At 46.7% G+C, this 104,229-nt stretch overlaps 10 protein-coding genes, 1 long non-coding RNA gene and 1 other non-coding gene across 22 annotated transcripts; 8 read left to right on the top strand and 4 right to left on the bottom strand.

The window, feature by feature from the left end:
* Positions 1-21,969: 21,969 nt before the first annotated feature.
* LOC100830196 lies at positions 21,970-26,515 on the top strand. Of its 11 annotated transcripts, none has more exons than XR_002963623.1 (5): positions 21,970-22,177; positions 22,858-22,893; positions 23,002-24,678; positions 25,333-25,503; positions 25,806-25,947. XR_002963623.1 is itself a non-coding variant. In XM_010232337.3 (5 exons), coding segments are annotated over exons 2-5 (1,998 nt in total). In that variant the 5' UTR covers positions 21,973-22,177; positions 22,858-22,892; the 3' UTR covers positions 26,222-26,515. The 11 variants fall into 11 exon arrangements, 10 of the variants coding, with proteins under 10 accessions (XP_010230639.1, XP_010230638.1, XP_010230636.1 ...); XM_010232337.3 differs by lacking the exon at positions 25,333-25,503 and having other exon boundaries at positions 21,973-22,177; positions 23,002-23,059; positions 23,156-24,678; positions 25,806-26,515; XM_010232336.3 differs by lacking the exon at positions 25,333-25,503 and having other exon boundaries at positions 21,973-22,177; positions 23,002-23,059; positions 23,137-24,678; positions 25,806-26,515.
* Positions 26,516-26,848: 333 nt separating this feature from the next.
* On the top strand, positions 26,849-27,461 carry LOC100838077. The gene has a single exon (XM_003565677.4). The coding sequence runs from the start codon at positions 26,973-26,975 to the stop codon at positions 27,219-27,221; it is 249 nt and encodes an 82-aa protein (XP_003565725.1). The 5' UTR covers positions 26,849-26,972; the 3' UTR covers positions 27,222-27,461.
* Positions 27,462-28,079: 618 nt separating this feature from the next.
* Positions 28,080-32,835, top strand: LOC100834093 (V-type proton ATPase subunit E). The gene is made up of 6 exons (XM_003565670.4): positions 28,080-28,298; positions 29,047-29,147; positions 29,350-29,506; positions 30,379-30,575; positions 31,592-31,691; positions 32,543-32,835. The coding sequence occupies exons 1-6, from the start codon at positions 28,197-28,199 to the stop codon at positions 32,576-32,578; spliced, it is 693 nt and encodes a 230-aa protein (XP_003565718.1). The 5' UTR covers positions 28,080-28,196; the 3' UTR covers positions 32,579-32,835.
* A 1,288-nt stretch (positions 32,836-34,123) lies between these two features.
* LOC100832538 lies at positions 34,124-39,804 on the top strand. Its single transcript, XM_003565667.4, has 3 exons — positions 34,124-36,243; positions 36,375-36,566; positions 39,154-39,804. The coding sequence occupies exons 1-3, from the start codon at positions 34,205-34,207 to the stop codon at positions 39,719-39,721; spliced, it is 2,799 nt and encodes a 932-aa protein (XP_003565715.1). The 5' UTR covers positions 34,124-34,204; the 3' UTR covers positions 39,722-39,804.
* A 5,258-nt stretch (positions 39,805-45,062) lies between these two features.
* Positions 45,063-45,296, bottom strand: MIR159A (microRNA MIR159a). The gene has a single exon (NR_126892.1). It is a non-coding gene; the product is annotated as a microRNA MIR159a (primary transcript).
* Positions 45,297-60,513: 15,217 nt separating this feature from the next.
* On the top strand, positions 60,514-62,681 carry LOC100830403. Its single transcript, XM_003565661.4, has 6 exons — positions 60,514-60,831; positions 60,935-61,110; positions 61,212-61,317; positions 61,433-61,720; positions 61,840-61,963; positions 62,226-62,681. The coding sequence occupies exons 1-6, from the start codon at positions 60,559-60,561 to the stop codon at positions 62,351-62,353; spliced, it is 1,095 nt and encodes a 364-aa protein (XP_003565709.1). The 5' UTR covers positions 60,514-60,558; the 3' UTR covers positions 62,354-62,681.
* A 1,221-nt stretch (positions 62,682-63,902) lies between these two features.
* LOC100846494 (GDT1-like protein 1, chloroplastic) lies at positions 63,903-68,535 on the bottom strand. Its single transcript, XM_003565637.3, has 12 exons — positions 68,331-68,535; positions 67,958-68,236; positions 67,757-67,810; positions 67,311-67,372; positions 67,015-67,083; positions 66,844-66,895; positions 66,597-66,671; positions 65,590-65,719; positions 65,438-65,508; positions 64,972-65,019; positions 64,394-64,542; positions 63,903-64,268 (listed from the first exon to the last, which is right to left on the bottom strand). Exons 1-11 carry the CDS (start codon positions 68,454-68,456, stop codon positions 64,468-64,470), a joined length of 1,041 nt encoding a protein of 346 aa, XP_003565685.1. The 5' UTR covers positions 68,457-68,535; the 3' UTR covers positions 63,903-64,268; positions 64,394-64,467.
* Positions 68,536-68,743: 208 nt separating this feature from the next.
* LOC112270940 lies at positions 68,744-71,514 on the top strand. Its single transcript, XR_002963622.1, has 2 exons — positions 68,744-69,019; positions 70,823-71,514. It is a non-coding gene; the product is annotated as an uncharacterized LOC112270940 (long non-coding RNA).
* A 2,139-nt stretch (positions 71,515-73,653) lies between these two features.
* Positions 73,654-76,672, bottom strand: LOC100824673. The gene is made up of 2 exons (XM_003565647.4): positions 76,142-76,672; positions 73,654-74,296 (listed from the first exon to the last, which is right to left on the bottom strand). Exons 1-2 carry the CDS (start codon positions 76,528-76,530, stop codon positions 73,810-73,812), a joined length of 876 nt encoding a protein of 291 aa, XP_003565695.1. The 5' UTR covers positions 76,531-76,672; the 3' UTR covers positions 73,654-73,809.
* A 2,213-nt stretch (positions 76,673-78,885) lies between these two features.
* LOC100829892 lies at positions 78,886-79,680 on the bottom strand. Its single transcript, XM_010232333.3, has one exon. It carries the CDS (start codon positions 79,501-79,503, stop codon positions 79,246-79,248), a length of 258 nt encoding a protein of 85 aa, XP_010230635.1. The 5' UTR covers positions 79,504-79,680; the 3' UTR covers positions 78,886-79,245.
* A 3,969-nt stretch (positions 79,681-83,649) lies between these two features.
* On the top strand, positions 83,650-86,448 carry LOC100829582. Its single transcript, XM_003565456.4, has 2 exons — positions 83,650-84,944; positions 85,779-86,448. Exons 1-2 carry the CDS (start codon positions 83,791-83,793, stop codon positions 85,957-85,959), a joined length of 1,335 nt encoding a protein of 444 aa, XP_003565504.1. The 5' UTR covers positions 83,650-83,790; the 3' UTR covers positions 85,960-86,448.
* A 4,032-nt stretch (positions 86,449-90,480) lies between these two features.
* LOC100844662 (jasmonic acid-amido synthetase JAR2) lies at positions 90,481-96,193 on the top strand. Its single transcript, XM_003565633.4, has 5 exons — positions 90,481-90,799; positions 91,348-91,739; positions 91,831-91,932; positions 92,224-93,047; positions 95,296-96,193. Exons 2-5 carry the CDS (start codon positions 91,441-91,443, stop codon positions 95,844-95,846), a joined length of 1,776 nt encoding a protein of 591 aa, XP_003565681.1. The 5' UTR covers positions 90,481-90,799; positions 91,348-91,440; the 3' UTR covers positions 95,847-96,193.
* The last annotated feature ends 8,036 nt before the right edge of the window (positions 96,194-104,229 follow it).

Here is a 104,229-nt window from a genome sequence, read left to right as displayed (position 1 = left end):
AGAGGATTTCTGAAGCGAACCGATGAAATCTGTCGGAGAGTGTAGCGAGAAAGAAATTTTGCCAATCATGAATATGAAATAGGAGATGCAGTATAATGTCATGAAAGATCTGAATGCTTGATCATCCAGGGCTTTACACTGCTCTCCTATCATGCTTCCATCGATCAATCTTTTGTTTTCAGGCCTATGGTTTGAATTTTTATGCGACGTTTAATACCGGACGGAGGGAGTATTAGATTGTATTTTAATTGTTTGCGTCTTATTTTCATGCGCAATATGTATTTCCTTTTTTATCTTATAGGATTCTCCACGTTGTGCAAGGAGTACGTCCCAGTCCGCATCATATTCCGCAACCGACAAAAGAAAAGGTACCTCATCTCCTGCCTTATAGATAGAACTAGGTGCTCTTCTTTACATTACATCCATGCACCGGCCGGCCTTTGTTGTGCACAAACTTGCATTACCATCTATTCGCCCTCGAAGTTCCATTTGAGTTTTTCAAAAGCTATTTCCGTGTAGATAGGTTCAGATCCAAACCCATTCCACAGCATTCGGGAAGAGAGATCAAGAGTGAGCTAGAGATGGCTGACCAGACCCAAGGCGCGGTGGACTCGCTGGTGGGCCTCCTGTCGACGGCGATCAAGGACGAGGCTCGGCTGCTGGGCGGCGTGCAGGGCGACATGCAGTTCATCAAGGACGAGATGGAGAGCATGAACGGTTTCCTCCTCCACCTGACCAAGACCGACGGCGACCACGACGACCAGCTCCGCGCCTGGATGAAGCAGGTCCGCGACATCGCCTACATCGCCCACGACTGCATCGAGCGCTACAAGCTCGACTGCCCCGGCCCTCCGGGCAAGGGTCTCCTGGCCTTCCTCCTCTACCTCCCGACGCTCCTCAGGAGCGTCCCTGCACGCCACCGCCTCGCCAACAGGATCCGCGAGCTCAAGGTCCGCGTCCATGACGTCGGGGAGAGGCGGCAGCGCTACGATGTCAAGGTCCCTGACGCGAAGAAGGCTCAGCAGCGGCCGGGAGAGGGACAAGCTAAACAGGACGACGTCGACAACAGAGAATACTTTCTGCGTGCGTTGGCGCATGACAGGCAGCAGGAAGCTCCGTCTTTTGACAAGGCCATCGGTCTCCTTCCTAATGAGGATCTTCGATCGGCGGCGAGGACAGTGCGTGATGGACTCCAAAAGTACTGCTCGCGGATGGACCATCGCGCCATGTGCATGGAGATGCTCCTCCGTGCCCTTCGGTCACATAATAGTCTGGGCGGCCGGACGGCCCGGACCATGAAAGAGGTGAAAGAATTAGTCAAGGAGGAGGAGGAAGAGAACGCAGATCTGCCCGGTGAAGTGATGGTCTTCTGCTACAGCAAGTTGTCCAGGAGCTACAAGAGCTGCTTGCAGTATCTTTCCACTTTCCGCGACGAGGCCGTCATCAGCAGGACCAGCTTGGTCCGGCGATGGGTCGCGGAGGGCATAGTTGAGAAGCAAGGTGAAGGCTCCATCGACGAAGCAGCGGAGCACTGCTTCAGAGAGCTCCTCTTCCGAGGCTTCCTTGTTGTTGTCGACCGAGGCATTGCCGGCAGCAAGGTGAAGAGCTGCAAAGTTGACGACACAGTCTGGGGCTTCGTCGACCTTATGTCCAAAAATGAGAACTTCGTGAGCACCCTGCCGGCTCACCTTGAGAACCAGCTTTGCATCCGACGCTTTGCACAAGAACAACAGCAGCAACCGGAGGAGGACGGCCAGCGGACCATCTGTGGGTTCTCAAGGCGGCGGGATGGCACCAGGCCCATGGATAAGCTGGTACGCTTTCTCAAATGCCTGCCCCAGAACTACCGTCTGAACGTGCTGGACCTTGGAGGTTGCAGGGGTCTAAGGAAGAGCCACCTGAAGAGCATCTGCACCGTGCTCACGCTCAAGTACTTGAGCCTCCGGAAGACAGGCGTTCCCCATCTGCCCAAGCAGATCAGCAAGCTCATATTTCTGGAGACGCTCGACATCCGGGGAACCCTGGTGCGGCAGGACACCAAGCACATCTTCCTCCCCAGGCTGAAGCACCTGCTCGCCAGCCCGACCATGACTGAGGAGAAGGAGCCACCCGGCGCATGCGTGCCATGCAAGATAGGGAGGATGAGAGAGGTGGAAATTCTGTCCCGGTTCGATGCCGCCGCCCAGCAGGAGCTGGAAGACATTGGCGCCCTTCCGCAGCTTAGGAAGCTAGGCGTGGTTCTCAATGCCACTGCCATCAAGGAAGCTCAAGAGAACATGATCAGGCATCTGCTAATGGCAATAAGCAAGCTGAGCCCCAGCCTACGCTCTCTGTCTGTATGGATCATTCCACCCAACGATTCCGACACTGTGGACATGGAGATGAATAAAGGCCACTACAACAAACCCACACTGCTTGAGAGCATCAGTATCAGCGGCTTAGGGTGCGCCGAGATGCCTCAATGGATCTTGGAGCTCCAACATCTCTCCAAGATTACACTGTGTGACACCTCGTTGTCACCGCAATCACTGCAGAACCTTGGCAAGAAGCTTCTTAATCTGCGCTGCCTCCGGCTCCGTCGCAACTCATACAAGGAGTGCAAGCTTGTCTTCACCAAGGAAGGGTTCCGAGTCCTCAGGTTTCTCATGGTCGAGGGCGAAGACGTCACCAACATTGACTTTGAAGAAGAAGGCGCAGCCCCTATGCTCGAGAGGATCGTTTGGCGGAACAGCTCCATGGACATGACTAAGAAGGGCAGCCTCTCTGGAATCGACCGCCTTCACAGGATAGAAAAGGTGGAGCTCAATGGCCACTTCAGCGACTTAAGCTCCATTGAAGCAAGTATTGGAAGCAAACTGAGCCGTGGGTGATTCTCTCTATTTTTGTGCCTGGATATACCACGTATGAATATGTATGTATGAATGCCTGAGCGTGTGTGTGTGCAACAGTGAAACCTTGTCTGTCATTGGTTGTGAGTTTAGATCTGCGTCGACACCTTGTTGGTATAATTGTGCGTGCTTGTATTTTATATTTGTGTTTTTTTTCTTTTCAATCGTGAACAGTTTGATGTACTACTATCTTCCTCCAGTTGGTTTGTATATGCAGTTCTCAAATGTTCCGTCAGCTCAGAAATATATTATTAACAAGACAAATTAACGTACAAAATAATTCCAAAAGAGTCTGTATAAAGTTTTAAAATTGTTTAAGGAAAAGAGAAAAGTATTTTTAGTCCCTTATTTTGTTGGGAAGTTCATTTTTCGTCCCTAAACAGTCATACTTTTTTCGCCCTACAACTTTCAAAACCGGAAAAAAAAAGTGATAATAACTGAAATCAAATATTGAAGCAGCTCCCGCTACAGGTTTTTTAGTGGCACACTGAGGATGTCGATTTTTCTTGCAACCAATTGAGTATCTGCTCCATATCGATCTGGAGCAGCTAGTAAGAAATACTCCATCCATCCGGGTTTGTAAGCCCTGCTGAAATCTCGACCAAGAGCTGGGAACTGCGGTACCATATAGCACTTGGAACGGCAAGAGGCTTGGCCTATTTGCATGAGCAATGCAAGGATTGCATTATACACTGCGACATGAAGCCGGACAATGTACTTCTTGATGCAGATTCCTGTCCTAAGATTGCAGACTTCGGTATGGCAAAGCTTCTTGCTCGAGATTTCAGCAGGGCTCCGACAACAATGTGAGGGACCATCGGATATCTTGCACCAGAGTGGATCTCAGGTATGCCGATCACACATAAGGCTGATGTCTACAGCTATGGAATGACGCTTCTTGAAATCATATCAGGGCGGAGGAATGCGGAGAAAATAAAGGAAGGGAAGTTTACTTACTTTCCCATCTTTGCTGCAGTCAAGGTGCATGAAGAAGATGTTATGTGTCTGTTGGACAGTAGGTTGGAGAATGATGTAGATGTGGAGCAGCTGAGCAGAGCTTGCAGAATTGCATGCTGGTGCATTCAAGATGCTGAGGATCACAGGCCAATGATGGGGCAAGTTGTTCGCATGCTAGAGGGTGTCATGGATGTCGAAGTACCTCCTATTCCGGGGTCACTGCTGAGGTTTGTGGGCATGGAGGATCACAGAAAGTATTTGCATCCTGACGGGTTCGTCCCGGGAACCAGGAAACTTCTTGCCCCATGCTTGATCAGCCTCTGTTACGTGTCATTTCGACAGGTAGATAAATATCACGTATAAGCTTTGCGTCTGTTTTTAAGGCTGCATTATTTGAGAGTAGGGTCTGGCTAGCATTTAGAGATTGTCCTGGAAGGAGTGTCTCTTGCATATGCAACTGTGCAGCTGGAATATACAAGGCTGATCAGGAACGGGAGTACCAAAACAACAGAAGACGGGACCAAAGACCTCCACTTGCTTGCTCTCTCCATTTGATGAGATATTTGTTGCGAAGTAATGGATGTGCATGTACTCCTTCCGTAATAACCTAATCGAACTTATATGTGAACCAAGGAAAAGCTTTGCTTGCAAGTCAATAGTGCTAGTGCAAGTCAGAGTACTTTTCCAGGTCAAATATGGTGTGTTCTGGCGTTGGATAGACAATAGGCAGGTCTATTCACTGTGGAAACTTTTGAGCCCCTACATTCAGTACTCTCACATACTAGAAGGAGACTGTAAAAAAATAAAAATAAAAAATAAACATGGTTCACAGTCAACAATAGATAGGACTCTTTGGCTATCTGCCAACTAGAGTTCTCAGTTGTCTCTATTGGGCCTACTCACACTTGACGGGTCAGCAGGACTAGGGACCGGTGGTAGGATTGGACGATTGATGGAGAAACAAAAATACTTTTTTTTTTAAATATCATGGATGCCGTGGCAGTTCCATCCAGGAGACCATTTGTTCCCACTTGAATCATCATCCATTCCATTTCAAATACAAAAATGTGTATGATCTCCATTCCTCTCCGGCCGTGCATAAGGTTCAACACTGGCCTAAAACATATATCTCGAGGGCCATGCCCATTCAACTAAGGCAAAAAGCGCAAGGTTGCTTTGCTTACTTGTAACATAAGCATGGTACCAGATAACCAGAATTAACCACAAGGATAGCAGGTCGATACTTTTGATGTGTCCATATTCCAACAAAAAAATTGCAAGCGGAGTTGGTGGCTGTATATTTACTATTGTGTGATATATACCAGCACAATCAGCGTACAGTTAAATATCTGATGCTGTTTTGGGGAATGGTCCTTATATTTCATTTCATGTTTAGACAAAATTTATACCCAACTTTTATTGAAACTTTGAATGTTCTCCCATGCCCAGAACGGCAGAACTAAAAAAAAAATCAAATGAACTACGTATGTTTCAAGCTTTCAATGCGAAAATAAAGCAAAAGTACCAGCGTTACCTGTTGCTTCCTTGACGCCGGCTGAGGCCTGAGGCAGCGCCATGTACTCAAGTTAGGCTCAAGCCCAGAACATGCTCTCCCGCTGCGGTATTTCGTCGAACACCTTCTGCGCGTCCGCCCAGGCAGCGTCAATAGCACACGAGGACGCAGGATGGGCTCCCCGTCCCGGGGTTGGTGCTATGCCACCAGCTGCATTGCCCCTCTTCCGGAACATCTCTGAGCGCCGACCCACGGGAGGTTCAGAATTGTAATCTGTAGACGAAGCCACGAAGCAGAGGAACGTCAAGTGGAAAAACGTGAAGGCAGCGCCTCACGCTAATTTTTTTAAAATAATACGATTTTTTTAATCATTTTTAAAAATAATAAGTGTTTTTCAAAAATTTCAAAAATAATACGGCCTCGGCCTCTCCCAGCCCGAATGGGCCCAATCGGCCTGGTCGAAGCAGATTGGATCCAGTCGGCCTGGCCTAGGCCGACTGCAGGCCGGCTGCTCAGCGCATGGGGCCCCCACGAGACAGTCGGCTTGGCCCAGACCGACTGAAGCCCAGTCGGCCTAACCGTGGCCAAAAGGGGCCTGGTGGGTCGCGGGCCCGGAATCTTTCCTTTTTCCCTTTCCCTTCCATCCTTCCCATCCCTCCCGTGCCCAACCGAGCCCAGCCAGACGAGCGCCCGTGCCCCCTGCTTCTTCCTCCTCTCCTCGTTCTTCTGTTCTTCCTTTTCTCCTCAAATGCCCTAATTTTCTAGCCTAAATTAGTGCATTTTGATCCCATTTAACCCACAAAATCGCACCCCCTACCTAGTTGGCACCCAAAGACACCTCGATCTACTGTTTTCATAGGCCATGTAGAGCTAATTTTGTGGTGCAAAGTTGGAGCAATGGTGGTGGTTTGGAGGAGTTTGGAGGTGGTGGTGGTGCTCATCCGGTGACTGTGAGGCTGCTCGAGGTTGGGGTTCGCACGCTTCAAGGGTAAATCCTAATCTCTCACGTATTTATCCTATAATGTATATGTTTATGAGGATACGTGTGTATGTATATATAGAAGTATGTTTTAGCGTTTGGTAGTGCTCATTATTTTGGACAACGGTTAATGTCGTACTGCTTAGTATTTGATGCGTCTAAATATTATGGCCGGTAGTAATATGTTTTGATAGACTAGATTTTTTTTGATGCCGTACTGTTTAGTATTCGACACGTATTAATATTTTAAATCTGCCGTACTGCTTAGTATTTGACACGTCTAAATAGTATGGCCGGTAGTAATATGTTTTGATAGGCTAGATTTTATTTATACCGTACTGTTTAGTATTTGACGCTAATATGCCGTACCGTTTAGTATTTGACGCGTATTAATATTTTTAATATGATGTACTGCTTAGTATTTGACGCGTCCTAATATTTTTTATATGCCGTACTGCTTAGTATTTGACGCGTCTAAACATTTCTTTAGGCATCAGAGATATCCGGTGTAGTGAAGTTTGTTTTTTAGTACGGTTCCGGTACTGTCTTAACAACCGAGCACGGAGCTGATCTGAGTCAGTTTAAATATGTGGAGTTGGATCTAACGGCCCCTCAAACATGGATGTTTAGTCGGTTGCAGGAATGGTTGGTAGGATGTTTAGCGCTCAATCCTGAAACATATCCCGTCCGTGTGCAAGCATTGTGGACCAAGTCAAGTTCAAATATTTTCTGGGTTTTGAGGCCGATAGACCGGACATCAAAGTGGGTGCGCTGGTTAGAAAGTTGCGAGAAAAGGGGAACTACACCTGTCGCCTTAATCCAGGTTGTCGCTCATGAGACCAATCCAGCTGAAGGCGAGGGTGAATCAAGTTATGACTTGTCCAATGCAAACTCTGTGTCGAATGCTGGAGGTGGTGGTTATGAATCAGGCCAGAGCTCCGGGACAGTAGGAGAGGATGAGTACACTGGCGAGGCAGATGCGGACGACGAAAATGGTCACTTGCAGAACCAGATGGAGGATGAAGATACAGATGGTCGTAGTTCTTATGACGATGAGTCTCATGAGTCGGACGAAGAGGAGGTGTCGATTCCTGCATCATGGAATCAGGACTTCTCTTTAGTTATGACCGTGAACGATGGGCACGACTCTGCATGGCAATATCATCAGAACAACATTGCGAAGGGTGCCAGATTTCCTGACAAGAAACATCTGCAGGATGCGATAATTGCTTGGGCAATGTCCACGCAAAAAGTTTTCAAAACAACAGTCTCTTCACAAAAATATTTGACAATGGAGTGCGAACAAATAGATTGTCTCGGGAGGGTGCATGGCTATGTTCCTAAGTATGACACAGATTGGGTTGTGAGTGACTTGGTGTTGCACACATGTGTCATTCCCAGTATCCCTCAAGACCATCGTAACCTCTCGTCGATGCTTCTTGCTCGGTTGCTTTACACGGAGATAGTGGAGAGCAAAGCAATGGAAGTGAAGGCCATCATGCATAAGGTCAGGGTAAGGTTTAAGTACAACATTTCTTATGGCAAGGCTTGGAGGGCTAAGCAGAGGGCTCTTGAGGAAAGATTTGGTTCGTTTTTCGACTCGTACGACTCTGTTGTCCGCCTCCTCCATACACTGCAAGCCCGTAATCCAGGCACCTATGTCGACATCCAACACTTCCTGCACCCAGAGTATCCAACTGTGAGGGTGCTGCAATGACTGTTCTTCACTTTCGGTGTATGCGTCCAAGCTTTCACTCATTGTCGACCGGTGATATGCGTAGATGGCACTTTTCTCACTCGCAAATACGGGGGCGGATCTTGACCGCCATTGGTCAAGACGGCAACAATCAAATTGTTCCGCTCGCATTTGCTTTCGTGGAGGGTGAGAACACTGAAAGTTGGTTATGGTTTTTCAGGTAGCTCAAGAGAGCAGTTGTGCATGATAAGCCGAATGTGTGCATCCTTCATGACAGACATGCAGGCATACTCAGTGCGATAAGGACACTGACAAACCTTGGGCCTGATGAACAAACTCCATGGCAGGACATGCAGAGTCGTTGGTGCATGTGGCATTTGGGGGCCAACTTCTTCTCACAGTTTAGGAACAAGTCACTTATGAATCTATTCAAGAAACTCTGCAAACAGAACCAACAATGGAAGTACACTAGGATACGTGGTTATCTTGATGAGTTCACGAAGAAACATGTTAGGGAGAGGACAGCGGCACGAAACGCAGCGGTAGCAGCACATGTAGCAGCAGTGGCTGCACAGACAGCAGTTGGAACAGGACCATCTGAGAAAGAACTTGTTGGGCTTTGTGACTTGCCAGGGTTTGACCCACTCGGAACTAGGAGAAGGGTTGGGAGGCAGATTAAAAACTTTCAGCAGTGGATAGAGCACGAGCCTCTGGAGCGGTGGTCTTTGCTGCACGACACACATGGCGCTAGGTACGGCGTCATGACTACTAACCTGACAGAAACATACAACTTTGTCCTAAGGGGAAATAGGGCTTTACCACTTACAGCCATCGTCGAGGGTATTTTCCATGGCACGGCGAAGTATTTCAGAGATAGACGCCAGAGAGCTGAAATGCATATCATGAACAACCCAAATACACCGTACTGTGAAAAGATAATGAAGTACATGGATGAAAAGATGGAAAAGGCTAGGTCTCATACTGTCGTCGCCATAGGTAATCAAGAACACAGATTTGAGGTGCGCTTGCCAACTGACAAGTTCGGCGTTGGAAATGAATTGAGGACACACGAGGTGAAGATTGGAAATAAAGCGTGGCCAACGTGTGAGTGCACCTGCAACAAACCAAAGTTGCTTCACCTTCCTTGCTCACATGTACTTGCTGCTTGCGGGCAGCTAGGGATGGACGGATTCTCATTTGTGTCTCCCTATTACCTGAAAGAGTTTGTGCTTAGCACATGGACGGATGAGATGCTAGGGTTTCGTGCAATGGGCAATTTCAACAACGTAACCCCTGGTGAAAGGCGGTGCATCCCTGACCTCGGGCTACTGCGGACAGGCACAGGCAGACGCCCGTCCAGGCGCATCCGAAATGATATGGATGAATCTGAAGCCGGAGGACCGTCACGGCAATGTTTTCTATGCAACCATTTTGGCCATAGGGACACTTATTGTCCAACTTTCGGTACTGGCGGAGCTACTGCCCGTGGAAGAGGGAGACATGGATGACGAGGGAGAGGAAGAAACTAGACTATGGCCTTAATATGTACTCTGTGTGAAACTATGTGTTAATTTGTACTCTGTGTGGAACTATGCTATAATTTGTACTCTATGTGGAACTATGTTTTAATTTGTACTATATGTGAAACTATGTGTTAATTTGTACTCTATGTTTTAATCTGTACTCTATGTGAAACTAAGTTTTATTTTGTACTCTGTGAAACTATGTGTTAATTTGTGCCCTATGTTTTAATTTGTACTCTGTGTGAAACTATGTATTAATTTGTACGCTTTGTTCAACTATGTTTTAATATGTACTCTCAGTTTAACTATGCTTAACTTTGTATTGTATGTCTAACTATGTTTATAAATGTTGAAGGTACAAAATGGAGAGAGTATCATTGCTATCTCCGGAGATTGAGAGTAAGCATCGGGCTGCTCGATTGGTGGCGCATTCTGGGAGTGTCGAGCTCCTTGTCACGCGCACTCCTAAGGAAAATTGGATGATACATCCTGCCTGGATTCAGCGGTATTTATTCATTCATCCCTTGCATGTATATTTTACTTATTCATCCCTTAAATGTTCATTTTATTTATTCATCCCTTGCATGTCCATTTTATTTATGTGTTAATTTGTGCCCTACGTTTTCAAGGTATTCTTGCCGGAGCTGGGCCACTCACCTCGGAGGCTCACGGACCTAAGCTAGATTGGTTGCTCAATTAACAGGTTAGATCGATGTGTTTTAAGTTAATATATCTAAGAGCATACCTCATATACTTGCATGGGTTTACTAACACTTGTTTTTGTTGCATGCAGATTCAGAAGTTTGGGTATCCAGAGACCCAAATGACTGAGCCTCAGATCACTCGGAGCCTTGAGGCATATATAATGTGGCTTCTCGGGAAGGTGATGTTCACCGAGAACCACGTCACCACCATTAGCGCACGCTACATCCCTATTGCAGTGGAGATCGCGGATGCAACTTGTGGTGACGATATCACACAGAGAAGTTAGGGTTCGGCTATCTTAGCGGCTACGTACCGAGGTATGTGCAACGCTTGCTAGCTTGCGTCGCCCAAGTCAGCCCTGCTTGGATGTCCTTTATTGTTGCAGCTTTGGTCGTGGAGGAGGTTTTCTATCGGCCGACCAGACGTTATGGGTGATCACGCTAACCCTGAGCAGGAGTTGTTTGACTTAGAACACATCGACTTGCCTACTTTCGCGACAATTTGGACACGTAATAAGGTATGTTGAATGTAAAATTTATACATTAGTTTACATAAACCATGAATGAAGCTAACTTCTTTTTTTTACAGAGACGCTTTGCACACGATCAGGTCAGGAATTGATATAGTCAACGAGCAGTTCGACGTGTTGCACTCTGAGGCGGTTGTCTAGGAGCCGTACACACAGGACGCCATCGATGTTAGATACCCTGGCGGGATGTCCACGGTCTGCACGAGAGATTACGCTTACTGGATGACAAAATCAAAGATCATCTTCGACGTCTGTGTGGAGGGGATGACCCAGCAGAGGGTCATGAGGCAGTTTGGGGCACGCCAGTTGGTCGTTCCTCCACCGACGGAGGATCCACTTCCACCGATCGTCCACGGGTATGTGCAGTTCTACAATTTATGATTGTCATCCATTACAAGAGCAGGAGCGAGCGGGAGCAACAGCGACACCACGTGGAGCGCGCAGGATTCGTCAGGACGAGGAATGAAGCACACGCCAGCATTAAATGCTCCGACCAAAAGGGGATTCCCCGTCCTTTCAGCCTACAGTGACCCGCTTGGACTAAATTTCAGGCGCCTAGACCCCTAATTGTCTGCAGGGCTACCTAATCTGCATGCAAGCCAGCGCACCGAGGAGGAGCTGCCCTAGCTCTCTGCTCGCCATTTGTCACCCATGCACCGTGGCACCTGTGGCATCCCCTTCGGCATAAAAGGAGGACCCCGACAACGGTCAAAGGGTTGGATGAATCCTCAGTTCACCACTGGTAGTAGCCAAAAGTAGCAAAAGGCACTTAGCCGAAAAGGGAGAGCACCCGGGGACTCCCCTCGGCAACCTATAAATCCTAACTCATTGGCTAACAGCGAACTCAGAAGCAGGACGTAGGGTTTTACACCTCATGGTGGCCCGAACCTGGGTAAACGATCTCGTGTTCATTGTACTCTTACGCTTTGCATTGGCCTCGCCGGCGACCACCGGGGCGATCCCCGTCACCCACTGCCGAACCTCAAAGGCGGTGCCCACGCATCCCTGGTGTCTGAGCCCCGTGCTACGACATCTGGCGCGCCAGGTAGGGGGCGCGCGAGGAGAGCTCTGTGGTGGCCGCCGGTGCCATCGTCTACGGCAGCATCGGTCTCGTCTACTCCAACAGCGGAGCCAGTCGCCATGCCTCCTAAGCGTGCTGGTGACTCCCGGATCGACCCGCGTGAAGCCCCAGCGGCACACACACGATCGCATGACGTGCAGCCCGCGTCACGGGCTCAGTAGAACCCTAAGCCCTCTCGGGCGCAGCAGTCGCAGCTGCCGCCCCCGCCTCCTCGGCCGTCGGCGGACAACCGGCCGAGGGGGCCAGTGGCTCCCAGCGTCGGAGCCAGTCGCGCGAGCGGCCACGGTGCCGCCCGCTCCAACCAGCGAGTTGAATCGCGGGCTGAAGATGCGCAACGGCAACTGCGCCATGAGCACACCGCGTCACGAGCGACACCGACGGGGTAGCACCCCACTCGCCGGGTTGCGCCGGGGGATATAGGGCGGAGGGCAGCCGGTCGGAGAATCGACTGCCCCCATCCCAAACCCCGGTAGAAGCCATCATTGCCGCGCGAGTCATGGTGCGGTACGAGCCGCAGCAGGGCACGCCGGCACACGAAGCATGGAGCGCGGAGCTGTATGAGCTCCTCGCACTCGCCGCCCAGCAACCGCAAGGCGAGGGCGCCCCGGCAGGCTCAGACCGCGGGCAGAACCCGGGACGCGGAGACGCGCCCCGCGCCTCGGGGCAGGGAGTAAACCCTCCCCCGCAGGGAGGGCAAGGAGGCTGGGATCCCGAGGGATCCTCGGATTTGTCACCAACCGTCACCCGGGGTGACGCGCGCGGCGTCCTGAACGCCCGCCAACAGGAGGATCTCCGCTAGCGCCTGGAGCGCCGACACCGGTGCGACGTAGAGCGCCCGCGCCTGGAGGAGCAGGAGGATGCTCCCATGGGTGCCAAGGATGGCTGCACCGCGTTCACCCGCGAGCTGCGACGGGTGACATGGCCCCGCAAGTTCTGAGTGCCGGCGCTTGGGACGTACGACGGGACCATGAAGCCGAAGGATTTCCTCCTGACCTACACGTTGAGATGCACGCCATCGGCGCCGATGACAAGGTCAGGACCAACTGGTTCCCGATGGTCCTCAAGGGATCGGCGAGAACTTGGCTGCTCAACCTGCCTGCCGGGTCCATAGCCACTTGGGCGGACCTGCGCCAGCAGTTCGTGAGTGCGTTCCAGGACGGTTACAAGCGCCCGGGAACCATGGCGGAGCTGCACACTGTGGTGTAGAAGCCGGGAGAGACGCTGCGGACCTTTGTCAACCGTTTCTCCAGCCTCTCCTACTCCATCCCGGAGGCGGAGGCTGCCGCCATCGTCAACACCTTCGCCATCAACGTCCGTGGCCCCAAGATGCGGGACAAGCTGAGCACGCATCGGATCCGGATGACGCAGGATCTCTACGCCCTGGCGCACAAGTGTGCCATGGCCGAGGAAGGGCGCTTGGCGCCCGAGCTTGCAGCTAAGGCTGCCGCGAGCCTAGCCGAGGGCTGCGTGTCATGTGACCGCGTGTGTGCTGCTGGGGCTTCACGCAGGTCAATCTGAGGGTCACCAGCTCGCTTGGGAGGCATGGTGGTTGGCTCTTTCGTCGAGGAGGACGAGGCCGATGTTGGTGTAGACGTCGCCACCGGTGGTCACCGACGAGCTCTCCTCACGCGCCCCCTACCTGGCGCGCCAGATGTCATCGCATGGGGCTCCGACATCGGGGATGCGCGGGCACCCCCTTTTTAGGTTCGGCAGCGGGCTACGAGAATTGCTCCAGCGATCGCCGGCGGGACCAATGCAAAGCGTAAGAACGCACCAAGAACACATGCACACGCTTTTTACCCAGGTTCGGGCCACCTTGCGGTGTAAAACCCTACGTCCAGCTTGTCTGAGCTTGTATTACTATGAAATCTTCTGTTTACAGGTTGCCGGGGGAAGCCCCCAGATGGCCTCTTTTGGCTAAGTGTTCTTTCCTACTTCGGGCTACTACCAGTGTTGTACTATGAGTTGGCTCAGCAAACGAACCAACGAGCGAAGCGAACCAAAAAACCAACGACCCGAACCCTTTGACCGTTGGCGGGGGTCCTCCTTTTATAGCCAAGGGGATACCACAGGTGCCACGGTGCATGGTTTACAAGTGATGAGCAAGGAGCTTGGGCAGCTCCTCCTCGGTGCGCCGGCATGCATGCACGAGCGCCAACCCCGCGGCTAGGGCCACCGAACTTGCGGGAAGAGCTTCCTCCCCTCCCATTCCGGCCCCTGTCGCCGGGCCGCCTGCCGCGGGCTGGATTTCGCCTGCGAGTTTAGAAGGCGGCGCAGTTGTAGGTAAGCGGACGGGATTAACGCATGCCATGGGATCAAGGAGGGGATCGGTACCTGTTGCCGGCTCCTCCTCTACCAGAATTAGGTCGGCGGTGGGTGCAATGGCGGCACCGCCGGCCCTCGTGCCGGGCGGGTCAGTGCTGGTGCCGGCCCGGATGCGCGTCCTCTTGCTCGGCGCGGCGGGTGGCGAGTCGGCTCTCCCCCTCTTGCCGGCTCCCGACGGGGAGCCGTCTTTCAGAGGGTTGAGCTTGAACTCTCCCCCTCTTGCCGGCGCCCAAGGAGTTGCTGCGCTCTCGGTCGCCGTGGAAGTTGACGCGGCTCCGGCGGCCTCCGCGGCGGCCTTGACCTTCGTAAGATCAGGGGCGCATCATCATCTTCCTCCTCCTCCTCATCCGCCACGGGGATGACCACCTGGGTCCCGGCAACCTGGCCCGCCTTTTCGTCGGAGGATGGGACGTTGGGCCAGTTGACCTCCGACTCTCCCCCGCTCTCCTCGAGCACCCGCTTCCCACGGGGTGCAGGCGGAGGGGGACGTGGGGTCCGAGCAGGGGAGTCGACCATTAGCCCCCACTTGTTGCAGGGCGGGTAGGCGGCGATGATATCGTGCGGCCTCGGAACCCCGGCGTGGAGGGAGAAAACCCCTGGCGGCAGCTCCGTGACGGGGACGTCCTCGCCGGTGATCCCCTTCACCCACGCCTGGATGGCCTCCGGGTCTACGCCCCCGTGCTGGAGGCGTGTCTTGTCCCCGGACCCCGTGTACATCCACGCGGGGCGGGAGCGAAGCTGTAGCGGCGCAATGCACCGGCTGATGTAGGCACGCGCCACGTCGAGATCGGTGAGCCCTGCTAGCCGTAGAGCCTTGATCTTCGCGACGATGGGGAGGAGCTCTGCGTCGCGGTGGTAGCGGTTCCGCCAGGTGTCGTTGGGCACCGGCAGCTCGATGGGCGTGAAGATGAACTCTTCGGGTTCCTCCACATGGACCCAGCACCAGTCCGCCCGCCACTCCTTCTCTATCTTCTTCTCCGACCGGACGATGAATTCTGATTTCATCCGGTCGCGGGCGTGGAACACCACTCCGATGACATCGCCCCCGCTTGCCCGATGCGGGGGTAGAAGTATGTTAGGTTCGTTGCATAGGAAACAAAAATTTTCCTAGGAGAAGTGCGGAAGAAAACCCAAGAATATATATACTAGATGTATGTAACGAGAGGGATCATGAACACCATACCCTCGTAGACCGCTAAGCGTTACGATCATGAGATCGTTGTTGGTGTAGTGGAACTTTCAATGAGATCAATCTCAGTGCCGAACGGACAGCACCTCCTTGGTATCCACACGTTCAGCTTCACGTTGTCTCCTCCTTCCTCGATCCAGCAAGCGAGAGGGAGAGGTAGACGAGATCCCGGCAGCACGACGGCGTGGTGACTATGGTGAATATTCTCACGGGCAGGGCTACGCCGTGCGCGTGAAAAGAGGAGGAGAGGAGGGCTCAGGGGAGAGAGATCCAACTGAAAGCTTGGGGTGTCTCTCTCCCTTGCCCCCCCTTCTATTTATATAGGGGTAGAGGAGGCGTGGCCGGCCAGGACTATCCCGTGGCCAGGACTCTCCGGTAGCCAGGACTCTCATGCGGCCAGGACTCTCCCGCGGCCAGGACTCTCCTCCTGGCCGCATGGGCCCTGTGGGCTAGCCCCTCGGCCCATTAAGGCCAGGGTGCTCCCTCACAGGCCCATTTAGCCCAGGGATAGGTGGGCCTCAAGGTGGAACCCTCCGGATCCCTCCGGAACCTTCTAGAAGCTTCCCGGTCAAAACCGGGAAATATTCCAAACTTTCCAGAACCCTGAAAACAACTTTCCATATATAAATCTTTATCTCCGGAACATTCCGGAGCTCCTCGTTGCGTCTAGGATCCCATCCAAGACTCCGAATCATAATTCGATATCATCATCATTTATCTCATCTAACCCAAGCAACATGAAACGTTAAGTGTGTGACCCTACGGGTTCGAGAACATGTGGACATGATCAAATATCAATAACCAATAGCGGGACCTGGATGTCCATAATAGTTCCCACATATTCCACGAAGATCTCATCGGTTGAACCACTATGTCGAGGATTCAATTAATCCAGTATCCAATTCTCTTTGTCTCGCGATATATTACTTGCCCGAGATTTGATCGTCGGTATCGCCATACCTAGTTTAATCTCGTTACCGGCAAGTTCTCTTTACTCGTTCCGTAATATAATACCCCCGCAACTAAACACATTAGTCGCATGCTTGCAAGCTCATTAGGATGTTATGTTACCGAGAGGGCCCAGAGATATCTCTCCGTCACAAGGAGTGACAAATCCCAGTCATGATCCATACAACCCAACAAGCACCTTCTGGGATACCTGAAAAACACCTTTATGATCACCCAGTTACGAGATGACGGTTGATGCCCACAAAGTATTCTTCCGGTACTAGGGAGTGGCATGATCTCATGGTCTAAAGAAATAATACTTGACATAATAAAACATAAGCAACTTAAACTTAAGTGACACGATCAAAAGCTATGTTTAGGTTTGGGTCTGTCCATCACATCATTCTCCTAATGATATGATCTCGTTATTAAATGACAACACATGTCTATGGTTAGGAAACCTTAACCATCTTTAATCAACGAGCTAATCTAGTAGAGGCGTATTAGGGACACGGTATTTGTTTATTTATCCACACATGTATTTGAGTTTCCAATCAATACAATTATAGCATGGGCAATAAACATTTATCAAGAACAATGAAATATGATAATAACAAATTTATTATTGCCTCTAGGGCATATTTCCAACAAAGTAGTGCCGGAATAACACCACTGACGGCATTAATCTGACGAACACCTCGCAAAGGAATTGGAAGACGGCAAGCAGAAAGAGGGAGGTGGGGGGGAGCTGCGCCACCCGGAGCTGGTACGCCTCCATGAGCGCATGGAGGAACAGGGAGTACGGAGGCACCAACCCGGCAAGGATGAAGCGCGCGAACACCCGGAAGTCGTTTTCTTGGTGGTCGGCGCCGGCGGGGAAAATGAGGGTCTCCCCGTACTCGTTGAAGTGCGAGGCACCGGCGTGCCGGACCTTGTCCAGCGCCTCGCTGTTGTAGCCGGGCCGGAAGAAGGCGCACGAGGCCCTCAGCTCCCTCCTCTTTTGGTCCTTATTCGAGACGGGCTTCTGGGAAGCCTCCTCGCTCCTGCCGGTTGCAGGCCTCTTGGAGCCTTTCCCTTTCTTGGGAGCGGGGGGCGCCATGAGAGGTGTGGGCGAAAGCTGGCCGGAGGCAGGGGCGCGAGGAAGATTGGAGACGAAGGGGAAAAGCTGGGGGGCTAAGTGTTTGCTCCCTAGCGCAGCGGCGGGGTCTTATAGCGCCTCGGCGCCGAGCAACGGTCGCATCCGCACCCTTCGGATGCGCTGGGATAATTACCCCCTAAGAGGGGATAACGCAGGGCGTGGCCTTAACCACCCGTGTTTAATGGGGAGGTTAAGGCGGAAATCTCGCGCCCACTACTCTGCACGTAATGGCAGAACCCTTCAAGCGGCGCATAAGCAGGGCCCCGAAGCGGCTCGGGACCCAGGCGTCGGTTAAGGGCGTAGCCCGGCAACCGAGCAGGGAAGGTTCTATCCGGGAACAGGCGTTGCCGGCCCACGCCCGGGAGCTACTGTCGCACCAGTGGCACCCAGGGCACCACCGCTGCATGACGCGTGGGCCACCTCGCTTGCCCCCTCGGAGGGACCGCACCCCAGGCAGCTCCGCATGAGCTGCCCGGCAAGTCACCAACCCGGCAGGGCTTGACGGGCGGCGAGGGTTGCCTGGCGGGGCAGCAGGAGAAATCCCGCCGGGGCGCTTCCTGGGAAGTTTACTTGCCGGGGAGGGTGTTCCCGGGCGCAAGTGTCCGTTACAAGAGCAGGAGCGAGCGGGAGCAACAGCGACACCACGTGGCCGCTCGGCGGGCGCGCTGCGTGCAGGATTCGTCAAGACGAGGAGTGAAGCACACGCCAGCATTAAATGCTCCGACCAAAAGGGGATTCCCCGTCCTTTCAGCCTACAGTGACCCGCCTGGGCTAAATTTCAGGCGCCTAGACCCCTAGCTGCAGGGCTACCTAATCTGCATGCAAGCCAGCGCACCGAGGAGGAGCTGCCCTAGCTCTCTGCTCGCCATTTGTCACCCATGCACCATGGCACCTCTGGCATCCCATCGGTATAAAAGGAGGACCCCCGTCAACGGTCAAAGGGTTGGATGAATCCTCAGTTCACCACTGGTAGTAGCCAGAAGTAGCAAAAGGCACTTAGCCGAAAAGGGAGAGCACCCGGGGACTCCCCCGGCAACCTGTAAATCCTAACTCATTGGCTAATAGCGAACTCAGAAGCAGGACGTAGGGTTTTACACCTCAGGGTGGCCCGAACCTGGATAAACGATCTCGTGTTCATTGTGCTCTTACGCTTTGCATTGGCCTCGCCGGCGACCGCCGGGGCGATCCCCGTCGCCCACTGCCGAACCTCAAAGGGGGTGCCCACGCATCCCTGGTGTCTGAGCCCCGTGCTACGACACCTAGCCAGTCTACTTCAGGCTCTAGACAGCACGCGGTAAATATTTTCTATTAACATAATGCATGTGTTTGTTACGTACTTTGCCATATATATGTAATACTCTTCGTGCCAATTGCAGGCACAGTTGACACAGGATTTACAGGCCGAGTTCGCTGCGTATGGACGTTCGCTTTCGACCGGTCCACTTCTACTACCACGGGAGCCACACCAGTCCTGGCTTAGACGAATGGAGGAGAAGCTACGCTCTGTTTACGCGGCTATCACGTGCACCCGCACTTCGGACGTCATTCACCACCAGGCATCCGTACGGCCCCCGCGTCCCTCCACGCACCAGCAGCGGCCACGTCAGCAGGAAGCACCGCACCCCCGACACCACCCGCGTCCACGTCTACCAGAGCAGTCGACGCCCAGGCCACCACCTCCTGAGCAGGCCGGAGGTTCGTCGTGGCACCAGCTGCAGTCTTCTTTCGACTACTGGCACCAGCAGTAGCCCTTTTTTCAGGCTGGAGGTTTGGCGTGGGAGCAGCAGCCCCCTTCTTTTCAAGCTGGAGGTTCGGCGTGGCAGCACTAGCAGAGTCCCACGATGAACTTTGAGTTTCGTCCAAAGACCCAGCCACAAGGTATGTATATTTCTATCTATGGTGTTCATTACCATGACTGCTACACAATTTTAATGCTAAGTACTTTCCCACATGCAGGAGCCTACGGGCATTAGTCATCGTTGTCCGAACCCTCATGGGGTAGTGAGCAGGATCACGCTCAAGGAGAGGACTATTCTGTCCAACACAGTTGGATGTTCAATACTCCGCCACCAGACCCCACAGAGGAGGATACACAGTATCGCGAGGATGGGTCCGTGATTCCTCCGTGCAACGTTGTGCCACCTCATAGGTATGGTTGGACCACGCCACAGGCACCCCCGGAACGCCGTCCCAGACGCCGTGCCTGATATTTGCTTGTAGGACCTATGTATGAGACTTATTTCTACCTATGTATGAGACATATTTATACCTATGTATGAGAGATATTTATACCTATGTATGAGACATATTTCTACCTATGTATGAGAGAGACATGTTACTGTTTCTCGCATTCTTATTCAAGTTACATTTGCAAATTAAAAACGGTAGGACTGAAATACATATGCAATAGAAAGACTGAAATTAAAACCGAAAACTTAAAATAAGATAACCTAACTCTAGCCCTACGAAGATGAAATACTCTTGCCCATGGACGATGATGTACTCTTTCCCTTCGACGGTGCAGTACTCTTCCCCTTGGACGATGAAGAACTCTTACCCGTTTTGCTTGGCATGAAGATATCTTCATCGGATTCCTCTTCTTCAACCCATAACAATGGATGTTTTCTAGCCCATTGTAGGTATGACTCACTCTTACCTTGACTGTGCTTCTTCCACCTTTCGTGCAAACTTAGCAGTTCCTGCCGTATCTCTGCAGAAGTCCTCAATGGGAAATTGCACCTTCTTAATTGGTGGCCCAGCTCAGTTAGTAGGGTGTCACTACTAATGAGTTCGTCCCATGGAACTATCCTATTGTCTACCTTGAAATCACCGGCTAACCACAATAGCCTCTGGGACCAGATGAAATGGTGAGACTACACTTCAATACCATGGCCGATCTTTTATAGTTATAGAAGATACAAATAGGCGGGAAACGGTGGCGGGAAAACAAAGCGGGAAACGGTGGCAGGAAAACCAGGCAAGAAACGGTGGCGGGAAAACCAGGCAAGAAACGGTGGCGGGAGAATGAGTTTGAGAGCCTATAAATACCTCATCTTTGGTAGTCATCCAAGCATCCTTCCCACTACTGTTTTTTCCAATATTCCAGTGTCTCCCAATGAGTTTGTCTTGCTCTGACCAGGGCGAGAGGCCGAGGAAGATGAAAGAAGCGATGTTGCCTCCGGGGGTGGAACATCTCAGGTGTTTGTGCGGCAATCTATGCAAGGTGAAGGAGGTGAAAGATTTTTCGGATAAGCTGGGCATGAAGTTTTTCATGTGTGCGAACTATGAGCATGATCCACCTGTCCCGGTTTCGCCGTACGACAAGCCTCCGGTAAGCACATATAGGCGTGCTTAAACATGTTGTGCGTGTCATATTCGATTTATTTGTAACATTAGGCTATTTTGTAGTCTCCTCCGCCCCTATGCATGTGGTATCGTTGGATTGACACGGAGATGCCGGATTGGGCGGTGGAAGAGATTAAAACAAGGTCCCGAAGTGCATGGCAGCGTTTTCACGCGGAGGAGCGTGCGGAAAAAGCTGCAGCCCAGGAGAAAGAGGAGCAAGAGAGAGAGCTGAAAGAGCATAGGGCGAAACAACGTCGTTACTTTGATGAAGCACTAAGGAAAAACAGGGAGAAAACGCTTGAGATGCAAGAGGAGGAACGAAGGCGCAAGGATGCTCGTGAGGCAGAAAGGGAGAGGCAAAGAAAAAGGGCCGCCGTGGCAAAGGCTGCAGAAGAACGTGGCGACACGAGCGGAAAATGGCCTAAGTGGACTCAGTAGTGCTTGTACTGTGTTTCAATTGTATTTGCTATCTTTAATTCTGTCCAATTACGATATTATCGATGTATGTTAATTTAGTCGTGCCTTGGTTCCGTAACCAGCACATTATCGATGCATGTTAATTTATCCAAATTGTCAAGTCTTTCAGTTCAAAAAACCCGCAAGGAATCGACACAAAAATTGTCCAACACATTATCTATGTATGTTACTTTATCAAGTTATCAAGAAAACCGCAAGGATTCGAGACAAAAAATTGGACCTCGACCGTGTATGTATTGATCATGCAACCAACTAGTTTTGGTGAAACTGATTAGCCTCAATCGGTTTCGGTGAAACCAACTGCATCCAGTCGACCTGGGCGAAGCCAACTGGGTTTCAGTCGACCTGGACGAAGCCAATTGCCTCTTGCGGGACCCCCACTCTGCGCAGCCTGCCTCCAGTTGGCCTGGATCGTATTATTTATAAAAAATTAGCGCGCCTCACAACGAGAAGAAGTGCGTTCGACGTCCGCCGAGATGGCGTCGACGATGCCCTCAGCCGGCTTGGGGTTGCCCGCCGGCCGCCGGGCGCTCTGCCGTGCGACGGTTGGTCGGACTTGCCATTCGCTGTTTTCCGCTGGGTCGCGCCCACTTTCCCTGTCTCTTCCTTGCAGACCGGGACGAGACGGTCGTCCATCTCGTGGTTATCTATCTTTTTTTTCCGACCCATATCGTGGTATCTCGCGTCGCGGTACTCCCCCGCAGTCCATCCATTCCCTTCTCCCTTTCCCCAAGCTTTATACATCTCGCACGCTCTTCTCCTCCACGGCAAAGGCACAGCTCCGCTCGCCACGCAGCGGCGGCCACCTACCGACCAGGAGACGATAAATCGGGGAGACACGAGAAGAGAAAACACCCTACCAAAATCGCTGCTCCGAAGCTCAGGTCAGCACAGCTCCCCCCGTCTCCTTCCGCCCGCCCGCGATCTACACAAGCTAGACGAACTCGGATCCTTCTCGGATCTCGATTTACTCCGCACGCGATTATTCCTCGCGAATCGGGGCGATTATTTCGCCGATCTGGCCTAAATTTTTGGTATCCATCTATGAAATTCCTCGTTGAAGCTATTGTGCTTGGCGGGCTCGAACAGTTGCGGGAGTTGGGTTGATACGAGCAAACAAAAGGGGAAACATCGAAAAATAAATCAATTTTGTTTCCTTTTCTGCTGCTGATACTCTGGCTGTTGAATTCCCCGATCAGGGCTGCAGACAGCATAAAAGACCGTTTGACTGCATTTAAGCAGTAGTGGTAGATTGTAGGTTGCGAAATGCTCCACTGTTGTAAACACTAGTAAATTCCCTGTTGTTACACGAAAGTTTTCAGAGCATTCTCGCGGAACGAGATTAATAATTTGAAGATGTAATATCTGAAAACAGTTGTGTTGTATTGTATACACAGCTACACACACTACGATATGCTGCTTCCCCACAGTTGAACTGACTTGTTTCAAACTGATTTAGGTTTTGAGCTTCTACTTGCGATACATTCAGTTCCTAGTTACCCAAATTTTTTCATAACATCATAAGAAGGAGGTCTTTGTGTTCATGCCTTTAATTCTTTTGCAGATATCGACTTGAAGTCGGCTCCAGCTTCACCATAAAGTATTGTTCCTCTCTCAATTGTATCATCTGTAAATCCGAATCATTCATATAACAAACAACGGTATGCTGCATTTATCTTTTGTGATCATTTGCTATCTACTGCTTCAGTGCGGGAGAAGGATGCCTGCTGGGAGTACGGCGACAAGCTGGACGGGAACAGGGTCAGGTGCAAATTCTGCCTCAAGATTATAAATGGTGGTATAAGCAGGTTCAAGTTTCATCTGTCTCAAATTCCAAGCAAAGGTGTCAACCCTTGTGTCAGGGTGAAGGATGATGTCAGGGAAAAGGTGATTGCTCTCATAGAAGCCAAGGAATCGCATAGGGAGCTTGAGCTTCTCAAGAGGAAACGTGTAGCTGAATTGTCGGTACTTCCGAAAAGAACGCGGGAACTTCCATCTCAGCCTTCATCTCCAGGGCTGCCTACTTCACCTCCTATTATTCCTGCCGTCGAGACGACTCAGCTGCTTGGCCTGGAAGTGTCTCCTCCAGTACTGAGAACATCTGGTGTTGTAAACAAACCGCGTCCAGCTTCAGGTTTGGAAGCAGAACGGTGCATAGCTGAGTTCTTTTTCGAGAATAAGTTGGACTATAGTATCGCAGACTCCGTTTCGTACAGGCATATGATGGACACACTTGTTGGACAGGGGTTCCGAGGGCCATCAGCCGATGTTTTGAGAACAAAGTGGCTGCAGAAGCTCAAATCAGAGGTTCTGCAGCGAACTCAGGAGATAAAAAAGGATTGGGTGACTACAGGTTGTACTATATTAGCCGATTCGTGGACTGATAACAAATTAAAAGCTCTAATCAACTTTTCTGTGTCGTCTCCACTTGGGACATTCTTCCTCAAAACAGTAGATGCTTCTCCACACATGAAAAGCCACAGAGGGCTGTACGACCTTTTTGATGAAGTGATTCAGGAAGTTGGTCCAGACAATGTGGTTCAAATAATCAGTGATAAGAATATAAACTATGGCAATATAGATAAGCTGATCGTGCAGAACTACAACACCATTTTTTGGTCGCCCTGTGCTTCTTTTTGTGTGAACTCAATGTTGGATGAGTTTTCCAAGATTGATTGGGTGAACCAGTGCATCTGTCAAGCGCAATCCATCACACGATTTATCTACAATAACAATTGGGTTCTTGATCTTATGAGAAAGTGTATGGTAGGGCAGGAGCTTGTTTGCTCAGGGATTACAAAGTCTGTATCAGATTTTCTCACTCTGCAGTCATTGTTGAGGCACAGGTCAAAGCTGAAGCAAATGTTTCACAGCTCTGACTATGTATCTTCACCATATGCAAATAGATCTCTTAGTATATCCTGCGTTGAGGTCCTCAATGACGAGGAGTTTTGGCGAGCAGTCGAAGAGATAGCGGCTGTTTCTGAACCACTATTGAGGGTCATGAGGGATGTCTCAGGAGGCAAGGCTGCCATTGGTTATATATATGAGTCTATGACAAAGGTGATGGACTCTATTAGAACATACTACATAATGGATGAGAGCAAATGCAAGTCATTTCTGGACATTGTGGAGCAAAAATGGCAGGTAGAGTTGCACTCGCCTCTTCATTCAGCAGCTGCTTTTCTGAACCCAAGCATCCAGTATAGTCCAGAAGTCAAATTTTTCTCTAGTATCAAGGAGGAGTTCTACCATGTTCTGGATAAAGTGCTTACAGCCCCAGACCAAAGGCAAGGTATCACTTCTGAACTGCATGCTTTCCGCAAGGCACAAGGGATGTTTGCCTCCAACATTGCTAAAGAGGCCCGCAACAACACCTCCCCAGGTAGTACTTACCTGAACTGCACCATTCTAATATTCTTGAATGCATGAACAGGTTACTTTGCTTACTTGCAACATAAGCATGGTACCAGAATTAACCACAAGGATAGCAGGTTGATACTTTTGATGTGTCCATATTCCAACAAAAAATTGCAAGCGGAGTTGGTGGCTGTATATTTACTATTGTGTGGTATATATATACAAGCACATTAAGCGTACAGTTAAATATCTGATGCTGTTTTTGGGAATGATCCTTATTTTTATTTCATGTTTAGACAAAATTTGTACCCAACTTTTATTGAAACTTTTAATGTTCTTACAATCGTTACATAAACGAGGGGTTGTCGGCTGCATCCAGCAAGATCCACATGGTACACATCAATTTTGAGTGCATCGCACTACCATCCTTTGACCTATGAGCACACCTCACACCCAAAACACAAACTCTTCAAAAACCACATCTTCAGCATATTCATTCTTGAACTGAACCATGAAACCAGCAAAACCTACATGATCTATATATTATGATCCATCTTGATTTGCTCTCCCTATTATAACAGAAGATTACATTTCTGCATGTAAGATAGGATTTTGAATAAGTATAAATAGGTTGACGGGACAATGATTTCCAGTATCCATTTCTTCTCTAATTTGCCAGATCGCACAAGCTGTAGTAGTCACAAAAGGGAAAACCAAGCAAAACATTAGCATTTCAGTAAATCTACAATTACACCACCCTTTGAGAAATCTCTTCAAAAAACAGGACAATATCTTCAACACCAATTATCTCAGTGGCAACACCAGATAAACTGGGCGTTTTCTCGAGTAGGTAAGCCAACTGTATTTTATCCTGGAGCACTTGTCATAAAAAGTTTATTTTCCAGGGTTTCTCCCTTATGCTAAATATCACACTTCAAAATGGCTGAGTGGCTCTCCATTTTTAGTCTCCTAAGTAGTAGCTGCATCGATATTAGGGCATTGGCACCTATTTCCTGCAGCCGATAATGATAGTTCCAATTTACTGGTCTTAGGTGAACATGTTGCAATGCAGCTTATTGTCTTCTATGCTTGATGGCTCTCGTGTATTTCTCTTTGTCTGGATGTATTTCTAACGAAATTTGTGCTCTTCAGGGATGTGGTGGGAACAGTACGGCGATTCAGCGCCAGCATTGCAACATGCTGCTGTAAGAATAGTGAGTCAGGTCTGCAGCACCCTGACCTTCCAAAGGGACTGGAGTATCATCCTCCAGAGCTACTCTGAAAAGCGCAACAAGTTGGACAAAGAGGCATTGGCCGACCAAGCCTACGTGCACTACAATCGCATGCTCCACTCTGACCCCAAAATGACAACAAAGAAGAAAGGTGACGGGGATCCGATTGCGCTTGATGAGATCGACATGACCTCGCCGTGGGTGGAGGATTCATCAGACAGCCCAAACCTTACCCAGTGGCTCGACAGGTTCCCATCGGCCCTTGATGGCGGAGACTTGAACACCAGGCAGTTTGGTGGATCCATCTTTGGCACCAATGATCTTTTCGGCTTATGATTGTTTTCAGTCCCAAGTCTGGCAGTTCACTCGTTCTGTTGTACAAGTGCTCGATGTATGTAACCTGATCTTTATTTAGTTTGATGTTTGGTAGATTAGATTATAGATATATTTCTATCCAGGTGAACCAGTACATGTTAGTCTGCTAGTCGCATTTAGGTTCAAACACAAGGACCTGGAGTGACCATGAAAATTGATATTTTGCTGGCCATTTCTTTTACTGACGGGTCCTAGGAAAAGTGCTCTTGATCTTGATCTTAATATAAGAATCTAGAGTATGGACCATGGAATTGATATTTTGGTGGCCATTTATTTTTCCGATTGATCACATGAAAGATGTTTATGTCCACAGTTGTCCACTTGGTAACCATCATTTTGAATGATTCAAAGCCAAATTTTACAAAATTACCCCGGAAAGAGGATAAGGTAAAACTAACCACGAAAGAAAAGCGATCGGTCTCTGTCAAGGTCCACCAGCTCGTCAATATCTTGAGCAATAATTCAAGGATAATTCAGTGCTGAGTTGTTCAAAAATAAAACCCATGATGACGATCTTGATCTTATCCTCTCCCACCAATAAAGAAGAGAACCAAACCCATCGCCGTCGCTCTTATCTTTGTCTCCTCGCCGTGTAAAGCCGGATACAAATTGCATAAAGGCAAAGCAGATTGCACTGCACTGCACAACAGAACACTGGTTCTAACACTGAAAAAAGGTCTCTCTACAGCATACACTAGGAAGAAGCAAGGAGATGGAAGGGAGCAGCAGTCGGACGCCGGAGATAACCATCGTCCCGGCGCCTAGGCCGGCGGCGGGGGGCGGCGCCGTGGACGCGGTGAAGGCGGCGACCAAGGAGCCCGTCAGCCCGGGCTCGCCTTCCCCGGCGAGCAGAAAGGAGAGTCAGTCCGTGTCCGTGTCTGTGCCCGGGTGGAAGCTCGACTCCCTCTGCAGGGAGTCCGGCTCGCCGCCGGCCATGATGGGGCGCTTCCCCTACTTCTGAAAGCCAGGGGCCCCGGACCTCTTGCTGCTTTTTCTGGCGATGAGTAGAAATTCATGTGTGTACCCTGTAATCCTTTATCGTTCGTTCTCGTAGATGCGCATCTCACCCGGCGTCTGCTTTGGGCTTCTCTTGTGCGTGGTATGCTGGTTCAGAGTTCCCGTGTGCCCTACCTGTGTGTATATACGGAGTACAAGTTTAAAGAGCATACTCCTAGTTTGTGCCAGCTCAAATTGCGTACTCTATCTTCTTCGTTCTTGTGCCACTCGAGCTTTTTCTCAGCGTTTATGCTTTACGCGAGTGTGGACCGAACATGAACTGTCCCAGTTTGTAATACCAGCAAAGACGAACAGACAACAGAGCTCTCTCACGAAAAGACAAGTGTTAATTTCACTAGTACGAATTTTTTTCGTGTTTGTATTCAGTTTTTGCATACTCCTACATCTGGTGTAATAAATAACTCCATGTCAAATACTCGCGAAAACAAAGGTAATTGTAGAAACTAAAGTACTGCAAAAAATATTGTACTCACTCCGTTTCATAATTCTTGTCTCAAATTTGCTCAAAAATGAATGTATTTATTCTTAAAAAACGTCTAGATACATGTAATTTTTCGACAAGAATCATGTAATGGATGGAGTACTGTAGAAACTAATTTTTAGATAAAAATTATCAAAACTTGTAAGTTACTCAACACTGCCCAGGGTTTGAACTTTGAAGAACGAAGAATAAATCGTGTTTGGAGCAGATTGCAAATCCAAACTCGGATCTGACTCAAACACTGGTAATGCCCAAGGGGGCGCGTGCAAAACTGGCCCCGTCGACCACGTGACCCTCGTAGAAACGAATCGCCACGACGCCGCCCGCGACACCCTCCACGAGAAATCAAAACCCATCCCCGCACGCCGTCACCGCCCCGCCGATCACCGGAGAAGAAGGGCTGACTAGTCACTGCTATCTTTCTAACCGACCGCGAAGATGGACCAAGGGGATGTGGCGCGGCAGCTCAAGCAGATGACGGACTTCATCCGCCTGGAGGCCGTCGAGAAGGCCTCCGAGATCGAGGTCGCCTCCGCCGAGGTAACACTGGGTTCCGCTTCCGCTGTGCGTTCCACTTCTAGGGGACTTGTCAGCTTTGGATCCCGGCTGCGATCGGCGAGATCGGGGTCGCGGAGGGTCGGATCTGTTGCGTTAAGGCTCCAGGGTAGCGTATGGTGCTAGCGAACTGGGGGCATGGATCGGACAACGACGTCGCCCTGAGAGGTCTTCTTTGGGGCCTGGGTTAATGGGGGGCTGCCTTTTGGATTAGCCTTGTCTTGAGATTCCTACATCGCGTGCTGCTGGAATGTTCGAATTTTATGCTAGCAATGTTTGTGATCTGTTTTTTTTTTATGGAACCTCGTCAAATGTTTGTGATCTGTGGCATATATTGCAATTTTTGCAGATTCTCTAGCATGACTAGAGTATCTCTGTACGAGTGCTGCTACTAATTAGGACATCCATTTGTCCTTCCTTCAATAGCACAGTAACAAATTATGTGCTACAATGTAATGCAACTCTAGAAAAGTTATATACTTAACTGGGTAACTACTCTTCTACGGTGAATTGCAGGAACTCCCTACCCCTTTGAGGTTTGTCGGAAAAAAAAACTTTATAATGTTCCCCTGAAGTACTCTGTTAGTCTATTATTTCCATTGTTTTTTTTGTGTGCATTGGATTGTTGGGATATTTGATAATGGGTGAGCATGGCTTGAGTAAATCCTAATAATTTGGGTGATGCCTTCTTCAAATTTTATATACTAATTTTCTGATGAGAATGATAACTCAGGAATTTGAAATTGAGAAATTGCAACTGGTGGAAGCTGAAAAGAAGAAGATCAGGCAGGAGTATGAACGGAAAGAGAAGCAAGTTGCTATCAAAAAGAAAATGTAAAAGTTCTTAGTCCGGGTTGTACTATTTATTTTTCTTCTACAAATTGCACACTGGAGAGTAACCAGTTCATCAGATACTAATTGTAACTTTTCTCCTTTTGGCATAATGGCCTCCTCATCTGGATAAATCTAGGATGTCGCAAACAAGATAAAACAGATGGATTGCTCTCTAAATTTGATTGTGTGTTACTTTATGCAGTGAATACTCAATGCAGCTCAATGCTTCCCGAATCGAAGTTCTTCAAGCTCAAGATGATTTGGTAAAGTCTATGATGGAGTCAGCTGGGAAACAGCTATTGTTCCAAAGCCGAGATCATCAAACCTACAAGAAACTTATCAGGATACTTATTGTTCAGGTCAGCAGAGTACAATGTGCATGGTTTTTTTTATCTTAACTTGAATACGAAGTGTGATCTTTTTTGCTGCTACTGCAAGTAATAGCTCATTTGCAACATAATGCATGAAAACATGGGTTGTGAATTCATCCACCGGTAGGCACATAAGAACATCTGCACTGCCAAGAGGAGACACATAGAATACACGACTCTCGAGCTAGTAACCGACTAACCGGTCTCCCTTAGGCTACCATTTTCAGGCCATTTCCTGGTTACTCTGTGGTGGTAGGACTCTTACTTTTAACGATAACACTAACACAATCCAATACCGATGTTAAATTTGGTCATAAACTCTCTGATTTTGGGCAGAAGCTGTCTGTAATACCATCATGTTCCCAAATATGTAACAGAGTGAATTATTTTCTTGAAAAACAGCAGATATCCATGGAAATTGACTAAAAAATTAAAATTGGTTATTTTGGATTTAGTTTGCCAAATTCCAGCAGTAGCTGTGAAAGTTTAGGAACTGGTTATTTTCTTCTCCTTGAAGAGTAACATTTCTACTTCTTGGAGTAGATTTTAAACTGTGATAATTTTCTACTATATTCTTAACTTTTGCAAGGGTTATTGTTCCACATATATGTATTTTGTTTTTGTAAGACTTTATTACATGAGTAGACAATAGTTGAATGTAAATAGTTGCTGTTGTTGAGGAATCATTAGATTTATGGTATATCTAACCATCTGTATATAGCGAGTAGAGCCAACCATCTGTATATCGTAAGTAGAGACACTTGGATCTTTTATTTTTAATAAATAGGCACTATTTCGGTGTTTCCATGACTTTTTAAATAGCCAGTAGTATTATCTAATGCGACATGTTACCTCACCAGGGTTTGTTGCGTCTGAAAGAACCAGCGGTGATTCTCCGCTGCAGGAAGGAGGACCGTGATCTCGTTGAATCAGTTTTGGAGTTGGCGAGGAATGAATATGCGGAAAAAGCAAATGTATATCCGCCTGAAATCGTGGTAGACCGTCAAGTCTATCTGCCTTCTGCTCCTAGTCATTATGAGGCACATGGCCAATCCTGGTAATACTTGCAGTCTTTTTGTGTACATAAGCCACAAGTATCCATCATACTACACCTCTTTACTCAAGATCATCATTTTTGTTTGTTTGAGGAATATGATCATCATTTAAATTTTATGGAAGGTTAATTGCATTTTTGTGTGGAATAGTAAGCCATAAGTATCCATCATAGTTCACGTCTTTTACTCATAATCATGATTTCAATAATCAGCGCTTCCTTCCTGAATGTGCACTAGCATTTGAAGGACTTTGGTATGATTAGATTGCATTTTATTTTACTCGAGTATTTGAGTTGTGTTATGATAGAACCTGTTGTAAGGCGGCTTAAATGCAACATTCTTAGATGCAAATGGGCAAATGGTACATGCCATATGGTAGAAGCATATGTAACTGGAAGAAGGGATTTTCTTTTCTCAATATTCTTGGCATGTTTGTGTTTATTCTTGAAACAGTGCCCTGTTGCTCCCATTGTGTGGATTGGAATGGGGCATTAGGAAGGAATATCTCCATCCAGCTGTTATGTGCAGCAGTGGCAAAGACACACACCTTTATTTTGTTTACAGCAGTACCTTTATCTTGCATTTTTTAGTGACTTGATACCCAAGCTGTCTATTAGAATATTTATCTATCTCTTCACTTCTAGAGCTATTTGTTTGGACCTGTCTGTTTAAAGAGGAGGCAGAGGCAGATTGACTTATTCCTTAAGCAAGAAAGAAAGAACAAGTCATTCTCATTTCGACCCTGAAGAAGCTGCTGCCAGTGCCACCATTGCCAGCATTCTTCTTTGTGGTTTCTCTTTTCTTTTGTTCAATTGTTTATGCATTGCTATCCTACGTGTTCACATGTTTTTCGAAGTGCTATTCCTATTTTCATACTATAGTCCATTTGAGTGGTCCTTTCTCTTGAGTAAATTTCCTAGACCTGTTGTTTCCAGAAGAAACTAACTAAATCATGCTCGTTGACTAATAAATCCGTGGATGTCATGTCTAAAGCTTACTCTTGTACCTTTTAATCTAGCTCTGGTGGAGTTGTACTAGCTTCCCAAGATGGAAAGATCGTCTTCGAAAACACATTGGATGCTAGACTAGAAGTTGTTTTCAGAAAGAAGCTACCTGAGGTATGTACTGTGTTGTTCTTTTGTCCTTTGCCTTTTTCATTCGTAAGTGATCCTGTTAAATTTCCCCTGGATTAATTACATCCTAATCGGCGCCGGGGGAAACTGTGCATTTTATATGCTAACTGGTTACGGTAAAATTTGTCATTTAATATTTGAGAGCAATCTTGTTGATTATATGGAGTATCTTTTTAACCTAGTATATTTAATTAGAAAATGAACATGATCTGCAGATGGTAACTTACCATTTACATGTTGAAGTGCCTTTGGTGTCCTTGAGGACGCCTCTGATTTAAAAAGAGTTTTTTGGGAGTTGCTGTTTGATCTGTAGGATTATAATCCATAGAGTTTCCTAAGGATTCATTTGCACTAGCTTCATAGAAACATTCCCATTGACCGTTCTTAGAAAGATCCATACGTTTTTCCTGTGGTGCAATCAAACATTAATCTTGTAGGATTCCACACGGCAGCAATACTGTAATCCTACGTTTTCCACATTCCGGCATCCTCTTTTTTTACCGAAAACTGTAGTAGAGGCTCTGTCAGTATATATATTTATAAAGGTATATAAACAAGAGTATAACAGAGTTGGGGTTACAGGGGGGGAAACAGGAGGCTCCGACATTCCTGTATCCTTGGAATCTTTTTTTCTTTTCGAGGAGGAATATCCTTGGAATCTGAGAATCCTAGATGCTAGTTTCTGAGAAGTTAAAAAAGAGTTCTTGTGGTCTAATATGTCCTGTATTCAGTTGAGCATATTATGAATACGTGATCACGGATATATGAATATATCCTGCCTCCAGTTACCACGAGGTACTGACGTTTCTGTGGTACCTGTGCTTTTTTTTTTTCAGATCCGTCAAAGCCTTATGGGGCAGGTAGCTGCGTGAACAATTCCTGTAAACAGAATTATGCACAGTTGCTGCTCGGTGCTCCTTCATGATCAATGTCCATGAAATCATTTGGGTAGCTCTTCCGTAATTTACATGTGTCATTCTTTTGGTTAGGAGGAGAGCTTCTTTTCACTGCAGACTTTCCCTTACCAAACAAGCGAAATAAACTGAATATCCAGGCTTGGATGATCATATGTGTAGTGATGCCATTTCTGTGGACGCGTGATTTGTTTTCTCACTGGGACTTTTCTCTGTGGTTGCCCTTTATCAGCTTTAGAATGGGTGAAGCAGTATCGACTATAACATCGTCATCCGAAATAACCAATTAGCTAAAACGGTCTGGCTTCAGCACTCAGGGTAGAACGCAGTAGAACGAAAATTAAATTGGGAATGTCTATTTAACAACTGCTGTTGAATTCGTTTTTTCATCCCTGCCAGTGTTTTGTGCATGAACATCCAACGACCCATATGCCCGTATTACCACTTCCTCGGTTTCTCCTGACGCCCACGGCCCACATTAAGACCCCTATGCATTGATCCCTCCTCTTTCTTGTATAATATCGGACGCCAGATTCGGTCATGGCTTGGGCAGAGAGCCAAGGGGAAAATACTCATTGATGCAAGTGGTATTGGAGGAAAAGAGTGAGCTAGCTGAGGAAAGAGAGGATGACAAGACGAAGAAAGAAGTTACAGCAGGAAGAAAGAAGTTACAGTGGGTCGAGGAAGACGACATGGCTTGGGCAGATGGAAAGAGGATAACAAGACTCGTGGAGTATAATTTTTTTTTTAAATATTTACATGAATTTTGATTAAACGGTGTTTTTGTTGTGTCTCGTACAACCATTTGTTAGAGGGGTAAGCCTGATAAACGATGGAGTGGTATCGACCGGTTATCAAAAGCCTGCCACCAATATATGTCGCTCCTACACTAACCGCCGCCCACCGTGGCACAGCTGGCCACCTTCTTCCTCATGTGAAAAATGTCAAAGTTGACCTATTTTAAAAAGTTCAACAGAAAGATCCGAGCTAAAAACTTTAATAAAATCTGACCTCTTTTCCTCAATGCTAATCATTGTGGGACCGAACTTGTCCAGTTTAGCACTGTACACTTCGGCATTGTGAATTTGTTTATGAAATCGCTAACAGATCGAAGTTCCTGAAGTTGGCGCATGAGTCCTTGGTGTGGAACTTATAGAGCTCGACACTAAAGTAACTTTCATTACCCTCAATTTTGCTAAGTTCCTTCAATGCTCACTTGGCCAAATTCAATGCTAAAGCGATTCACACTGAGGAAACAAAATTCAAATTTGCTTAAAGTTTTCAACCGGAGTGATATTTGTTGAACTATTTGAAAGAGTCGATTTCGTCAAGGAAAAGAAACGCTCCCCGACCCCGTTCATTCTGCCTAGATCTGTAGCTGCCGACTGGACCCCACCAGCGGGCGGCCAGCCAGCCGCGTCCTGCTTTGGCTCGTCCAACCTTCCCGCCAAAATTTTGGAAACCCCTGCCCCACAAGCCACACTAGAAAAAAGAAAAAAAATCCAAAGCCAAAACCCGCACACAGATCTACTGCCCCAACCAAATTCCCTTCCTCCCGCTCCCCGCCGCCGCCGCCGCCCACCCATGACGGCCGGCACCGGCGAGCCCCACCGCGTAGTCCTCCTCGTCGACCTCGACCCCCTCCTACCCTCCGCAAACCCTAGTACTCCTACCGCCCAGGCCGCCTCCTCCTACCTCGCCGTCGTCCTCCCAGCCGTCACCTCCCTTCTCGCCGCCTCCCTCTCCCCCACCTCCCTCTCCGCCGCGCGCCTCTTCTTCTCCTCCCTCTCCCCGATCCTCTCATCCTCCCTCCTCCCCAAACACCTCCCCGCCGCCCCCAGCCCGCTCTCCTTCGACCTCCACCCGGCCACCCTCGCCTCACTCACCCCGCTCCGCCGCCTCGCTGTCCCTGGATGCCCAAACCCCCGGGTTCCCGCCTCCTCTTACTCCATCGCCAAATCACTCCTCCAGCTCGAACACGACTACCCGTGGGACGCCGAGCCCCAGCACGGCCGCCGCCGTGTCTTCGACCGACCGCCCAATTTGGTGGTCCTCTTCACGCCCGCTGCCGATTTCAAGGAATTCGGTGAGAACACGACCTTTGGGAAGAGGTTTAGGGAGGTTTTCGGGCCGGTGAAGGACCGGCTTTCGGCCAGGGGGGTACAGGTGTGTTGGGTCGCCGTCGGTTCCACCAGCGAAGGGATCCGAGGGGCGGTGACGGAGCTAGGGTGGCGGTTCACGACCACCGATGCCGTTGCTTTAGGGTCAGTTGTTGCACCGCCCAGGCTCGTGTGGGGAGGCGTTGGCTTTGGGTGTGAGGGGGGCGGAGGGCGAGGTGAGGTGGTGTTGGAGATCGAAGATGTGAAGGGGAAGCCGCTGGTCTGCAAGGGATGTGAGGTCGAGGTGGTTGGCTCCACACCGTGGCGGGTGGGTGTTGATGGTGTCTCCAGGATACATGTGAAGACAGTGTGTGACGTGGGGAATTGGGAGCAGTTGATGCGCAGAGATGACGAGGTTGTTCTGGTCCGTGGGTCGCCAAGGGATAGGAGCAAGGGTGACAGCGAAGAAGCTATGGACAATGAGTTCTTCCCACATCGGCTTCTTGAATTGGTGCTCGCCGGTGAGAAGAAAGGGTTTGGTGCTGGCATGCCTATGTGGCAGCTCATTCTGATTTTCCTTCATAGGAGGAACTATTGTGCAATGGTGTCAGTGTCTGGTGAAGATGGGAACTCTGTAGATGGTGTTCTTGTGCCTTTCTCGATGAACTATGCATTACTGCATGTTGATAGGAATGGCGCTGGTTTAGGACAGCTGGTTGCGAAAAGTCCTGGGATGCCAGATAGTTGTGTGCCTGATCCATCAAAGGACCAGAGCGTGAGGAAGAAGAGAACCAAGCTGGCCCGTAAGCTACTTGAGACTACCAGCTGGAGCACATTCTGCGATGCGCTCCTCAAACATGCTGATGGCAGCATGCCGGTGGTGGACTTGGAAGACCTGTATTTCACCAGATATGCCACTAAATCAAAGAAGTTGCGGTTTTTGAAGTGTTGGCTTAAACAAGTGAAATTGTCATGTCTTAGTACTTCATCAAGAGCTCATACAGAAGGAGAGAAGTGTCCTTCCTCAAAGGATGAAGGAGAAGCAAAAAATCAAGTTTCAGAGGAGGAAGCTTCAGCTTCTCATGTCAATTTTTCATTGGATGGAGCAGATGATAACAAAATGGACAAACCGGTGGATGAAGTGGATTGCAACAAAGTGGAGCAACCAGTGAATAAAGAGAGTCCAGCATTCTCCTCTATGGAAGATTTAGAAGCATTTCTTGGGAGTATCCCTCAGAAGATTGAGCAAGGTCTTTGTTCTGAAGATGCTGATTTGGGGAATTTAGCTGAGCGCTTGGTTGGCTTGTCCATCCATGCGCTCTTGATTAAGCATGGCAAAATTTCAGTTAGGTATTTTGAACACAGGGAAGTAGATGATGCTTCTGATGCAAAAATTGCCTGTGAAGCTTCCAGTATTCTGCTGAGGAAACCCAAAGAGCTTGTGTTGAAGTACAAAGACAACAATGCAGCACCTGCCACATCAGAGCAGACCTCAAAGTACAGAACAAATTACAAAATTAGAGAGTATCCTTTTTAATGCGCAGTTATTTTACTTCCAGCCTTGCAATTATTTTCTATGATACGCCTCTACAATAGTAAAATCCATAGACGTATGAAATTGTGTGGTCTTGTACACCTTAACAAGCATGTTTCAGGCATGAACTGCAGATATTGCTTCGGATGGAAATAATCAAGTCTGAAGTTGGGCCTTACTTCGAGGAAGGTTTGAAACAGAAGATGGTAAAAGAAATCTGCTCTCTGTTGCAGTTTATTGATATCAACCTCCAAGGAGATACATTTCAGTCTGACAGCATCGTTAAGTTTGCTGAGAAGACTATTAAGTCCAGGTTTGTCTTGTGTTCCGTGTGCATTGAATTTATTTTGATAGTGTGTTTGTTGGGATATTGGATCTGGAGTCTGGAGGCTTGGGAGTCTCAGTGTTGAAGTGTGGGTAGAGGTTGTACTTCGTGCTACCTAAACTAATAGAGGCAATGCTTTGTTACTTCCAGGAATTATATGCTAAGCACACTAGCACAGTACCTGGAATCAAGCATTTGTGTGAAAAAACTAGTCTTCTATCAATGAAAACAACTAACCATATTATATACCTTTGGTGAAAGACATGCATACTCAGTGGTACTTTACCAGATAAAATATGCATGCTTAAATGCAAATTGTAGTTTTAATCCCTGGTATTGTTAACAAACTGATGAAAGTCCTAATTTGGCATACTTTTCTCAGTATTGCTCATTTTTGTACTATTGTATATCCCTATTACTATTACTACCAGTAATTACAGGTTATATAACTTATCCTATTGTTCAAATGCTCAGGATTTGCTTTGATTTATAATTACCTTTCTCGTCCTTCTGTAAACATAATTCGTAAGCTCCAATGACGTGAAAATAAATACGAGATACTCCCTCACAAAGACTTTGACCATTGATAACTCTATTAATATGTAATTTATATGACACGAAACCATAATTACTAGCAAGAACTTTTTAAGATGAATCTATTGATATAAATTTCATGTATGAAAATGAAAAAACACATATTATTTAGTACTTCTTGGTCAAAGTTTTGTCTTGACGAAACCAAATACGCCAACCTTTGTGAAAATGAGGTAGTAGGGTTTTTCGATAATAAATATGAGATAGGTACATCACAAGAAGGTGGTGCTCATGTTCCTTGAGCCTGTCTTGAGGATGAAAGCATTGTATATTAGTATATTTATTTCGATAATAAATATGAGATAGGTACATCAGGTTCTAACTTCGAAGGACAGTTGAAGTGCAATGATATTATATTGGCCTGCATGTTTGTGAATATATTGCGCACTTACCTTTTACCGTATGATCAAAGTGAAACTCGCAAGGGTATACTGTAGCTTGTTTCTCAAAAAGAAGATATTGTATGATCAAAATGACTAACATGTACACCTTTTTGTACTGTAGCTATGACTTACAAGTACCACTTCAGAAATATGTTGCAATATGTTACTTTCTCTTTTGAAAGAAAAATTTACCTTCTCTTTTGAAACAAAAATATTGCAATTCAAAATAACCTTGGACTCCAAATTTTGGAGTACTAGTATCTCTTAGACCCTTTTTTTAGATGAACAGAGACTATCTCTTAGACCTTCTCAGCGCCATTTTCATTTCTTACAAAATAGACTTTGGATTGTTGTGTTGTCCAAATTTTGCTTCCTGTTTATGGTAATATGGGCTAGGAACTACGTAGTTTGCACTTGAAACTTAAAAGTTAAAAGTATTTAGTGTATTACGGATCTTACTGTGATAATAGTGCTGCACAATAACTTTCGTAGGGTTCAACGGAAAGTACTGCTTGCCTACCTTCATTGCTGCATTTCCGATAGCGCCACACCAGGTTGCCTTGCGCTGGTCGAAGCCATCCTGTGTGAAGCCAACCTCTGGATGCTAGCCAATGGTGGTGAGGCTGTGAGGTGGCTGCCACTGGCCCACTGCAAGTCAGGCCTTCTAACTAGACCCCTTGTCTGCGGCCGCAGGAGGGCTCTACATTTTCTTCGGTTATGATTTATATCACCGAAACGGACTGGGATCCGGTGCCCTGCCAGAGGCAAGTCACGGTGTGGTCTGCGCCCCTATATCCACCATCCATTTAAAATCGGACGGCTGGCAACAATTTTCTTCAGACTTTGCAGGCTTAGCAGTAGCTATTCCAATTTCTTCACACTAGGGACATTCAGTTAGATGGAAAGGGTAGACAGAGTCACAAAGGACGGGGAATAGGACCGCGCAGCCGCGCAGGGCTGTGCTGGGAATGGATATGCATCTCCTTCGTCGGCAGCAGCCGCATATGGACCATGGCGACCGATTTCAGCACCTGGAGAACCTGGCTTCCATCCCCACCAGCCCGTGCAGACGATGGCACAGACGAAGTGGACGGACGGATCATGAGCGGGGCAGGGCGTAGGAGCCCGTCGGAGCGGGGCGAGGCAGGGGTTGTAATGGGGGCGGAGATGCCAGTGGCGGCTGCCGGAGCTTGCTCAGAGCGGGCTGTCCGGGGCATAGGAGCCCGTTGTAGCAGGGGCGGAGGAACCAGTGGCGGCCGCCGGAGCTTGCTCCCTTTCCTTGCCCTCGGCGGAGGCGCAGGCGGGAGATCGGCAGACCTTCGCTCGAGAGCCCGCGCAGTTGCAGTTTTGCTTTTTTTTCCCTTATCTGCACTCTTCATAGCGATTTGAATGGATGGTGGATATAGGGGCGCAGGGCACACCGTGACTTGTCTAATACAGCATGGCACACAGATTTGTGCATGTTCGAGAGAGAGAAAAAACTTGTGACACTGACGCCCGTAATTTTCAAAGTGTTCAAATGAAAGTTACTGTATGACAACGAGGCCCAATAATTTTCAGGTTTCAGGTGTATAATATGACTTCCCCAATGTTTTCAGGTACATGAACTCCATGGAGGATGTGATCAAGAAGATATACACCGAGATGGAGTTCGATCTATTCGACGACGATGAGATGCCATGTTCAGATTCTTTACCCAGCAGCAGCAACCACCAGGACGACACCAAGGCTGACAGGAGCCGGAGTAGCGCGCGCAGGAACTGCATCGGCAGCGCAAGCGCCTCCGCGCCCCCCACAAGGAGCCGCCACCACGACAGGCACGAAGAGAAGCTGGAGCGAGCGCGCGAGCGACGGAACAGGGAGCGGAGGCTCTCCTCCTTCACCAGCTGGGTGCCCGACCTGCACCGCGTGTGGGCGCTCAAGCACCCGGGGAAAGAGCCTCCCCCGGCGGCGGTGCCACGGTCCAGGCAGCACTCGAAGCGGAGGAAGCGGCGGGTGTCATGCACCGACATGGTGTTTGAAACGCCCATGACGGCTGCGAAGAAGCAGCAGCAGACGTCGTCGGGGTCTGACGAGGGAGACGAGATGAGGTCGTTCGACTCCGTGTCCAAGGCCTTGTTTGACGACGTCGACGATACGGAGATACTAAGCTCAAGCAGCGTGTAAACGAAACAGAATAATTCGAAAAATTGACCACACCATTCTTTGTACCTCGCCAAAAATACACGTCTTTCCTTGCCTTCTTGGTCGCTTCGCTGCATCCTGCGTTTGCGATTTTCTCGTTAGCTTAGCGATCTTAAAGGCTGTTTGTTACAGCTCCACTTTACAGTTTCACCAGTGAAGGAGATGAAGTTGTCTCAAACGTTTTAAACTCCACGTATTAGGTGAAGTGGAGTCAAGAAAGAGATGCTTCACCTGCTCCACTTCATCTAAAGTTGAGATAATTTACCCACCAATGCCATTATGAGCTCGAACCGTTATCCTCAAGCCTCAGCCTTGTGACTGCTCCTATTCCCTGACCCCCAAAGTCCCCATGGGCCATGGCGGCACATCTTTGCCCCTAGACGAGCCCGCGCGCGCCATCTCTGGCGAGTCCGCCGTCCCCCCACGATCCGCCGGCTCACCCGCCGGGATTCTCTCGATCTCCCGCGATCCGCCGACTCGCCCGCTGCGCTTCCCTCGATCTCCCGCGATCCGCCGCGGCTGCTAACAGGATTCTCCGCTGCCACGGGGGTTCGCCGCTGCTCCTCCGGACTGCACCGTCGCCAAGCCGTCGCCACCTCCTCCAACGGATCGCGGGTTGTGTGTTAATTTTCTAAAGCAAGCAAGTTGTGTGTTTGATGTATGTATACGACACGCGAAACACAAAAGAAATACATGCATCAATCTATCAGCAGCTGTGAGTTAATCGGTAGGTTCATCAGTTTGTATCAATCGATTAGCAGATGTGTTAATCGGCCACGTTCATCAATTTGTAAATACTTGTGATGATCGTATACCAACAGGTGAAGTAATCTCGTGTGGTATTGATCCATAATGGAAAGAAACAAAAAAAAATACCAGCAAACAAGGGAAATGGTAGCTGGAACTGGTTTGTGTGCCAAACACATTTATCAGGTGAAGTGAATCTGAGGTGGAGTGAAGTTTAGAGGTGAAGTGAAGTTTAGGTGGAGTGGAGCCCTCCCAAACAGGCTCTTAGTATTTTGTGGTGATGGGCTGGGTCGCTTCTACCTTGGGTGAACTTTTACAACTTTTTTTTTCTCAGTTTTGCTAATGCTCAATCGCGTGAGAAATCCTGTTTAACAGTCGATTCTGTTTTTCCAGATTTTTCTACGTAGCTCATTTAGTTCGCGATATATACAGCTTCCGTTGGTTTGCTTTTTTTTTAGGGGAAACTTCCGTTGGTTGCTATGGCTGCTGATTTGTTTCCCCGAGCAGGCCAGGAGAGGTGGATGGGCCTGGGTTTGGCTTGTGAGTCTTGTGACAGTTTTTGTGGGCTGGTTTGGGCCTGTTTTCTACTGTGTGTTTATTGATTTTTTCTGAGAAAATATCACAAAATCCCAACTTTTGAGTATTTTATCTGAAAACCACGACCGCCTGGCCTAATTACCGCCGTCCTCCCAAATCTGATCGTTTGCTCCACTTAACAGCCAAACTGACAAGCCCGGCCCACATGTAAGGGCTGACGGGGCTGCTGATCTGGCAAAGGGTGGATTTTCTTTTTCCCCACCGAAGCTCCTCGCCCCCACGCGCTCTGCCCGCGCCGCTCGCCCCCGCGTGCCTCCGCGCCGCTCTCACCCGCGCGCTCCGCCCGCTGCCCCGCGTGTCGCCGGCAGGTCGAGCTGCTGAGCCATTGTCGTCCCTGGATTCGTGCCCGTTAACCGCGGTCCCCTTGGGCGCGGGATCCTCGGCGGAGTCCGTCTCGAGGAAGGCTTGGACAAGGCCGGAGAGGCACACGGAGGCGCCGTGCTTGCTGCCGCTGCTCGTGCTTGTCGACCCCGCCGCACCCCATCGAAGGCGCGCGCGGACACCGAGCGACTCTCTCATTTCTTCCCTGAGGGGGTGTTGTGGATCTGTAGGCGGGGTCTAGATGTTGATTTGCAGCGTGATGGCCCTCCTCGGTTCGCCATGGATAGGGGCGGCGTGCAGGCGTGCGGGAGCGCCATGGTGTGGAGGCGGAAGGGCTCGAGGTCATCGTCGATCTGCCTCACTACCGCTGTAGCCCCTACGCGTGGTGCCACGCGACCACATCGAATGCGTGCGCCGATGGCTGCCGGTCGGGGGAAGCACGGGCGGGCGGAGCACATCGACGATGTCGAGTACTTTGGTGTGGAGGTGGAGCCCTGTCAGCCCTTACATGTGGCTCGGGCTTGTCAGTTTGCCTGTTAAGAGGGGACGGAGGTAATTAGGGCAGGCGTTTGTGGTTTTCGGATAAGATACTCAGAAATTGTGGTTATGTGATAAGAATGACGCAACAGTTGGGGTTTTGTGATATTTCCTCATTTTTTCTATTTGTTTGGAGTGTGGAATCCAATGAGCTGTATCCTTTTTTTTTTGCTTGGTTATATTTGTGTCTCTTTTTATTTTCTACCTACAAGTGGGCTTTAGAATCGCGCATAACTTTTACCTACAATTGTTAGAATCCCGTATAATATTTCATCTGCAATTTTTAGAATCGCGCATAATATTTCACCCGCAATGTTTACAATTGAGCATAAAGTTTCACCCGCAATTTTTAGAATCGCGCATAAAGTTTCACCCGCAATTTTTAGAATGGTTCATAAGGTTTCACTCCAATCTTTAGAATGGCTCGTAAAGTTTCACCTGAATTTTTTCTAAATTTAATTGTTATTATTTTTTTGCCTTTTTCTTTTCTCCGTGGCGTTGGCTGTGTTGTGCAAGTGTGCTTTTGTTGGGATCGGTATTTTCCAAATTTGAAATTTTTAGCACCGTTTTAAAATTTGTAACAATATACATGAAAATCATATAAGTGTGTATTGAATTTATGTTGCTACAAGCACGAATGTTTTTTACATACGCATGGGTGGCTGGCCTGCAAGCTGAGGGGTCAAAAGTTTGCTAATCACACATGCGGCTGGCTAAGAAACATTGTTTCTCAGTCGACCGAGAGGTATTCATCTCTTTTTGTTTGGCTATCGTTATTTTCAGTCGGTTGGTTTTTAAGAAAAATGTTTTAATTCTCAGTCGACCCATTAGAGCCGTTGGATTAAGATTCGGACATCATCCTCATTTTCTCACCTCCCACGCACTGCCTTTTGATTAAGATCTGACCGTCAACGGGTCGACAAATAAGAATCAATCGACTTTTCTCTTAGCAAAACCGGTTTTCCTTTTACTATCCAGCTGTCGTCTTGCTCGCGTCACGAGTTCAGGAGACCCTATTTGCCACAGGGCTTGCCGCCGCCCGAAGGGATTGCACCGGCCATTGACGTTTTTTTAATCAATGGTAAAAGTAATTTTGATGATTATGCATTCTAAAGAATAAAAGAAATGTTCATGTTCATTTGTCTTAAAGAAATTATTTTACATGATTCGGAAGTTTTTGCTGGGATTTCAGAAATGTTCATGCATTGCAGGTTCTTTATTTTTATATTGAACAAGTTGGCTTCGATTTACGTAGTAGTATACCGTAGTCAGCCTTTGTCCTGTGATCCGAACGGCAGGGCATCAACACGCCGTCGCAACTCGCAACCAGGCGCGGGGAAGTCCGTTCCCAAACGGAGCCTCACATAGCGTTCCCTGCTGGGCTTGGGACGACGATAGCGACACCCGGCCTTTCTTGGTTCGGGTCATCAACTCCAAAAAGACGTCTCTGCGGTGTCATTTTGGGCAAATCCATACATTGAGGTGAACCACCGGAATGCCGAGGGGCGGAGTAGAAAGAACCAGGAAAAATGGGGCGATCCAGATGAATTCGTGCGGCCGTGTTCTCGTATCGTGTTTTGTCTGTCTCAGAGTAGTCCCGCGTCCGTGCACGACGGAGAGGCTCCGAGGGAACGGTGCATGCACGGGTTGACGCCAACTTTAAAATGGACGGAAACGATGCATGCATGCTGCCCAGAAAGCAGGCCAAGCCGACGGGACGTGACGGGAGCCTGCATCTTGCGATAAGTACGTCACCTCGACGTTGATGCGTGTGAGCAGGGAAGCTGTGCGTAGGCGTGTGCGGTACACTTGTCCACCTCGACGTAACGTGTCGTCGTCCTGTCCTCGGCGTAAGATCAGCAGGTGGTCGCGTGGCTGGTTACATTCTCGTTCTCAGTGTTCAATTATGTGTGCAAAAACTGGATCTTACCAACTTTTAAGGTTTTTGGTCTCTTAAGGCAGGGCAGTGTCTATTTTTTAGCCGCCCAAGAAATAGCTATTTCTCATCCAACAATCGTAGTCATCCAATCAAGATTTTCTTATCCATTAGAACTACATAATTTTATACGAATCTGATTGAATCAAGAGATTGTTATCATCGATTAAGAAATACTTATTTCTCATTCGCCTAAAAAATAACAAAACAGTTTCTTTAAATAACTAAATATCAGACGATTTAGGTATAGCAAAACTAAAAGGAATTACGTAGCTCCAATTTGTAATTACCGCTGGTCATGCTGTATAGTTCAGATAGAAAATTGTACTATTCACCTATACATTTTTTCTTTCTGTTCTTGCATCTTCAAATATAGCAGCCCGCGAGCAAGTCGACCCAAAATCAGGTGCTAGCCAATAAAACAGTACTACCACGAGTTTCTCTTCGTGGATTCTTCCATTTTCTGCCTACTGATTTATGAGAAACCATTTAATGTTGCGCCTGCCCTCCAAATAAACCAAAAATAATTTCCTTAATAAACCATAAATGAGCACCATCCTTGAAGAGATACAACGAAGACATATGGTTCGACATTTTTCATGGACATTTATTATTTACGAATTAATTCACATTCTCTAAATTAAATTGAAAAGATACGACAGAAACATATGGTGTGATCTTTTTCATGGACATATATTATTTAGGAATTAATTCGCATTCTTTAAATTTTAAACAAACAACCCATGCATCCTTCTCCCAAACATAGGATGCTTAGATGGTGATGTACGACACATCTGGCCATAAAAAAAAAATTCTACCAATGAATTGAGACTAAACAGTCCTAACAATTCGGGCAAACAAAGAACTCTACACTACACTACAGAATACAATTACATGCATGGTTCGTCCAGGTTTGAGAAAATTTAGGTGGGAAGAGAAACGCATATATATATATCATGCAAGCATACAACCACATGCTGGTTACATATATAATGCATGGAGCCCTCGGTTTTGTCCTTGATGATATTTTTTTACTGTTTAATTTATTTGCTAGCTTCCTGGATGCATGCGCTTGCAACATCCGTCTTTCCCTATTTTCTTCGCGGCTTGCAACCTGCTAAGAATAAGAGAAAGCATGAACAAGTTAGCTTCAGCAAACAAAAACAAACATGACAGGTCCAAATGAGAGAGAGGGAGAGAGAGAGAGGGGGGAGAGAGAGCTCCCTTCAATCCAAGCACGAGGGAAAGACGCTGGCAGGTTCATCTCCCGGGTCATGCAAACCGATGCAGGTGCGCAGGCTATTACCACACTGCATGCACCAGACAGGTATCCATGAACCGGCAGCTGCATCCGACCACTTCCCCTCCTGGATTGGATCGAAGGGAGCTCTTCTTCTTGTCTATATCTTTCGCTTGCCCTTCATCTCTACCACCCAAAGATCACGGTGTTTTCGATCAAATCGAACTACACGAAGTACAGAGAAAACAACAATTATCAAGGAAAAACTAGTATGCGTCCTTGGTTGCTATGGGGTTTTCTAGCTAGGATCAGGACGAGTTGGGATGCAAGGCTTGGTTGGGGCTGGTGGGCATTATATAGAGCTCAGCGTCAGATCAGAGCCGTCTGATCAGGCCTGGGGCCCTAGCATGTATGGACAGAAAACAATTGCCTTTTTCTTGCCGTTGTGAGGCTCATGCATGCAGCATGCATGGCAAATGAGGATGCAATATTTTTTAGTTTGGCATCTCTTCATGAACCGCCTTGCGCTTAAAATATTTTTTGGCATCTTTTAGTGCTGGCAATGGCAGCAATTTAACGGCCGGATTCGACCTTTAGAAAGGCATCGATCTCTCTCGTTCTGGAATCCTCCTGCCCATGCAAGTGCAGTAAAATGGAAGTTCTGGATGCTGGAAATCAATCAGATCTGGGCAATAATGGTGAAAAATATTATTACTATATAGACATTTCGTGTGCTATGCATCTACTAGTAAAAATAGTGGAAATTAATTCTGGTAAATGATTCGGCAACATTTATTCTCTTTGAAATCCTGCCGGGAGCAAACTTATTCGTTCCTTGTATAGAGATGTGGTATTCCAAACACTATCTATTAACAATCCGTTTGCTAGCAGGTATAGTAAATTAGAAGTTCTTGATGATGGAAAACTAGATCAGATCTACGCAATAATGGTGAAATATTATGGATCTAAAACGGGATCAGATCATTTACTCATTTTAATTCAAAGGTCACATTTGAAAGGTTTTTCAGAATCCCAATAAAATGAAAAGTGGCCAAAAGAGCCGCCCGGAAGCGCAAAGAGAGGAACTGATGATGAAAAAACCATTCCTTGGGTTAGTGGCATATAGATCGGAAGAATTCTATATTTTAAAGCTGCACAATTTAGGCTTCATTCAGCATTTTAGTGGGTTGTTGATAATCTTGGGTGCCTGGCCAGAGTTTTTGCCTTCGCAAGCGCAATGACTTGTATAACAAGTTCAGCATGCACAACAATAAACCACAATGAGGAAGCGAGAAGCATGCCAAGGAAAAGTGGTGCTTGTCTAAGTGGCATCTAAATTAGGCTAGGGTTGTTGCCAACTATGCCAAGCTTTATAAAAGAAGAATATAAAAGTTAAAAACTACAAGTATATATGATTTCAGGCGACAAGTGTCACATGATGTTTGGTTAGTATGCATGCATGTCTGAGACTGCACTCCCAATGGTGACTTGACCATTTCCGAATCCATCTTTCCGTTTATAGGTTTCATACCATGTTCCATGCAATTTGTTAAATGGCTTTCCTTCGCAAGCTATTTACGTAACCATCGGTTCAATTGATGTACGTAAAACAAAGGTAAGGTTAGGTGCATGCACGTTTATTTAGGTGTGTCGTTTACACTTGGCACAAGTGCAAAGTAACTTTAATTGGACCCAAGTTCTTTTGAAAGCATCTGGATTCTATTGGAACAAAACTTTGGCAAAATTGTTTAGTTGCTACCCAACAGGAAATTCAAAGGTGCAGCCAGTAGTACCGGCCGGTGCCAATGGAAAAAAACAATTCTTTATTCCCAAAACATTTCACAAAAAACACACATGTGTCAATTATCAAGCCCTGCATGTGCATGTAAATTTTCATGCGGAAACGGTAAATTTGAATCATGTGTAAACAAAAAAAAAATTGAATCATGTGCAAACAAATAATTCCGGCCGGAAGGAGCACCTTTTTGTTTTTGCCTATTAGAGCACTGAATTTGTTGTTTTTGTCTAGGACAAAAGGTTTCCTCTTTTGACATGAAAATTTATAAACATATATCGATACATATTTTCAGTTTTTATGTTTTAAATTATTTTTCTATTTTATTGTTCATATGAATGAACCAAAACACCCCTTTATGTTCACACATAATTATATCGTATATGTCTGCATAATGCTGAAATGGTTCAAATTTCAGTACATTGTTTTTTCATAAAAGCATCACATACATGTTTCTAAGCATTTTGAGTATACATAGGGTCACGGTTTGTATTTTTACAAAATATGTAAAGAACATACTTGATCATTTTGTGAAGTACGAAAAAGAAAAATATTCTAGAAATGTATGATTTATAACATGCATGCTGGACTATTGTTACATAGATGATCTATCCGTTTCATATCTTGAAAAAAGGATATTCTTTGCCCTTGTTTGTAAAAGTTTTGCAGTGTGCAGCCTTTTAAAAAAGGATTTAATCCATTTTCTAATGAGAATTTTTGAGAAACCATATGCGTGTTTCCTTACGATTTGATGATATCATATAAAAATGTATGTTATTTAACTGCTCCTAATAATGTTAATTAAGAAACATTCCCTCCGTTTCATAGTTCTTGTCGAAATGTTACATGTATCTAGACACTTTTTAGGAATAGATACATCCATTTTTGGGCAAATTTAAGACAAGAATTATGGAACAGAGGTAGTAACATGCATGCTGCACAATTGTTACTCATGGATAAAAGGACATGAACCTAATAGGACCTCCTTCTCTACCACAAAGGAAAGAATCCAACATTTTTACCTTTCTCTCTCTAAAAAGGTAAAATATCTGGTGAAAACCACCTCTACGGTGCAAACTGTGAAAACTCCATCGAAAAAAGTTCAAAAAATTCTCAAAAAAATTACATATGTTAGAAAAGTGATGTTTTATATATATGTAAAATTTCAAGTCCAAACTCAATGGCGTTTGGTAGCAGCGAAAAAACAAATTCTGCACGAATAGCGATCTTTCAATGTTTGATACTATTCATTGCAAATTTCTCTTTTTAATTCCTTTCAAATGATTTTGTCTTTGAACTTGAAATTATGCAGGTGTGTAGAACATCGCACTCCCAACATATGATATTTTTGTAGAATTTTTTTAAAATTTTTAAACATGGTTTTTATGAAGTTTCCACGGTTTGCATTGAACGAGGGTTTTCACCGGATACGCCTCCCTCTAAAAAACCCTTTTATGTGACCATTTGAAAAGAAAATCCTGAGATAAAAAAAATACAACCATACCTGTTTCGGACTAAAATCATATACCCTTTATTTTAATTCTGTAAAATGTTTTATTTGGAGTTTGAACATCCCCTGGGTATCAAGCGTATTGCGATCATGTAGTCATGTACCCACTTCGTACTCCCTTATGCTTTATTCCAACGGTTTTAAATGTGCTTTAACAACTTTGTTCCAACCCAGAGGAAGGATTCCTCCTGTCCCCTGTTGTGAACATAAATATTTAATCTGCAGTTGCTCTGATGCTTGGCTTAGTGATGCATTTCTTCATCAGCTGAGCATATTAACTTTTGGCAGTTAACAAAGCTTATCTTATTTTAACTTTAGACGGTGTGTGCTCCTCGTGACATCACCAGGAACCAGCCCAAGCATCTTGTTTTATGTCGTTTTACCTGCTATAAAATGGCTTGCTTCTTCACTTAAAAATGCAGAGGAAATACAATGATTAATACTCCCTCCGTTTCATAATTCTTGTCTCAAATTTGTCCCAAAATGGATGTATCTATTTCTAAAAAATGTCTACATACATGTAAGATTTTGATAAAAATTATGAAACGGAGGAAGTACTGAGCTAAGTTTTTAGACTCTCTCGAGGACAACATGGCGTCATTGACACAAGACGTTGGCTACTGTCTGTGAGAGCTCTCAAACTGTTGTCATTACCAACTCAGAGGAGATAATATATATTGTCTGGAATGTTGGACAGTTTGCCAAGGACGATGATGCGGTTAATCTGGTTAAGTAGATCTAAGTCCAACCTTGTTGATTTCCGTGGCCCTTTGGCACGCAGCGTGCGCACGTGATTTTTTGCTCTTTTGGTATGCAATTTGTCTCTCAACTGTTGCGATAATGTAGATTTTGTATCTCAATTTTGACACCTCAACTATGAAAATGCATGCAGATTTAGAGCATGTTCAGCAGAGCTTCTAAACATGGCACTACTCGCTTTTTAGAGTTGAAAGTTAAAATAGTTTTTTAGCAGGCCTCCTATTTTGGTCCCTAGAGTACAAAGGCCCCTATAAACACCCTTTCGGCCCTCATTCCTGGGGCTCCCTGCGATGTCACTATACCGGTTTTTTTTCCTTTCCTCACGCACGCACGAGCTTCTTCCTCTCGATCCCATCGGCCTCGCTCGCCTCTGCTCCGTCCCCTCGCCTCCGCCGGCCGGCGTTCCATCTCGTCGCAACCTCCCGCTGCTCCCCACGCATCCTCCCGCCGCTCCCACGCATCTCGTGTTGTAACGCCTGGAAGCTACGGGATCCAGAGGTGGCCGACGCCGCTGCCCCCTGCCTCCTCCCGTCGGCGCTTGGCTGGCACCTTTCGCCACTCCCTTCACAGCCTCACCCTCGCCCGCCGTTCCCCTAGCCCCGATGCCCCTTGCCTCACGCCAGCGGCCACTAGAGCGCCGCCTCCTCCCGCTACCCCCCTCGCCTCCTCTTGTCGACATTGACCAAAACATAGGTAACCAAAAATATTATCCTAAATTAGCTAAATGCATGTGCTTTGCAACGGAATTAAAAAATATATATTATAGTTGTTCAAATGATTCCCAAATTTGTGCTAAATGAGAACTCTCTCTAAATATTTCTTCATAAAAGAAATTACCTCAAAATATATGTTGAAACCAATCAAACATAATCTTTTTTCTTTTTGCGAAAAGTCCACCGATCCATTAATAATTGCCAATAGTAGTACAAAGAGTTCTAAAAGTAATATGGAGTAGAAATTACAAACATGCTTTTGGACCACCAAACGACAGCAAGATGCACTAGCACGAGCCGACGGTAGGGCACCGTCCTTGCCCCTCCATTACGCCGATCGAAGCTTGCCAAAGGAGAACTTGTTGCAGTGGACGGTGCTAAGTCCTGAAAGGACCAGCGCATCAGAGCAACGTCGTCAAAGATGAGAAACATAGATCGGAAAAGTCAGACCTAAACCACACCAACAAACACGAAAGCTGACCAGATCACAAAGGATTCGCCTGAAACCCCAAAAACCAACCGGATCCCAAAGAATTCGTCGAATACATAATTTCATGTGCCCTCAGCAGACGCAAGACACACCGCCGGAGCGAGGACGGGGTGGGAAAGACCAGCATTACTCCCGGGCGACAGGAAGCGCGGAATCCCATTCGCCCCATGCACCTGCCATGGGCTAGCTCGCGGAATTTAAGCTGTGGAGCCTTTTTCGTAAATGGATCAATACACCGTGATTTGTCAGAGGTGCGGTTTCAACTTGACGTGATGACTGAGATTTCGTAGCCAAATGGTGTTGCGACTTGGAGGATCCGAGCTGATGATTGTAGACAGAGCAATTCCGTCGAATTAATAAAAACCATCCTTGGTCCAAGAAAAGAAAGCACATGACACTACTGAAAACCGTTCGGCCGAGTTCATTTGGCGGCCAAGGACGATGGAACAGGTCCAGAACCTACAAGATACTAGCGGCATAGGAGTATAGGACGGGTAGGAGTAGACTTTACCTTTTCTTTTTATCCTTTTGAACTGCGGCAGGAGCAGACTTCGCTCCGAGCGTTGGAGCGGACATGACGCGAGCGGCGAGACGCCGAGACGAGAATCTGGTCACCAGATGAGACGACTCTATCGGGTAGACTAATCTGTTTTTTACATCATCACGTCATGTGCGTGTGTGTGCCTCCTTTCCTGGGTTCGCGTTTCCCGTTCGCTAAAAGGAAAACTACGGAAAGGAAAGTTTTAGGTCGCCATTTTCCATTTTGCCGGCCGGCCCAAAGCTACACAATTGGCGCGAAGCAGCTTCTGGGCTCCCGGCCCAGTCTGATCTCGTTCGATCGATTATAATTTCTTTTTCTCCCCGCGGCCGCAGTCCGTGTGAACTGCTGGATGGACCGTGGAAAGGAAGAGACGACGAAAAGGCTTCAATTAGTTCGATTGGACGTGGAGTGGGCTAGCCGCTAGCTGAGCGTGACGGGGCCTCCAGTCCAGACCAGCCGTACTCGGGAATCTCTGGAATCTCTCTGCCTCTGCCTCCGTATGGCGTGGAAGCCCCAGCGCCTGAGCTAGTAGCAAATTCTGTGGCGTGATGATGCCCCCTTGGAAATTACTAAAACTTTATTACCTGCGGCGACGGTTGTGGCGAACTTGTGGTGCTTGATTCGAGCGGTCTTGCAGGCCTGCTTTCTGGGGCAGGCAGGCGCGCCAGGCGCCGTATATTCGCTCACTGTTGCCTGGCCCCCGCCGGCACGGCACCCACGTACGGCGCCACCCCCGCCCTGCCTACAGCTACTAGCTCCTCCGAGCACTCACATCGCCTGTCATTCCAACCGTCGTCTCCACCGAACCAAAGCCACAGGCGAGGAAATTGCATGCTTCCACTCGTCTTTGGGAGGATTGGTGCGAAAAACACCTCTGGTCGATGACTTTTTTGTGGGAAACACCTACTCAGCCTCTAATACGTTAACAATCCTTCCAAAGACAAGTGGAACGTGCAATTTTCTCGCCACCAGCCACCAGCAGCATATGCAGCCCCAGCTACGATCGGTGGCCGGCCGGCCGGTTGCCCTCGTAGCTGTTTTGCTCGTCCACGTGACGCCCATGTACCCTCGCCCCTTGCGGGTTTTGGCTGTGTGTTTGGTGAATTCGGTTGGTGCATGTCCATGCGACAAGGGTGCAAGGGGGAGTACGAGTTGATCGATGGCTTTATTAACTCGGCCACTGTTGGATTGGACTTGGCCTGAAAGCGTGGGTTTGGTACTTGGGGTACCCTTCTTCTGTCCTCTGATCTACGCTCTTTTGACCAGGTCGCCCCGGCCGGCGTCTCCCCGGTGTTTACAGCTGCATGCTCTTGATGCGATCGTTAATAACAGTTCGGTGCTGTACAGTGGCGGAGGACGGACTGAGAATTTGGTGTACGTGGCGACGTAGTATATTTTGCGTGGTTCGGAAGATTTGTAGGAGTACAAGAAAAAGAAAATAATTCACAATTATAAGATCTTACATCATGCTAAATGGAAATCGCAAGCATAATCAACATGCGAATATGTTTAACTGGAAGTAGAGTTACGAAGGTAATCGGTAATATTTGTAACTTTTGCTCCTACTACGAATGAGAACAGCAGTCCCGCCTGCTGGTATCTTCAAAATGTTTTTTTCAGTAAATTTCAGAAAATCACATAATCATAGATACTGCTAACAGCTCGTTTGATACCCATCATGAGCTTAGAATTTAAGAATTCATTTTGAATTTCAGAAACGAACTTGTTTGGTTGGCACGGAATTGACCACGGGAATTCAATCTCAAATTCCATGAAATTGTACTATAACTAATCCCAATTCCTCTCCAAAAGCCATCATTTTTCTGGAATTGTCTCTCACTCTACAAATCCATGTGGTAGACAAACATGATTCTTGAACAATGAATTCAAATTCAACCAAATAAAATCCTATCAAAAATTGGATTTCATTTCATTTCTACCAAATGAAATGAAAGGATGGTTACCAAACGGGCTGTAATTGTTTCCGAAAACCACAACTCTTCGAGCGGATGTTCTCACGTGACACGTGACTCGGCCGGTCCGTTTCCTCTGACATGTCAGATCTGGACCCAACCCATGGCCCTTTTCCTGACACGTCAGATCTGGACCCGACCTGTCTCGTTAGAAGTCTTACTTGTGCACCGAACATGCGGGCCACAACTGTCAGAACTTTCGTATCAGAGAAACTTCCCATCAATTGAAATTCTATAAATTGTACTTGTAGTAAATTAATTGAGGTCAACAGTAGCGTAGTCCGGATTTTGATCCCCCACGGTCACTTTACAAAAAAAAAGAGAGGGGATGATTCAATTGACAAAAAAAAAAGCCGCATAACGCCGGGCGTCATCACTTGCCTTTTCCTAGCAGAGCACGTCGTTGGTCTCTCGTGTGTCGCTTCGGTGAGCTCTCCGCTCGCTAAGGTCCAGAAATTGAGCACGCAAAAACGCACGCGTTTGTGTAATCAAGTCGGAACAGGTGTGATTAGGATAAAAAATCATACGGCTTGTACAAGAAAACAAATCGTCAGTATGAAGATAGAAGACCGATGACACAGGTAGATACCAATATGGACACGAGACATCTAGGCTTGGGTTGTACTGTTTATTTAGTTTTTGTTTTGCTGAATTATACGAGGATACATGCATGGGTAATGGAAAAACCACAAGGTGTTCCGCGGACCACCCTAGCCACCCCGCCATTGGGGCCAAATTAGGCTAATATTAATTTCATTATTTGCACGGTTCAAAACATTCCAATTTGATACACATGTTTTTGATAATTTTGCAAAAACTATGTGGTGCGTTACAAAAAATGTTTGTTTTTTCCGTATATATTAGGAACATATAAATATGAGATGGTTATTTTCGTGGTTCAACTGATTACTGGTATCTAGCTTGGTCAAAATCCAAATGGATCATTTGTTTGGCAAGAATATATCATATAAGTCCTCTTTGATTATTTTATTAGTTTTTCTAAGGATTTTGAAAGATGGGAACTCTTAGAAATGTTTACTACACGCGGTTGTTTGTATGACTATTCCGTAGGATCTTACCTAAGTATGATCTGCATCATATTTTGTCTATGCTTGGATCAAACGACTTTAGGTGAAAATTAAATTACATAAAGTTCTAGTTAGAAGTGATAATGCAACTGTATGATTTTCCATTCTTAGGAATTTTTTTAATCCGGCTATGCTGAAAAACTTGTGAACAAAAAGATATTACTCCAAAATGGAGCGAGGACGTATATGGACCTTCGGTTCACATCAGTACTTGTAGTCGCAGCTAGGTAGTCCAAGATCCTATTTGTATTATTTGTATTATTATTATTATTATTATTATTATTTTTATGGCTGTTTGTAGTGGTTGATGTTCATTAGTAAATCATATCGGTGGGCCTAGATAAAATAAAGTTCTCGCTTCGTGTAATATCAACGTGTTAGCTTGAAAGAGCCACCATTAGCTAGATAATCGCCGATTAGGTAACCACCGGAAGCAAATGAACCGTCCACTTAACTGACCACCAAAAAGATAAAAAGCTTTTTTAAGCGTAAAAGGAGAGAATGCTACTCGGCAGCAGTACAATGTTCCGAGTTGGTATCCTGTTTAGGGTTTGGCCATTGGACCCTTTTGGTCGGCCGGCCCTCGTGATTTTTGCTTATGAGCAAAGGCAAAAGAAAACCACGGAAATGACACACGGCCCGGCCTGTTCAGCCACCACTCACTGCTTTATTTACATCTCATCGTGCCAGCAGCTGGCTCTATACCTAGCTAGTCTATTTAGTGGCCATCTCCGTCGTCTTCCCTAAGCCTCGCCGTCCTCCTCTCCCTCAACCCACTTGCCTAACCTCATCAAAACAAAAACGAAAACCGCTCTGCACAAGATCCACATGAAACTCTCCTCCCATGGCTTCATCACGAGAAGGTCTCAAGTTTTTTCTTTTGGCGTTTCCATGTCTGTTCTGGAGTTCTTGTTCTTTGCCACTCTTTTTTGTTTTTGGTTTTGATGGGAGTGATGGACGGAAGAGAGCGTCCTTCAGTCCACTCACGGGCGGTGCCAGGATCGAATTAGCTGCCGACTCATTCATCCACATGCCGAGCAAAAGTTTAGCCCTTTGAGAAAGAGCTTTGCAGATGAGTGAATGAAGCGGGAGGTAAAGCTTTGATCTCGCGCCGCCGTTGCTTGGACTGAAGGGTGCTCCCTCCTCCTCCCTTAGCCACCTGCAGACCTGCTTGATCTGCTCGATCGTTCATTTAATCGTCCAGCAGTATGTCATGTTTCTCGATCTGTTTGTTCATGAGATGCTGATCGATCTCCTCGGGCATGAAATGACGGAATCTGGGCCTTTCTTGCCTCTTCTTTCTGCATCGTGTTCTCCAGCGAGTTCAGTTCGCCAGTGACGGATGCCCAAGATTTTCTGTTGGTACTAACCAGGCCTTTTTTTTTTTACTAAATCCTTGATCTGCTAACTGAAACCTTGTTGTTTTTTCTTTCTTTTGTGAAAGCAAAGCTGCTTTAGTACTTGCGTGATCTTGTTCTTGTGCAGGTTAAGAACTCCAACGTACTTCATCGTCTTTTGTTTTCCTTCCTTTTCGGTTTTTGGCCTGTGCATGGGTGATGTGTGATCTGTCGATCCAAGGTGTGGCGTGGCGTGCAGCACTGTTGCGGACTAGGACAAAATACGGTGCTTGCTTTTCTTTGCTTCCGGTGTGGGGGAACCCGGGATCGATCACATCATGCATCATCTTTCGGAGGGGTTCGTGCAAGGCAACAACAGCGATACGTCTTTCGGTCTCGCTGTTTGCTTTGGAACTCGGCACGCAACCGGCCGGCCCGTGTGATTGGACATGTCCCTCGGGCTATAGCTTCAATCTGGAGCTTTCGTTGACAGGGAGATTAATTTCCCCGAGGGGTATTACGGGGCTAATTACCAAGTACTCTAGCTTGTTAATCTCAGATTTGTCATAATGCTGTACATGTGTTTATGATCTACTGATGGTCTGGATCACGATATATACGATATTGGTTCTCTCATCTCACATGTTCTCCACAAGTTCTGGTCCCATGGAGACATGTGAGCATGCATGTCGGCTGATGTGTTTTTTGTCAACAAGTTGGATGGTGATTTCTGCACAGCAGTAATTAAGCTCGTTATTATTTTGTACACCTTCTATTTGTGAAAAATTGGTCGTTTGAGTATTGATTAGTATTTTTGGGTAGAATTTCCTTCACAAATATTAATCCCCTCGTTTGACACCGGCCACTGGATCTCGTATGCCAATTTACTTGCATTTCGGAAATAAACATTAACCATACATATGTTGGTCTGAGTATTTGATTTGACAAGTGATTTCATTTGGTTCACTAGGGACAAGATCTATAGATCCTAAAGCAATGCTCTTCAATTATTATTAATTCGCACTTGCTGATTCTGTTTGCGAGAGTACTACTCCATAAGACTCTGTTTATGATGTAAATATATCAATTTATGTATTGCTGTATACATTCTATGTAAACTAGTCCGTCAATGTTGTTTTGTGGAGTACATATTGATTTGACAGAAAAATCCAAGATGGAATTATCAGTGCAATAACTATCAAGCGGTCATCAACTTTGAAACAATTTGTTTATCTTTAAGTTTTTTTCTAGCTTTGTTCATCTTCAGTTTTTGCTACAGATGTTACCTTACACTAGCTATTATTTACAGTTTTAGTTCCATTTTCTCTCTCCCTCAACCCCTTGCCATGCATTTGCAGCTGGTGATGGCTATTTGAGTTATATATATAGGCTTACAGTACATTGTGCATTCGGTCTATGTTAATTTTGATGCATCAGTTGTTGTGGTACAAAAGTAGGTTTCGATACCAAGCTTGAGCTCACGGATGCTTTTGAGCAGGAGTAGTTGTCAACGATATCCAGTAGTCTCGTTTTCATTGGTCTGCCTTTTCTTCAAATGTTCTCGTTTTCATCGCCAATTTTCATTGCGAGAGCAGACGAAAGTGATGATTTTGTGATGGGTGCACAGACATGCATGCTGCTTGGAAAATAGGGAGGAAATAATGCTAGCTGCAGCCTGCAGGATAGGTACAGTTTGTACTCCGACGATTTGTACTGCAGTAGCACTACAGTGTTGCTAAAGAGTTTTGTGGTGGTCGAATTGAAGCCAATGTACGGAGTATGAGAGTTTCTTTTGGAGAGATGTAATTAGTGGTGAATTGGTAGTCATACTGTTTGCCAAATTGTCACTCCTAATTAAGTGCCGTAGTCATATATATTGTTGAATGCAGCACTAAATTTTTTTATTTTCAGTTCAACGTGATTTCAGATCGATTAGTTGCATGGGTACCACTAATCCTGGTCAAATAATGCTGTTTGCACATCAATGTTCAAACAAATTCATTGATATCCTGGTCAAATAATTTTGGAGCATGTCTGCAGGTGTCCAGTTTTCTACTGTAACAGTTTCAGAGTGTTAGTGCTATAGTAGCATGCTAGCTATAGATATGGAATGTCCATAAATTGGCTAAAATGAGAACCAGATGTAAATTTTCCCATGGCTATGAATTGGTCAACCACTGGCTATGAATTGACTACTTCAAGAAAAACTAACGAACTGGCCGGTATGAAATGGTGAACCCCTTTATCTCTTACATTTAAGGAAAGCAACTGCACAACACTGCAAGTGCAAAATGGTCAGTCAGACTGTTCCATGGATGACGCCATTTCCAGACCCTGGAACCTGAAAACCCCTGCGATTAACCCTTTCTCCCCCCCTCGTGCGCCATGCTTCAGCACGCAGAGAGCGCTTCACGGCAAGGCAATTGACTGGGGCCACTGTCGCTGCTGTTCATCTCTGAATGCCCTCGGTGGCAGATCTGCGAGACCGCGACCTGTCAAGCGGAGGATCGATGAGATTAGATTCCAGCGCGAGTGAGAAGGAGAGGGGCATTTTGTCATGGTGTGAAACCCTAACCCTAAAGCAAGGGCAGGGGGGTAGGTTGGAACTCACAGAGAGGTGTTGCATGTGGGAGGTCTGCCCCCATCACTCTCCTCCCCACCTCGTGTCTACAACCTCGAAACCCCGCTTTAAACCCCCTCATCGTCTCATTGGATGCACTTAAAAATTGCCTTCAGATGTGGGCGCCTCCAAATTCCGAGGGAGAGGGCTCCCTTTCCCGATGCCTGGCTGCTAGCTCACAAACCCATTTTTAACTAGAGAACTATGTACTTTGGTCATGCAAAGCTGCAAGTGCAAGCCTTTCCGTTTCACTAGGAGAGAGGCGGTTATTTTATTGGCTCAGGAAGAGTTTCTCGAACCACACATTTCCTGGTACAGGTTTCATGCAACCGGCTGTAATTTTCTGGCAAAACCATTATTTGACGACATATTTTCCGAAAGAATCACATTTATCAGTTTAGAACACTTGTCGGTAAATCTAACACCTACTCCCCAAACGTCAGATGTCACGTGGCAAAATACGCGACCATCGGGTTGGACCCGACCCGTCAAATTAACCCTCCTACCTCACCTATCCAAAACCGCAACTCACTGAAAGAACTAGAGGTGAGCAACACCAGTGCCATCGTCCGTGTTGCTGAAATCCGCCGCTTGCACCGGCAGTATCTGATGCAGCAACCTCTCCCCTCCTACTCCCCCACGCTTTGTCATCGAGATAGTTTTTCGGCCTCTAAGGCTCCAATTCCCTTCGAGTTCGTCCATCAGGACGGAATCGGAGGAGTGCCAGCGTAGTCGTTCCCTCGGGGCAGGCATGGTTAGCTTTTCTTGTCGCCAGTGTGTGCCGGTGAGATATTGTGTCAGGCACATAGTGTTCGACAACGACGACCGTACTGTGGCTCGGAGACACTTATCCTTAGGACGTGGGAGTATGAGGAAGCTAAGACAGGAGGCGTGTCATCAGTCCGTTCTAGCAACAGTAGTGGTAAGGCTCAACCGGCTAGTAAGTTGGCATAGGAGAGGAGCACTCATTCATCTTGGGCTCTCGCGTCCAGAGCTCGGTTCGGGAAATCCCCTAAGGGTGCCAAGAAATCAGTCAGCGAAACAACTCTATCTCTGCTTTTCGTTGACCGCGTGTCTAATGAAGAATGAGCCGGCAACTCATAGGCAGTGCCTTGGTTAAGGAAAAGGGTTAAGTAATAGAAATCCCTGTCCTACTGAGACAGAATTTCGAACTTGGTCATCCGTTGTTCCAGAGATCTTGATGTTGTTCCAGAGATCTTGATGTGATCTTTATTATGTTTGAAATATTTTGTAATTCTGGCGAATCCTTACAGTAGATCCGTCCGTTCCCAAAAGATTATATAAACTGGGCTAACTTCAGCCGGCTAAGCTGGATGATTTCTTTTCACGTATTTTTCGTCGAAGAAATGATTGTAGCATACTTTGAACCTGAGTTGTCATGTCATGGGAGAATATTACAGCAGTAGTACTGTAATGTTCTTTCGTTGGTGGGACCCTGCGGGGACACTGCGTCATAAGAATCACGCTGGGCAAATTACACTATTCTCGGTTGTGTATCGCACTCTTGTTCATCGTTCTTATTACCGTCACCTCTGATATAAAATGCACAAGTCAGACGTGATTCGGTCGATCTGATCAGCAACTCACAATCTACTTTTAGTTTTCCAAATTTATCCGGTGATATTCATAACACTCCGCAGCTAATTTGGAGTGTCTCCAGTTAGTTATTTAGAAAATTTTGATTAACTTTCAATCTGCCCGTTAATTTGGAATTCATTGTGAATAATTTGGAAAGACTCAAATCGGTTAACTGGGAATGTAAAATTAATTTCATATCAATCCCATATTAAATATTATTTTTCTATTTGTTTGGACAATTTCTCGTACCAGCAAATTTTGATGCATTACTTGGTTTGGTACTACAATACACTTACATGGAAAATGAATTCAGTGCACAGGGCGGGCTAAACAACCAAAAAAGAATGAAAAACTATAAGTTTCTATTATTTTTTGGACGTAGCTATGTTTTGGGTGTCTGACTTTTAAACATAAGGCTTCAATCTCAATCGGCATATCAGAACTATCGGACTAGTGTCCGAGTTCCATTCCCACTTCCTGTTGTCCATTTTCGAATCGTAAAGCACAAAGCAAATTTGAGTGATTCCTAGCTTATTTTTTTAGAACAACCAGATTCATATTTTCCGCTGCCGCTACGAAAGGGTACGCTGAGGGCACTGGGCCATGATGATAATGGATCCAATTTAAAATATTTAAAATTTTAAATAAACCTAAATACGGTCTATGATTCATATTTTCACGAGAGGTTAGCGAGCCCATACGATTAGTCATCACAAGTCCAATTTGCGGGCAGAACGTTTACATTTACAGTACCAGAAAGGAAAAATGAAATGAATGAACAAGTCCAATTTTCTATAGATAAAGAACAAGCTCATACTCTCTCTCAAAAAAAGAACAAGCTCATACTCCTGCATTCAGCATTTGAGGGTACACTGGGCTCTTGTTGGGCCAAATATTAAGACTGGCTAGACCGAGAGCTTAGCTCGTCGGCCCAAATCGTCCGATTGCATTATCCTTTCCCTAAAAATAAACATTACATTATCCTACTCAGACGCCCCTATGCCGCTCGGCCGCGCATGGAGAGCGCCGGCGAGATGGAGGTGTTCGACGCCGGCCGGTGCAACGGCGGGTACGATCTGGGCTTCGCCGTGGGGCAGAGGTTTAGCGAGATGATCAGGAGCAGGATGCGCGGGGACATGTTCCTGCAGGAGCAGCTGCTGCCGTTCGCGTCCACGGCGCCGGCGCAGCCGCTCCTGGCCGCGCTCCAGGCCGCCAACAGGGAGCGGTACCCTCGCTACTGGGACGAGCTGGTTGGCATCGCCGACGGCAGCGGGGCCCCTCTGCTACAAGTGCGTAAAGTCTAATCCTCCGGCGGTCCCATCGTACGATTCGGATGATGGTGCAGCTGAGTTGATCAATGGCGTTCGTGCTCTGGGCGTTTTTGTGGAGCAGGTGATTCTGGTCAACTTCAGGAAGGAGATCCGGCCGTTCATCCCGAAGAAGGGTCAAGATCACGGCCGGAAGGACGAGGAAGCCGACGATGACTGCTCCGACGTGCTGCTCGTCAGCGAGTCGGCGGCCTTCGCGGCGCACAACGAGGACGCCAGCCCCGCGCTGCTCGGCCACACGTATGTACTACTAGCCCGACCTATTAAAAAGTTGCTGAATTTGCTCGTCATTAGCGTCTATCCGATCGAGGATTCGAGGCCTATATATCGATCCGTTTCAGCTACGTGGTGAAGGCCACGTCGCCCGACGGCGCCTCGTCCTTCACCGCCTACACCTACGCCGGCGAGCTCCCCACCTGCGCCTTCGGCTTCAACACCAACCGAGTAGTACGCCTCTCTCACACGACAATGGCTCTCAAGTCTGAATTTCCATTTCCAGTGCGTGTGGGTACACTGATCGATCAGACTGTTCCATTCCATTTCAACGGTGTAATCTTTGCAGGCCTTCACACTCGACTCGGTGCCGCCGGCGATTGGCGAGGTGGCCGCGGGAGCCATCGCCCTGAACTTCGTGTCGCGGGACCTGCTGGAAGCAACAGACCTCGACGACGCGATGCGGAGGGTGTGCTCGCCGGGGGTGTCAGTTGGGCACTGCTACAACCTGATGGACGTCAGAGCCCGGCGCATCGTGACCGTCGAGACCGCCTCCCGGAACCGGTTCGCCGTCCATGAGGCCGGCCCTGCGCCCTCCTTCCATGCCAACATGTACCGCTACCTCCAGGTGGAACAGGTACTGGACAGGACAGCCCGAACAACATATTTTTCTCTGATGGAATCCCCATTGATTCCATTCGATGCATGGTCGGTGAGTTAACCGCATCGCAATATGCGTGGGGTGGATTTGAGAAGGTGCAGGACGAGAACTCCATGGCCAGGGAGAGGAGGGCGGCGCAGTGCGCCATGGGCTCCAAGGAAGAGGCGCTCTCGGTGCTCGGAGATGCGACTGATGAGAAGTACCCCATCTTTATGACAGGTGACCTTGCGTGTCTGACATTTTTTCAAAGGAGTGTCTATTTCTCGGTCTCAGTCAAGATCATGGCTATCCGATTAAGATATTCTCATCCTTCATATTTGCATGAATCTTACACGAATCTTAGTGATTAAATCAGCAGTTGTTAACATTAACTTAAAAATAGTTATTTCTCGGTCGCCATAGAAATAGCAAAACTGTTTTTTTCAAGCAAACTGGCTGGGTAGTGGGTCCTGAAAAAATTGATGGGTTCTTTTCTTTTCAGGTCCAACATTGTACACTCTATGCACCGTCTTGGTTGATCTCGACCAGGAGACGATGACCATATGCAAGGGGAATCCGAAGAACGGAGACTCCATTCGAGTACTTCGGATGACTCAAACTGCTAATTAACCACATTAGCTTAGTGCTTGGGGGGTGACAGTACTTGACCAGTACGCAGTTCCTATTTTTTGATTTGGGTTTACGTGTTGTAGGGTGTCATAAAATTGAACATAACCATTATGTTCTTCTAAGGAGTTACTCATGTGCTTGTTGTGTTGTCGTAGATTGTCAGAAAAAGGTACACGTACAAACACTGATCTGCAACGCTTTCAGCTAGCTTCTCTTCCTTAGCACCAACTATTGTGCTGTATGAATCCTGTCTACGGCTACAATTTGTTATCTCATGCACTGTAGGAAGACAAAAGGCTACAATACAGTACTGCGCAGGGTTGAAACAGGTCAATACAGTGCTTTGGGCTTTCTGGAATGACAACTCGGTGTTGCGATTGTTGCACAGATCAGTGTGTTTCTCTTAACGGTGCTTTGGTTAAAGGTAAGGGTGCCCAAGAGGGGAAATGTCCTCTTGCACCTGGGTGCGACCGCATCCTGAATCTGCACCTTACAAAGCACATTGAGATTCGTAAACGCTATCTTCCTTCTATATGTATTTGGATCCGTATGCCCATTTTAATTCTGTATTCTTCAACAGTGATGGACCCACCATGTGCTTTGCTTCTCTTCAACCACCACATAATTTCTCTGCCCCCCCCCCCCCCCCGCTATCTTCCTCCTCCGCCTTTCTCTCTCACTTTTCTCCCCCTGCTCCCGTCTGACAGTGGCGACCGCCGATTGCTGCTCCTGTTCGCTGCCAGCTCTGCCCTTGTCCACTCCGCTCTTGTCCATTTCGACTATAAGAACCCGTCCGCCTGCTCCTCCTGCGCCATGGATGTTGTCGGGGTTCGGCCGGCTCCAGAACGAGCCGCTGTTCTCGAGATTCTGGTGGGTGGATGCTGGAGTTGGGGAAGACGCTGTGGTTGGACGTTGTCGGAGCCGGACCCTGTGAAGATGAACTCGGTGAAGATGTCGTCGGCGCCATGGACGAGCTCCGCCATGAGAGGGGGGGGGGGGGGGGGGGACGGGGGCGGCTGGTGCTGGCCGGCGGCGGCACGGCGCGGCCGTGCCCGGGCGTGGGGGTGGCGGCACCCCGACGGCTTTTTCGTGCCCGAGCAGGGGGGCGGCGGCACCACGCATCCGCGTCCTGATGACTGTGGCCACACCATGGACGAGCTCCGAACTGCGACAACGGATCATGGCCACGCCGTGGCCGAGCTCGGAACTCCGGCGGCCCTCCCCCTGCTCCGATGATTTGCAGCTCGATTTATTGCCCCGTCCCACCGCCCTCGAGTTCTTGCTCGAACATGATGGCCGGGGGGGGTGGGGGGGTGGGGGAGAGAATACCCAGCCAGGGCGCGTTCGATGTCGAACTGGACATGCCCATGGCCGCCTCCATCTCCGGCTACGCAGCCGTCCCACACCGGTCGAGGTCCCTGTTCCGGCCGCCATGGGCTGTTGGGTGAGAGAGAGAAGGGGGGGGGGGAGGGAGGCGACATTGCTGTGGAGAGGGCAGACAGAAGAAAGAAGAAAGGGGAGTTGGAATCCCACGTGCGTGGTCCCCACATATGCCACTGCCATGTATTGCAAATGTATTTTGGAAACCGAAAATCAGGGGCACAGATCCTAAAAACAAGGTGGGCGGCTCAGATTTCGGGTGTGATAGCCACCCGAAGCAAAAAATCCGCTCTCTGCACAAGAGGGCTCTGGGACATTTACAGCTTTTTGTTCAAATGCCACACTCCCACTTGAGTTCTCGATGTATTCTGAGTACCAATCATGCTGATGAATTGAATCAACTGATGTCCTTGGAAAGGAGGCAGAAAGTCTCAGCAACAGCAAACAAGACTTTTCTGCACTGGGAATCTGGGATATAAAAACTTTTCTGCAGTCCGATGCATGCTAATGATGTTCCATATGACCAGTGAATTTCCTGTGGTAATCAAGACGTTCAACGGATCAATTACAGATGTAAATAGCTTAAATTTCTGTTTTTTCTGCCCTGGGATAAAAAGAATTGTTTTTGTTAGAGGATAGATAAACAAAATCTAACAGCACCTTATCACTAAATGATGTATCTGGTGCACATCTATCACGTATTTTGTTGACGAATCTTGAAAGCCCATCTCAAGTCATGAACTCGCGATCTCAAATAGTGTCACGGCAGCGAATGCTAAAAAGAGACTGCCTCCAATGTATGCTATAATCTGCAAATGAGAATGCTTCACAATGACAATGCAGGCATATTGTTGAAGAAGAATGGTGCAAGAATTTATCTTAGTTTTATCAGCAAGCCATTAGTTATAGTTTTCATACAATTTTCAAAGATACACGGAAAACATTGATGCCCACAGCTGGAAAAAGTACCTAAAGGAGACGCTATTCATTGTAAAAAAATGGCGGCAACAAAATAATATGATATTTTGCATATTAAATATATATTGTGTTTAAGTATGAGTAGATTTTCCCACCTTTTCTTAAGACCTAAGGTTTTGGGTGAGCTCGTCAGTTGATATTATATTAGCAACTCATATGTTAATATATGGCTGATCAAATGACAAACAAATGGAATCCAAGTTACAAATCTCTAGCAATGTAAACATGTGAGTGTGCCTCCCATGGTAGTACTGTTTTACCTTTTCAGATAGAAATGTCCCTAACAAAGAACCACCAAGAACTGCAATCTGTGGGAGGAGAAATTGGTTAAAGGAAAATCTCCATAAAAACTATTGAAAAATATATCAAGGAACAAAATAACTGGTTGTATGCAGTCGCTGTAGTGTTTATGACCCAGTAGCAGAGGTTCTTTACTGAGGAACTTAGAAACCTATTGTCTCGAGAATAAATGGAAGGACTACTAAAGTTAATTAACAAATGCGGGAATAGAGCAACAAGAGATCGCAGTTGCAAAACACAACGCAGCAACATACTGATGATTGTTGGGATCAGAGCACTAAACAATTCCAGTATTCATTTAACTACAACGTTGCAATCTTTAGCATGTTGCTCCCAAATAATTTATCAAGAGGATGTTTATCTATGCACATTAGCTATACTTTTTGTGTGAATTTTCTCAACTATTACTGTTTCTACTTATCTTACCAATGTTGCAACACCATGACCAGCAAGCGACCCTGCAATGACACCTGGAGGGGAGCTAGCTGCAGCTAGTGCTGTAAAAGAACATAACTATGTTAGTGTTGGTTGTGAAAATAGAACATCACCCTTTTATGCAATGGTAGTAAGAAATGTACCGATAGTAGAGAAAAACGACTTATCACCCCATTCAGCAACAAAAACCAAAACAAAGGTGCTAGCAAGAGTGCTCGCGACAGACATTATGCCCGCACCATTTCCAGAAAATTTTGAAACCGCTATCTCAGCCTGCCATTGTTCGGTACAGTGTTATAAAGGAGTTTCACTATAAGAAAGAAATATGGTCAAGCACAAGGAGATAATCAAGTGCACCAAACAACTGCAAAGAGCTATCGATTCGATAACAAAATAATAACTCCTGCTGTATCACGATGTTGCATGCATGGCATTTTTGCATACTACTACCTCGGTTCCTAAATGGAAGATAGTCTAGCATTGTCAATGCATCGAGATGCAAAGCTTTTGTGTTTTTTCGAAAGAAAAAACTGCTGAAAGTTTGACCAAGTTTATAGAAAAATATACTTATATCTACAACATCAAATATGTATATTACAAAGATATATATCATGAAAAAATTAACAAACTAATTTAGAGTTGTAGATGTGTTGGTAGATTTTCCTATAAGCTTGGTCAAACTTTAAGAAGTTTGACGTAGGACAAAGCTAGAACATCTTATATTTAGGAACTTAGGAACGGATGGAGTACTTTTGAAGACTACTTACTATGGTAATCATGTAAGGGAAACATTTAAGTACTCTTAAACGGTTTCCCCATACGAAAAAAAGGTCAATAAGGATTGTTAGATTCGTGCAACTACAAAGAGATGAGAAGATCTTGATCGCACGGTTATCAATGTCGACTGAGAAATAACTATTTCTAAGTAGATTGAGCTATAGGCAGGTATACTAAGGGTAAAACACTACAACACCACATTGGCAATGAAAAGGTTTGATGAATATTACTTTTAGAGCGTATGCTATTCATCAGTAAAGACTTCAATGAACTAAAGTCAAGTGGTATTTCTTATATCCAGAATATGAATTTCGTAAATTCGAACTTGATAATATACCTGAAAAACCTAAGAATTCGAATTTTAGAGTCCTACCTCCTCTTGCTCCTCATTCATCTTTTCTCCATCACCTGAAGCTGCATCAAGCAATGTAGTAACTCCATAATAAACCTAAAATTCATTAAAGTTTGTTAGGAATGGTTACGGTTTTAAAACCTCAAATAGGAATGCAAGAATAACAACCATCAACATACTTGAAATTCTTCCAAAATGCTGATTTCTGAGTAAATATTTCAATATGTTATATGCGTGCATGTATTTTTTTTGAGATAATTCCCCTTACCAAGAGACACACAGCAAGAAGGTCATCAACCGGGAAATCTGACCCGCCAAAACTGCATATGCGAAGATGAATAGTAGAAATTAGATATGATCAGATAAGAGCAGCAATGTGATGGTCCTTAACCAAGAACAGAAAATAAAAGGTCCTTAAGGACTTGACAAGTACAATTACCTGAATGGAATGACGCCATCAACATAGTGAAATGCTCGACCAAGAACTACAGATATAATTGTCATTACTCTGTTAATGACAGAAAAAAAATCAATCTTAGCTTATTTAGTCAGAACTGTTCAACTAAAATGAAACTTCATGATTCACAGTCGATAGCAAAATTTATGTACTGCTAGATACTTCTGCACCTAAAATTTGTAAATAGAAGCATACAAAGCAATGAAAGCATGTAACAGTATAGGAGAAGCAACTAGGCATATAAAGAAAAGCATGAAAAATACGTTTGTAGTACTTACGCAAGAGCTCCAAATGTGCCAAGAAAAATGACTCCTCCAGAATTTCTAGCTGCTAAAAGTGCCTATTGAAACACACGAAACTGCAGCATTTATCAACGACTCATTTTGGTGTCCATTACTATCAAATTATTTGTGGAGCACACAGTGAAAAGTGGATAGAAACATAATGCACTTCTCTCACGAAATTAGTCCATTTACAAACAGTAGAGGCGTTCATTGTAGAATTGCCAGTTTGGTGAAACCAGATTTTCAACTGAATGTATTTAAGCATGTAAGATTTATTTCTATCTCCCGGTTTCAACAGAATTCAAAAGCCTGAAGTGAACACCCCAAACCCGCATAAACCACATAGTTTGCCGAATCGAGCATGTTTGTAAGCATTATAAAATCCCCTACCAAATCTAACAGTGGTAAATAGTACTAGCTGTGTGCATGCATATACTCACCGCAATGAAAAACGTCCTGTCTCCTAGCTCAGAAAAGAAGATCAGCAGAAAAGCCTGAAACGGAATTTTGCACACGAATGTGGCATCAGAAAGGTGCACAACTTGCTGGATTACTGATGCAGTTCCTTTTATTTTGCAAAGAAATGGAAACAAACGGAACAGAAGAAGCTTCAAACTAAGGGTAGAGGCAGTTCTCCTAACTGAAGCAAAACCTGTACTAATGTCCCCTAGATCCCCCAGCACGTCCGCCGGCGGCTGCAGGCCCATGAACTGCGTGCCGGCCAACGCCTGCTGCGACCCCTGGAGAATGAGCACCCCCGCAGCCGCCGCGAACGCGAACCCACACGACGCATCGAACGGCGCGGTTCCGCCCCGGTCCCGGGCGGGCGGCTCAGCCTCAGCCCCCTTTTCGTCAGAAACCACAGGGGCTCGCAGCAGCGGCGGCTCGCCCGATTCGGATTTCACAAGGCACCTAAGAACCTGCAGCAGACGCAATTCACGTACTTAGAGCTCTACCTTCCCTCTGTTTCCATGGCGCGTAGGTGAGGGTCCGGTCGGGTCAGGTGAACTGTACCGGGCGGCCGGGCAGGCAGCCGCGGCGCGGCGGCGGGCGGAGAGACGGACGATGCGTCCTGTTTCGGAAGGGTATGGAGGAGAAGGAGGCGAATACGGTGGAAGAGCAGGAGGCGACGGAGGCCATGGCGCCGCCTTGGTGGCTGCGGGGCGGGGCGGGACGGACTGAGCGGTTACTGGCCGCTTCCTCTTGGCCGTTGGGAGTGGATAGAGTTCGAACGGGTAGTTGGCTCGCATCTGCAAATGGGCTCAAATGGCTGCGGTTTCCTCGAGAGGCCTGAGGCCGACTGGCCCACTATCTTTGGCCAGCCCATAATTATGGATCGGTCCAAATGGGCTCAAATGACCCATATGAAACTGAGAGCCTTGCAGATGGCCCAAACGGGCTCGAATGGCTGCGGGTGTTGCCGCAGCAGTTTTTTTCTAAAGGAAGGCCGTAGCTTGCTGTCGCGACCACACCCGCACCGTCTCAGGCTCACCGGTCACCGCTCACACCAGCTATGTCTTCGGCGATCGTCGGTTTCGCCACGAGCTCGACGGCATCGACGAGCGAGCATCCCTCGGCTTGGCGCTCCTAAGAAGCCATGATCTGATCGATATGCCTTTCGGCAGTTGCCCTGGGAGGGTGGGAGCCTGGGAGGGGTCTCATATCCACCCGCGGCCCGCGGGCAATCCTGGAATGCGCGCAAGGTGCTTGACGTTATGCCTGTATTGATTCTCCTACTTTTCCTAGCCCAAGTTGTAGGATGAGGATGATCTTGTTTGGTTCGTACTGTTGTGCAATTTCTTGCGTTTATCACATGATGTTTGCTGCGGTGATTTTTGTTTTTTTGCTGGTGAAGCACGTAGCGTACGTGTAGGTACCCCTGTCTGTCTGTCTGTCTTTGCATCGGACGACCTAATGTTGTCCTAGTTTTGCTACAACTGGGCAGATGGAGGTGATTTTTATTTTATTTTGCAAGAAAGATGGAGGTGACTATTATATGCTGGTGTTTTTTTAGACAATAAGCTGATGATATGTGTTAAGTTTGATACTGCTTAGGATGAACAGTTGAGCAGATCAATTTCCTTTTCCATGATGTAGTTTGTATGTCAATTTTGCTTCGCTAGTGCTTAGCTAAGTGGAAAATGCACTTGCTAATGAATGAACTCAATCAGCGAATAAGAACAGAATTAGTGTCAATGGATAAAAAGTCTGAAGTGCTCCATACAATTTGATTGATCGACAGTGTATCACATTGACCACCCTCAAATATATGTTGTCTTGAAGGCCACAGTTCGTTTTGCTGGAAGTGAATCCAGAGAATAAATGGCACTGATTGTTCTGTTAAGATTAATCAGTTCTGGTTACATTGCATGGGACAGATGACAAGCATATTTGATGTTACATTTACTAGCTCCACTGACAGATATCAGTAACTAAACACTTTTACAAGTATATTTGATGTTACACTTTGATGTTACATTTCCCCTTTCTGTTATATGGAAGAGTAAAAAACACTTTTAGATCAATGAATAGGTAGATAAGTAAACACTTAGTTCTATAACCTGTAGTTACGCATATCCCTAATTTGTCAGTGTCATTGAACGGTTAGGTTCCAGCCTGCTGCTTTAACCTGGCCATCTGGGCGAGCTTCTCAGAAGCTTCAACTAAATGATCAAGCCTAGCAACAAATTCAATCAGTAGCGATGTGAAAGTCATAAGGGACAGGGCTGTGGTGCTTTCAAGTGCACGCATCCTCAGTATCATAACAGAAACAACATTTTCATCATCTTCGAAATCATCGACCTCTCTAGAAGGCCACAAATGCAACCTCCTCTGCTGCCTTTTCATCATCTCATGCTAGGATTCAGGTTGGAGGGGACCAGTCAATTGTGCTGTTGTATTTTCAGTTATCTTACTTTCTGTCTCGTCAGATTGTTTGGTGTTGATGTTAAAAGTGACAGCTCTTGAGGTCTTTGACCGTGCCTTGGTAGAGCCGTCTTCATGACTTACAGTAAAAAGGTAGGAGAGCAAGGCAATTGAGCGTTGTGGACGCTCAGTTGAAACATGCACATGCTTGAGTAGGCTAGTTTGAAGGCTCCACTTCATGTTGCTTAAATCCTTTGCCAAACTGTGCAACAGCTCTGCAGCTTGGTTTGTGGCATCTAGATCTCAAACTGGAAGGCACATCTTAGGTTACATGGTGCCTGCAGAATGTAGTGACTAGATTTATATGCAAATTAAGGTAAAGAGATTGGTTATTATCATATTTCATTATATACTTTGCTAGGATGATATATAAATTAGGCAGAAATTGGCAAACAAGAAAGTTAAATGAACTCCGTACATCATTTGGAAATGCACATGTTTCTCGTGTTTCCTGTTGTCACATGAGGATGCTTAAAATTATATGATCTCTGATTTACTCACTCTTTATGCAATGCAAAGTTTTTTGTGTGTGCCCATGCATGCGCAAATATGATATGATTTTTTTACCTCTGTTTTCACAGGACTGTGGACCTGAACTGAACATTTCAATGACTGAAAACATGAAGAGAGAAGATTCTGCAAAGCTTGTGATCTCATGCTACATGGTATCAGATTCCACGTGGCCTTCCCGCGTGTGGAACGATGTTGGGATTAGAGGTTGCATGGAGTAGTGCTGCCAGTGAGCCCAACATGAAAATGATGGATTGCAAAATCTTCACTGGGCCAACTGTGTATAGACACGTAAGAAAACGGTGTGGCATCCCATTCCTTCCAAAAGCATAACCAGGAATAATTTGCAATCCATTCCCTTGAATTTAACACCTCTTTACTTTTAACAACATGTCCTAATTTCTGTACACTAAAAAAAGATCGATTTTACCTTCACCGTGAAATATCCCTTGTGTTTTTTGTGCAGCTAAAACAACAATAGTTGAAAGATAGGAACTACTGGACCAATGAAAAAGAAAATGATGAGAGGGGGTAAATAGAGGGCTCACCACCTTCGATTGTTATATGGTGTATTTCATTGTAGATGCCAACTTGTATTGGAATGTTAGATCTGCATTGTCATTATGAACTCTTTGAAATGTATTGATTTTCATTTATAAATTTAAAGCTGGATATTTATGTAGACATAGTCTTGTCTGAATCAACAAACTTAATTTTGTATTCTTCTGTTAAGAATGTAAGCTAAATACATGTTGAATAACCATTGACCAATAGTAATGCCCTTTCTGTCGCTAATCTGTCCAAAAGTAGGTTTCTCAAGAACTTGACTTATCACAATATTAATATGGTAATAGACAAGCAGTTAAATTTGCCAATTCTTCTCTGTCACCATCACTACTACCTTGCAGCTCACTACACTGCCTCTAATCACCATGGCCAACTTTGCTTCTCACATGGCCATTTCCCCTTTCACCACATGGTTACCACCTTCCCACACTTGCTGCACAAGTTTATGAATGGTTTAATAACAGAACCTTATCAGGGCATAACTGCAATGGCATGATATATATACTTGTTCGAATTTATAAATGACAGCACTGACTTCTTGCCATCTGCAAGACAAGACTTGTACTATTATTTCAACGACTATACATTAGTGTCAAGATTTAAACTATAATATTATGAAATAATTTGCAAAATTTTGGTGTTTTGTCTTTTCGGGTAACTCATTATGTTGTTCCTCGAGCATTTTCTTTTATATGCAATTAACCAATAAAAGTTCCCTACTGGAAATGAACTATGAAGATGTTAAGGTAGTTTCTAAACAGGATGACAAATTTAATCAATGCAAGATGATAAAGGTGTGCTGAACATTTACTACAGAGGTGTCCTAAGACACATCTTCTCGCAATAACACTCAGATTTAGGTAGGCCCCTTACAGCCCTTTGGTGAAGAATCATTATAGCTTTCTCGAATATATTACGATGCATACGTGGAATAATAATAGTATTGCGTTACCCACTACTAGGACAAATAACTTATAGCTTGTATGTAAAGGACGCAGCTAAGGTATCAAATCAAGGAGCACAGTGTTGCCACTCTTTCTTAGGATCCGTTCAGATGGTTCACATATGCATCGCATCAAAGTATCATGTCTATCTTTATGTAACTCAACACTACTACTCTACGTATTATTATTTTGGTTTGGATCAAACGGTTCACCGATAGTTGTATATTTTGTAACTTCGGTATCTGGGGATATGAAGGATCAGAGTAAGTGCAGCACATGGATCCTTCCTATCAATATGTGATTACCATTTGTGAAGCTGAGTAAGCTTCTATAAAATGTGAAACGTTCCCATTTCCAAATCAAGCTGAATTTTGTAGACCGCTTGCTTGCTGCTATAGACACCACAAATCATTTCTGGCCATTGTACACACTGACCCGCTGTTGTGGGCTTCGCCACGAAGAATATGAAAAGTATTAGATTTCCATTGAGATTATCACTACTGGTGTAAAGAACTCGGTATAACTGAGATATTGATGTGGAACAGTGTTTCTACTTACAATAAATTCAATGGTCAAATAGATTAATGGCTGCCAAATCTTTTTGCTCTTTCTCATTCTATATCTGCCCTATGCATCCAGGTGGTATAGGATTTGTTGTTATCTGTACTGAATTTGGAAGATTGAGGGCTTAAATGGCCCGTTTCGTGGTTGAAGCTAGAGCCTGAACTTTTGTGATACTCCCTGAAAGAATGTCAATGGTGGTTGAATTACTACGGTAAGGTGCCGACTGTTATTTTAGAAGTATGTTCAATTATGATACTCCCTCCGTCCAACAAAGGATGTCTCAACTTTGACTAAATTTGAATGCATCTATACACTAAGTCATGTCTAGATACATCCAAATTTTTACAAACTTGAGACATCTTTTGTTGGATAGAGGAAGTACATGGAGTTGGAACACGGTATTCCCACTTCCAAATCTAGTACTCCTACCACCGATGTTTCTTCATTCTTGTTCTGCTCTTGCTATGTGTGTTCATGTAAGATTGCCCTTGCGCGTTCATTTGACCTTGCACCTGATACTACTCTGTAGGAAGTTTGCTCTAAGAAATACTTTTGTAGGAAGTCTTATGCTTAGCTGCTGCAGCTATTGGCGTGACGCTACATGCACTTGGCACATGATTTGGGAGCTGACCTTGTCGGAGAACGGAGCATTGCAGCTTTATTCGTTCTTGTTATTTCACTCGAACGTTATGTTTTGATTCTTCATAATTATCACAAATTAAGAGGTGAGTCCACACAAATATGTCATCCCAATCAATACAAAAGCATTGCAACATTGGCTTGCTGATTGATAAATTTAAAAGCCTAGAAAAAGCCAAGAGCAACACTACAGCTTATATAGCTCGACTAAGAGCAACTTTATTCTGTATAAAATTTATCAATGTACATATATACGTCAGTATGATTCAGTACTACTTAATCACATGGTACACTACAATACAACGAATAAGCCAAAACTTTGTAAGCCTCATGCTAAAACCACGCTATCCTTTTCCCACATTTGCTAGGGAAAGTGTATGGCACAACGAAAGGTAGTGTCTGATCCATGTCAATCTCGAATGAAATGGCGCATCAATCAAAGATTGAGATGAAGCCTCAAAATAAGTTGGTTTTGGAGTGGATGGACAGCTAAGTGTTCTGATTAGCTCTTCGACAGACAGGCCCTTGAATTTTGTTGGTGGGTTCGTAGCAATGTTATGCACCTTATGCTCATAGATCTTGCCATTCCTGTCAAGTTTGTAAACAGAGGCACCATCAAAGCGGCCATGGCCATCCCATGGGACTCGAGGAATGCCATGGGCAATCCAGCGAATCATAATAAGATTCTCAGCCGGCTGCCATATACTGACTATATCAATCCATAATGCTTTGAAGAAGATCCGGCCAGTAATGCGCAATGCCCAGAATAAACTTCTATAATTGTCGATGCCCTCAAATTTATTGAAAGGGTCTCTGAAGACAATATCATCTCTGGAAAACAGTAACAAACAGAGTTACGAAAAAAATTGATAAAGACTTGACATTAAAATCTGTACAAGAAAATTCGACCTTCATGCAATGCAGTCTGCAGACCACATAAATGAATTAAGTTGGGAAACAGAAGCAATATCAACAGCTGCAGAATCAAGTTACTCAACTCACTGGAGCAACTTTTGCCAATCGTTAAACAAGACATACACATGGTGAAGTTTGAACTTTGCCAAGACCGTAACAATATAACATGCCGCCGTGTAGTATGACCTTGGTAATTTAGATACAACATATGGTACTGTATTTTTCTGTTCCTCTTCCTTCAAGTTCTGGCCAAATAAAGTTACTATAAAGTTCAGCGGAATAGGGGATATTCAAAAGCAGGCTCAGGATGCAAGTTAGTTTATGATTTGCTCATTCGCATGAAACTTAACTGGTTAGAGCCTAAAAGCTACTCCCTCCGTTCCTAAATACTTGTCGCTGTTTTAGTTCAACTTTACACTAAAACAGCGACAAGTATTTAGAAACGGAGGGAGTATCTAGGAGTCAACCTCATGAGCTTGATATTCACACAATAATAGAAGATGAACACAAGAAAAACGAATGGAAGCAACTGATGGGGGGTCATATCTATAAATGTTTGGTCACATCTACATTGTAAATTAGACAACAAACCAAGCGAAAAGATCAGGTGAACTAAATGTCATATTGCTTGAATTAATTGGTAAGTATTAAAACAAGATGGTCTTAATATGCTAACAAGAAAGGGAACTATGTGTCAACCACCAATGCAAGAAAAAAATAAGAACCTAAATAAGGTTATCTTTGTAAAAGAACTGCCTGTCTTTGCATTAAGAAGATAAATCTTCCAAAACATAAAACAAGGTAGAAACTTGGGAGCAAGAACCTCGCTATAGGATGCCCAGATAAAAGAAAGAAGAAGGCCAAAAGGACAACTAAAAGGTGCTGAGACATCAGCATTTATTAATGATGATCGACCCAACTAAGAGGCGGCCTAGACAACTCTTGATCAGCACGGTCATTCATTTCTGCCAGACCATGCATCACTAGTGGCCTTCCTCCTTGATTGCCCACCCTAGTTCAATATAGGTTCATGAGTGTAGCGCTACTGGTCAAGCCTAGCGCAAATAACCTCTGCTCTCAGTCCACATTCAAGTTCATTTACTTCATTGTAGCAATGTTCAACTCAGAATCAAGACTACATGGTCAATTTCATCACCTCAAAATTAATAGTATCTAAAACTGAATTACTAAATAATAGATTGGGCAAATCTACAAACAATAGGTCCAATTCACATCCACAGGACAATCCATCTCCTAATCAAACATTATATATAAGGATAAATACTTGAGCTTCATTTGATCATTCATTTCTGAAACATGGTTCTTCAGATGGTTGATAGCAGAAGCACATTAGTAGGCGGTTCAATAACTAGCTGCGGTGCCAAGTAATTGATCCCAACTCCAAAAGCCTCAAGACTAGCTACATTGGTGTCAAGACTAGTGCAAGGCTAATCTAGAAGGGTTGTAGTATTGTGAGACAACATATCCATTTTCTATCAGTCAACAACAATCACATAATTACTCCATCAGTGCAACTACTTAGCGACAGAAGCATGTAAGAAATTCGGAGGTAGCTTAACAAATATATGCATGTTCCAGTCAGAAGCTACTGTCAGTCTGCCACATATCTTCCCCTATAAATTAACTACAAACAGATCACCGTGATAATCAATTCAATCGCTTGCCACCTAAAATATGCTCACTTAACTCGAAAAATGATCAAAATGGAGAAAGACCCAACGAAAAAAGAGCCGCACAAACCTGTAGATATCGAAGCTGGGCTCCTTGTAGAAGACGTTGGGGATTTCCTCCCTGAGCGTCCGGATCGCGTAGCCCAGGTTGAGGTAGTACCTCCGCCTCTCCTCCTCGTCGTCGTCGCGCCGCCCGGTCGCCGCCGGTGACTCAGGCGCCTCGGGCGCCGGCGTTACCGGCACGGAGAAGAGGGGCGGCGGCGGCTGCAGCGGCAGCCTCCCCTCCCGCACGGGGTCCGCGACCCTGATCACCCGCCCCTTCCCCTTCCCCGCCTCCTCCTGCTGCTTCACGCGCCCGCGGGCCGCCGCCGCCACGACCCTCCCCCTCCTCCGCGCGGAGCATGCCGCGGGCGGCCTGGCCGCCGCCGCGAAGTCCGGCAGGTGCAGGAGGTTAGCCATGCGAGCCTGGGCGAATTGCTCCCTTGCTTGCTTAGGTTTTGCTTGGATGTGCAGAGAAGAGAACGGAGGAGAGGAGTCGGGAGTGTGTGAACTGCGTGAGAGGGAGAGGAGAGAAGGGTCATTTGACTTGGTGCTGCTCGTAAAAGAAGACATTTGTTGGGCTGTTTCCAATCCGGGTTTTGGATATTCTTCCGTCCGCGAGCGGCGAGCGTGGTCGTTTGTCCGGCCGCGCACGAGGAGCGGAACAGGAATATCTATCTGCTCACAGACACGCGCTGCATGCGGGACCCCATATTCCGTCAAGGGCCCGGACCGCCCGGTTGTACTTGTACGTGAGGGGCCGGCGTCGCTGTTTGCTTGGAATACACAAGCAACTGCTTCGCGTGTCAAAACACACACACACACACAAGCAACTGCTTCGCCTCATCTCGTCTTGTGCTCATCTGCTTCGTATATGCAGCGATTATTCTTATCCTTGTTGCAGAGAGCGATCTCTATCTTCCTAGGGGCTATGATCTTGGTTGATAGCATATCAGCCGGCTCAACGATTGATTGGCTCGAAAAGGCGTCGCCGGGTCCAATTAATAGTTCTGACAACTGACTTACTGGCCCCTCCTTCCCATAACACCAAATTGGCCATACATGCTGCGGATGCTGCCACTTCTGTTTTTTTTTTAGATCGCTGCTTCCTCTTCTGTTTTGGTGTTCCCCTAACTACTGCGGACAAGTACAATTTACTTGTCGAATTAGCATATTTTAGTGTTGGCAAACCTAGGGTTTTAAAAAAAAACTAGACAATTATTAAATCAGCTAATCGGCTGATTCCGATTAATTCGTGATCCCAAGCCGATCGAGCAGTTACCGATTACCAGTATCCCAACCAATGTATGATAGGATGAGCACTTAATCTCTAGCAGAATTTTTTTGTCATGGGTAAAATTCTGAGGGGAGAGCCAGAAATTGAAGATAGGCGGGCTAGACTTAGAACCATACAAAATTCCAAAGTTTGGAGGGTTTTTTTTCTTCCAAACACGGCACAAACACAGACGCTCACAAATATGCACGTACACAAACCCTCTCTCTATAAGCATCTACGGAGTATGAGAGACCAAGTTAGTAGATATTGAGGTTGATAAAGTCAACACATGTGTCTCGCTCGCGGTGTGTCACTTACCACTGAAAGAATAGTGCTTGTTAAATTCTGAAATAAAGCCCTAATGTATTTAACTTGGACACGAAACCCTACCATACAACCATCCAGTCCTGTTTGTAATGTTCTATTGCTATTGTTTTTAGGACATAATCAATTTAAACCAATTAAAAAGTGCATTGTAGATGAAGCAAAAAGACTAACGGGTGTCCCTCTGAATTTTTGATAAAAGTTGTTCGAAACCTACGAAGTTATTCTCAGCGGCGGACCCAGGTTTTCAAAATTGGGTGAAAAAACAGTATATTTTCAACATTGGGTGGGACAAATACATTGCGATTCTATTATTTTCTCTATTTTTTATATATATTTTTTACAATTCTATGATAAAAGGATTTTCAAATTTATTGGGTGGAGCAGACCCCACCCAGTCACCCGATTGGGCCCGCCCATGGTTACTCTAATCCCTTCTTTTGAGCTTTTGGGCAGCTTGTTGCCTAATTTGAATAAGAAAATTCTGCAATGCCCTTGGACTTCAATGGTCTGATGTTCTACTGATCACATCATGTTTTTGATTGTTTTGCTTGGAGCTGGAGCAAAGTCGACAACTTGCTCCGGAACAAATGTAAACCTAAATTTGCATGTCCGCTTTATCTGATAAGGTCATGGCCGATGTGTGATTTGTAATTAACGGAGCCAAGTTAAGCCTATTTTAGCTTTTATATATGTTGCTCGATGGGTCATAAGGGGAGACGAAATTAATCACAAGGCTTTGTTACACACACACACACACAATCCTCCCGCTGTCAAAGGATTCTCCACAAATTTTCAAACCATGTACTCCAGTTCAGTACGATACACTGTAGCACTTGCATCAGTTCTGTTTTGCCTGGGTGCTTTTTTCTTTGACCATTTGGTCTGTAAGAAGCTTAACCGTACTTTTGTTTCATTTTCAATGAAAATGGAACGGGCCGGGCTTCAGCATTTCTCTCTAAAAAAACTCCAGACGTACGGGCGGCCTGCGGTGAGTTCTTTCTTAAGCTAGCATCCATGATTTTTTTTTCATTGATAAGCTATATATCATCAAGCTATCACAAGGGGAGCATGGATACTAGTAGGAGAGAGAAGGGGCGCGCGCGCACACACAACACACACGTTATGTTGCACACGGACGATTACAACATACACTCCAGTGTTAGAGAGAAAGATTCATGTACTAAAACATATGCATTAATTATGGCATAATATACACGAAACCTAGGCAGCAACAAACCGTAGCGAGCTAACTCATCTCAATCCTCAGGGTCCTCAGCGCCAATACAACATGCACCACTAGCTACTTCAAAACATGGGAATATACAACAACTTAAACTCATCCAAATTAGCATACATATACGCCTGTATATATGTCTTCATACCGCAAACAAATATACAGAAACCCGGTCGAAAAATACGTAGCTAGCTAGTACACGGATACACTAGTGTATGCGCATCTCTGATCGCTCGATCTCTTACTGAAGTTCATCGTAGGTGCGCTGGGCAGGCACGCGCGCGCTGTAGCTCATCAATTAATGGCCGGCGGTGGCGCCGCCGCCCCAGAGGAAGGCGCCCATGGCGAAGCCGCGTTTGTGGTGAAGGTTGCCGTGGACCGGGAGGCCGTAGTCGGAGAGGAGGCGGTCGAGCTGCCACTCGGGCATGGCCTCGTAGTCCTCCCTCCTGTACCTCGGGTAGTGCAGCGGCATCTGGAACAACCGCCGCGCGCACCCCTGCTGCTGCTGCTCCCTCTCAGCCCCACCGCCGTTCGCCGCCGCCGCTACCGCCTCCATGATCTCTAGCTAGAAAGCTTAATTTGTCCCGTACGTGCGTGGTGGCCGGTATGACTTTGTGAATGGCCCGTACGTGTGTGTGTGTGTGTGTCCCCTCGGTCGAAGAGATCGATCGAGTTAACGAGATGGGGCATCAGGTGAACTCCTTTTATAGTGCCGGCCGGCAGGGCGATAGGAATCACACGGCACGGAGCGTGCGCGCGTCTCTTTGGTTATTCACGAGGATCGATTGCAGCTAAGCGAGCGATGATAACTTGGCCTGGTTCGCTAGCTGGGGTGGTTAGTTGGCAGCGCGCGCACGGGCGGCCGCGGCAGGCGCGGACGGCGGACGGCTCTCGCCCCGTGCCTTGGCAGGTCAACGCCAGCCCGGGCGCCGTCCGTTTGCGAAAAGAAAATCAACCCCCTCTCTGCCCGTGGGTCAACTGCAAGCAGCTGCGCTAGCTAGATGGGAAAGGAAAAGTGGCCGTGAAACGGCCGGAGAGACCGAGAGAGGCGCGCGGCCTTTTGGACTGGCTGATTTTGACGGGCTTTACGAGGGTTGGTTTGGACTACTCCCGGTCGGCGTTGCTACCAACGGGACGACGTACGAGCATACGTCGTCAATGCAAATACGCGACGCTCTTTTAAGAAATCAGAAAGTGTACTCCGATGGCGGGCTGGCCGGCCAACTAAGAAGGCACCAGCTGCTAGCCATGCCAGGCAGCGACACGGTGCGTGCGAGTGCGACGCCCCGTGATACTACACCGCTGGCACTGCTTTTTGACGGCAAGGCGAGGGCGGTTCAGGCGCGCCACGCAAAAAGGATACTACCGGCCGCCCGGTGACTGCCTGTAAATGAACGCCGTCGCAAACAAGAATGTGAATCATAAATGAGAGCGGCGTGTCCGTCCAGAAGTCAGAAGCCTTGTGCGCCGATGGTTTTTCTCAACTAGAAGAAGCAGGCGCGCACGAGACAAAGGCAGCCGAGATTTAATTGGATGTATGTCACTTTCTATTCCACCGGTTGGAAATATGTCATTAAAAAACTTGACTTGGAAAAATGCCACTCAAACTTTTTTATACCTCTAACTATGCCATTATGTCCACTTAAGACCTCATAGAATACATGTATTTCAGCGTGTACAGCAGTACCCGCCTCCACTTTTTCTAGGGTTCATTTGGGTTAGGATAGAGGAGCGCGTGGGGGATAACAAGAGGAAGAGAAATAAAACTATTTGACTTGGGATAAAAAAAACTGTTCATATAGAGCTACGTACATACGTATACGTGATGGTATTGGACAAAATGGCATGGCTAGATGTATAAGAAAGTTAGATTTCTCCAAATCAAGTTTTTGTAATGGCATATCTCCAATTGGTGAAAATTATAATGGTATAGATCCAATTAACCCTTTAAAGTACTCCCTCCATTCCAAAACACAACTCATATAGATTTTTTTCATTTGTTTCACAATACACCTCATTTTTCTCTTGGTACCCGCATCCGGCCAATAACTTCTCAAATCCATTTAATATTGATCCAATATGAGTGGTCAGGCACTAAAAACGAGAGCTGTATTGGTCCAAGTGCACAAATCTATATGAGTTGTGTTTTGAAACGGAGAGAGTAAGACAGAGGTTTTTGCGATGGTTATGTGTATCCAATGGTAAAAGTTTTTTTCAAGTGAATTCCACCTTTCACTTATATTTTTGCAGTTCTGGCAGCAATTTATTCATTTAGTGGAATTCTTCTGTCATCTTGCTTACCTCATCTAAGAGAGGAATATTCAATTCTTAGGTAATTTAATGTTTCTATCCACCTTGATAGCTAGGCTCCACATAGTAATTTAATTAACTCTTCTATCGGTAAAAGTTACTACCTCTGTTCAGTTTAGTGTGGGTTCCTAAATCACCAATTTGATCATCTAAATATGTATTATATTGCACAAAAAATATACTACTATTACATTTTGTGATTGAATGAACTTTTTAGTGGTATTGTTTGCATATAACTTATACTTTGTTAGCTCGATTGGTGATCTAGAGACGCATGCAGGCCTTATATACCCGGACGAAGGTAGTGACACACAGTTGAGATGGCTCATTATCCAGCCCTAGCGTGGAGCACGAATTACCTTTTTTTTTTTGAAACGAGGCAAAAGATTTGCCTATATATGATCAAGTAGGAGTAAAACAGAGCTGGCCAAAGCCAAAAGGGAAAAGAAAAGGAAAGGCTAAGGCACGATGCTCGCAAGATGCTTGGCTCCGGCGAGCGCCCAGGCGCACCTCTCGTCTTTGATCCGCTAGATTAGGACTTGGGGCAGCGTGTGCACGTTATTGAAGACCCTGGCGTTGCGCTCCTTCCAATTTTCCCAAGTCACCAGCATGAGGACGGTCCGGATGCCCACCGAGGCCCACCTCGGGGGGATGCGAGGGACTCCCACCGAGAGGCCACCGTGTCCGTAGCCGCAGTGCCCGGGTGGAGGAGAGCCGGGGCGTCGATCCAGACGGAGATGCCGAGCCAAATGTGCTTGGAGTAGCGGCAGTCGAAAAGGAGGTGTGTGGCAGTCTCCAGGCAGTCTCCACAAAGCTTGCAGATCGGCTGGTGCGGCCATCCCCTGGCCGCTAACCGGCCGTTGGTCCAGCCTGTTCTGGATGGCGAGCAAAGCAAAGAAGCGACACTTAGGCGGAGCCCACGGCAACCATATGTGGCGGTGGAAGATGCATGCCGGGGCTCCGAAGAATTGTGCTTTATAAGCAGAACTGGTCGAATAGACCCCATTCGAAGTGAGGGTCCAGACGATGCTGCCAGGTGTATCCGGAAGCAGCTCACGGTTTTGAAGCCTGATCCAGAGATCGACAAATTACACGATGTGGGCAGGGGTGAACGAGTCAAGGTATGAATAAGTGAAGTTTGTGTTGTAGCTGGTATTAGAATTTAGAGAGGTAATTTAAACCGCAGTTAGTTCAGAATTGCAATATGGACTTAATGTAGATTTAACTCCTAGAAAAAGAAAGGGAGGAAGTTCAGAGGTGCAGAATAGCTTTCCAGTGCAAATAGACTCGAGTGAAGAGAAATATACACAAATATCTAAAATAATAATAATAAATTAGGAATCATACATATATGTTCATACTTTTAGATTATAGTAAATTAGAGTGAATATTTTTCAACTTTTACCTTGAATTTTACAAACACATAATAAACTAGAACCTTTATGGCTCTATATTTAGGAAGGGAGGGAATAGTTTTCATTACACCTTGTGCACTTTAACTTATACCGGGGAAAGGTTCCATTATAAATAATTTTTAGTTGCCGATGTACCATCGGGTATTTGATTTCCTGGGAATACTAGAAGTACTGTATCACACCTTCATTTATTAAAGAAAACACGAACTACTGGAGTCCGTAGTGCGTGCAATATACACGGCTATACATTGTCTGGAACGACGCTTATTACCCCCATCCCACTAAATAATTTGTGTAGATTTGTTCTCTCTCTAGATTTCATCTACTACGTGCTCACTATAGACTTACTCCCTCTACTAAATATAAGAAGTACGTCCTAATTTTGTTCTAAGTCAAAATTTTCAAGTTTGATTAAGTACATAAATCTAGTAAGATCTACATTATCAAATGAGTATACTATGAAAATATATATAACGACAGATTTGATGAAACAAGTTTGAAATTCTAGATGTTTTATAAAAATTGGTCATACTTGAATTTTTTGACTTAGAACAAATGTATGACTTCTTACATAGGTACTCCAGTAGTTATTTATTGAGGTATATTTTTGCAAAAACAAAATTATTGAGGTATGACGGCTGGAAGTTCTGATCTGATTACCTGTAAGCCTTGCTTGAAAAACTCCTATTAGAGCTTTATTCTTTTTCCTTTTTCAGATTATACAGACTGCTTGCATAGTTTGTTCTTATAGTTCGATTTTGTAATGAAAACGGGAGCTTCTGCCTTCTTAAAAAAATGCTGATATTTATTTCTGTCTGAACCAAAACTGTGTTTTTGAGCGTTTGCATTGCAAATTTAGAAACGGTTACGGATCGAGTCGGATTCCAAAGGCCCAACGAGCACTTGAAAGGCCAAACTCACGAGAAGTCGATTCGTCCTACTCCTACGCTTACGGCCTGCTTCGACCGAGAAAGCGCAAATCGGCAAAAGTCCTGCGCTCGCTTCTCCGGTTCTCCCCACACACACGCGTCACGGCCGACGATCCTCCACCGCCACTGCGACACTAGGGTTCTGCTGCCGCCACATCGTCGGCGGGGCCTGGCGAGCTACCATCGGAGATGGACGCCTCGGAGATTGCGAACAGGGCCGACGCCCTCAAGGCCGAGCTCGCCGCCAAGTCCTCCCGAATCGCCGACCTGGAGGCCAGGGTTTCCTTTCTCGAAGGCGAGAACGAGAGCTTGAGGAAAGCCATGCCTAAGGGAGAGGAAATGGAGAATACAGGCAAAATTTGTCCAGCCTTTGGTCGATTGGAGGAGGGTTTCGCCGGAAACAAGGAAAAATCAGTCGACCTGGTGGGGGGAGGGCATATGGTGTGTGATGTTACAGAGGTTAGTGACGGTGAGGAAGAGGACGTTCTTACGGTCGTTACTCCTAAGAATTTTGCAGCGCGGGTGGTGACGGGAAAGAGTGAGGATGAAGACGAGATTAAGGACATAGAGGGAAGTGGTGGAGGCAACCATGGGACCGTTTGCTCTGATGACAGTGTGGATCTGGAGGACGATGATGTTTCTACCATGCCACGGGGCAAGAAGCGTGCAGCGGCACTGGTGGTCACCAGCGACAGTGAGGATGAGGATGGAAATGGAGGGCATGTGAATGATAAGGACGGCAAGGTGCAGAAGGAGGTTGGTGTTACACCTAGTAGGAAGCGTGCGTTGTGTGGAGTCAGTGACAGTGAGAACGAAGATGGCGATGAGGGTGTTTATGTGGTGAATGGGAATGATGTTGAATCTGGTGAGATAAAAGGGTCTTCTACTCCCGCAGCAAGGCGCTCGACTCGGTTAGCAAAACGCAAATCAAAGGGTGTGCTGCCTGCACGTCGGGCACTTGTCTTTGTTGAACCCAAGGATGGTGAAGATTCTGAGGATGATTCAGAAGAAGATAATAGTATGGATGAATTTATAGATGACGCAGAAGAAGATAATAGTTTGGAAACTGCTGTTGATTCTGCTGAAGCATCCTCTGCTGGATCAGAAGAGTCTGATAGTGAGCCAAATTATAGAGATGTTTTGGCTAGCATACGCCGTAAAAGGAATGTCAAGGATAAGGATTGGGAGAGTGAGCAAGAAATGCTATCAGCATTTGATGAACACCCTGAACTTTGCTTGAAAGCTGTATGTGCCCTCTATCGAAAGCAAACTGAGGAAGAACAAACGGAAAAGGCGACTATAGTGCATAACAAAAGAGGATTTAACCAGATAGATGCTCCGAGGTATGCCAAACTCCTAAGGGAAATTAATTTGTGTTGCAACTTGCAAGTACCTTTTATTCACTTAAACTGTAATTGACAGGCCTGCACACAGTTGATCATAATTTACATTCTGCATTTGCTATATAGTTTTGTCCTGACATCATTTGTACTGTTCATCATGTGCAAAATATACTGTTCGATAGGCAACTTGGCCTTGTTTATTTTAATCTAGACATTTGTTTATTTGAGTATCTCTTTTCTTTAGGTAAGATACTGTGTTGACTTAATTGTTTTCAGTTCTACTGTATTTATAAAGTACCTTCCTTTCCATGTATAATGTAGGACTTCTCGGACTATATTGGGTTCAGTTCTGTTTGTGAAGTACTCCTTTTTCCTATGTATGATGTAGGGCTTCTCAGACTACATTGGGTTCAGTTCTATTTGTAAAGTACCACTCTTTACTTGCATAAGAGTGCTTCTCGGAGTGATGTGTGTAGGTTCAATTGTCAACATGTCAAATCGATTGAGATACCTTGATGAATCTATGGATCATCATGATCTTACTGGAGGTCTTAACTAGCATTCATGCAATTACAAGATATTGAAAAAAAAAGCATGTGAAGCATTGCATTCCTAAAATTCAGTTTATCTGTTATGGTCAAGTTTGATTATGGCTTAATAAACACGTAACCTAATTTTGATAGTGGCCATTGAATTAGTAACACACAGCACATGCATATGCTGTATTTTATTTTGCTTTCACTTTTCAGTAATACCACTTCAGTCGTTATGAAGAAACCAAGTGCATTGAACTTGGGCTTTCTGTCTCTCATCCTGTAAGTTCTCTTTGTTTAGGGGTTCTCGCATAGCACAGTTTCTTCTAGATGGTGATGCTTCTGGGCCACTTATGAAGACAACACATGACTTGGAAAAGTACGATCGATATGGCCTTGAGTTCTGTCGCAAGATGGCTTTCCGTTACTCCAAGCAGCTGTTTGCAATATATCATAACAAGGAAGACCCAGACTTTCCATGACTTGTATTACTAACTACATATGTTGACCTCTCTGTGAACCCTGTAATATTTTGCCTACTTAGTCTGTCCTTCTCACTGTTTTGTACATATATGTTCAGTTTTTGTTTCTTCTGGAGTAGTTAGGGGCTTAGGACCTGTTAAATTAGTCTTGGAGAATGCGACAGTGAGCAATCCTCTATGTTTAGATCACTAAGATGAAGGCTGTTAAGCAAGCAAGTGCCCATGAATATGACAAAGGAGTATATATCCTCAAGGTATTACCCAATTTGGAAGATTCGCTCACTCCCCGTTGATCGATTGCTCTCCCGAACGAGTCAGCATTTGATGCCTCATTATTTGTATAATTGTTCATCAGGGCGAAGTTGTAATGGTGTTTTTTTTGCGGGGAAAAGTTGTAATGGTGTTGAAGTGCCCGCAATACAAGTAGGCAAAACAGATTCACAGAAAGTTCATGTTTATTTATCAGGTGCTGATATATAGTGATGTTAATTCCTCAAGCAAATTCATAGTTCTGGTTATCAAAACCTTCCAATGCCCTGCACCTTGTAGACCAAGACATCGTAGCAGTAGCAAACACCCAAGCATTGGCAAATACTGATCCCTACAAACAATGACGTTGATGAGCTTGGCAGCATCACTGGATGCACCACTGAAAACCAAAGTGCGGGCTTAGTGATAGCTACAAACCATATCACTGTAATAGTCAAATGCCACCGAAACACTGAACAATCCAGCAAAAACTAATGACGCTGGTACATATATAGCGCTGATATCAAGTCCTCACAACGTGTGACTTTGAGGCAACAGGCGTGTGCGGTCACCCGAGCCAGTGACCCCGGCCGACAAGCTGCACTGCACACATCGAATCTCTCTCTAGCGACAGAAGGGAACTCTGTTTCGCATTGCATTACCAACAGGGAAACAGCGGCAGCAACAAAGACCCAAACAAACCAATTAAGCAGGCACGCATATAATGTTGTATGGAGACATGGCCGGAGATCGAGCATGGAGCGGTCAGTTCCGTCTCTGTATGTGGCGGTGGCACAAGCACACACAAACCCCTACCCACCAGTGCAACTGTTATTAAGTGAGACCGATCAACCTTACCGTTCGATACGCGTGTCAGCTGTTGCCATCACGAGTTAAAGATCGATCGTTTTTTTCTTCTTCTGGTTTCCTATTGCTCTCAGTTCTTAGGTCTCTGAATACCAGACAAAAGAGAGGAACTCCTAGGTGTCTAGTACTCCATAGTAAAAGGTAAAGCCCAAGCCCGTCGCGCGCGCGAGAGACAAACCGCCACTACTGCCAGCCGCTCGCCGCGATGTCGGCAGCTGCCGTTCAGTCTTCTATGTACTTCGCGGACGCTGGACGTCGAGGCCACTGTACTGTACGTGTAGGTTGGTCCGGCGCAGACCGGCGCACAGTCCAAGTATACCCACAGCACAGGATTCCTGTGTTCGAGTCCGAGCAAATCGTCTTGCGCCAGCAGCTTGCTTTTCGTGTCTGTCGTCCTCCTCGATCGACAGCAGGAGCCCGGTTCCAATTAATGGGGCCGTTGATTCTCCTCAAAAGTTCGTTCGGATCGGATCGCGTCGCGCGTGCGCTCTTCTTTCCCGTTTTGGGTAGAAACGTCCAGGCCGGAACACACACACGGCCGACTGATCGAATCTCTGCTCTTGAAATTGTCACTGGGATCGATCGACTCGTTGTAAATGTCGAACCAGGTACAGCGCCCGGCGTTGTTAGTTGACGTTACGGAATGTTCGTTTCTCCCGTTTCAAGGAAATCTTGACAAAGGCGCTTCTCCTTCCCCTTGCTCTCCTTATAATCTTGACTGGAGTGATGGAGAACAATAATACTGGCACAGTAAAGAAACTATCTTTCGGTAGGCAGTAGACAAACCAATCCACGCGCAGACGTTTGTGTGAGCCAGCAAGGCGTACACACAAGACAGACCAGTCAGTAACACGCACGCAGCAGAGTGGGAATCCACTGAAAAAAATCAGCGTGGAAGGCAACAAATTCAGTGGTTCGTGGCATCACCATCCTCTAGAGCTCTAGTGACGCTAGCTCCGCGTCTCAGACTTCGGGGTCATGGGGATAAACTCCACCGGGAACTTTTGGTGGGATACGTCGCTGTTTGAGCCCATCATCCTGGGACGGAGTGCGCGCGCGTGACTGAAACAGTGCGGCCGGCAGCTGTTGGAAAGGGGGCTATGCAAATGCGGCGAGTTAGTTGGATGTCGAGGCTGTCCGGCCTCCTCAGTGCCGCCGGATCGATCATCGATCACGCACAATGAGGCAGGGAAATCTAGATCTTGTTTTTCCTTGTGTATTCTTGGACTGAAGCTCCGAAAGGTTCAGGGATGCGAGCTGGTCCAGCACAGGAAACGCTTGAGTCTGACGGAAAAAAAGGATCTTGGATCTTGTTTACCAAAATCCATCACCATCAGACGGACCATGGAGTATCAGAGTATGTGTCCGCGCCTCCTTTTTCTGAGAAAGGCTATCTGGCGGAGATCAAGTAGCATCATCCTTCCTCCTGTCAACAGATCGTTCGGTTTATTTTGGGTTTTATTTGCATGAAACTTTGTTGGTCCGAGAAGTAGCACTCGTGGGACTACTCACTCTTTCGACGAAATCGAAGATGAGGTCCTAATGTTGTGTCAAGGATGTCATTTCTCGGTCGTGGTAGAATTTTTATTTTTCAATCGATTGATTAAGATTCTGCAATTGCCTTGTTGCATGTGTCAGGTCCGGACCTAAAAATTGCACATAATTTATAAGCTAAGAATCACTTAATTAGCCATGGTCCCGTGGACGGTCGACCTTTTGCCGAGAATTTTATGATACCTGGTAGGAGTACACAATTTTAAAATGAAGTACTCCCTCCGTTCCATATTAAGTGACTCAAATTTGTCTAAATACGGATGTATCTATGTCTAAAAAGCGTTTAGATACGTGTAATAGAAATTCACTAAATATGGGACGGAGTGAGTACCTTTGATTGTCAAGGACGCTTTACACTTTTCATATATGTGTCCAGACAGGACTTGACACTGAGTGAGTTTGGAGAAACTACATACCAAATATGTTTCCTGATAGATTTCTGCTTGTCTCGTTTTTCTCTGGTACTCCTTTTTTTTTTACATGATGATGCAATAGGGCAGGGCTAATTGGTAGAAGACCACCAAAATCAAAATGGGTGGACGAATTCTGAAGCCCAAAAATTGGTTGTCGTTTTTTTTTTGCTTTTTTCAGCATGCTTTTTTTTTAATATTTTGACTTTTAATTTTTGAAATTTTTAATTTTAACCTTTTGATTTAACTCTTTTAATTTAATCAACTTTTAAATTTATTTTTCATTAGAAGTTTTTAAGTTTTAGTTTTTAGCTTTCAATTTAAATTTTTTAATTTGCAGAAATTAAAAAGAAAAAGTCACTCGGATGACAGCCTTCTAGATGCATAGATTGGCGCCCTCCCGCCGGTGATGAGCTGCGACGATGGCGCGCGGGGTTCTCGCAGCTCGGTTCCAGGCCAAAGTGAGGTCGGCGGCGCGGATCCAGCCCCCCTCGCGGCGACGGGTGAGGAGGGCGACCACGATGCGAGGGAGAGGAGGCGCGGGGAAGAGCCCGTCGGCGACAACGCGACGGGGTCAGCGAGAGGGAGACAGTGGGGCGTCAGGATAAGTAGGGGAGGGGAGAGAAGGTGAGTTGACATCTATATTAAAGTATCAAGTAGTATATAAGTTAATACAGACTATTAGATTAAAAAGATGGATGGCCAATATTCGAAAGGGATTTGATATTTCTAAGGCGACCGAGAAAGTGAGTTGCTTATGATACTATAAACCTCTATATTAAAGTATTAAGTAGTATATACCTTAATTTTTTTAGTTAGAGATCAGTTGATTTCTCAGATGTTGCCGTTGATATGTTTTGTGCTTTAAGATTCGAAACGGATGATCAGAAAAGAAGGGTAAAATGAGATTTAGATATTAATCCAACAGATTTGATTCATCAACTTAGATTTAAGCATTTTGTTTAAAAATTAGGTAACTTAGATATAGCCGCACCGAAGTTAATAAAGACCTTTAGATAAAAAGATGGACGACTAATATCCGAAAGGTATTTGATATTTCTAAGGCAACCGAAGGAGTAACTATTTCTAAGTCGATGCTATCACTGCCCATTCGTGTAAAAATGATGATGAGAGAATCTTAATCGAATGGATATGATCTTCAAGCGAGAAATAACTGTTTTTAAGTTGATTAATGAATATACGCTCCCTATTCGCGAAGAGTGTTTTATTTATTGATTACGATCGTTGTGCTAAGTCAATACAGCGGCCATGGAGTTTAACGCCTAACCTCTCTACATCCACGATCGGCAGTAGGCAAGCTAAGCCTTATCGTTACTCGATCGACATTACTGCGCCCTGATCAGCTCCAAATCGCTGTCACTAGCCGCGATGGCATAAATATAATCGAACCATTCCCAAACCCAGCCCCTCCATTTCTAGTAATGAATAGAACAGGACAGAAAATTTTCTTGAGCTGTCTCTGATTCCACAGGATAAAGAACGGGGGGACAATCAGGTGTCCCCATCGACAACCCATGCCCAAAAATCAAAAATCTTTTTACCCCTTTCTCGTCCCTCCGGGAGAGTCTGTACTGCACTACTGCTCCCACTCGCACACAGGAGCAGTTTTTTTCTTCTTAAGCTACATATATGTGCTTCGTCGGCGAGTGCGTACATACATATCTCCTCCCCGCTCCTCGTAGCCGTGCTCTTCGCGCCGCGCCAGACGCTGCCAGCCAGCCCCTCTTGCTCACCCTGAGGTGAGTGCCTGCGCCCACAGCTCGTGGCCGCGCCGTTTTTCTTAGCTGTTATTGTCTGTTGCGTTGGTTTCTTGCTTCTGTTCATTCTTGGGGCAGCTGTTATTGATTTGCGTGAGAGGCAAAGGATGGAACGTGATAAGATTGCTAGGATCTTTTGCCTCTTGACCGAACTAATTCGCTAGCGAGTTTCAAAGATTGTTACTAGGATCTTTTCCCTGTGGTTGGTTGGTTTTGGTTCCACTTCACGGGTAGCGAAAAGCACACTTGTGGCTGCCATTTCCAGTGCTCTGTTTTTCTTTCATGGGATCTCTCCTCTCCTTTGCCCTCCTCCCCTTGGTGTTTGTTTTGTTTCGTCGAAGAGGCAAAGGAAAGTCCTGGCCATGCAGGGCTCCTGCAGTGCTACTCCTACTCTGCCGGTTTTTGATTTTGTCCTGTCAAGCTCTTTTATCCAGACGAACATACTGTTGTTTCGAGATGCAAAATCCAGCCCTTCATCAACCACCGCCATGGTCCTGACTTGGTTTCGGTCCTTCCTCCTGTCGCTGTAGCTTCTTGCATCAGGTTCGATAGGATTGGATCCCGACGCATCAGGCTTGAGTGATCCTGGAAGAAGAAGCAGCAGCAGCAGCAGCAACAACAAGATGTTGGAGAAGAAGGCTGGCAGCGAGTTCAGCGGGGAGAAAGTGATCGCGGAGTTCGAGCGGCTGACGCGGGACGCCGCCAATGTGCAGCGGGAGACGCTGCGGCGGATCCTGGGCGAGAACGCCGCCGCCGAGTACCTGCAGAAGCTGGGCCTCGCCGGGCGCACCGACGCCGGCAGCTTCCGCGCCTGCGTGCCGCTCGCCACGCACGCCGACTTCGAGCCCTACATTGACCGCATCGCCGACGGCGACGACTCCCCCGTCCTCACCGCCAAGCCCGTCACCTCCATCTCCCTAAGGTTCGCCACACACTTGCTAATTAATGAGGTTAATTGCTAGCTCTCAGCTTGGACTAATGGCTGATCACGGTGATCGATGTGCTGCGTGCAGCTCGGGCACGACGCAGGGGAAGCGCAAGTACCTGCTGTTCAACGAGGAGCTCGTCAAGTCCACGATGCAGATATACCGGACCTCCTACGCTTTCAGGAACAGGTACGCCCGTCGCCGGCATGCCGGTTGTCACTCTCCTTTTCCTTGGCCACAGAGCAAATCTTGTCCAGATTTTTGTTTCTGGTGCCCGGCCTCGATCCGGCGAGTCGTTCTCTGCCATAATTCGATCGACTGCAACCCCTTTTAGCTGATCATGCCCGGCCGTCTCCGGCCTGTCATTTTCGCCTTACTTAAGATGTTTCTAGTCATAACTCATGCCGCTGGTTTAATCTTGCCCTCCATTAATTTTAACGGGTTCATCAATTCTTGGACACGCTCTCGATCGACCGGCAGGGAGTTCCCCGTGGAGAAGGGCGGCAAGGCGCTGCAGTTCATCTACAGCAGCCGCGAGTTCACGACGAAAGGCGGGCTGACGGCGACGACGGCGACGACCAACGTGTACCGCAGCGAGGCGTTCAAGGCGACGATGCGGGACGTGCAGTCGCAGTGCAGCAGCCCGGACGAGGTCATCTTCGAGGCCGCGACGGGGGACTTCGCGCAGTCGCTCTACTGCCACCTCCTCTGCGGCCTGCATTCCCGGGCCCAGGTGCAGTCGGTGACCGCCACGTTCGCCCACAGCGTCGTGCTGGCGTTCCAGACCTTCGAGCGCGTCTGGGAGGAGCTCTGCGCCGACATCCGCCGGGGCTCCCCCTCGCCGACGCGTGTCACCTCGCCGGCGCTCAGGCGGGCCGTGTCGGCCCGCCTCGCCCGGCCCGACCCGGCGCTGGCCGACGCCGTGGGCCGGGCCTGCGCCGGGCTGAGCAACTGGTACGGGGTGATCCCGGCGCTGTGGCCCAACGCCAAGTACGTGTACGGCATCATGACGGGGTCCATGGAGCACTACGTCAGGAAGCTCCGGCACTACGCGGGGGGTTTGCCGCTGGTGGCCGCGGAGTACGGCGCGTCCGAAGGGTGGATTGGGGCGAACGTCGACCCCGGGGTGGCGCCGGAGTCGGCCACGTTCACCGTGCTGCCTGACATCGGCTTCTTCGAGTTCATCCCTCTCGGGTCCGGCTGCAGTACGACGGCTGACGCGTGCTGCGGCGAGGAGGAGCCGGTCGGGCTGACGGAGGTCGTCGTCGGCGAGCACTACGAGGTTGTCATGACCACCTTCGCAGGTATATATGCACGCCATATGCACGGTGCAAATCTTAATTGTCTCTTTTATGTTCGCTGTTCCATGCATGAACCCGCGGAGTTACTCTGCCGTTGCAGTAGTCCGCCTCCGGCTAGACTTAGAGAAGACGGTAGATTAGCAGTCGTACAAAAAGGCTAGGGCGGCAGCAGGCAGGCAGGACAATCTTCGCCTGGCAGGACGCGTCTTTCAGAATTACGTGTCTACGTGTCATGACATTTAAGCTTGACATGCGGGTCCATAACTTAAGTTGCTGGCTACAGGGTTCAAAAGGATACACTGTGGCACAATCAGGGGTACGAAATATCACTCTGTTTTTGGAAGTTCTTCTCTCGTTCTTTCCTCTCGGTGCACATCACCTTTGACTTGTCAACGGGGCATTGACTTTGCGTGTCACCTTCCAGTTCCAAATCCTTGGGCTCGGTGATCAGATCGCACACCTCTTGAACAATGGAGCGTCCACTTTTCAGGCAAATGCAGATAGATGGCTTTTAGGTAGATAAGATGGTCACCGGTCGATGGATTCCTGTTGAAACACACAGTGATTTGAAGTGGACGTTAGCTTTTTTGGACCGGTTAGGACGTCAAGTGGATCAATTTGGCCACCGATCGAAAACCATCTGAATAAACCAGGAGCACCTTGTTAGTATTTGCGACATATATTGGTGATTTTTTGTGTGTGGGAGGGATCCGGATTCTCTGACTTAGGAGTTAGGAGGCAAAAGTCACCGCGCGGGCTACACTATCGCGATTTTGCTTGGCAAAACAGAAAAACAATACTACACCATCTAGTAGTAGGAGCATGATATTATGACCCATATCGCATTCGTACATGTACGCGTACTTTAATTAGTTGTGGTGTTACTGTCACAAGACACAAGGTAGCTTGTGCCAGAAAACTTGCATGAAAGTTACACCGTCGACGTACGGCCTCACTACGTATTAACTTTGCTGCTGCCTGCTTGACATGTAATGCGAGGCTCCAAGGACTTATTCAGCATTGTCCGATGTTTTTTTTTTGGTTAACAGAATTGTCTGAAATAGAACAATACAGTCACTTGATACATAGTTCTTTTGATCGACTTGCTCGACAATTCTGCCTGACTCTGGCACTATTTTATCTTTAAATAATATAGATTACGTGCATCAACCGATACAGATGCGGAGATCTTTCTCCTTCTTGAATTCTTTTCGTATACATAGACCACTAACTCGTCTATGCAAATGCTAATTGTTTTTCCAACATATAAAAAGGAATCCTGGTTAGTTACATGGCTTGCACCTGGGACTTGAGAGAAAATTGTGTGCAAGTACTTTAAGGATTTGGTGTTGAACCAGAGAACAAATTAATAGCAAATTAATATGTTAGTCCTATATATGCGGTCTGTCGTTTTGCTTTTGTTCATCGTTCTTGGCTCTTAGCAGCCTTGAGCTTATTTACCAATGGTTTACTATACTTAACTTTGACCAGGGGGTGGTGCCATGCGTTCACATGTGAATGCGGCACCTGCAACTGTCAAACAAAACAACAAAAACACCATGCTCTTTCAAGTTTCAAATGCCTCTTTTCTATTAGCTGAATTTTCAGCCCTGTTTTTTTTCTCACTAGTCCAACACCCTACCAGCTAGAATAAACTTTCTCTTCCCGTCACTGCCGACCATTATCCATCTAACCACGATTTTATTCTTGTTTTTGAACCGAGACCGCGATTTTATTCCATTTTATTTAGGTTTCAGTACGTCAGTTAATCGGTAGGATCTGTCGTAGTCTTTACACTTGGATGCTGCATGGATGAGAGGAGACGACCATGGGCACCACATAAAGGGCCTACAGAAAAGATGATTTGTCATGTGGTCCTTGTCAGATGATCGATCGGATAAGAACTTGTCACGACACAAGTGGCCGTGCAGGTCCAGGTTACAGGAACGTGTCCAATCTGTGAGACCAGAGTGGTCTGGCCAGTGGTCACTCACTGGCCCACGGCTAGAAAAAAGGGCCCCGTACTAGAAACATTTGTTGTATCCATGCATATGACCAGATTTTGTTTGAACCATCACATGTCTGCCATGTTGGCCAGTACTATCATTTTACATGCCGTATTAGGCTTGTTTGCATGTCATGTAGTAGTACTTGCTTTTGATCCTTTTTCTTCAGTCAGAAAATCACAAGAAAAATTCCCACAGATGGTAACATAACATTACCAATAACAAGAAAAATTCGCACTTGGCAGGATTGTACCGGTACCGGCTGGGGGACGTGGTGCAGGTGGCCGGGTTCCACAACGCGACGCCGAAGCTGAGGTTCATCTGCCGGCGGAACCTGGTGCTGTCCATCAACATCGACAAGAACAGCGAGCAGGACCTGCAGCTGGCCGTGGACCGCGCGGCCGCAAAGGCCCTCGCCGCCGAGAAGCTGGAGGTGGTGGACTACACGAGCTACGCCGACATGTCGTCGGACCCGGCCCACTACGTCGTCTTCTTCGAGCTCAACAACGCCGACGCCGGCCACGACGACGCGCTGCGGGCCTGCTGCGACGAGCTGGACCGGGCCTTCGCGGACCCGGGCTACGTGGGCTCGCGCAGGTCCCGCGCCATCGGCCCGCTCGAGCTGCGGGTGCTGCAGCGGGGCACGTTCCACAGGGTGCTGCGGCATTACCTCTCGCTGGGCGCCCCCGTCAGCCAGTTCAAGTCGCCGCGCTGCGTCGCGCGGAGCAACGCCGGCGTGCTCCAGATACTCGCCGGCAGCACCGCCAAGGTCTTCTTCAGCGCTGCCTACGATTGATGTACGCCACCACGCGTGGATGGATCTCAGCTGGAGAGCACGTACAGTACAGTGTCTGAAACTCTGAATCGTAGCTTCAGTTCAGGCAGGGAGTACTGACAGTGACGCGGTTGGCAGTACTTACGTTACGTGGCAGATCAGGTAGGTACCGGTACAGGTACAGGTACCGCAGGCATGCTAGCTGTAACGTCTCTCAACAGGTGAAGTTGTCTCAGAGCGTGACAGTGTCTGTTGCTTTGTTGCCAAAAATGTGTGTATGTACTCCGTACCTACCAGTTCTGTCTCATGCATGTGGACTGTTTGCTAGTAGCAGAACCAAATGAACTTGTCGATTTGTCCCTCCCTAATCCGTTCTTGCATGCCATGCATGCCCGATCGGATTCGACCGCACCACCAACCTCGTCGATTTCGAAAGGAAATGATTTCTGTACGTACTTGCCCACGTAGCTAGCAGAGTATATACGTGGCACCACTCATTACGGACTGAGTGGGACTGCCCAGGGTGACCAACCATCAGAGGAATATTTTTCTATTTGCTGCAAGTCATGTGAGGAAAAGGCTGCGCGGATCGACACATGCAAAGTTTTGCTGGAAGACGCAAAAGATAGTGGCGACATCCTTCGTGCCTGCGGTTGGGAGAGCACTCTCCCTGCCTCCGCAGGCAGATCACATGGCTCGGCTGCAGACCAGCCGCGCTCTACGAGCAAGCACCGGAGAATTCGACGATGCAGAGCTGTATGGTTCAAGGGCGGGCGCGGCGCGCGGGGCCAACCGGCCAGCTAGCTCTGTGGATACGCTCCGTCAAAGAGCCAACCAACGGGCGGCAGGCAACGGCACAAGTGTACGCGTGGGTGTGGGTGGCCTACGGGCGCGCGCCGGCCACTGCAAAGCTGCCTGCACCTGTATGGACTAGCAAGGAGCAGGGCCGTGAAGTGAAAGACCCATCTCCATGTGCTTCATCGGGCCAGCCCGGCCTGCCGCCGTCGGGTCCGGGCGGCGCCTGCGTTGCGCGGCAGTGGCACATGCACTGATCAACTGATGCAGATGATAGATGATGAGATGATCGCTTGATGTGACTTGTGAGGTTTCGCAGTTCAGACCAACCATCCTCGAGCAACAAAGTATTAAAAGATCGATACACTGACGAACACAAATAACAAAGATACTCAACAAAACTAAAATTTTACTGTAGTGATACATCCTTCACATCTTGATACTTCTCTACGTATTCGTTGACGAAATTACAGAATACCATGCTTGCACAAGCTGAACTAACCTCAGAGGTTTTGAAAAACCGCATGAGCCACCCATCTCAAACGGTGAAAACCTAAAATCATTGAACGCACCATGACCGGGGTAATACCCTTTGTGAGACAAGCTATAAAACTGTTTCTCCTTCGATGAATCCACAAGGAAAAAGACCAGCAACCCGATAAGACGTGTCATGAGAACCACTGACTTCATGGCATAGGTTGCAACGCCTACACCAGGACGATGAAGGAGCCAGGACGCCAATCTTCTAGACGACGACGTCTCCATCGCCAAGACGCCACCGAGAAACACACAAAAACCTAGCAAAAAAAGATAGCAAAACTAGATTCCAGACGTTGATCCGTGGTTTCCCTCGTCTCTTAAGGCCAGACCGGCGGTGAGAGACGAGGGGGACCGCTGGAGATTGAAGTTTCTTCGAAGAAGACGGCGGCTAGGGTTTCTCTTAGGCCTTCGTGGCGGATTTAATCCCAGTACAGCTCGAAAACAAGGTTTCGCAGCTGGATATTTGATATCGTGAGCATAATCTCTTCCGGCCCTAGGAAGTACTAGGAACCAGGAAAAAAAGCCCGACCCATCACGTCCCTCATGCCTGACCCGGGGCCAAAAGTTTGATGCCGTGTTGTGTTCTTGGCCGGGCGCCTTTTCCATGCCTCGGACCGGCCTAAAAAGCCTGGCCCGATGGTCACCATTTGTTTTCCCTTGCCTGATGCCTCCTCCCCTTCCCTACCTCCCAATTTGCCCCCGAAGGACCTAACATCCTGCTCTATTACTCTTTCTCATTGTCGCCAATTCAGACCTCCACCCTTGACCTCCTTGCCGTCATTACTTTGAGCGGTGCACTGGTACTATTGCTCGCCGTCACACCGTATATGTTGAGATCGATGCAGGCCACACCTACATTCATTCACAGTTCGTCCTCGTGCCGATCACATGAGCTGACAGCCCAAGCCTCGCCTTCTCGATGTCCCTATCCCGATTGCTCGAGCCCGCCGCCCTAGGTCTTGACTTCTCCCTATAACAGAGTAGTCTGAAGGTGGAACTTTTCCCCGTGGTCCAGGCAGTAAATTTCCAAATAAAATGTTTGTCATTTGACCTGTTGTGACACTTCGACTGTAATTGTGGTCTTGTGTGCAAGCAGTGCTGCCATTGATGCATAATGCATTCCTCCTTTTTTTTTTCTCTACAAGGACTTGTTTGGCATTAGTTTATTTTTTAGCCATTAGTATTTTGGTATTTGAGGGTTTAGGTGTTCATCCAAAACTCTCAAAAACCCCTTCCACCCCAAAATACTAGTGGCTAAAAATGGCTCCAGATGCTTCCCTTTATTCCATATCCGCATGCTACATATTGCTCCAGCGATGTTTCGGTGCGGCTGTCGCCAAAGGATCTCTGGTTTGGACTAGTGTCCCCTGGACCATGATGAATGACGTGAACACATGAATAGCTGCGGAGGAAACGTCATATGCTGCCTCCACCTCCCTATTCCACCTTGGCGGCGGAGACTGAGGGAGGAGAGGAGGGAATAGTGGATTTGACCGTGTTTCGACATTGTGTTGTCCACATGCCACATGCCACATGCCGCGAATCGGGGAAGAAAGAAAATTGAGAAATTTCCGGAAGGGGTTGGGTAGACTGGGGAGAAAAAGACCAGATTACTAATGGAGATATGGGTTGCCTACTTACCAAAGTATAAATTTTCGACGCTTTACTCTTACTATCACTGCCATGGCAATGAACACATCGATGCGAATAGCGTACACGTTCCAGGATCCCGAGGACGCACCTCAACCACTTCCCCATCATCATGCGTCCGCCGGCGCGGCGGTGGATTGCAAGGAGGAGCGCTGGTCGCGCGTTCCAGCCCCCCTCCAAACGTTCACGCCCTAACATTCTTGTTTTCCCATACAACCCGCTGTACTGTTGGGTCTCAATATACTCGCAACAACATTGGAGTATATTGCAATAACAGAATTGTGAAACGACCCAAACCATCCTTCAAAAGGTCTGAATTCTAAAACTTGCAACAGCATCCGTTTCAAAAATACAAAACTCGCAACAACATAAGAGTATTGGACAAGTAGACAACACATAGCTTCAGCCAAGACACCGTGCACGGTGCACCCACCTCGAATGGACAAATCTAGTTCTGTTTCCCAACATTTTTTTTACTGCTATAACTTCAGAACGAGATGCGTTTCTTCTCGCCGCTCACCTTGACCGTGCCGACGATGGCCGTGAGGACGGTGACCTGCGAGTCCTTGCGCTTCATCTCCTTGTCCAGCGCCCACAGCATCTCCTCGTGCATCTCGTTGGTCCTGGCGGCGACCCTCCGCTGGTCCTCGGCCCGCCGCGCGCGCCCCTCGGCGCTGCGCGCGGCCCGCCGGGCCGCCTCCGCCTCGCGGGCCACGACCTCGATCCTCCGCTGCAGCGCGTCGGCCCGATCCGTGAGCCGCTGCACGGCCGCGCGGTGCATCGCCGCGGCCTCCTCCCGCGCCAGCAGCTGCTCCCGCAGCGCCGCCTCCCGCGACGGCCCACCAGGCGATAGCGCCGACGCGATCGAGTCCCAGCATGATGGGGACGACATTGTTGATCACGTGCCCGCCGGTTGATTGATCCGCCCGCTGCTCCTGTTGTGTGACGATGCGGGAGGTTGATCGTGCGTTGTTTCGGAAACTTATAGCTGGCAGGAGGGAGGAGTTCCTTCGGAGGCCGGTTCGATTGGTACTTTTGTCAGAGATACAGTATGGTTCAGATTACACACAACATAGAGTCAGTTTAAACGAATTACTTGTTGTAATTAAAGTCTATCTCTCTCTAATGTAATGTCTACTCTATATATATACTCCGGTCAGATTAAATAACATCGTATATATGTATCATAAAATTACTAAGCGTTTCAGTCCCATCGTTCTACACAGTGTCAAAGCGGTTAGACCAAAATTGTCGATCGATTTTTTCTATATTTTTAATTTTGTGACGAGATTGATTATTTTTCTATTAGCCGCAAATAGAGCTGACGATCCTCACGAGTCGGGTGAAAATTCATACGAAGACGGTGCCAAAATTCTAGCTCCAACCAAGATCTGATCTACATCGGGACGTGGATGACGGCTTCCACGTCCCCGTCGACTACGTACGTGCAGGGCGCGACACCACGGGGCGCCGCACATCGATCTTTCGGTCCCAGCGGACGAGGCACGACTTCCAATTCTCCCGGTGCAAGTCGATCATCTCCACGTATGTGCTGGATGCCCACGTCAAAATCAGCAGCAACAATTGATGCATGCAGGAGAAGTCCAGGGACCATCCGTGGCCATCTGGAATTTGTGCGCGAGCTATGAGATCAATCAGGCCACCAACGCTGCTTCTGTTGGAGCGCACGGCCAAGCATAGTTGATGTATTCTTAGACATCATGTTAGCAAAAACATTCATCCCAATCCATAAAACTGATATACCCACCTGGTCGCAGATTTCACATGTAATGATCCCCTTTTGTTGCACCATCTCTATATGCTTTCCTGTGGGCGAACTGCATCCGAGCAACAACAGTTGAGTTGACCAACATACGACTAGCATTTTGTTCAGAAGATAATCCCAAGCCACGTGCAAACAATCTTGCACGAAATCAATCAGATATTCGACAGCCGGAAGGGGAAGCAATATCTCCATCGTTTGATTTACCTAGCCTTTCACTGAAATAAGAGCTTGTCATTAACATTAACCAGCACAGCAAGAAAATCACATTTTTCATACGCTAGCTTGTCGAAAAGTACATAAATGTTTTCTTAACTTTTTTTCGTCCATCAATTATCGAAACGGAACAACAACGACCCCTCCCCTGATGTGAAGTTGTATTAGTGCTGATGTGTCATGATTTTGGCCTCTAAATACCACACTGGTTTAGGTTTTTTTTTTGGCGGAATCAAATTGACTGAGCGATAAAAAGAAAAATAATGCTAATTTGGCAGGCTAACGTGACAATTCTTGGGGCCAAAACCATGATATTTCGAATGGACAAGAAACTATTGGTGTCCGGTTTCAACACTTAAGGATGAAAAATATACAGAAAAAGTCGATGGAGCATTTGTGTACTTCTCCAGGACAAAAAATATACTTTTCTCTTTATATTTTTCTCAAGGTCTATCATGAGGTGCAACCCATCATGTTTTCTCTTCTTCTGTTAACTAGCATCCCAGCTCGTGCGTAGTAAATGGACTGAACGAAACAGACAACTCTTTTTTTTATACTTTTAACGTATTTACCGAGGGGTAAACGGACCAAGCCTAATAGACTTTTGTTGATACCCAGCCTACCAACCCGAGTTCTTAACAGCGCAAATCGGGTCGAGCATACTCGGTAGCCCCAAAATATAATTCGTCAATTATTTTTTATAATAAGATTACTAAATAAGCTACAAAAAGTTTAGAATATGAGTGGTCGTGGTAGAACGATTTCGTGCTGGTCAGCGGTACGTTTCGGAACAAAATTACACGGAAAGGAAAACAAGACGGTAATACACAACCATCGTCCCAATAACCACAAGCATTCAGAAGCACGGTCAGAGTAGCGCCCTAATGCCATGGAAGGGCATCCCGACAACGAGACCTTGCGAAAACTCAACATCAAGTGACTCTAGTGTTGTCGCCACAAACGGAGGCGTTGTGTAGCCTAGATCACACCGAAGTCCGCATTGCCTCATTTTTTTGCACGCAAGCTCATACTCCTCCGTGTCAAAATAAATGACGTAAAATTGTATAGACTATCATATAAATCTACGTAACTTATTTTGTCACGGAAGGAGTATAATATCCAAACATTTAATTAATTCACTCGGTTTTGCCGTTGTCGTAAAAGAGATCTACTCGACACGAACAGGTAATTACCCTACTACTGGTCCTTGGCACGCACGGCCTGTATGTTGTAGCGACGACGGCGCCAACCGGCCGCCCGCCGGTTGCTCGTCGTAACTGAGCATCTCGGCCGTGAGCTCCCGGATGAGCGCGTCCCTCGCCAGGGCCACCCGCTCCTTCTCCCGCACCTCCGCCACGGCGATCTCCCCGGCCCTCACGGCGGCCTCCGCCGCGTCCTCGGCCTCCTCCGCGCGCGCCTCGGCCTCGTGCATCCGCGCCACGGCCGCGTTCCGCTCCAGCACCGCCGCCCTGAGGCCCCGCTCCAGGGAGACCGCGCGCGCGTGGAGGGCTCTGATGGCCTCGTAGTCGGAGGCCGCCTCGTTGTCGGCATCCCGCAGCCGGCGCCGGAGCGACGCCGTGCTCTGCGGCTCCAGCCGCAGGAAGGAGAGCACCTTGGTCAGGAACGAACCCGGCGTCATTGGTTCGATTGAGGGGCAGCCGGCTATGTGGGCTTCGGAGGAACGATTCTTGCCCTATACTGGCCCGTATGTACGGATACGAACGTCTTCGTGCCGTGTCGGGTCGCTACACGGTCCAGAGTTGTAAACAAATACGGAGTAATAGAACAACAAATAATAACGCATTTTTTTTTTGAGAATCACGCAGTTAGGGAAAGAGTCCGGGCGTACTCCTAGAACCCATCGATCAATTTGTAGAGGGCCCGATATAGAGTTCTGGACTCGCGAATCCTCTGTTTTATTGGGTTGGGAAGCTGGGCTATACTACGACGGACTTTAGTGGTTACACTCTGGGCTGGGCTGGAAAGCTAGGCGCGAATGGGGATTCTCAAAACAAAAAAAAATGCTATACGCGAATGGGTTGTAAACCGTTGCCCGGAAATGCTGCTTCCATGCTGGTGCATTCAGCATCTGTGTGTGGTACATCAGACTGAAAACTACTGTGCGTATTAAGAAATTAATATAACATGTGCAGTATGTTGGATTATTAGTTAAGCAAATTCATGATTAATTCCAGAAGTAAAATAATACTCCCTCTGTTCCTAACGGAGGGAGTAGCATAGAAAGAGAAAAATCAGACCCTGGTATGATCCTGTACGGAAGAGGATGAATCGTTTTCTTAACTTTTGCATATTCTTGAAAGTTATCAAAACCTAGTACTTCTCCGATTCATAATAAGTGTTTTTAATTTAGTACAATTCAGAGGGACTAGTATATAGAGGGAGAAAAAACAAACTCAGATCCTGATCTCGAGACAGTGCACCTGATGCCATTTTCATTTGGACAACTTAGTTAAGTAATCTAAGCAGTTTCTTTTCAATACAAATTGCAAGTGAAGCAGGTCTGGTCATAACGGCGAAGAGCCTGGTGTTCATGCCTATCTATTTTTTTTTCTTTTTGCCGAGAAAATGGCTTTCTATTCTACCTGTCAATGTTTTCCTTCCTCTGCAGGGTGATATCTAAAAAAAAAGTTTCAGATGAACGCGTCGATCAGGAAAACGGTCTGGAAACGTCAACGAGGATCTGTGATCGATGGCTCACATACGTAAATCTAAGTGTTTCTCTTCCTCGTGTCAAAAGAAAAAAAATGTTTTCCTCATCCCTAGCTAAACGAGCCTCTCAAGTGCACAAAAACCGAGGACCAAATGACAAGCGCTCGCTCCTGGGCTCCGACATTCGGATAATGGGCTCCGCCATGTGCACATTCGGATAATATTGCGGATAGCTCATAGCTCGCATGCGTCCACGTATGCCGCAGCATCTGCTCGCTATCGCCATTGTTGACTTGCGCGCTCCCACATGGAGTACTATATATACACTTTACTTCATGCATGGCTTCTAGCTAGCTTACTCCATGTGCACATTCGGATGATATTTTCGGATGGAGTAGCTATGTAACAAAACTGTCAAAACATGAACATGCATATGCATGCATTTTGAGAGAAAATAGATCAATCAGTGAACATATATGCTATGCACACGTCACAATCACAAATCCATATCACACTGATCGTCAATCAAGGGAGAGTGAGCATCCAAAGATAACTACAGTACACACAGCATAAATCGGACAGTTAATGCACGTACAGCATATCATCTTTTTTTGACCGTATACAGTATATCTATCTATCTCACCCGTGCGTGCATGTTTGCTTTCTTTTTTCTGTGTGCGTTTATTAGAGCTGTTAATAATACCGGCCATTGGTTCATTCACGTGATTAATCAGCAGCTAGCCATGGACC

This window comes from Brachypodium distachyon, chromosome 2 (assembly GCF_000005505.3).
Source record: "Brachypodium distachyon strain Bd21 chromosome 2, Brachypodium_distachyon_v3.0, whole genome shotgun sequence".
NCBI classification, from domain to species: domain Eukaryota; kingdom Viridiplantae; phylum Streptophyta; class Magnoliopsida; order Poales; family Poaceae; genus Brachypodium; species Brachypodium distachyon.
Note: the sequence above shows the minus strand (reverse complement) of the source record. Positions and strands in the feature narration are given on the sequence as shown.

Coding starts and splice junctions, on each gene's coding strand:
- LOC100830196 (XM_010232334.3), top strand. Junction 24,679..25,805: donor CCGCAACAACACCTCCCCAG/GTAGTACTTACC, acceptor TGTGCTCTTCAG/GGATGTGGTGGGAACAGTAC.
- LOC100838077 (XM_003565677.4), top strand. CDS start 26,973: ATGGAAGGGAGCAGCAGTCGGACGCCGGAGATAACCATCGTCCCGGCG.
- LOC100834093 (XM_003565670.4), top strand. CDS start 28,197: ATGGACCAAGGGGATGTGGCGCGGCAGCTCAAGCAGATGACGGACTTC. Junction 28,299..29,046: donor TCGAGGTCGCCTCCGCCGAG/GTAACACTGGGT, acceptor ATGATAACTCAG/GAATTTGAAATTGAGAAATT. Junction 31,692..32,542: donor TCAGAAAGAAGCTACCTGAG/GTATGTACTGTG, acceptor TTTTTTTTTCAG/ATCCGTCAAAGCCTTATGGG.
- LOC100832538 (XM_003565667.4), top strand. CDS start 34,205: ATGACGGCCGGCACCGGCGAGCCCCACCGCGTAGTCCTCCTCGTCGAC. Junction 36,244..36,374: donor ACAAATTACAAAATTAGAGA/GTATCCTTTTTA, acceptor AGCATGTTTCAG/GCATGAACTGCAGATATTGC. Junction 36,567..39,153: donor GAGAAGACTATTAAGTCCAG/GTTTGTCTTGTG, acceptor CAATGTTTTCAG/GTACATGAACTCCATGGAGG.
- LOC100830403 (XM_003565661.4), top strand. CDS start 60,559: ATGGAGAGCGCCGGCGAGATGGAGGTGTTCGACGCCGGCCGGTGCAAC. Junction 61,111..61,211: donor CCCGCGCTGCTCGGCCACAC/GTATGTACTACT, acceptor GATCCGTTTCAG/CTACGTGGTGAAGGCCACGT. Junction 61,964..62,225: donor GTACCCCATCTTTATGACAG/GTGACCTTGCGT, acceptor TTTTCTTTTCAG/GTCCAACATTGTACACTCTA.
- LOC100846494 (XM_003565637.3), bottom strand. CDS start 68,456: ATGGCCTCCGTCGCCTCCTGCTCTTCCACCGTATTCGCCTCCTTCTCC. Junction 66,896..67,014: donor GATGGCGTCATTCCATTCAG/GTAATTGTACTT, acceptor TCGCATATGCAG/TTTTGGCGGGTCAGATTTCC. Junction 66,672..66,843: donor TTCTTGCTGTGTGTCTCTTG/GTAAGGGGAATT, acceptor AATGAATTTTAG/GTTTATTATGGAGTTACTAC.
- LOC100824673 (XM_003565647.4), bottom strand. CDS start 76,530: ATGGCTAACCTCCTGCACCTGCCGGACTTCGCGGCGGCGGCCAGGCCG. Junction 74,297..76,141: donor CCCAGCTTCGATATCTACAG/GTTTGTGCGGCT, acceptor ACTGTTTTCCAG/AGATGATATTGTCTTCAGAG.
- LOC100829892 (XM_010232333.3), bottom strand. CDS start 79,503: ATGGAGGCGGTAGCGGCGGCGGCGAACGGCGGTGGGGCTGAGAGGGAG.
- LOC100829582 (XM_003565456.4), top strand. CDS start 83,791: ATGGACGCCTCGGAGATTGCGAACAGGGCCGACGCCCTCAAGGCCGAG. Junction 84,945..85,778: donor AACCAGATAGATGCTCCGAG/GTATGCCAAACT, acceptor CTCTTTGTTTAG/GGGTTCTCGCATAGCACAGT.
- LOC100844662 (XM_003565633.4), top strand. CDS start 91,441: ATGTTGGAGAAGAAGGCTGGCAGCGAGTTCAGCGGGGAGAAAGTGATC. Junction 91,740..91,830: donor GTCACCTCCATCTCCCTAAG/GTTCGCCACACA, acceptor TGCTGCGTGCAG/CTCGGGCACGACGCAGGGGA. Junction 93,048..95,295: donor TGTCATGACCACCTTCGCAG/GTATATATGCAC, acceptor CGCACTTGGCAG/GATTGTACCGGTACCGGCTG.